Here is a 144,179-nt window from a genome sequence, read left to right on the forward strand (position 1 = left end):
TCATTAAGAATGAACATGGAGAAGAGGTAAGAAAGAATGTCAAAGTTGAGTGTAGAAGTTATGCGTAATGTACCCCCTGCCCCATCCATGGCAATACATTCACATATCATTTTTTTTTACCATGCCACAGCTACAACTTTCCAGCACCAAAACAAAAATTACAAGCGCATCAGAATCTGATGATGCCAAATTTAGAAACAAAGGTTTGAAGAATATCATTTCTTGTTGCCAATCGTGTGTGTAGGCAGTTTGAGGCAAATCTGTAAATTGCAATTCAGCTTCCTGTTTCTTAAATACATCAATTGAGAACATGCATGGTGGTGAGATGACTGTTAGTTGCAGTTGTCAAAAGCTGTCAGACTTGAACCTTTACTGATAAATAGCTCAATAGATGTGTTTCATAGTGCAGTAATGATTTAATGCTTGAATTCCAATGTGAATAATGCAGCACTCTATTAGTAACCTAACTGCTTGTTTCCAAAAGTTGAAGAAAATTACCTTTTTTTTTTGTAATTCAAGGGAAGCAGTTTCTAATTGCAACATCATTGAGACTTACTCAGATCAACTTGCAAAGCACATCAACATTGCACATTTGACATCATACCATCCCTACCCCCCCCCCCCCCCCACCACAAAAAGATAGTGGAGTTTTCAGACCAAATAGAAGGTTTCCACTGTGATGACAGAAAGCTTCCTGTCAACCAGCCAGTGTTTGCATGAAAAAAAAAATTCAAAGCCTGCATTACATGGTATTCCTCCGTCCCATCTTTTTGGCAGGTGATTCTGTCCTTCGGTGCCAACCCCGCCCTTGCCAACAAGGAGAACGACGTCCTCCCTGACTACCTCCCGGAAGAGGACAGCCCCATCAAGGACAAGGCGGTCAAGCGCATCGGTCAGCCGGACAAGAACTCCGGAGGATGGCTCAGCGCGGCTGCTTCTTTCATCTCCACAAACTTCTACTGGTGATGGGAGATGAGGATTGACCGTTCTCACCTTTTTTCTTAAGATGGACTCAGCAAAGTTATGTGTCTATGGAGACACCTACTGAAGAGCCTGATGATAGAAAGGAGGCGGGGGGGGGGGGGGGCTGGGAGGGGGGAAGCATGGGAATTGAGGGGCACTTGGTGATGGGATATTTGTATTGCATTACTATCATGTGAATTGTACTGCCAAAATCATGATGACGGGTGTGGAGAAAGCACATTTGGAGCTCGTCCAGCATTGTTTCCTTCTTTCAGGCAAAGATTTTTTTGATACCCATTTATAAGTGAGATTGAATGAAAATAGCCGCGGTTACACCAGCAAAACTTTGGAAAGGTTAACTTTGAGAACACTTCGCGAAGTTTGTTCATCCATTCACACTGACGGCCAAGATTTTCGAAGTTTCAGTTCTCAATAAGTTTTCAGAGTTTTGGTCACTGGTGCACATGTGTTATACCAAAGAAAGTGCATGCCATCTTACAGCTCTGGAGGCACAACAAACAGGTTCCGGTTGACTTGTCACGTGATGTACACTATGGTTTGCAAAGTTTAAGCTGTATGTGTTCAGACTGCACAAACTTTGTGAAGATTTTAGGGGGTTCAGGAAATATCCCTGGTTTTCACAAGAAGTTTTGAAAGAGGTTTTCAGGAAGTTGCGTTCAGACTTGCTAAACTTTTAGAACTTAAACTTGAAGAACTTGAACATACACTAAGTTCTGCCAGTGTAACCACGACTAATTTGTGGCAAGATGCTCATTTGGTAATCCCAAATTTCTATGAGGAACTTTGAAGAAAAGGATGGAGCCTGTATTCAATAGATGCTATTCAGTTTTGCTGGCTAAGCCGTCATCTTTTTTTGGCTTTTCAAAATCCGCTTCAGGAGCATTGTGTCAAACAGCAGTGGAACTCTAGTGCTAATCTTGAGTCCTTTACACTTGTGCCACGAGAAATTCATAGCAGGTTTATTCATTACCCAAACTAGATCTTGAGTCGTATTAACTAGAGATGATTCTGCAATTAATGGCAAGATTACAATAACATATTGACTGCTCAAATCACCAGGGGTGGTATTCTGAAAATCTTCCTAAGTTTCTTCCTAAGTTTCTTCCTTAGTCAGAAACTTAGGAAGTGCCTAGGAAAGACAAAATTGGTATTCTGAAATTTCTTCCTAGGCACTTCTTAATGCAAATTAGACCATCCTTATCCCCGCCCACGTCCTTTCCTAAGCCAATACAAAATGCCGTATCATAAGGGACCAACCAATGACAATCGCATATTACTATGACGTAGGGTCAAATACACGAGTGCGCGGCATGTCCCCTTTCTCACGCTCATTTCGCGCATCAAAGTACATGTGCGCGCAATGACTGACAAGCGCGCCTATCACGATGCTTGCAGTTTGCTATTCTTAACAACGTGCTTAGGACAGGGGTGGAGCTTTCCTAAATATTTTCCTAAAATTCTTTCCTAAGTGCATTCTAGAATACCAACTTCTTCCTAAGTCAGAAATTTGCATATTCCCGCCCCCTTCCTAAGTTTCTTCCTTAGTCTACTTAGGAAGAAACTTAGGAAGATTTTCAGAATACCACTTAGGAAAAAATCCTGACTTGGGAAGAAATTTCTTCCTAGGAACGATTTCAGAATACCACCCCAGAGGTCTAGTATGGTAAGCCATTTACATAAATTCATGATCTTTAATGTAGCGAAATCAATCTTCATACTGACATGCTTCAGGCTAATTACCTGGCGTTGGAGTTGATTGCAAATCACCTTTAACCCATTGAGGATGGGCTGATTTTGCTACAACAAGCATTTCCCATAGACACTTGCCTGAGTATACCCAGGACTAGTCGTCAATGGGTTAAAGACCCGAGCCTGGGGAGCAGGCCTCGAATTTCGCCAGTTTTAGGGACAGGCAATTTTTGGTTTTAGAGGCACTCTCTCTCAAAATTTTTTAAGGGCAGTGAGGAAAAGTTGCAGTAAGCATGGTAATTTTGAGAGAGGCATTGCGGCAAGTAGATAGGGCATTGCGGCAAATTGCCTTTTGCCTCCCGGTTAATTCGAGGCCTGCTGGGGAGACATGGGTGGCCCAATTGAATCGATTTTCATCCCCTGCCCACCGGGGTTCATTCAAGAATCACAGCTATAGCGCACCTCAGCGAATATGTGTGTCAAAGCATAGTATATGCTATTGGGCAACGGTCAATTCCAGTGGAGTTCCTTCGGGTATATGTGTACTTCCATAGAGATCAGTGATTTAAAGCTGCACACACATCCGAGCAAACCATCTTTCCAACTCCGGAGTGGTATTCCTACGCTGCCCAGGTCTTCACCATTACTTGTAATATACACGCTAGACTTGCCATAGTGGTCACCTGTCTTTAGCAGCCCCCTCCTAATGGTACCCTGTCCAGTGCGACCAGCAGTTCCACTTTCAATATCTCAAAAAGGGGGCACTCATTTGATCTGAAGATACAATATGTCCCCCACCCCACCAACCTTTAAAATGATATAAAAAAGAAAAAAACATTTAGTCTCTCCTGCATAGCACATGAACTCAATATATTGGAATGACTGTTATTATAATCCCATTTCCAAATTGTAGACAGATTTTTAATCTCCATCTAGAAGTCATTATTTATCCCCCCCCCCCTTGTTTTTTTTTTCACCCGAAATCATTTGACCTTCCTATGGAGTGCTACTTCTGAACAAAAACATTTAATTTATCACTTTGAGTAACTGCCTCCCTCTTCCTCAGTGGAACCTTGTTCAAATTAGGTCAAATATAGCGAGATATATGTCCCTGATTTTATGGAATAGGGCCTAATTTTGTAGGTCCCATTCCTGTTTTATCATTTTGTTGTTTTTTCAGCTCTTATATACATGTAACAAGCTACGAGCTATGAGGCCTTTCAGTGTTCCCAAGGAGCTCATTAAAATGAGGTTCACCTGTGAAAATATTGTCATGTACCTGGTATTTGGGAGGGGGGTGGGGGAGAGATTGTATACTGTATGTCCCCAAAAAATTACAACAGGACCCTCTGCAATGATAACTTTAAAAGTAGTGAATCAATCCAAATACAGTGTCAGGGTATGAAACTATAACTTATTACTCACATCTTCCAGAAAACCCCTTTCGCTTTGCTTCAGTGGTCAAAGAGAAAATGAGGATTTTTGTAGAGCATGTCAGGAATCCTTTCCCTCCAAGTTCTGTCCATTGTGTTCATTCAAGTGCTAAACGTGCACAATCAGACCCATGACATGCTTTACATTTCCCTATGACCACTTAACCAAATTGAATGGGGTTTTCTGCAAAATATAGCAAAGATGTTATATTTCAAAACCCTAAGATTGCATTCAGACAGTTCAATCATATTGGAAGTTATCAATGCAAAAGTCTGGTTGTAATTTTTTTAAGGAACATACTGTACTTTACAAATTCTTAAAAGGACAGGTTCACCTTCATATACATGTGGATTGAGTGAAGGCAACAATGTTAGTAAAACACATCAGTGAAAGTTTGGGGAAAATCCGACAATCCGTTCAAAAGTTATGAATTTTTAAAATATCTGTGCAATCACTGCTGGAGGAGAAGACTACTTCAGTGTATGATGTCACATGCGTACAACGATATAAGGAAAATAAAAAGAGAATTTCACAAAACTTGACTTTTTGAATAAAGTGCACATTTCCTCGACTTGTGATAGGGGTAATATTATTCCCCCTGACTTCTGAAAGAGAGAAGTCGAGTGTTCTTTTATTATGTGAGAAAAGTGAGAATATCTTGAATTATCTTTATACTTTCTTTATATAGTTGTACTCATATGACATCACAAGCTATAGTAGTCTTCTCATTCAGCCGTGACTGAGCAGAAACTTCAAAAATTCATAACTTTTGAACGGATTGTCAGATTTTCCTCAAACTCTCATTGATGTGTTCTACTAATATTGCTGCATTCACTCAACCCACATGTCTATGAAGGTGAACTTGTCCTTTAAAGGTATGGCCAGACAGAAAGCAATTGAAATGAGATTTAATTTGAAATAATTTAACAATAGTATTACATACATGGTCATCAGGTAGTATAGCGACCTGAAGATAGATATGTCAAAATTATGGACAAATGATAAATGATGTAATGTAAGATGGTGCTTGTGTTCATCGATGATAGTGTATATTTTGTAAATATGATGATTCCTTTTTCAATTACGTTGTAAATAAAATCCATGTAACAAAGGAGAAGAAATGTCATTCATGTTGACTTGTTCTTTGAGTTCTCTCCCATTAAAGGTATTGTTTACCATTGGGATTAGTAATTTAACCCTATTCCGACTGGGGGGGTCAAATTGACACCCCTCAACATTTCACGCCACGATTCCACAACGCGCAAAGATTTTGCCGCGTGGTTTCATTACTTTTTTTTCTTAAAGTCTCCTGCATATTTTGAGACCAAATTTGCGATGTCCGGGTACACCGTTCTGAAGTTACGTAATGTTTTGGGTATGCATGTCGACCCGAAAATGGCTCAAATTCATGATATTGTGTGCAAATCCAATGCAAATTGTTTTTGGGTTAAATTGATATAGATTTGATTATTTCAACTTTAACCCTAAAAAGACTGGGGGGGGGGCCTAAAAGGCCCCCCCCCCTCGACATTTCGCGCGATTACTCAGCAATACGCAATGCTCTCGCCGCGATGCTCTATGACTTTTTTCTTTCGAGTTTCCCGCACATTTTGACACCAAATTTGTGACGCCCGGGGGTACGATTCTGAAGTTACATAACTTTTTGTACATGCACGTGAGACCGAAAATGGCTCAAAAATGTGATTTTGTGTACAAAGTCAATACAAATTAAGTTTTATCACATGGTTCATATAAATATGCTTATTTTTACTCTCAATGGCTAAAATCAATCTGTTTTAGTAGTATTATGCTTCAAAAAGGGCCTGCCACAAATTTTGCTGAAAAAAACAACAAAAACAAAAGGTCGAAAAAACAAAGAAATACATAAGAAATTCATAAAACAATAAAATGAATAAGAAATTAATTTTGATACCAAATTTTTTTTCAAGTACATTTGCTAAGAATGCCACAAAGAATATCCAGACCAAAAATGAGCACTTTTGGAGCTTTATTTACTGATTTATATAAAAAAGGTCTGATTTCTCGCATAAATTAGCATAATTAATCAAAATAAAATAAAAGAAGACTATTTTGGAAAATTTAAATATACGATCTTGTAGATTACATCGCACACTACCATTGTGCAAATTTCCGCGGCGATCGCGCAATCCACGGCCGAGATCTTAAGGGGGGGCCCTTTAGGCCCCCCCCCCCAGTCTTTTGAGCTACCAAAATAGCCCAGTCTTTTTAGGGTTAAACAATTGAAATTAATCAGTTTTAATGTAGATAAGCTTGAAAAAGTGCTTGCAACAAATTTTGGCCAAAAACAATAGAAAACAAAAGGTAAAAAACAAGGAAATACATAAGAAATTAACAAAACAATAAGAAACAAAAGAAACTGATTTTGATTGTGCTATTTTTTTACAAGAAAATTGTTCAATGTGTCTTGAGGAACTCATACACAAAAATTTAGCAATCATTCAGTCTTTTTAATGGAGTTATAGGTGAAAATATGATTTCATGTGTAAATTTGCATAATTAATTTACTAAAAATAGAACATCAAAATTTTTCTTTTGTATGACCATGTAATCTTGTACAAATGTAGTTGACATCCGGCTCTATGTTCAGGCAAAATTTTGCGGCGATCGCGTGATCGGCGGCCGAGATCTGAAAGGGGGGGGGGTCAAATTGACACACCCCCCCCCCCCCCAGTAAAAACTTGGTCTCAAATAGCCCAGTTAGAATAGGGTATTGTTTACCATTGGGAGCAGTAATTTCAAAAATGCTTGAGTTATCACATTTCATGCATATATTATGTGTAGGTCAGTTGTATCACAAAACATCCTACCACATAAAAACTTTCCACTAATGCCACAAATATAAGGAGATATCACTAATTTTCTCAATAAACCATAATTGTAGATGGTTTAGTCTAGAAACAATTCTGTTATAACTATATTGTTCACATTTTGTACATCAACAATATTGGACTTACTATTGATTATACTGACTCACATTTTTACACTGTTTTTATTCTATACATGTACACTGTACTTGCATTTTTGAAGCACTAAAGGTAAGTTTTGTTTCATCTGCAAATGGTAAATAATGCCTTTAAGATAATTTAGGACTACAATACATGAACTCATGTTGTTGTGCATCGTGCATTGCACTTGCATAGGGAAAACCCTAATACTGTACAATTTTTTCACCATTTGATTTACAAGTATGATTCTTTCATTCTTTACAAAAATACAATGAACTGCTGTTAGCAATCATGACTTTCATTGTAAAAGCCTAAGCAAAGATCCCCGACCTATATCTTCTGCCACACAACATGGAGCATACAAACGCATATGAGCATGTGGGGGGGGGGGGGGGGAGGTCCTGATTTCTTCATGTGCAGTCGGGGACATTCAAAGAGGTTATAATATTGACCTATTCGGTTTTCAACCATTGTAAGTTATTTCGGTCATGGGGGGGGGGGGGGGCTTCCATAAGAAGACAATAAGAATCAATTATAAGGGTTATGCAATGATGTCGGGTGCATTGCTGTCTGTGTCAGTGCATAAAGCCCACAGTGGTGGCTGAAATAGAATTAAAAAATAAATAAATAAACAGCATCTATACCTACTTGCTACCTCTTTCGGCGCATGACACCCACAACCCACATGACTGCCCACAAAAGATACAGAAGAAGAAGAAGAAGAAGAAGAAGAAGAAGAAGAAGAAGAAGAAGAAGAAGAAGAAGAAGAAGAAGAAGAAGAAGAAGAAGAAGAAGATGAGAGCAAACTACAATGTATGAATAATCCATATCATGCATTTGACAATAGATGGCGCTCTCTTGTTTATGTCAGCAGTGCCGTATACGGCACTGTATGTCAGGTTTATGTATCGCTCGCTTTGTCAAGTCGTCTGCAGCAGCAGGCTGTAGGTCTCACACGGGTAAATAATTCCCCGTAGAGACGTGTGTTAAAACTCGAAATTCAAAATATTATGTAAAATAGCTGGGAGAAATGAGATATTTCTCTTCACTAACCTGGATAAATGAAATACACCCTTTCATCTATCAAATTTCCAAGGTGGGTTCTTCATGCAGCTCGAACTCTGTCCGAGGGTCCGCAAAGCCAGACTACTAGTTCTTTTCACCCAAAATATCACCTATTTTCTGTACATGCACCCATTAAAATATAGTCTCTTCAAATTCCATGAGAAAAGCTATCATCTTCCAACCAAAATACAGTTTGTAGAGGAATTCATACTCAATATCTGCAGCTATTATTTTTATTTTTTTTATTTTTTTTATTTTTGGCCAAACTGCATGTGTGTAGGCCTACACTTTCAGGTTCCTCTTCTTAGGATGCCGAGCTGAGATACATACTAGAAGTAAAATGAAACGAATGAGACTCTAAAAGTGATAAGGGTGTTCAAACAAAACTGAGAGAGGAAATGCCTGAAATAGTGATTTAATGATGCCCTTTTATCCCACTTTAATAGCGGAAGAGAAAGAAGATTGACAAATGTCATTGTTTATACGTAGAGGTGAAGAGGTTGAAGACGAAAACCATAACTTACTGGTAAGACATTAATTCTGGAATGTTGTTGCAACATTCAGGAAACGACAATGCAATTGTTCGTGTTTAAGTTATTTGTTCTATAAACATTCATTATTGGAACATGCTGCATTAACATCCTTATGATGGGCTCCCAAGAGGGATTTTTCATTTATTTATTCATTCATTTTTAAAGCAGTCATTGCCTATCAACCGGTATTGTGAGGTATCTTACATGGACGGTATATACTCAAGCGACAGTGTCGCCATTGCATTGCTTCCATTGCATAAATTTACATATATCTCTCCCGATCTCTCCCTCTCTTTCCCTTCTCTTCCTCTTACTTTGTTCTACGTAATCATATTATACATATGAATAATAAGATATATACATGATTATGTATAATGGGTCTCTCTCCCTCTCTTCTCTTCTCTCTTCTCTAGTCTCCTGTCCAATTTTAGTTGCCATGGCAGCTAGCGGCGTCTCGTTTCCATGGTTTCGATAAATTTAGAGGACAATATACTCGCTGATCACTGCGATCATTCGAAATCCCCCTGACCGTCAATACTAATTATTGGTCAACTGGTGATTTAATTTCATCGTTTCTGCGAGTGATCAATCCGAAAGACATTGTTGATTGATTGGAATGAAAATCGCGGTTTTTATAACTTGTTGATTTTCACAGAACAAGAAGGAAACCAGCAAATTAATAGATGGGAAATTTCACTATCGCTAAAGATTATCTTATCCTCGGTTGTACTCAATCTCTTTTTAAAAAAATGAATGGTTATGACAGGTGGCTAAAATGATGAGTGAAGTATTGTTCGAGCCTCATCCTTTCATATCACATTCTATTACACATTATTCAGCTGAAGTATAGCCTACTTACCCACAAATCTTCAAATATTATCATATTGAATCATAAAGAGAAGAATTAATATTTATAGCCTGATATCATTTTTTAGTAATGTTAAAATTATGATTACTGATGTGTAGTGTGTGACAGTTTGTGATAACATGTATATCTTACTGCGTTTACCATACGAATCAATGAAGGAGCTGTCAGACATAAATACCTCGGCTAATGTGTATCAATTTTTGTAATAATCTCATTCCATTTAACTATTATTGACTTTTATTTGATAGACGTTCCTTGATGTTTTAAGATAGTTGATATCAATTGAATGCAGTTTTAATCTAAGATTATCAGAAAGCAAACAATGATTAGAAAACCATGCAACTGATAAACTCCACTGGTAATTCTTGTTCTAACACACTCTCTACCGGGAAGAGCGTCCCATGCACAGCCATGACGGCTGCGGTGTCAAACGCTGAAGATGTTCAGAGAGAACTATGATCGATATATACGTGATGTGATGTGATGTGATGTGGTGTGGTGTGGTGTGGTGTGGTGTGGTGTGGTGTGGTGTGGTGTGGTGTGGTGTGGTGTGATGTGATGTGATGTGGTGTGATGTGATGTGATGTGATGTGATGTGATGTGATGTGATGTGACGTGACGTGAGGTGGTGTGGTGTGGTGTGGTGTGGTGTGGTGTGATGTGATGTGATGTGATGTGATGTGATGTGATGTGATGTGATGCGATGCGATGCGAGGTGATGTGATGTGATGTGATGTGATGTGATGTGATGTGAGGTGATGTGATGTGAGGTGATGTGAGGTGATGTGATGTGATGTGATGTGATGTGAGGTGAGGTGATGTGATGTGATGTGATGTGATGTGATGTGATGTGATGTGATGTGAGGTGATGTGACGTGACGTGAGGTGGTGTGGTGTGGTGTGGTGTGGTGTGATGTGATGTGATGTGATGTGATGTGATGTGATGTGATGTGATGTGATGCGATGCGATGCGAGGTGATGTGATGTGATGTGATGTGATGTGATGTGATGTGATGTGAGGTGAGGTGATGTGATGTGATGTGAGGCGGTGTGGTGTGGTGTGGTGTGGTGTGATGTGGTTTGGTGTGGTGTGATGTGATGTGATGTGATGTGATGTGAGGTGATGTGATGTGAGGTGATGTGATGTGATATGAGGTGATGTGATGTGATGTGATGTGATGTGATGTGAGGTGATGTGAGGTGATGTGATGTGAGGTGATGTGATGTGATGTGAGGTGATGTGATGTGATGTGATGTGATGTGATGTGATGTGAGGTGATGTGATGTGATGTGAGGTGGTGTGGTGTGGTGTGGTGTAGTGTGGTGTGGTGTGGTGTGGTGTGGTTTGGTGTGGTGTGATGTGATGTGATGTGATGTGATGTGAGGTGATGTGAGGTGATGTGATGTGATGTGATGTGATGTGATGTGAGGTGATGTGATGTGATGTGATGTGATGTGATGTGATGCGATGTGATGCGATGTGATGCGATATGTTATAATGATGATAATAATTATGATATTTTTCTCTGTTATTACATTCGGTTATATTGTAATGCGACATATTATATCATATGTTATTATTTATTATCATTAATTATCATCTATTAGGTTACATTCACTTCAACATTGGAAATTATCATGTATATACATGTATTTTATATAATATATATATATATATATATATATATATATATATATATATGAAGAGTTTGTTTGCAAAAACCGATAAGTCCATATTTGCCAAATGGAGATATTTGCGATTAAAGGTCAAGAAAAATAAAGAGAATAATAAGAAAAATTTTGCTTCTTTTGACCATAACTTCAAAAATGTACCTTTATACGTAGTGACCAATATATCATTTAAAAGGTATTATTTTGTACTTTATGACAAAGACCGTATTTCAAAATCTTGAAAAATGGACTTATCGGTTTTTGCGAACAAACTCTTCATATATATACATACATGTGTGTGTGTGTGTGTACATGCATAGATAATATTTAAGTTGTGTTGTGTTGTGTTGTGTTGTGTGTGTATGTAGAAAAAGAGCTAATTAAAAAGGAAAGTAAAGCGAAAGAAGAAAAAAGTGTATGAAGATTATCCATGATATTTTCCATTAGCCTACACTCAGTCCAGCTCAATATTTTGAATCAAAACAAAGTAGATGAAGTCTATAATAAACTAATGACCACATAACGTTTCTTTATTTACCACACAGAAGTTTAATTTCTGTACATTGCTTAATGACACAAGCTTATCATTAAGAAAGGAAATGGTACAGAAGAAATAACATTCCACTGAATCAACAGATTCCGCTGTTCATTGCATCACAGGCAAATATATTACTATGACAAATATATAAATAACCATATCTACTTTGCTTTGATTATCATTCCAATAAACACATTTATTCCGCATGCCTCATCTTCGAGTTCATTGCAGAGAATGGTAAGAACAACACCTGTTCTTCATAAAATTAAAGTGCAACATTAGATCAATAAGGTGGAGGGATTATGAAATAGTTATATGTATGACCAAAGAAAAGAAAATCCTTTTCTAACCCCATGCAGAAGCTGTCATACGGAATAATATCGTGATGTCTCCTTGTTGGTGTAGTCGGAAAGTGACACAATAGTCCAACCAACCAATTCAAAATCCTTTAACAGGTAAGAATTAAAAAAAACAACAACACAATAACAACACCGTGTCATGGTAGCATCCATTTCAAACTTAACAAAAGTGTCGAGAACACGGAAGTTACTATCTAAGACGTATGATAATCTCATAAGGTTTCATGTAATCGTGTTAAGATTAAGTGCAAAATAAACTTGCACGCAATTTTTTAAGGGGTGGTACAGTTTCGGTTGAGATGGCGCTTCAGGCTTCCAACGTTTTTTGATGATGACTTTTTTTAAAGTAATGAGAAAGCGCTTATGAAATATGAAAGAGCTGTATATAATTCTAAATATAATTCAAAGTTTATTTGATGAAAAGTGGTTTAATGATGACTGAGATATCCAAACTAAAGCCATCGTGATAAAAGATGGGACCCTTTGCACCTTTTATTAGGATTACTTTGTTTTACTTTGTTTTTTAATATCTAAGCCAGTCCAAAACAGATTTTGATCAAATAAACTTTGAATTCCTCCTAAAATTGTATGCTGTTTAACATTTTTCATAAAGTGGTTTCTATGTATATCTTGCAGAAAGTTAAAAGCTGAATCCTCACCTCAACCAATACATCCCTTTAACTAGATAGCAACAAAATATGATATGTGGCAAAACATTTAACGTTTGACCCTAAGACAGACATCGCAAAGTTATCACATTTTAGTCGACAACAATGGCAGAACGTGGCTGATGAGATATTACAAAGATGCACATTTCGTTTTAAGATTACAATCTTAAATTTGAATTCTAGCTGATTTGACCTACATTATGTATATCCAGCATGCTTTTACAGCTTCTGAAACTCTCGGAATAATAATCATTACATCATGGTGAGTGACGTCATCGTTTCCTTGACCACGCATCGCACAAAAGCGTAGTGATACAGTTGTGACGTCATGCTCTGCTCCAACCAATGCTAATGAAGAACATGACTCAAGCAACTATTCATCCAGTTCAGTTTTAAGATCGAACTTATCCCCATGCAGTATCCACAGACAAGGCGACTGACTTGTCATGAATAATTGCCAATTGTAATAATATCCTTTTATCTGGAAAATAGTCGCATACTGAACAAGTCGTAAACATGCAGATATCTGCAATGTGTTATGGCTAATTCGAATGACACGAACTGACGAAGCTCCTCGGCTCCTACGTTATAAACACGATCTAGTCCCACTGGTTAGTTCGGCTAGTTTGCAGTAGGCCTATACACGTTTACGTTTCGTAACATCATTTTCCTATCAAAAGAATTCGTTATTGCCTAGAATACACGTTGCATTCTTAGTCTGGCTGAAATCACCAGCTAAGCCAAAAATATTGATAGAGTAATATAAACAGCAACACTGAGACTACAACAATGATATCAACAATGATTCAACAACTACAAAGCTTCGGACTAAAGAAGAAACTTAAACAAAGGCGAAAGCGTTCCTGAATACACTAGCTAGCCCGGGTGAAATGTGAAAAGTAATTGTGGGTGTAACATTTTATTCCGTCTGCCTTCAAATGACAAGGTTTTTTTTAAAAAATATAATAGTCAATGATTTACGTCAAATCTTTGACACTAACTTTTTTCTATATCATGTTATCTAAAAATTGAGTGAGGACTGTAATCTGTTTTTCTTCTGTTAATATTAATTATTACTTATTAATAAGACTGTTTTGGTACTGGATTGTGGTGATACAGCAAATTCTTCAGATGCATATAATTTTTACTAAGTATAGGATGCGTTTGTGTCTTCCACTTTTTCTTTACCGCCAACAATCATGGTAAACAATTCAAAAAAGGAGGCAGTAATGGAGCCAAAATCAATACAAGAAAAACAATCAAACAAACAAATATTGTCATTGAACCGAAAATCTGAAACAAGTAATGCCAAAGCACATTTGGCATGAACTCTGGTTACACGACTTTCTTCCAATTATACATTTCAGTCGTACGCCGGAAGGAGGGGATGAGGATGGGTGGGTGGTATGTCTTCTAACCCATTATTACCTTTCTGACATTATTTGCGGCATCTTTGATTTCAAATCGAAAGATGCATTATTCTGTAATTTCATGTAACTCCTTCCAGCTATAATTACATTGTACTAACAAACCTGTTTCAATCCCTCTTGCACATCGCTTTACACTGGCAATCTTTTCTGAGTAAATTTGTTAATAACATTTCTCTTCCCAACCCCACCCCACAGCGCCATGTTTGGAAGAATTTGTGCGAATGTTTCATATAACATGGGGCGTGTGTTTTACACCTACCTCCATTTTGCAGTTGGTTTGTCTGTTTGGGAGTTCCTTCTTCCAAATGTTAATTGAGTAACAGCTCAAGATGACAGTATGCCAAATTTCCAATATACGCAAGTCATCATCATACAGTATGTCAATAATGAATCAATAATACTCTGTAACATACTCAATAAATGAAATCAAACCCACAAATGAAAATTAATCGTTCCCCATTCCTAAAAAAAAACGAGCAAGCGCATTTCAGAACAGAAAGCTGTGCAAGGCAGGGACTTATCAAGGGTCAGTTTCATAAGGTTACATTAATAAAAATAAAAGATAACGAACACAACGACAGTGATGATGAAACAATCAGAATAAACTGATGATAGCATTACCAATATTGTTATTGTTATTATTACCATTATCATAATGATCACACTTTTCTTAAACTCAACCTTAATGATAAATCAATAAAGATGATAACTAAGTTGATATTATGATAACAATGATTATGTCAAAACAAAGGGATGATATCTGTAACGCCTGAATGAAGTAGAACCAAATTCAATAAAAAACGAAAACTAAATAAACTGCTATTTCTAACGACCAAAATGAGAGCTATATAGGCATACACTTTTATCTAAAATCTAGCACGTGAAGAGGCATAGGGCCTACCGAATGCAGGAGAAAATTTTTGGGAAAAAAACCTAACAACTTGATGAGAAAGAGGATATTGGAGGGCAAGAGAGAGATTAAAAAAAACACAAGAAAGAGTAAGAAACAAAAAGATGGAAAAGGAGGGCTGCTAATTGCTGCTTTCAGATGACTTCATGAAGGACGAACAATGCGTTGATATAACACTGACGAAGTCTGTTTTTGAAATCTCAGCGACAGAAGTCCATAACAAAATTACTCAGATCAAGGGAGCTAAGGTATATAAAGTTCCATGTTAAGACCAAGCTATAGGCCTAAAGTTTACATTACAGAGCATGAATGATAAAGATAAGATAAGAATTTCATTAATTGATCAGTATCTATGTAATTGCACTCCATTCTTAAGATAAACCTATCGTTCGAAACTTAGTACTTTTTGGATTTTTTTTTTCTCTGCTCTGCTCTATTTTTTTTTTGATGTGTTATGTTGGTTTGTTTTGTTTCGTTATTAATTCTCGTGTCAATTTCTAAAGACCTCTTCATTCTGTTTCCGAACCTGCTTCAGTAATCAAATAACGGTCGCATGGAGTGAATTTTCAAAAAGCCTGCAAGGATGTGTGTGTGTGTGTGTGTGTGTGTGTGTGTGTGTTTGTCGAGTCATTTGATTTGGAAGTATTGTATACTCTGACAGAGTAACCTATCTCTATCTAAATTTAGAGGCATGAATAGGTTGAAAGATAAAATGTGTCTTTCACAATTTGTCTTACTGCCTCGATTTCCCGTCTCAAGTTAGAGTGTTAGGTTATCTGAATGGTTCGGGAACATCCAATTTTGATGAATAATACCTAATTAATTTTGAAAGCAAAGAGGCATGAATAGGTTGAAAGATAAAATGTGTCTTTTACAATTTGTCTTACTGCTTCGGTTTCCCGTCTCAAGTTAGAGTGCAAGGTTATCTGAATGGTTCGGGAACATCCAATTTTGATGAATAATACCTAATTTGAAAGCCAAGAACCCCTTCTTTCAAAAGGTAGCCTTATCTCAAAGTTCCTAACTGATGGTTGTTATGTTAATTGTGATGCAGGGTCAAAGCTGAGGGATGAGCTGCCTGCAAATGTAGTCTTAATTCAATTCGATCCATCGATAAATTCAGAGCATTTTACACATGAGCATTGTCAAAGATTTACTTAAATATCATCCGACAACGCTTTGGTCAGTCTTTGCCACTTTGTTTAGTCTCACAATATAAGAGTTAGAAATCAAGTAATGTGAAGTTTACACATAACAAATGTAGACTCATATACTATTCTTTTTTCTCAAAAGAACACATTCGACAGTTTTTTTAATGAAATTTTTGTCATTCTAGCAGACGCAATTATGAATCAAGGTATGTTTTTACGAGTGCCTCGAATGAATAAATAATTCCTATACATCCACAGCCACAGCCGGACATCATTATGACAATATCCAAAGCTTTTCTCCACCATTTTAGTTCATGCCACTTTAGCTTTAGATGGAACCAACAGGGCCAAACAAACGACAGCATCGTCCCCGTGAAACTTCCTATAAGCCCCATCAGAATGGCAAAATGCGGGATAAAAACGGCTAAGAGGAGACTAGCGCAGATGACGAGAATACGCAGAGGGATGGCCCAAATATTGAGCATTCCATCCTGCGCGTAGCAGGACGGTAAGACGGTCGCAGGACGGCCTTGGAAAAACGCCCTCTCAAGAAGTTCCACGGCTGCGAAATATGGAAGAGGGAAAGAGAGAAGGGCCTTCGCTACTAGGACGATGTTCACAACCATACGAAACGACTGGGTCGGGAGGTTATCCGTGATGACCTCCTCCGTGCTGTGTCCAAAGGTCAGGTAACACACATAGGCAAAGAAGGCCTTGAAGAAGCCAGCAAGCCCGTGAGTCCAGTACATCATGATTTTGAACCTCGAGCGATCAACCATGCTTCCCTCCAGACTGGGCAGGAAGATGTGAGACGTGTAGCTGAAGACGACGATGCCGAGAGACACGGGGAAGTAGTGGATGTGGATCCGGACGCTGGTGTCCCTCCAGTGCCAGTGCTTGACCTGGACAAAACAGAAGCCGATGATGATGACGTTGATGATGATGTGGGCGATGGTGTTGCCGAAGCTCGAGCGGGAGACGGCCTTGAGGTTGCGCAGGAAGGCGCAGGGCAGGGCGAAGAAGCACGCCATGATGGTCCAGGCGCTCTCCCGGAAGGGCGTGTGCCGGAAGGTATTGGAGAGAAGGTCACCACAGAGCACCAGGTACAGGATGCACGTCATGATGAGTTCGATGAACTGAGCCGTGTGCACGATCCTGGAGGCGAAACGTTTCCCCCACACCTCCTCCGCGATGGACACGTACGTCGCTCGCACCCGAACCTTCTCCCCAGTGATAGCGTTGGTGTCGTAGAGACACTGGACCAGGATTAAACCTGTGTAGCAGGTGATGACGGCAGTGAGGATCAGGGACAGGATACTCCAGTAACCACCGTGGAGGACTGCGTACGGTAGTGCGACGAGGAACATCCCCTGTAGGATGAAAGGAAGAAGAAAGTAATGCCCTCTAGTATTCAGACGTAATCACTGTTCATCCCTCCCCATTCAAACACGAAACGGAAGCCCCCACAAACATACATGCACCAGGCAAGGCTTAAGACAACATCGTAGGGTACACGAAACAATTAAATGAAATGGATGGTCCCCATGATCTCTGCAACTTTAAGGAAACATGAACCAACTTTTGGTTTACACCCGACGCCTCGAGCATGTAAAGTTCTACCCATCGCCCAGGTCGAAAAACCAGTAGAAACCAGCAGAAACCAGCTTACATTTTTAACTGGTCTTTAGTGGTTTTAACTGGTTTTAACTGGTTTCAACTAGTACCAGTTGAAGTTATACTGGTACCAGTTGCACAGATCGTTGTGTCAAAGCAGGGAGGTGAGAGCTCACATCCCTGGTCAAAGTTGCACGAGCACATAGGCTCACACACACACACACACACACACACACACAATTACACCTATACACTCTTCGTAGCAAAGAAACACTTACCCCTGCCAGGTCCTCCCCTCACCCCATCCCCCTTCCTACTCACACACAGACACATAGACCAAGAAATCCCACAATATTATTCCACCACTCTCGGTAACTTAAAGGAAACCAAAACCCAAAGAGAAATGTGAATTGAGTGAGAGCAGCAACATTAGAAGAACATATCAGTGAAAGTTTGAGGAAAATCGGACAATCGATGCAAAAGTTATGAATTTTTAAAGTTTTGGTGTTGGAACCGCAGGATGAGGAGACTACTAGAGGTTATGGCGTCATGTGTGGACAACTATATAAAAATATAAAAGGAATTCCACAAAAATTCACTTTTCTATCAAAATGAAAGAGCGGGTCAAGGACATTTTACTATCCCCTAGAAAACCACCCTCCGGATAACTACCACCCGGAAAATTACCCCCAGGACAATTCCCCCTTAGGGCAACTACCCCCCGGACAACTACCCTCCTATAGGGCAATTGAAGACCTGAATATAAGAACGACCCAAGTCAAATTTTTGGCCAAATTCAGTTTGACATGGGAGATTGTAGCTTATGCATGGACTCATCTTGTGTATAAATGATAAATCCTAATTACCCCCGGAAGTGCCTGAAATGAATGAGATAAATCTTATATCAATGTTAGAATGAAGGACTTGGGTCATTCTTACATTCATATTATAGCGCCCTCTCTCATCCTTCTCTCATCTCTATAGCAGAATATCATGTATATGAATCAAAGAACGACCCAAGTCCATATGAATCGAAGAACGACCCAAGTACACCACACAAAATGGCCTTTCCACAATTAATGTAAATGTTAATTGTCATGATGATATAACATATTATTATGTTCTAATTTGTATATACAATGTTGCCTTCCCATCACAGTTAAATAGAATATTATTGCACAAATAAAAAAGATATGAAGTTTTTTTTTAGTTTACTCGAAATGGTCTTCCATGGACTTGGGTCGTTCTTGTATTCAGATACTCAATTACCCTCCAGGGAAATTTGAGGGGGTTTCTCCAACCAACAGTGAGACCACCAAAGTCAATCAATGTTACGCCATTGCTCACTGTGAAAGAGACTTTACATTGGTATTAACACATCAGTGTCAGTGCACAACGCCAAGGGATTTTTGTACCAAGCGATACTCGAAGCACGCATAGAATTTAACAGTTTTTTTTCTTTTAAAAAAGGATCCCTAGAAATCACATATTTTTCCACGATCATGCTTTCGCAATAAAAAAACACAACAACTACATTTTGTGAGAGGCAAGCCTGAGCTACATTCCCAATGAGGCCATCAGCCCAGTCAAGTCATGCTCATGCTGACGGTCTCCTGCTTCCTTGTTGAATCAATAATGTATTGTTTTTGTTTTTGTTTTACATAATTATGCAACCGTTTTAATAATGCTCATGTTATAGTATAAACTGCACTTTTGGATCGCTCTTTTGTCTGTTGGTTGTGTTTTGTTTAAATATTTCACAACCATGTAATTTCATTTTGATTTGATTTAAGAAGCAGAATAAATGCGGACAAATAAACGAAATAGTGTAAGGTTTGTCTCTGGATTTGTCTGCCCATCATCCACCTGTCTCTCCCGTTTGATTGGATGTCCCTCTGCCTATTAGATGGTATCATACTCTTTCTGGTATAAGTTGTGGCTGGTTTCACCAGGTGACCTTCTTGCGGCATGGAGTTATCATCAGTATAATGTGAATGAATTAGAGTGATGATAGAATAATAATGTTCCCACATTACGGTGGATCGACGTTTTTGGAAGAGTCTTTACTTTCAGCAATTTTCAATGTTCGTCTATGATCATTAAAAAGAAAAGATACTGGCTAATATCTATAGATGTGACATACAACTTTGCCTATATATTTATATAACCATGAATATATTTATAATAATGTATAATTGTATATCTGTGGGTGTGCGTGTGGGTGTGTATGTTTGTGTTCGTGTGTGTTTGCATAGTCAGTAGAGGCAGGAACCTCTTTGAAAATAACAGTCTTTACCAGATTTACTAACGCAAAATAGGATGATTAAGGCACTGAATGTGTAAAGAGCCTGTGCCTGTCTATAACTTTTTAAGACTGGTGAACATTCGATTTTACTGTGTACAAGCAATGTTGACCGTGTCTTGCAGCACTCGAGAACTCGATACCATGTCGGTCGGTGGAAACAGGAATGTTTTTGCGTGACGTCACGCGGTCAAAGCTGAGAAAACAACAATCCACTGCGGGCAATGATTGGACCAACTCTTCGTAACCCAACTTCGACTATCAGCTTTGCTTGTTAAGGAGAATTTGACATGGTTCGAACGACAGAGCTTTGTGCGCGAGGCATATACTCCTTTTACATCCTTTCTGCAATGCCTATGAGGACAAAAACACTTTCAATTTAAACGACATTATGATGCACTGTTGCCTCCCCCCCCCCCCCCCCCAACCATCTAAAGAACATTTCGAGTTATTGATGAGTCTCGCTGCTCAGTTTGCAAACATTCTTTCAATAAGAACTACGGTGAAAACAAAAATTCCCTGAAGTCATTTTTGTGGTTTACTCCTTTAACTTCCTTGCGTTATTTCTGTGCATATCTCTGTGGAAACTAATCATTAAAAGTGCTTAGCCTTGAGTAAGGTGGATTCAAACTATAGCTGTAATTCTCACAGAGGTAGGTCTCCAATAATATTGAGTTTAAAGGTACGATGTAAAAACGTTCAAAGAACAAGATCATGGCGCAAATTTACAAGAGAAGGCACAAAATAGAGTTCATTTTGAAGCCTACGCTCTGATCATCACTAAACGGGTTATGATTACATTGTACTAGAAAGGAACATTGTACAAGTAAGGTACAATATTGTACATGCAAAACAGAATCCGCAGCCTTCTGAAGGTTCTCCCACGACAATGTGCCAAGGAACTTACAAATGCATGGATATATTGATTTCTGTTACCCTACTTGACTTTTATGTTTGCCCTCTTCTACTGTTCCTTGAAAACCGTAAATGCCACTCTGCATGTAAAGTTATTTTAAACTGCAGTTGTATCCACGCTGTTTGAATCACTATAAGTTTGTTTCATATAGCCCTTATTCAATTTCAATCTCATCTCATATTTCTCAAGAAAATGTCATTGAGAAATACAGAAATACACAATCACAGAAAGTGAGAAAATTAAATAAGAGGATGGAGGATAACAGATGGACACCATGGTTATTCCCGACAAAGAAAGTCCCGACGAGAAGATTCCCGAAAAGAAGTGCAAGCAGCTTGGCGGGAACGCGGGCAGTGGACTCACGCACTTTTTTGCTGTCTGTATGAATTGATCGATTGGCGGGAAAGGTCTGCGTAGCGTGGTGATCGAGCGACAAACAGGCAGACTAAACGACTGTGATTGGACGCCAAGGTAAGAGTAAGAGCGGCCGAAATATCGCGTTCCGTGACTCCATGACATGATAGATACGGCGCAGGTCACCCTATGCATTTCCCGGCTCAATGTTCTTTTGACAAGGGGACTCGACTTTTCATTCCAAATGCAGTCAGTATCATATTGAACTGCATTTGATATAACTAAATCCCACTGGGATGAACTGCGTGGGATTGATTTGATTGTTACGGATTGACATCGTCATCAATTAAAGAACTTCCAATTGCTATAAACCATTTAAAGATAACAGTATTTCAGTCCTTTCTTGTGTTTGTTAAACTGCTCATTTGTATTCATTGTTATCTCTTCAAACGATGTCAGTTGTATTACCTTTATACTAGCGATCTATTCATTTTTTGTTGTTATTGATGAATCTGTGATACATAATAATACAGTTTCAATGTTTGTGATATCTATTTAGTATATTCATATTGTATCTGAGTCTCCAGTTTCCATAAAGCTTATAAGCAATGTAGTACAATTTGGTCTAAAGTATACAATATATTTTGAACGTATGCTCATCTTGACACAGTGACCCCCCCCCAAAAAAAAAAAAAGAGAGAAAGAAATGAGAAGTAGAAATTAACAAAACTTCAAAAAACTGCACGCTTTTCTCTTTCTTTCTTTCTATCTTTCTTTCTTTCTTTCTTTCTTTCTTTCTTTCTTTCTTTCTTTCTTTCATTCATTCATTCATTCATTCTTTCTTTCTTTTTGGTCGTTTCGATAACCACGAGTCGTTTCCACCATTTGTTGAAAGGGTAAATTATAAGGGCAAAGAGTTATGGGTATCACTTGCGGTCTTCAAACTTCATTGTCTCAGGGAAAGTCGGTCACATTTCAACAAGTTAAGATAACTTCCATACCAAACTATATTACACCTCAAGATGATCCAGATCTGCACTACGAGGAAGGCTGATAATATAGGAAATCAGTAGATAAGGTGCGAAGCGGTATCTAAAAAAAAATCAAGCAAATTGGTTACAAAAAACTACCCATACGTCATTTTCAGGCTGAGGTGTCCATGGCGTATACAAGAAAACAACTTATTCCTTACTGACTAACGTGCATTCTGTCATTGATGCTTGCAATGATCGACTATCATTGATATCCGACAGTTCATAATGCAATAGTCTTCTTTTTCCAGGATAGCCTCGTCAGTGTTGCCACTGCTCTACCAAAGGGCCCTGTCATTATCATTACCCTAGTGTTGCCAGGTACACATATATACACTCTGGTCGAGAGGGACATTTTAGGTAAAAACATCTTGTCTAAGGACAAAAGCACTGGACGGGATTCGAACTCATGTCCTCCGATTTGAATTTGGAGATCCACTATGCCACAGTGCCCCCAAAACATAGGCACCTACTATACACAGAGGTCATGTGCTATACACGCAAAATTATTGTCATATATTTCGGTCACCATTGGTTGATTAACCTCTGTTGCTATAGGTTGCTGGGAGAATGAATTATATTATCAGGATGCATAAGTAGGCTAACATGATGGCATGAGTCAGATTCTTCGCATCCTCTGACATAATGCGTATATATATCATCGGTCTGGCTCTGCTCCAACAAACGAGCAACGCCGGCAGGGAAATTACAATACAGTGTATGACAATTTTTCAACGCTTCTAAAGTTAACGGAAACGCTTCTAAGTTAACAGCAACGCATAAATCAACTTCTTTGCATGAATTAACTCTGGATTATATGACTGGTCTGTACCCACTGATACAGCTCACCACATGAGCTCCTTCACCGTATAACCGTTACTGTAAAGTTGGGCAAGCCGGGGCGGTGGGCGTCACGGTGCAGCTGACAGAACAGGGTTTTTAGAACCGGAATTAGGTTGCGATCAGTTGGATAATCGTTCGACATACTGCCGTTATCCGACAGGCAAAGAAACAGAATTGAAAGATAAAGAACGAAACGGAGACATTGTAGATAGAATGCTGTGTCGGGCGCACACGAGAACATACAAAGGGAGAGAGAAAAGAGAAAGAGAAAAAAAGTATATATACAGGGAGGGAGAGATCGAGAGAAAGAAAAATAGAGAGATAAGGGAGAGAGAGGAGAGAGAGAGAGAGAGAGAGAGAGAGAGAGGGGGGGGGGGGGGGGGAGAGAGAGAAAGGAGTGGGAAGATAACAAGGACAAGCAAAAAAAGCCGGAAGAAATTTTGTTTCACTTACAGTGCGAGGGTAGGAGCAGGAGCTCCAGCATTCAGGAAGGGCGCGAAAATTAAGAGATCGAGACAGAAAGATAGATAAATAGATAGATAGATTGATAGATAGATAGATAGATAGATAGATAGATAGATAAATAGAAAGGGAGGGGCGGAGAAGACTAGAGAGATTACAATAAAGATAACAAAAGACCTTAAGCAGTATTATTTCGTTTATAGGCCTACATATGCGACTTTGAATGCTTTTTTTTCTCTTCATGACGATTCCAACCTTATACTCACATGTTCGGTGGGATTGATACTAAGACTTATAACCTTGGGCGATAAAGTTGCACTGAACTGCATGTGTGTGTGTGTGTGCTTGTTCATATGTAGGAAGGGGTGGCGAGGGAGAGAGAGAGAGAGAGAGGGTGTATGTGTGTGCTGTACTATTTTCATTTCATTTGTTTCAATGAAAAGTGACATGTGTGTTTCAGTTATTACGCTATTAAAGGGATGGTAAAGATTTGGTTGAGACTGGAAATCAGGTTTTACCTTTTTGTAAGAAAATTAGAAACCACCTATATGAAATATAAAAGAGCATATCATTCTAAGAGGACTAAAAGTTTATTTGATAAAAATCGGGTTTGAATTGGCTGAGATATCCGAGAAACAAAGAGATTCAAATAAAAGGTGGAACCAACCTTTTATTAGAACCACTTTGTTTTGCTTTGTTCTTGGATGTCTCAGCCATTTTAAAACCGATTTTCATCAAATAAACTTTAATTCCTCTTCGAATTGTATGCCCTTTATATTTCTTATGGTGTTTTTCATTTATCTTACAAAAAGTTAAAACCTGAATTCCCAACTCAACCAAAACTATACTATCACTTTTTATTTCCAAGTACATATAAAAGGAACTTGGTTTTGTTGCGATGTACAGTAATACCAAATTGAATGCTACTTTTATATTATTGGAATGTAATGAGTAAATAATGTTTTAAAAAAGCAAAAACATTATATTGTAATGTGCAAAGTATGGTGAAACGAAGCTCAAGCGAAAAAAGAATAAATTGATTTTTGTTGTTTTTCCTTTCAGAAAAAAAAAATCAAAACATGGAAATAAAAGTATTATGGACGTGAAAATTCTAAGATTCGAGTATTTCAACTCTTCTCACACGAACCGAGTTTGGGGGAGGGGTCGCAAGAGAGGATGAGTGGAGATAAGATTCTTCAGGGTTTCTGTAAATTTGTTACGTGTTCTGTTACTGTCGTCGTACTTACACAACCCCTGGGAAAGAAAACAAGAGAGAGAGAAAGAGAGTGAAAGAGACAATAAGAGAGGATGAGGGGGGGGGGGGTTGGAGGGAGAAAATGGGGGCTTCGAGAGGGAGAGAGGGAAGAATAAGAAGAGACAATAAAAGGGAAGAGAGAAAGATGGACAGTAGAGAGTGATCCGAGTGACTGGGGGAGAGATTTGAAACATATAAAGAAAGAGATAGGGAGAGACAGAGAGAGATGAAGAGACAAGGAAAGAGAGAGTAGGAGAGAAGGGGTGGGGGAGGGAGAGAGAAAGAAAAAAATGGAGAAAAAAAAGTAGGGGAAGAGCCAGGCAAGAAACAGATTAAGGGTAGACGCTGGCCCTTGCGATGATTTCCAGAATCTGTTGTTTTCCCTCGCTGTCGCCGTGATTACACAACTGCGCAAAGTACATAGTGCGGCTTTCATCGCTTCGCGCTCGCGCGTTTTTCCCCGCCTGACAACACCATCTATCACGACCGAGATCAGATATGGCTGCTTGGGTTGCCAGCTGCCTCGTCGGGGCTACACTAGTAACAAGCTTTGGCGTCGGATGAATCAAAGTGTGGTATGAATGAGGAAAAGTTTGTTACAAAATGTTTATGCGTTGGTATGTGTGCGTATATACACATATCAGTATTAGGGCTTCTACTGATGATTATGAATAGTGTGTAGATCTTAATCTTAACACGTGCACTAATACATAGTATGTCTTACATACACGGGTTATATCTTTGTATGCATATTGAAATATTTGTGTTTGTGCGTGTGCGAGCATGATGATACTCAATCCTATCAAGTAGGCGTCATATGCATTTTCTTTTTTAATAAGAGAACACGTCGGAACATTGCGCAAGAGAATAATTTTCAAAATTTCTAAAAACTTATTGTATGAGATTTTGATGTCGTTTTCAGGGGGGGGGGGATTTTTTGCACAAAACATAGGAATACATAGGGTGCAACCACGTTGGGGCAACCACTTTGGCCACCCCTTTTTTACCCCGGAAGTGGCATCAGAAGATGCGCTGAAGGCTTTTTTTTTTTTTCTTGTTAGCTGATGAAACCCAGAAGTGGCCTCCAGAAATATAAACTGGGCCTCCCACTTTTAAAACATGGCGCCAACCGTAGTCTTAGCTAAAGAGGGAAAGATGCAACTAATCCGGAGAAAATTTAAAAGGAAATATAATGTGGATCCCTCACGATTGCCAGGGGTAATGTACAAAGAGGAGCTTCGCAATAATGGGGCAAAGAAGTCTACGTGGGGTATGTCTTGGTAGTAGATCTTGAAAGCAGGTGGGCGTGGTGACAGGGAGCTGGAAGACAAGAAACAGGGTCTCGAAGTGGATGTAAAGATGTAGATATGGATTTAGAGATGGCTTATAGCTATAGTTGCAAGCAAAGTGCATGATTGACGGAAGATGTGTGCGGTGACCGTCACAGATCTAACGTCAGCGTTCTTGAGGCGCATAATAGTGAGCTTTAGAACTTCGACGGTAACCTACTACGCACTGTAATTTGGATAAGTGTGTGTGTGTGTGTGTGTGTGTGTGTGCTTTAACTGGACAGTGCATGTTCAACGGAAGTAGCTGATCCTCAAAGATTCACTAGTGGTTGATTACCCCTACCTAACCTCACACACACACACACACACACACACACACGGAACCCTAATCACAATCAACAATAATAACAACAACGCACAGATAAACTCGGCAAGAGGGACGATTTCTGATGTCTAAATGCACGTGCTGCACAACTGTCCAAATCCACGTCCGCTAAGTCTACAAAGCAGTTGTTCCTCATCATCATTTGCTTTCAACCAGGTTCCTGTCTTTCCATTCGATTCCGAAAATCATCTACAAGTCAGAAAATGTAAGATCGGGAGACCACCTGCCAGCCCCAACTGCAATGCTTCTTGGAAGATTACATCAGAGATCGAAAAATCAGACATTTCATGGTCCATATCAGGTGGTATCAGTGTGTAAGACCAGCTGTCCCGTGGTCTTTATTCCTCTCGCACCCCATCGATCAGTCCGTCTTGAGGTTGTGCCATCTTTACCTCGTGTATTCCAGAAATTGTGCTACTTCTTGAGCATTGCTCGCTGTTTGAGGATATGATATGAAATAATGAATAGAAGAAGATGTGATGGGTGCTTCCCAGTGTTCCATGCTTGTACTGATTTCCCTTTTCCACTCGTGTACAAAACAAAAGACAAAAATGTTGAAACAGTTACTTTTTGGGAGCATCTTCATATCTTCAGTAGATAACTGAGGAGTTTAGCATTTCGGATCATCTCCTCTGTAAAATTCTGAACATTAATAAACTTAAAATTTGGTATTCCCTTAAATCGTTTAATGAGCACATATTTCTGAATGCATGTGTATGTGCTTTTCCGTGTGTGTGTGTGTGTGTGTGTGTGTGTGTGTGTGTGTGTGTGTGTGTGTTAGTGTGTCCTCCAAAAGCAGAAAAGGAATTAAAATAAATGAGATTTGATCCAGAAAAATGCAGGTTTTCTGCGTTAGTGTAAGTAGCATGACACTCACCAACGGCAACAATATGAGTTCAACGGTAAAAATGAGAGGTTAATCATTCACGCATAGTCTTACACACACACACAAACACACACACACAAACACACACACACACACACACACATATATATATATATTTTTTTTTATATAGATGTAAATATATACATACATATAATTAATTGATATATATGTATCTATACATTTATGATTTGCTTGATTACTGTATAAGTTTGTTGCTTGTAATAAATATCATTTCATCGAGATACAATAATCTTAAACAATAGTGTATGAAAAGATATAGTACGGCTCTATGACGCAAACTCTACATAGAAAAGTTAAATGTAAACATTAATGTGTGCATATATTCTATGTACAACTTGTATGTGCGCATCACGATCCACGTATCCTGGTATTTTAGAGAAGAAAGATAATGTTTCGAGCTGAAAAGAAAGTTAGATGATATGTGAATCTTGGCGTGTAGGGCTCTCCAAATTGGGCGCAAACAACCCCTTGCACATAATTGATCACTTTCCCCCCATGATCGGATTGAGAAGACCCCTCTTGTCCTCCCTCGGAATGTCTAGGTGTATGTTCCCCCGTGCGATTTGCATATTGACATATGCTCAAGAGCTAGAAGAGGTTAACCTCACTGGTTTATGCACCTGTCGTTAATCCAATCAGGAGAGCCGAACAGCATACAGCACGACAGTAAGAGAGAGGAGAGGGGTGGGGTGGGGGATAGGCTTAAGAGAGGAGGCTGGTTGAGTGGTGTATGTGTCTGGCATGTCTTTGCGGTGCAATGGTTTTCAAGAATACCCCACTCGGAGAATGCAATTTGTAACAAACAGGCGAACCTTATAAAAGAACATTGCAGAGGTTTTCAGCACTTCCATACAAGGATGCGCGTATTGATAGGTGTGAAACCGCCATTACCACATGGTGTATTCTGGGGTGCTTAAAGAGTTAATTTTAGATTCCCTATACTGAATATTACTTGCTATTCACATCACCACAGTGATAAATAGTAACGAAATGACAGCAATCGTGTATTCAATAATTTATGCACGGTTCATTTTTTCAATCTGCCCCTTTAGATTTAGAAGTCTGGACATAATTATTGGTGTCCAATTTCTTATCTGTTTCTATTGGAATGTATTTTGTGTTTCTATTTCCAACAAGAATTGCTTTTCTTCGAGGTTACCATGGGTAAACTTTCTCACGAGATATTCCTGTACTGAATCAACGCGTGAATGGTTGCAAATTATAATTCATTGTACCCTTTTCGCGAAGAGCGTTTGGACCTACCATTTGTATCCTGGGTTGTTGTTTTTGTTTCATTTGATTTGATTTATTTCTTCAATCAATCAGATACAATTTGAATAAAATTTCAAAAGTACAAAGACAAAGGATAGCAAGTGCAGTGAGATAAATCGATAACAGTACACAAATAGATACACATAGGTGATTGCATTGAGCAGTGCACATACACAAAAACACATATAATAAAATATACAGTATTTTTCAGTAAATGACACAGATAATTGAATGCAGGAGACCACCATCGTAAGCGATTAAGCTTGAAATGGGTAGGGGCCTCATAGTTTTGCATAGATCACTTTACTGACACATTCATTTCACAGAGCAGGTTGTTTAGCAACAAATAATGCGGAAAATGAGATGCCAACTATTGTACTAGAAATAGAAGGAACAGGAATATTGAAGAGATTGTCATTTGATTTTCATGGAGGAAAAGCTAGGTATTTGAAAATATCAGTCAACCACGGCAATCAAGTTGAATATTCTGGAACTTTATCTTAGATCAGGCGAGCACGCGTTAATAAAGATAACACATCTGTGAGGACTATAATGATTGCAGTGATTTTCATATCATTAGTAGGATACCAGACAGTTTTCTTAGTCTTTCTGTTTTGTTTTGCTTTGTAGTTGTTTTTTTTTTCTAGCCAGTCTGTTATTATCTCTCAATTTGTATACCTCGCTAGCTGAAACTTATCTTACGGGATGGAAGTGTGGGGGCACGTAGAGAATGGGGTTGATCTGTTTGGGTGGATATAAGCTTCCTTTTGAGACATTGATCCCCATTTCATTTCGTTTTCAAAATTGGAGACCACAGGAAAATTGGAAGACTCCCTATTATCCGTAATGGAATCAAATATTCTCCAAACGCCTGCCATGCATCATTATGACAATAGGCGGCTTTCACTAGCCCACCTACCTGCGGCTTTAATAGTTCCAGGCAAAATTAGCTTTCAAATCGGTAGTTTTGATTGATTGACGCGTAACCCCTCTAATGGGTTCGTTGGACTGAGGTAAAACCCTCTTCCTTTCGAAATAAAACTCCCCTGATACTCTTCCTCTTATTTATATTCAGGAATAATTCTCGGGCAAAGAAGCCGTTATAGCATCGCTCTTATACATTACGTTGCTCATTTTTTTTTCACCGCTTTCGTTTATTGTTCTTGCTGACTTGTCTTTACGAAGTATGATTCATAACTTTCAATCAAAGCAGAGCGAAAACAAAGCAAAACAAAAAAGACATTTGACTTTTATGTACCCCATTTCAAAAGGATATTTTTTTAATGCTGCTTTTCTGTCATTTCCGGCGAACATGTCGAAAATTCTTGTAATTCAAATTTTGCTGCAGATCAAGTGCAGACTGATTTCAAACTTCATTCGTATGCAGCGTTGTGAAGGGTTTGCCTTATATTTGATAAGTGCTGGACACCTTAAAGCCAATCACTGGCAACTTCTTTATCTTTGGCATCCAGTGGATTCCACTTCTCGGAATTACAAAACATTTAGTCCGTCCCATTACTTTCAGTGATGAAACTTAAGTAATATTTTTAAGATACAGATCACAATTCACATGGTTTAGAACTGGGAACATTCATTTCCATTATGACTGTGTAACACACGTATGTTAGATAAGTAAATGTAAACTCAATAGCTTTCCTACAGTATGAGGGCTGATCAAAAAGGCATTACGTGTATGGGATGGGCTTGTGTACGACTTTGCTACGACTCAGTGACGGAGACTGTATATGGACATGTTTGCCAAGAGGGGAAAAACGCCCCCAAAAGATGTGTTGTTATTCGGGGTCATTTTTTGACAGATTGTAACTACGAACAGACGTTTCCAGAGACACTTTGTCTTCCAGTGCGTGTCTTAACAGGGTTACCCGTTACGACCCGGCGTGCCCGCAGGTTTCTAACAGTCGCGTCAATCGCCCGTTTTGTTTGCCCCGCACCTGTTCCGCACTACCGCGCAAACAACCTCCATCAAATGCCAACCACGTTAGTAAAGCAGAGCAGTTGAGCCTGGAGAGAATTTGAGACGTAAAAGGTGCCTAGAACGCAAATGCCTCCAGAGGACTATTGTTTCAGCTAAAACGGCGGATTAATCATGACGATTTGCGATTCACCCGACACTGTTTTTGGAAGCATACATCTGAGCGCGTGGGAGGAGGTTTAAAGAAATAAGGAATGTGAATAAAAATGGTGGTGGAGGGAGAGAGGGGCGGATGGGGGGGGGGGGGGGAGACCGGAGAACGGGTTTCGCTCTTCAGGAACTAAAAAAAAAGAACATGAGCTGGGCATTCTTCGCAAGGAAAAACAATTATGACGGACTTAATTTTTTTTTTTGCGCCATATCTCTCTAAATCAAACAGAGACAAAGGCATCAGCGTACAGCGACAAAAATTATCAATCTTCTCGAAGCTCACACCTCCACCTTCAAGGATAAAACCGTGCCACTTTGAGCTATTCGAGCTCTGTTAACAGCAAAGATCAGGAATGATTGGTTGCGGAACAAGGCCTGTTCAAGCTGATGACATTATAAGGGACACATCTAAAAAGCGCGAGACACACTCACGTGTACTTAGCCTGGTCACACATTGTCCAAAGCCTTGCCACAGAAACGGTTAGACCCTATAAGATGAAGAAGAAGCAAAGATTGACCTAGCGAATACAGTTTAACATTTTAACCCCCCCCCCCCCCCCCCCCCGCCAGCAAGTTTATGTGATAGGTACAAGGTGTTTTATAGACTAATAATATGTCACAATATCTGTATACCCAGGGGAAATTGAATAAGATATTAAATTGTTCTGATCAGCTTGTGGGAAAGAAGACACTTTTGGTTCCGGTAACCATGGTAACCAGTATCACCAGCTTTCATGCTTGAGGATGCAGTCCTTTGGGGAGCTGTCTAAATACCAAATTACCACAAAACTGTCTCGCAATTTGCCATTTCGCTGCTTTAATATAAGAACATACTTCTGGACAGTTTAAGTCTCATTTTTCATTTCATTTCGTGTTCTTTTCGAGCTGCTTTAATTCATCACATCCCAGTGGAATTTCGTTGCAGATATATGATCATTTTAGCCTCATTATATTGGTATAGCTCTGAAATTAACTGCGCATCCTGTATTGAAGAAAGATTAAATTGAACTGGTTAAAATCTAATAAATCTGTACAAAATCAGAAAAAAATGAAAGTATCATTTTGAGATGGCAAACGTGACTCTGGTCTTCTAAATCAATTTGCCGATCTCAGGATCTGTTAAAAATTCAGGGACGTGGAAGCTTTTAATAATTCTGCAACTGCAATGAATACTGGTAGATGTCCAGAATAGGGCTCAAAAGAAACACATTTCTTTTTCTTATCGTACTTAAATGAAATACTATATAGTAATGAATGAGAAAAGTTAAGTAGGGTGATCTCACCGCTGAAGTCTACCTTCTTGGGCTTGATGGTTTAACGCTATACAGCCTGATATTCGGGAAACAAGAAGGATTACAACAGCACCGGTGAGGAAAATGTAGTTGGAGAAGAAGAAGGAGCAGAAGAAGAAGATAGAGGAAGGAAGCAGAAATAGAAGAAGGACAAAGAAAAAGAGAAGAAGAGGATGAGAATGAGAAGGAAGACGAACAGAAACACATTTCTGCACATCTTGTTGTTTATCAACGGTAAAAGAAAGCAGAAATTTATGAAATGAAATGTTCGCAACCATAGCAGGGGAATAGAGCCCTGTCGTCTTGTGGTGAAATGGAGGGATCGTTTCACCAAGAGAGTTGCGTTGATTCAATCTGAGAAAAGCGATAATCACACTACAATTACATGAGTATGTTCACTAACACCAGACGGACATAAATCGTTTCCATGGTAACCGCACGGTTTTCGCCTGGACAGTAGTTTGCGCGGGCGAACTCGATTTAAACAGGACTGGAGTGGGACTGTTGTAACAGTATAACAGCTATTGTACGAGCCATTACCAGTATGTATGGATGCTTGTTACGATTTTAGCGAGAAATTCCCCCACATTTGATTAGTTCACTTCGCTTGTCAGCAAAATATCGATACATGAGCTGTGCTTTTCGAACGATTAAATCATACCATTTTAACTGCACTTTCACTGCCTGTAATATAGCATAAGAGCACACCCTTGTCTGTGGGTCACAGTGTTGATGGTAGCACACACACACACGCACATTATACAAGATACACCTACACACAAATTCACATACACACAGAGACACACTCACACATTAACACGCACAAACGCACCCAAACATATACATACGCACACGGTTACACGTGTAATTTGAATTAACTTGTATCTTAAAAGCTGTATTGATGCTCTCATGAACAGTGCTTTGTGTCAAACGTGTTTTGAATACTCTTCCGCAATCTGCATGGATTGGAATTCATAGTCTTGTCTTTGGGCTTGGTACGTACATCGACGTAACCCGTTCCATACTGAATTCTGAATCCCCCATAGGCTTAATACACAGGCCACCAGGTTCCCGTATGGAACGGGTCAATACCCTATAGATACCATTTGAATATATCAGCGAAATTAAAAGGGAGAATGGATTGCTTTTAATTGAATAAACAGAGACGCCTAACGGCGTCAATGAAATTGAATAAAATCAAACTGAAACTAAAAATGAAATTGAATAAAATCAAACTGAAACTAAAACTGAAAACTGAAACTGAAATGTGAGAAAATAATTTCCCATACCTTAAAATTTCCATTCAGCAATCCCTTGCTCTTTATATTCATGACAAAAGATCGTAATAGATCTTCGATTTCTATGCAGTAATTTCCTTTACTGATTTATAACATTGGTTAACGCAAAATGTATTTGATATTTCCTTGGGTAAGACTTATATGTTTAATAAATGATAGTAAGAAAAACCCTAAGAAAATACACAGTAGCTGAACTAAAATATATTTTTTCAAGAAAATGAACTTGTATAAAGAGGGAAATCGTCTCATCAAAGACTTAGCCACGTGATTAATTTCCTTCAGGCAACCAAACTAAGTCCCCCAAATGTGGTCAAATTCTGTGACGACAATTTCATTTCAGCGCCCCTCTTCTCATTAAGGTCGGGTCTTCCAATAGAATCCTTGCTTAGTGTAGACATTGGCACTTGATTACAAGTTGATATTTATCCGAAGGTATGAGATGCTTGGCGAGATTCGAAAAGTTGACTTCGGGAATGAAAAAAGTATTGGAAGTATTCCCCTGACCCAAAACATGTCGACTGCATGCGACTCCTGGCAGACGTTCCTTCCACTGAACCCTCCCAACCCGCCCCCACCCCCAGAGTATGTTTGTCGACAAAATTGTCCAGTAAGTAGATCGATTTCTGCTGATTCATTGATTGATCGCGATATAATCGTAATCGTCTGACATCAAACGCTTCACCGCGACCCTCCTATGTATAGTGAGCGAGAGCCAATCTGATTGGCCAGTAGGAAGTCGTCTTCTCCCATTGGTCTCTGCAGTCGATCAAGGAGTTTGCGCATACTAGTCTTAGATCAGACTAATGAAGGTTTTTTTTCTTTTTTCTGTTCTGCTTATTTCTGTATCTCATTGCATTTTTGTCTTGCGGCGGCTGCTTTCGTTCAGCTGAAGGAAAACTTTGTATTGTTGCTTGGTATTGAGAACCATTTTCTTGAGAAACAATGGTGTGAGTAGCTCGCGCTTTATTTGAGCCACGCCTACATTTGTTATCGGTTATTCGCCTTACGCTTTGTATAAACTCTTTTCCAATCAATATACAGGAGAGGCCTAGACATCTATCACAGAAAACGTTTCTGACAACCTGAAAGCTTGCCGAAGGCTTGCCCAATATAGCAACGACTAGTGCAGTATGCGTATCTTCCATTGTATTATGAACGGACAATCACTTGGTATGCTGTTGTCGGCGCTCTAGAAACCAGTTTGGAGAACCTTTGGCAAATTGAATACAAGTATCATGAACTGGAAAGCTTCAACGTACGGAACCTATCGATCAAGTTGAAAATATAGAATATGATAATCGACAAAAGTAAGATTTTTGTAACTTTAATAAAGGCGATATTTTGAAATGAAGAATTCGTTCGGTTTTCTTGAATAACCGTTCTGTCATTATCATCCCGCGGATTGTAGCGGATCCGGAACTTTGATTGGATGGGAATCGAACTTGATTACGGAGATTTTCGAAGAAGAAATAAAAAAAAGAACAATTCAGGAAGCTATATTATAAAGTTCATAATAAGAACCCTCCCCCTCTCCGCCCCCCTCCCCCCCCCCCCAAAAAAAAAGAGAAAAAAAAATCAGGGTCAGGATACGTTTATCACACAAATCCTGAAAAAAGAGATAAATGTCAGTGGTTGATTTTCTAATACTATCATAAAGATACGAAATTTGGCTTTGATTAATGGGTTCTAAAAGTAGCCTCAATAGATGAAGTCATCAATATTGAACATGCTATACGACAAATAACTACGTTGAATAACCACACAGATATTATCCATTAAATCAATTTCCTATGCTATATCAGGAGATTTAAGCAATCAGTGTTCTTTGGGGTATTTGTAAAAATAATTCATCATACTTACATCGATTTCTACTGAAACCATTTATATGGCTGATGCATTTCTGCTTCAAGTAGTAACAATGAAAAACATCAATCAAGAAACATGAATTTCTAAAGCTAAACCAACCAAACCAAACAAAACAAAACAAAACCAAATCAAACCAAGAGAAACCAAACTAAACAAAACCAAACCAAACGAAGCTAAGTCAAACCAAAACCATACAAAAAAAAAAACAGACTCGAATATACAAAATGAGGTTATACTACAAGTGTATGGTTCTATATGGCAGGGTAGCTGCTGGTTGTACTGATGATTGTTATCCTTATCATTTGTAATATTTCATCATTATGACGGGATTAAACCAGGAAATAGAGATAGAAGGAATGGCAGCATAGGAAAAGTTAGATGAGTGAGTAGTCGTGGCATTTTAGTCTTAATAGCCGCAGCAGCAGTGCTTTCAGTTATAGTTACTTTTTCGTAACTATGCTATTTTGAAAGAAAAATATTAAAGGTCCAGTTTACCTTTGGGAGCAGTGATTTTTAATGTTCAAGATATCACATTTGATGCATATGTGTAGGTCACTTGTATCACAAAACATCCTACTATAATATAATTTTCGCAATAAAGCCTAAAGTATAAGGAGATATCAGTATTTTCCACAATAAACTATAACTGTAGACGGTTTAGTCTGGAAGCATTTTTATTATAACTATTGTTCACATTTCGGATATTTAAGAATACTTAACATCGATTATACGGATTCAAATTTTTACAGTGGTTGTTTCTATCCCTAACTCACATTTTATAGAAATTTCAAAAAAACTAATGCTGGGTTTTTGTTTCATCTGCAAATGGTAAATTATGCATTTAATTATAGCTGCAGAAGCTGAAAATAAATGATTTTGTCCTGTTGCATGAACGTAGTATTAAGGTGAAATTCAATTAAAGCAAGTATTCTAAATTTCATGGCACTATAAGCGTAGGGGTGTTACTCTACTAAAGTTTTAATGTCACAGATATAATTACGCCATCTGAAAGAAAACCCCAGCAAATTATGTTAGGTTTGGTAACTATTATGATATGAGTTTACCAAACTAAAAAAAAAAATGAAAAAAAAAGGAGCATAGGGGCGCCACCAAGAGACAAAACAGATGGATGAAATACTTATAGTTAATAGAATGGAATGGAATGGAATGACATCGATAACCGCTATAGGCTTGTATCTTGGCGTCCTCAAACCAGTTGAAGATGTGAACTCACACTGAGAGCTAGCAAACAGAAAGATGGACAAACAGACTCTGTGACAACAGACAGACGAACACACCAACTGACAGAGAGCGAGCATATTATGGAGAAACGAAGACATGTGATAAGAGAAAAATGATACCCACATGATCTAAAACATCATGGGAACTGAAAGCACAATAATAACCAGATAGAGAGCGAACTACACAAGAAATGGCAACTTCTCGTTGATTATGTTAGTTTCTCCGAAACGTCCACACATGCTTACTGGATAACACATATGAATGTATTCATCATGCATTTAATAGTAGATCACAAGCGCTTTTCCGCATATCCTGTATCAAATGCCATGCAAATCACAGATCGAATACCCTATACTTCAAGCATCGTATAATATGATGATGTGTTCATTTCCGGCTATTGCGCTATGGATGGCGAGTGTTATTCTTAGCAAGCTGCGCTTCTTCGCCTCGCTACCTCCGTTCGGGGGTAATTTTATTGGCTGGCATAATAACGCCAATTCGATTAGAGGTTCCCCTGATTGCATTAAGACATATGATGAGTTGTGTATTTCATAGTCTTATCGCAAGATATCTATCTAGTTTGGGCGGCTGGGAAATATTTTGATTTGTCTAGGCCAGTTGATAAACGAAATATTCAGTGCCATTATACGATTCGCCTATCCTGCCTGTATCCAGAGTAATTTTGCTGTGTGGGGAGAGACGGCGAGAGATATTTGAGCCAGGAGGCGAAGAGAAAGGGGAACAGCTTAGGGAAATGTATTTACGTCAGGAATAAAGACAGAAGTATGATTCATAATATGGGTAATATACAACCGGAAATATAAACAATAATCTAGACACTGACCCGGTACCCGTTGAAGGACATTTTCTTGAAGTGAGACTACGTTTTATAAAAGAATGGAACTCAACCAGTAAGGTCCTAGGAGATGATTAAGACAAGAGAAAACCAAAGAAAAGAAAACAAACACGATGAAATGGGAAAACAAAGTGGTAGGAGAGATAAAAAGATAGTTAAACAAAACAGATTTAAGAAATGGAGATATTTTGAGAGGCGGAGTGAGTTAGATATGGAAGTAGATAGGGAAATAGAGAGATATATGTGTATATAACATCTCTCTCTATCTCTCTTTCTGTCATATGTATGTACATAACATTTAAGTACGTATAATATAGCAATATATAATATTATATATATGTATACATATATATATATATGTATACATATATATATATATATATATATATATATATATATATATATATATATATAGATAGATAGATATTTATAGATATATAGATAGAGAGAGAGAGAGATAGACAGAGGGAAATATGGAACGAGAGAGAATGAGGAGAGATGCTGAAGAGACAGAGAAGTAAATAGATAGAGAGAGAGAGAGAAACAGATAGATAGATAGATGGAAAAAGATGAAAACATAGGAAGAGATGGGAAGAGAGAAAGAGAGAGAGTTGGAGAGTTGGGGAGAGTGATAGCGAGATATGGAGAGAAAGAAAACTAGAGGAGAGAGATAGAAGAAATGAGGGAGAGAAAAAAATAAAAGCGATGGGTGAGTATGATACGTGGGGGTCAATGGAGGATTGATGGTCCGTATAATCTCGGCAATTCCTTGCACCTTGCATCAGAGTAAACGGGATGCCCTGGCGATCAATTCGAAAGCAAACAGGCATAAAGGTTGCTGGCAACGGGAGGGAAATCGAATCAACGTGAAGAGCTCGATGCATCATCAACATCATCATCAGCAGCATCATCATTGACTTAAAGATGCAGACTGATGGGGTGGGGGTGGAGGATTGATAGGGTGTTGTGATGAAGGAGCGAAGGGGAGGGGGTAAGCACTTTGTGGGTTTGATTTGGAGCGTGGAAAGCAACGATTTGAACCCTTTTAAATATGAAAAAAGATTGGAAAATATCACCGCCAGTTTCGCTATATTTCATACTAGTAGTGTGACTATTGAGCATTATCTCTGTCTTTTTGCTATCACTTCACAGCCCTTGGAAGTCAAAATTTTATCCCTCTCTAAGAATGACACCAAAAAAAAAAAAAAAAAAAAGACGAACAGAGATATCATGGGGTGAAAACTCAAACTTTCTCTAATGAAAACAATTTTGAAAACTAAGTATTATGAATGGGGAATATGGAAGAGGGAAAGCTGCATTTCAAACTCACCTCCAGTAGAATCCTTCCCTCACACACGAAATAACTCACACTCACACACACACGCGCGCGCGCACATACACACATTTCCATTTTAGTGCGTTCCTGCCTTTTTAGAGTAACCCACACTATCACTAAAATGTCAATGTGTATCCGAATGAATGACTGATTACGTAATTCAAGAAGGCTTGCGCATTTTCACATTTATAGGCCTAAGTTGTTTTATATAATGTGGCTAGCTTCTTGTTTTTTGTGTGTTGCTGTTGTGAAGTAGTACTGCTTACAGGGAAGCGGGAAAAGCATTTGAGGAACAATCTTGACCTAGAACTGAGACTCGTACTATTTCCATGCCAATCGCCTCTAACTTTTCAGTGGATGCTACGTGGGAGCTGTTTGCAAGAACAAGGGTAAGGTCCGGGGGCGGGGGGGGGGGGGGGGTATTAAATGAGGGATGACCCTGTAAGGTATGATGGAGTGCGCGGCAAACAGTTATAGACATCAGCACTTTCACCAACATCTGCTACTTGGCAGACGACAGATTCTAGCATTCGGCGGGAAAAACACATGACACTTTCCCCCTACGCCATCCCGTTTTTCCCACCCTGTTCAAACATCCCAAATGTCAAGGACGCCATGTTGGTTTGTTTCAGTGGTGTTTTGAGAAGGACACAATGATGTATGTATGTATGAAACTTTCAATGCATATGTATGAACGATGAACGTATGTGTCTAAATGCGCACATTGTGTGTGTGTGCGCGCGCGTGCGTGTGAGTGTGTATGAGGAGATAGGTATAGTAGTTTTCTAGGCTTATATGCATTTCTATCGGGAGATTATGGGTATTTATGTATGCATGTTTATGTATGTGTGTGTCTGAGTGACTGTTTCTTATCATGAACAAAAATTCAGAACCGTTGCTAATACTGCAAACCAAAAATTTTTGCGTGCATTTTAATTACGCGAATTTCGCGAGAGCCAAGATTCTCGAAATTAAAATGCAAGTTCTTGTCTACACTAAAATGAAGAAAGCGGCAATTCTATAAAATTTCTGGTTTTACAGTAGTCTAACAGCAAAAATCAAAAGCTATTGTTTTCATCACTTACGAAGAGGAACTGGAGAAAAAAAAATGATAATTGTTTACAGCAAATCGACAATGACATCAGCAAAAACTGGATAAAATGAAAATTGTACGTAAGTGCTGAATGGGGTGTGTTAACAAATGGTGTAAAGCTCCTAATGTGCAGAAAGTCCTTTGTGATTTCACCAGACTACAATAAAATCTGAACCCTTTTATTGCGATCTATTTTGGGACACTCCATCGAAATGCTTCCTTTATCACGTTTATAATGAAACAACGTACTGTGTTCATATCTAAACGTGTGTATTCGCATATTTTAACCATGTTAACGTTTCTTGCGCTCAGCAGAAAGATTCTGATATTTAAAGCAAAAAGGCACACGTACTATGCCCTGCTGAATTCAAATACCAGTATTTAAATACAATACGCCAAAAAGTCGATGAAAAAAATATATATAATTATAATCCATCAATACCGTCTCTTTCTACCTATAAAGCATTTACATTATCATATCAAGCTTATAATAGATGAAACTGCGAATTATCAAGGCTGACTCAAAATCACTTCAAAAGAAAAGTGTAGGAAGTACATATACAGCTATATTACATGCCTACACACACACACACACACACATACACACACACACCATGCATACACACACATAATTTATATATTTTCATATGTTGATAATTATATCTCTCTGTGTGTGTACACATGTATTTACGTGTTTATTGGCCTAAAGACGTAGTAACAAGATAATCAATGCCACTTGTATCGACTTATCATAGGAAACTGTTCCATCCGCATGTACATTCTCATCACATTTTATTACAAATCCAAGTCGAATTCTATAAAGTAGGACTAGACATACAAGACATTATAATTAATAGGCATGATCGAATTCTAGTCATCCTTTGATATTGGGGATGTGTTGTTCTGAACAGTCTCAACCTCAGTCATTATGACTTAGTAGACCTTGCTAGAAAGTCGAGTTCCTATCAATTGCAAAATATCAATTGCAACTTTTGCAATTGATAGATAAAATGCATCTTGAAATGAATCGCAAGATTTGCAATTGATAGCAAATTTCTTGCAACGCATGTTTTATATGTCTGCCACACTCCACTGCCATCGCTCACAGAAAACATCGCATCATGCACCGATTTGCATACGTGTTAAATGGTTTAGGAGGAGTTTCTTATCCAAATCAGCTCTCGCAAAGAAACCAAAAAGAGAAAGAGAAAAAAATGAAGAAAAACAGCCTGCGATGCGCGCTAAATGCTTGAAGGGGCAGAGCGGGCTGGAAAATTAGGCGCTTCTGATTCAATTTTTGGCTTCAAATGTAGCAATAACGCGCCCATCACCCGTCCGCCTTGATTCGATTATACGCCGATCGAAGACGTAAATACTGAAGGAGGCTTCGTGAAACCGCAGCATGTTTATGAGTGAGAGGGTGTTGAACATTGAATAAAGAGGAGACGTATCGTCATATTAAGACGGTGGTTAAATCTACCACCCTATATGGTATGAGGTTGAAAGAGTGTCAGTGTGTAAGGCGCCACGACTTAGGTTTACCCTTCCCCTCCCATGCCTCCCCTCTCCCCTCATGCTAACCAGTGCCAACCCATGCTGATTACATGCATACAATTAGGGGGAAAAACGATCTCTACGATGTCATATTTAGCGTAAAATAAGACATTAAGAAGCATAGCAGCAACAACAAATAACAACAACACGAAGTTGATGAAATTATTGGGTCGAGTTGTTTTTATTGTCCTTGATTGACAAATTGCCCTACATCGACGTAAATAAGCACGGATTTGATCAATGTTTTACTGGTAGCCATGATAAAAGAAATCATGGGCGTACGTACTCGAGCAGGATTCGAACCGATAACCTCCTGATCACCGGACAGGCGTCTTATTCACTAGACCACCGAGTTTCCTGATTTCTTTTGTCATGGCTACTATTAAAACACTGATCAATTCATTTCTTATTGACGTCGATGTAGGGCAGTTTGTCAATAAGCATGATAAGTTGCAATAACAACACCAAGTTTTATCTCTTTCATTTACTGAGATTGGATCATGCCCTATAACTGGAGTGGCAACGATATCAAACGTTAACAGAGAAATGCAAAATCTTAATAGGCTGACTTAGATTGATTTTCTAATCTATCCGTCTATAGGAAATTATAATGATTTTATACTGTGTATTTCTAACTTCCACATTTCAAATTCACCCTTTCTTTTCCATTTTTTTAATTTTTTTTTTCATTTCCCAGACAATCATACTAAAATGTCTCGTAAAGAGAGAGGTATGGATGAGTTGCTGTTACGAGGAACACACGCATCCATCTCTGAGGAATGTATACAAAATTTGATTTTAAACCAGTGCATTCCTCTCCAAAGGATAAACAAATGCTTTGTTAAAGGATCTATGCAATGCAAATGCGTATTGACTTGTATTGATTTACAATACCTTAATCATCATTTATGTGACCAAGGAGAATATCCGATTATTATGTGTCATACAACATTTCGACGATTTTTCTACAGATTACTTGAATACGTCAACACATAAAACCTTTAAATCCAACACTGTAAAAACATCGGTGTTAGATTTAACACCACGGGTGTTAAATCTAACACCGATCAAACTTCAATAGAGGACCACACCCACAGGTGTTAAAAATGCACTGTGATGGTGTTGAAAAGTGTTCACCTGACACTTCGTGGTGTTAATTTGACACTGTACCTGGTGTTATTTTGACACTGTACTGGTGTTAATTCAAAAATAACACCACATGGTGTTGATTTGATATTTGTTGGTGTTAATATCAATGGTTTAACACCCGTCCAGCTTCAATAAGAGACCACACCAGCTGGTGTTACTTTGGTGTAAATTTATTTTCACATTTTTTCAAAAATCTAGTATTTTAATGTAAAATTCTTGATCGTCTTGTTTAAATTAAAAATCAACAAGAAGTGCAGTTACTAAGAAACTCTTCAAAAAACAGTTTAGAATTTGGAAATGACACCCGGAGGTGTTAATTTAACACATAAACGAGCACCGAAAATTTAACACCAGCTCGGTGTTCACTATTTAACACCGGACTTTTTGCAGTGAAGATTCTGCTAGTGACATCATCTGTCAATCATTGCTATTCCAAATAATCTTATGATTAACAAAATACATTGACTTGTATATTCCATTAGACGGAGCATAATCTACATGTTTTCCTTTAGTGTGTTATGTTAATCTTATTAGTACCGTCAAAACATAGAAGTTATGCTCAGACAATATAATTTCTTTTGTTAATCATTGCATTCTTTATCAGTGATTCACGGAAAATGTCACCCACAGAATCTTGGTTTGGATATTTTTTTTTAAAATTCTTATAGGCGTATAGTAATTTGAAGACAAATTTTGCAATAGTCATGAATAGTAATAACATTATTATAACATAAATATGGTTTGTATTTAGATATTCATTAAGTAATACATAAGTAATGTGAGGGTATCATGAATCCACGCAAGTCAACATACTTTGGCATTGCATAGTTCTTTTGAAGCCAAAGAAATGGAGAAGGCGTTGTTGGGTGCGTATGACATAACAATGTTACCCTTTACCAGTAACAAGTTCGATAAAGAAGGAAAATCTTAGCGGCCTGTAACTAGCCGCCGTGCCTGAAAGATTTGGTCCTTTCACTCAGGTGGATTCCTATTGCTTGTTTATACCACAATTCACCTGCACTTGAGAGTTTTTAGTTTAAAGACAAATGTTGTTTACTTCAGGTGTATCGTAACAGCTCCGTTTGCATATACCTTACATGCAATACATTTAGACATGAATTTACAAAGAAAACAAGTCCCCCCCCCCCCCCCGTTAAGTCTAAATCCTTTTGTCGGAAAAAGGAACGTACTCTGACGGTAGCAAACCATCACATGTGACTTCAAATTTGCTCTGAAATTAGGATGTCGATGTATCTGATTTATCTAGGAGAATCTTTCTTTTTCCGTCGAATTGTGAGTAGTGCCAGATAATGTTGTTTTTTTTTTGTTATTTTTTTTTTCAGGCGAGAATTCTCATTATTATGTCCTGATATGGGGAAAAAAGGCTCTTACAATTTCCCCTTCTCTTTCACAGACAGACAGAGAGGGTGAACAGACAGCTACAAAGACAGACAGATGCACAAACATTATCATTTAACTCTGTTTCTTTTTGTTTCATATTACAATGTATATGGTAAGCACACGTAAGACTTATATCATGTAGTAAAAAAATCTATAAAAAACAAAACAAAAAAGATGAACAGCGAACTTAATTGGGATGCTGTCTTCCGCTGTCAATTATCACGTTTGCACATGCGCACTGCAATTGGAATGTATCTAAAATGGCGTCTCCCTTGTTAGCTGATGTCGTCAAACGGACTGGGTTGGAAAAAGATTTCCAAGGTTGGTGAAGACATGGTGATATAATGACGTTCTGCCTCCCCCCCCCCCCCCCCCCCCTTCCCCACAAATGACTATAGGATTTTGGTATATCTGCGTGACAGGTGGCACTAAAGTCCCTCACAAAGGATGAGCGCATCATGTCGTTGACCCTCTTTCTAAGAGAGTTTATATCTTTTTGAAGGACCTCTGCAGCATTCATTTAATAGCCCGAGGGATCCGGAGGCGTTCTGTCTCCCCCTTCCTATATATCCTTTCTTATTTGTTCATAGGATGAAGTGCACGGTAGGTATCATACACACGAAATCGAGTGTGTGCTTTTGACGACGTGAACACAAGGTTTTCAGCCTCAATTTTGCCACAGAATACTGAGGAACCCCAAATGTCAACGAACAGCTCGCATGTTCGCATATTTTCAAGAAACGATAATATTATCTACAAAGTGCTATTGAAATGATTTGAACTGATAATTTTGTTACAAGTCTCCTTTTGGATTTGAAAAAAAAACTCAAAAAAAACAAACAAACAAAAACAAAAACAAAAACACACACACAAAAACAAAACAAAAATCCGAATTCCTTATGGAAAAATGTACTCTTCTTGTCAACTTTGATCCTTTTTGTTTTGTTTTGTTCAGAACAGAAATGTAATGAAGACTTTGCCAAAAAGAAAATACAGTCTTCAATTCGAGTTATTTCCTTTCAAATCACTTGACTTCATTATCATGTCATTATTCTGGAATAGTTAGGAAAAATACATTTAATCCCCCCCCCACCCAAAAAAAAGAAAATGATAGAGAAAAACCATAGGCGATAAATCATGATCAATAAAATGGTAAAAGAGTAGATAGTACACAATCATACGAAGGAGTTGCAGACTGTTGCGAAGTGAACTATATTATATATGTGCTAGATGTTATCACTTACTTTCAAAGTTTGTACGCGTTTTTCTCACCCCCCCCCCCCTTCTTTGGCTAGAAAGACTGTGTCTCGTATAGATGACGGTACCATTTTGAGATAACGTACTGTGTTGAAGCCAGTCCGTCGTCCTTCTGAGTTTGGGTATTTACCTTGCAAGTCGGGTAAAAAACAGGCTACGAGCCCACTGACTGGAAACTAGGCTAAGATGCTCCCATCCTCCCAAATCTCCTCCCATTCTCAACAAAGATGGAGCGAATTGAAATGACAGAAACCACTTACACGCCCATCTAGGCGGTCGTCATTAACCGCCATAGCAGCCGCGGGGCGCTCTCTCTCTCCGTGGCGCGCCGTCCATATCATGCCAGCTCGCTGGCTGCTCACTGATCGTTTGTTTGGATGCGTGAGAGGAGTGGTAAAAGGCAGAACATACACTATAAGTTCTCTAGACCTCGGGTTGTGACTCTTTTATATCAATTGCATATGCTTATATATTCATATATATGAATGTATGATTATGTGCTTGGTTGTATATAGGTGTATGAATTTATAATCATAATTCTAATATATTAGATATTAGCTCAATCTCATGAACATTAAGGATGGTATTATATATATATATATATATATATATATATATATATATATATATATATATATATATATATATATATATATATATATATATATACATATATATATATATATATATATATATATATGTATACATATATATATATATATATATATATATCTATATATGGCCGTGCATCACAAAACGAACAAAAAGTCGTACCCCTTTATTTTATGTGAGGACTCAAAAAAGGTGAAATGGGTCAACTGAGTCAATCTTGAGTTTTTCATATTTTCTGAAAGAGCTATCCTTCTTCTACAGTATTCTGTAGTTTAGGATCATAACATGAATGGGAAAGTGTGTTTTCAGTAATTTTTCTACAACCCATTCTTGGGTGAGAGTAGAATGATCAGGTATGTCTCAGAGGCCCCTTTTTATTTCTTGAAATCCTTCCCACACTCTTCACTTTCAAGTCTAATAACTTTTGACAGGATAATGCTACTGCTTTGAAAGTTGATGTTAATCATGGACAGAATGTGTTAATAGAGCATGCTCAATTTCAGCTTAATCTGATAATCCTTTCATTGTTGTTGCTCCAGTGGTTTACATCCTGTGTTTTGTCCCTTTCATCACACAGCTAGCACGGCTTGGTAAAGATTTAGCGCCTGAATAGACTCTGTACTTCAGAGCCTCTCTTCTCAATTCACGCTTTTCCAGAGTGTGTGTTTTCTATCCAGTATTTCGATAGGTTAGGGGAGTCCATATGAATTCAGTTATACATCACTTTGAAGCTATACAGTCTGCTCTTTCAGAATCTGCCCTTAACTTACAATCCACGTTTGGCGACTTTTTGTTGGTTTTGTGATGCAGGATCACACATACATATAATATATATATATATATATATATATATATATATATATATATATATATATATATACATATATGAAGAGTTTGTTCGCAAAAACCGATAGTCCATATTTGCCAAATGGAGATATTTGCGATTAAAGGCCAAGAAAAATAAAGAGAATAAGAAAATGTTTGCTTCTTTTGACCATAACTTCAAAATCGTACCTTTATATGTAGTGACCAATATATCATTTAAAAGGTATTATTTTGTACTTATGACAGAGACCGTACTTCAAAATCTTAAAAAAATGGACTTGTCGGTTTTTGCGAACAAACTCTTCATATATATATATATATATATATATATATATATATACATACATACATATATATATATATATATATATATATATATATATATATATATATGCAATGTGTGTATTCATATCTTATGCTTGTATGGATGTATATGTAATATGAATGAATTTAATGCTGTGGATCATCATCATACTCATAATGGTATATGTCTCCACAGGTGATCTCATAGGAAAGAAAAATGAAAAAGAAAAGAAAAGAAACATATAGTATAATTATACAAGTCACATATCTTACAAATATATACGCATATACGCATCACGCATATACGTATATATGCGCAAATATCCTGCCATTTCTTTTTCAGAATATGAAGGGTAATAGAGCAAATTTCAATCACGGAACTCTAAGACTAGTATATCATGAATAGTCCACCGGGCCATTGCTTCTAGTACCGAGCTCATCTGGCGTACGCCGCAATATTTTATTCTATAATTACAGCCGTTTTTTGGCGTATGTTAGTATGACAAAGGTGTGGCAAATATTTCTTTTCATTATAGCGTGAGGAAATAGATATTTGGCGCCCATCCGTAAGTCCATTTTATGTTAAAAAGAAACACCAAAAAAACAAGAACGAAAAAAAAAAAAGAATACGCAGGGATGAATGGAAGCGAAGTGCAATCATCACCTTGATTTCTCCCTAAGCCTCAACCTATCCCCTCTCCCCCCCCCCCCCTCCCCACTGTTAGTTTCCACTCTCATTCGAAGGGGTTTTCCTTCCTTTCCAACCAATCAGAATGTGCTAGACAGGCAATCATATTTGGCACACACACACTGATGGCGTCCACAGCTTCGTCTTAGAAACTCTATTCGTTTTTGTTTTTGTTTTTCTTCTTCCATGTGCTATTCTTATTATCAGTGGCAGTGGCGCCATCTCTGTCAAGCACTATGTGTTACCGAGGTGACTTTGTTAATGAATATAGCAAAATTCTATTAACATTAATTTCTTGAAACATTGGAAATCCATCGAGATGTAATGGCTCTTTTAGGCTACTTACCCTAAGAAAAGGACTCGATAATTATATCATGTAATAATGTAGTTCATTACATATCGAACTTTTTTAGTTTGAAAGAGACTTTAAGCTCGTAGAGAAGTTTCAGTTATCATCACACAATATCTTAAATACTTGAACATTATCATTATTATTGTCATTAAAACATTCATCTGAAGCATACGATTTATGATAATTATTTCCACCTACGCGGTTATATGTATACGTGTATATGCTAATTGCACACATACACACACACATATATGTGTAAATATACATGTCTGATTCTATAACTGTGATGTATACATTATATAATGCAAGATAGAGCTTGCGTTCAACAGCTACGAATGTTGGGAATAAGACAGCCTTATTTTAAGATTCAGTGGAAAGCAATAGTGTTTTCGTTATCAGAAGAAGGCCTAGAGCACTTTAGAATTCAGAGTCAGTGAAATCATTCTTTATGTCACTGATCAGCTGTGTAGACCTTTATAGAATGAGATAATTTCAATTTTACTGATTTCATTTAAGTCTTCTCTGATAGCTTTCAAATTTAACTGTGGGTCAGTGCAAGTCCACCCAGATACTAAAATTTCGAGTCGCGCCATGTCCATCATGCAACAGCGGACGGAAACAAAACTAGCAGAATTGCAGCTAAAATCACTCCACGAAGATTCTCTCCGAGGCATACATTTTTCGAAGGTGAGGAAGATGTACAGTACGTTTTATGCTGATGGAAAGCTTGACTCATTTCTAAGGAGACAGTTTTTATCCCCGCACGGCTTTTAGGAAATACCAATCGCTAAACTAAAAAGCCGTCTTGTTATATGTAACATACATAAAATAACAAACTTTCATCTATGATTGAAAAGCAGCCAATTTACCGCCAGATTAATACATTTCCTGCCTTAAGACATTCGCTCTAATCATGCACTCGCCAAATTTTCTATGTTATTTTGTTTTTCGTCTTCATGCAGTCAGCTGAGGTATGACACAGCATGAGGACACATTATCTTAATAATGAATGATACAAAATTTAACACAACACCACGAACCTTTCAAATTCATGAAATTCTTCCGTCGAGATGCTTTCATTGCAACTGATTGACAACCACGAACCTTTCTTTATATACTTCAGAAAAAATACAGGAAGAATATTTTTAACGTATGTTGATAATAAGTTTACGTCTATCAAAACTTTAGGTGTCTATCTACATTAAAGAAGAAGTTTCTCATTCTCTTCTTTCCCTGTTTGTGTCCTTTATCATTTGATAGTAAATTGAATCAAGAGTCCATAAGAAATTGTAATGACGGTATTTGACTATAATGTGAGATGTACAAAGGGAAGTGACATAGTGTACAACACAGTATGTATGTGATTCTGTCTGTTTGGTATATAATATCATGTTATTGCCACTACTAAAGCTATAGAAAAAAGCGGCAAACACCAAGCAAGCTCGGTATCAAACATAAAATTAATGATATACGTAGAAAATTCTTATTCGCCCAACTTCAAGACGACATTATACTACGCATATCCTTTTGCAGGTTAGGAATGATCATAGGGAGCTGTGTGTGTGTGTGTGTGTGGGGGGGGGGGTGAGGAACTGGGTGGCTGCAGCTACCCCCTCCCCCTTCCCCTACCTCCCCCCCCCCCCCCTCCCTCCCTCCCTGTACACACTTTTGGCTAAAAGTGGCACCAGTGCTGACACAATTCGTTGTACTATCATGCTATAGATAATACATGATTCGCTTTCTGGTCAATAAGGCCCCCACCGTCGGCAGAAATCCAACCCCCTTCCTATCGGTAATCTAGATCTACTGATCTTATCGTTACCCTGGTAACCAGATCACTCTGTAGAAATCAATACCAGGTATGGCGGAAGGACAAAGGGGCTTAAAAAAAGAAGGAGATAGAAGGATATAACGATATGAAAAAGTGCAACAAAGTGAAGCATGAAGGAAAGGAAAATAAGGAAAGAGAGAAAGTGAGAAAGAAATTTAAGGGCGAGAGAGAGAGGAGTAGCGACGAGGTTTAAGAGCAATGGATAGAAACAGAAATGTAATTATTTGACTGTCATGGACTGGAGAAAGAAGAAGAAGTTGGATGCTAAAACGGAATAATCAGGTTTCGAGATCGCACAGAAGGACTTGATTGTGTGTTCGAGTGACATAATTGGTACGAAGGTTCGTCAAGATGTAATCCTGGCCAATGGAGCGGAGATTAGGTGCGAAATTTAAAAATAATTATCGTCTTCGTGGCATGAGGGAAAAAATACACAGCAACGAGCTCGTACTCCGCAATACAGAGCCCATGGTTTTCACATCGACTTGCAAAGCGCTGTGACCCCGAAGTCGTATTTCTTTTTTAAACTACAGTTTAAACTACAGGGTTTTTTTCTAGTTAAGACTTCAAGTGTTTATCTATCAATTTCACCCATCTCCATCAAGATATTAATGCATATGAAACTTATAGCACTGAGTAGTTTGCATCTTTGGACTGCAGACGAGCAGATAAATGCAAATACATGCGGTACATGTACAAGAGAAAAAAAATACATACAAACATACATAATCATACAATCTGACAAGTGCATTCGTATTTAGATGCTAACACGTATAAACACCTATACACAAAATACAATAATACAAATCTATATAAGTATTAATGCTGTTACATACGTGCACGCATCCTTAAGTTGGTAAGCTACATACATCTGATACATGCATGCCTGATATTTATCTCTGCGCAGGGATAGTCAGAAAACAAAGAAAAATCAAAATTGACTTTGATAATAACCTGAAATTAGATATAATAGAAGGGTGCAAGACTTCGTTAAAGGTAAACATAGAATGTATACATTTTTTAAAAAGAGTTGTGAAATTTTGAACCTTTTAATTGTTTCATCAAAATAATGATACCGTGTATTAGTTAAAGCGCATCGTGATGCGAAAGATATGAGGTGGCATATGGTGTCTTGAGTTTTCACAAAATCGTACAGAAATCTTTTTGTTCCCTTGTTTTTCTTCTTTATTTGAGTAATAGAATGGTCTTATCATTTCATACAAAAGATGTTTTGTTTAATGATAATGATAATGATAATTAAGAATGCTTACATAGGCATATTCCATAGCGCATATTACACTATGTCCCTATGTATTCGATTATTTCTTGTTTATTTCACGCCATTATGAAATCAGAAGCGTGTTTGGACGTCAGTTATGTTAGTAGGAAACTAGTGAAATAATGATGTTAACACCTAATCTATTGCAACGTAATGAATACCATTGATGTCACCGTGTTCGATCTGCTCTAAGAGTAACTGCAAGGTGTAAAAAAAAAAACAGTTGTACTTTAAGAACTAAAGAATACTGACAACGATGACCTTTGAATTACAGGAGAATGAAACCCAAACATATCTTTTGATTTGAGTGAATGCTGCACTTTTAGAACACATTAGTAAAATTTGAGATAGATTAAAAAATCAGTTCAAAATTTATGAATTTTAATTTCATTTATCAATTTTAAAGTTTTGATGCCGCCATGTCTGGATAAGAAGATTATAAAATAACAATTCGTGACGTCAGCGCAGGACAACCATATTAAGAAAATTTGAAAAAATTCAACTTTTTTATTAGCATGATAAAAGAGCACTTGACCTACCTCTTTCAAAAAGCTGGAGATATGATAATATCTTTAACGCAATAGTCAGCACAGGATATGTGTACTTTAATCAAAACAATGCTATTTAGTGGAATTCTTTTTCTATTTCTTTATTTTGTTGTATTTTTTTTTTCATAGTCCGATTTTCCGTAAAATTCACCGATGTGTTCTTTACTGAAATTGCTTAATGCACTCAGTCTCGTATTGGGTTTCATTCTCTTTAACTCTTTCATTACCAGTGGCAACTTGCTGTATACTGTGTCAGTAGCAATTTCATATGGTGATTGTGAAAGGGTAAAGGGGCAAAAACAGATTACACAATCGCAAAAATATTGTGGGAATTTTATTAAAAGGACATTATGATGGAAAAACAAACATGCAAAAACGTGCCTGTTTTTGACTAAATAAGATATATAATACATCTACCTTGACAATAATCTTCTTTAGATGTGGACAGCATTGAATAGAACCTTCCCATATACATGCAGGTAATATATGCCATCGCCGATAGATAGATAGACAAACAAAAGAAAGGCAAACATATTATAGGGGAGCGGAGACGGGAAAGCGAAAGATATAGATAGATAGACAGACAGACAGACAGACAGATAGATAGATAGATAGACAGACAGACAGACAGATAGATAGATAGATAGATAGATAGATACTAGATATAGAAAGATAGACAGATAGATAGATAGATAGATAGACAGATAGATAGATAGATAGATAGATAATAGATATAGATAGATAGATAGATAGAGAGATAGAGAGATAGAGAGATAGACAGATAGACAGATAGATAGATAGATAGACAGATAGATAGATAGATACTAGATATAGATAGATAGATGGAGAGATAGAGAGATAGATAGATAGATAGATAGATAGGGATAGAAAGAGGGGAGAAAAAAGAAGACGTATAGGTATTCTGGACTGCCACGTGTTCAAGCAACCGGTTATAATGGCAGTCTTTCTTTATTCTTATTATTTCTTATAATTTCTTAGTTAACTATTTGCTAATTGACAATATAATATAACTTTCTTAAGATAATCTATGAACTACTATACATTTATTCACTTTCTTCGAATCACATACACTGTGTATTGTGTATTTCTTTTATATTACTGAAAAGAATTTGGATTTATATGTGACATTATGTTGAAACAAAATTAAAGAAACAAATCAATCAAGAAAAGAAAGTGAGGGAGAGTAATAGAGGGAGAGGGATGGAAGGAAAGAAAGAGAGAGGGAAAAAGAGATGGAGAGAAAATTGTGGAGAGACAAGAAGAGGGAGGGAGAGAGAGAAACATATTCGCCTCTCTGAGTTGACACCTGTTCATAAATCCTCCTTCATCCCTCCAAAGTAAAATATCTCTATTGTGGCAGCTTATTGTCTCTAAACACTGGCGACATCCACCCCCTGGAAAGAAAAGAAAAGGGAAAAAAGAAATAAGTGTATATGCATTCAAATGTCAAAGGGGGTTCGCGTGTTTGATTACATGCAAATTGTCTGACCGCATTCCACTTATCCACCTTGTTTTCCATTCCTTCAATTGTTACAATTCAATAAATCCATTGCCGCCCGTGCAGTGTGGCTGTGCGAACGCAAAACCGGAGGCTTTAGATTATGAGCGATGGAAAAACAGAGCCAGCGAGAGGGGCAGGTCTTCGATCTGGGATGATCCAGAGGAAAAAAACATCATTTTCGGTTTGAGTCGTCATCCTTCGTCCTACGGCACGGTCGTCTGACAACATTGCGTACGACATGGAGTGTCATACTTTAGGGACGGCTGTTAAGATTTTTTCCTCTCCAAAGACTTATAGGTCTTTGAGTTCCCAACGTTTATGTTCGGCAGGTTCAAATTGAAAAGCTTATCGAGTATTTTGACATCGCATGGATTACAAAACAAGATAATAGCGTATTGCGTCCGGATTTTTGCCCCTGGTAGAAATCATTACTCTGCAGGGAGTTGGGTTGCTTCAGGGGTTGAGCTTATCCGACATTCATGTCTGAATCCGGACCCAAAATTGCAACTTACTTCCCTCTTTCATAATCGACTGGTCCACACATCATAACTATACAAATCATCCTCTCCGCAGTGCTCTTACATGCCGGATCACCCCGGGGTGATCCTGGAAGAGATCCATGTAGACGTCTTGGGCATCCTTGGGTATCCTTGGAGGTTTGTCACATCAAGGATCATCAAGGCAGCTACACGGACCTACACGGCAGCCACACGGCAACCACACGGACCATCACATTAAAACACGGTATTACGGGGATGAACACGGATCTACACGGTCCCTCAGTGACGAGGACGAGAGCAGGATTGATCAAATCAGCTCGCTTTTTATGGTAGAGTTTCGACCGCCATGTGTAGCTGTCATGTTTGTCCGTGTACTAGTATACGCCGTGCTCTTCCGGTATGGACCGTGTATAGTTGCCGGGTGGGTCTGGAATGGTCCTTGTAAGCGCCGTGTAGATGCCGTGCTATTCCGGCCTAATCCGTGTAGCTGTCGTGTTGATATCGTGTATACAGTCATCAACGCTCGTCGACGCTCCATCCAGGGCAAAACTATCCCGGAACTCCCCGGATCATCGTCGGCATGATCCGGGGATCACCGTGTAGATCCTTGAGGATCCGTGTTTATATGTGACTGGGGCTTTAATGCTTAAACAGTGCATGATCCTTGAGTGTTAGGGTCGGATTAATGCGGTTCAGGCCTCGGATCGCCGCATCCAAGTTATACCGCATCCAAATTATATTGTCAACCCAGAATGGCGCTTTAAGTATTATCGTCCAGGAAAGTTATAGAAACAAGGAAAAGGGGTCTCGGTGTCCCACCGTGAGATGGGTAGATGTTCATTAAGGATTTGTGCAAAGAAAATGCATGTTGATTTGTGCTGATTTGGAATACCCTGATCATCGCTTACGCGACGACTATACTAATATGATTAAATAACAAATCTATGGAAACATACAAGTCATGTTTATTTCAATAAAAGGTGCATTCCAATGTTGTTGTTTTTTCATTGATCAATGTCATAATAATGCACCATTGATTGGCAGATGATGTCATCCGCAGAATCTTGTATATTTGTTTGTTTGTTGTGGCATGGTGGATAAGACTCCCGACTCCCGATCGGAGGACCCGAGTTTGAATCCCGCCCAACGCTTACGTTCTTGGACAAGATGTTTTACTCACCATGTCCCTCTCGACCCAGGTATACAAATGGGTACCTGGCAACGCTAGGGTAATAATAATGGCAGGGCCCTCTGGTAGAGCAGTGCCAACACTGAAGAGGCAACCCTATCATTATTATTTTATTGCTTTGGGGGATCAAAATGACCTTAAAGATAAAAGCAGGAAAGTTGTTAACAAAATGAACTGAATATAGTAGGCTTAAATCCTATTTATATCATTCTTTCTGACATACACGTACGTGATGATCAGGATAACATATTAAACACAAGACAACATGCTTTTGCATTCCGGATGTCCTTTAGGTAAACGAAAGAATGTTTGTCCATTTGTTGCACTCAGCCTGGCATGAGATCATTCTTTCAGCATTTGGGCTTTCCGAGGGTAGTTTATCGTTATGTGAAAAGTGTTTTGTTCTCCTGAAACGCAATTATTTTGTCTGATCCCTATGGAAACCAGCTCTGCATGCTGATCAGAGTGTCCCACCCCATGAAGTGGCAATAAATTCAATTCAATTCAATCAACACTCGTTCAGACTGCTTGGATACTGGAAGTTTCGCGATGATATTTTGACGTGTCTAAGTTACCTTGTTCTTAAAAGTGTTCTGTACTTTTCTGGATAGATCTGCAATATTCAGCAAACAATGACAGATGACGTTTAGTCCTCCCACAAAACGAGATTTAATAAGCCCACTTTATCTCCGCAAATCGAGACATCATGCAGCTGGGAAGCCCCCCTCTAGGCGCGGCTTGAGCGGTTATCTGTCACCGGAGATCATTTTTGCCAGCGGAGTTTGTTAACATGCTCCCCCTCCTCTTCAGCTCTAACCAAATTGACCCAAATACACCGAAACGAGGTGCTCCTCTCGCATATTTACATGCCTTTCCTCTTCGATATGGAGTCTCCCAGATGACCTGCATTATTCTGATAGATCACCAGTCATTCTCCGACACAAGCACCAAGCCTCATCGGATGGCCGTATTCACATATGTCTCCGTTCTCATTCTTCTTCGTTTTATTTCAGTCACCTGACCTAAAGACATCTAAACCCAACCAGGTCATTTGTTACGATCATTTCCAAAACAGAACCATCAATATCATTATCACCGATATAGGGAGCACAAGTAGGTAGCGGAGATTAAGGAGGAGGAGATGAAAAACAAAAAAACCCTCAGAAAAGGCGAAATTGAAGACGATGAAGGAAGCAGAGGAGGTAAAATTGTGTTTCTGCTGAATGATGGAAATTTACGAATAATTAAACCGTCTCTGGTCTGGGCGGGGAAATATCCTGAACGGTAGCGAAAAATAAACTGTTGATTCGTTTGTCTGTCCTCGTCGGATGGATTCCCAGAGCGACTGCATTATGACGTCAGACTGGTACTACTGCTTGCATTGATGAGATGAATATTTTGTCATGCATATAATGCGTCTCTTTGGGACGCATCACTAATGTGTGTAAATATTGACTTGTAGAATATCGAGGGTTTTCATGAGCCTTGTTAAACTACTGTATAATTCCACGTTGTTATATTTATGTATGTATGTATTACGATGTATTACATATTAATACATACATGCATATATATGTATATAGTCAGTTATAGTATATATATATATATATATATATATATATATATATATATATATATATAATTTGCCTATAACAATGCATTTCCTTAAACTGTGTTTTGTTTTATTTTAAAAAAATGAGCTGCATCAATTTCGCTTGAATATACAAAAGTCACATTGTACTCTTATTTTTGTATGTGCATTTGTCATAATTATATTGTATAACTCTATACTTCTGTCGGAAATGAGATAAAATGAATAAAATGAAATATGATCTGTCTTGATATCTTTCTACGTACCAATGTATAAATGTATGACAGAATGTATGTATGTATGATAAATATATATGAATACATATGAATACATCTATCTGTCTATCTATCTATTTGTCTATCTATCTATATACCTATCTATCTATCTATATATCTATACCTATCTATCTATCTATCTATCTATCTATCTCTCTGTCTATCTATCTATAGGAAATAGATAGATATAGAAATAAACATACATATATACCAAGGGCGGATCCAGGAATTCCGTAGAGAGGGGGGGGGGGGCCTTTACAAGATTAGGGGGGGGGGGGCACACACCCCTCCCCATTTTTTCTTATTATTTCTTTAGTTTTAGCAGAAAATGGGGGGGGGGGGGGAGGTGGCGCGCGTCCGGTGCGCTCCCCCTGGATCCACCACTGCATACACACATTAATACATAAGATAATTTATTTACATTTTACAATTACAAATAATTACGATGGTTAATGATGGTGATGTTGATAATGATGACATGCAGTGTTATGATAACATTTTCATTTCAGCCACTATGATTTTAATAAAAAAAGTGCAAATTAAATTATTCATACAGACGTAGACATTTCAATACAAGGTGATGCTCCAATATCACGCTCGTTGGGAAGCGTCTAGTTCGTCAGCTCCATTGATCTATATCAAAGGTATTCTAAATGGACAATAGCTGTTCTCTACCAGGGATTTCGCGGAGTTTCGGGGTAACGGATGAAGGGCTTAATTCCCCATCCCGTTGCCATAGTGACAAGTCAAATCTTGGATACTACGGTGCGAAGGGATAACACTTATCAAAGAGCGATGGGGGGGGGGGGGTAATCCTTCTGAAGAGCACAAGGGTACGAATGGACATAGTCGGGAAAAGTCAGATCTATGGACTTGGGAAACAAAATCAAACGGAGAGACGTAGAGACTGAAGAGGACAAGACGCGAAAGGTCTGTAAGACAAACTGATCGTAAACTGATCGTATACATTATTAGATGATACCTACCAAAAACATTAGTTCGTCGAAAGACTATATGCATGAGAAATGACTCAAGGAAATGATAGTGGAAACATTCAGCTTGTTGGCAGAAATATACAAGTACATTTGGGTGCACGTCGTGAGCACGTCGTGAGTTCGACACCCACGAATCAAACATCCCACGAGTTATACAGTCCACGAGTTATACAGGCACGAGTCATGCAGCCCACGAGTCATACAGCCCATGAGTTCGACACTAAGCAAACAAGGCTCGCGAGGTCGACACACTATAAGCCCCGTGATGTAATGTCGGTCTCATGGGCCGTATTCGCCTAGTATCGTGTCGAACCCGCGGGCCTTGTTTGCCTTGTGTCGGAGTCATGGGCCTTATTTGGCTAGAGTCGAACTCATGGGCTGTACAACTCTTGGGCTGTATGACTCGTGGATGTCAGTCTCGTGGGATGACATTCACCACAAGATTGATCGTTGCTAACATACCCTATACAGATGGATTGACCCAATTATTGGTAGTTTGGATTTGAGTGGATAAAAATCTGCACTGACACACATTAGAGGATGAATACATCGACATTGCATTCGATTTGTATATTTTTACTGATATATTGAAATACAGAATGAAGAATAGTATGGAAATACTGATTGAGGAGTTGATAGATGAATTGCCGAATCGACTGTTAGAAAGCTGAATGGTTGTCTAGAAGAAGAAAAATAAAACTAAACTAAATCCTGATATATCAGGAAAAAAAAGCACATGCAGCATGTACGTCCTCGCTGTTGCGATGGAATATGTAGAAGATGAAATCATTATATTATGAAGACATTTGTCTGTTGTTGTTTTTTCCATGTTAGCCAAAATCCGCAATAAATAAAACAAACGAAAAAAAAAGACAAACAACAACCAAAAAAAAAAACAAACACCCAAAACAAAAAAGGTATTCCATTAACCCATGGTCCAACTTCTCATCATTCAATAACTCAAAAGGAAAAGCTGACAAGACATTGAGAATAGTAAGAATAGATGCATATATATAATATATATATAATATATATATATATATATATATATATATATATATATATATGTTGATAAGGTAGTCCACGTGTTGGCAAGATAAAAAGATAAGTAACAAAGCTGCAACAAAGTTCATGCTGTATTCACCAACGGTTTATATATATATATATATATATATATATATATCAAAGAATAGATTAAAAGATATAGATATCAAAAGAATAGATTAATTGATATAGATAACAAAGAATAGATTCAGTGATATACAGTTGTAGATATCAAAGAAGAGATATATATATATATATATCAAAGAAGAGATTCAAAGATATAGATATCAAAGAATAGATTAAAACATATAGATATCAAAGAATAGATCCAAAGATATAGATATAGATTTTAAAGAATAGATTCAGTGATATAGATATGAAAAAAATCGATGAAATGATATAAATATCAAAGAATAGATTCAAAGAAAAGATTCAATGATATATGTATCAAAGAATAGATTCAAAGATATAGATATCAAAGAATAGATTTAAATGATATAGATATCAAAGAATACTTTCAAGGATACAGATATGAAAGAATAGATTCAAAGAGTAGATTCACATTCGAAAAAATGGATACTTGCCCATGTGAACGAGGAGAGAGAGAAATATACCGAGAACACATGTACAATAGTGGAAGTGCGCTAAGTAGCGAAATTTACAAGGTCAAAAGAAATCAAGCTGACCTTTTGAATCACCATTTTTTTCTTTTCGTGGCGTCGCCTTGCGAACTTACAGCAGAAGAAACCAGAAAGAAAGAAAGAAAGAGGGCTGAGGGCGGGAGAGAGAGAGAGATAGAGAAGGAGGAGAGAGGAGAGAAATAGATAGAGAGAAAGAGAAATAGAGGAATAGAGAGACAGAGGCATACTGAGGGAGAGAGAGAGGGAAGAAGATGCGGAGGAGGGAGGGGGGGGGGGGCGGTTAGGAGGGATAGAATGCGCATCACCACGGGCCCCTACCCCTCCCATCCCTCTTCTACTCAGGAGCGCCGGAGAAGAAAACCGTGCTCAGCGAGCGTCATGTTCGGCAAACGAATAATGACAATCTCCGAAATGCAAAGATGCTTTTCTACCCCAATCAGCTTGGCCACAGTCTGTTCACTTACTGTTTCATTTCTAAAGAAACAAGACACAGAAGGAAAGAGGAAAAAGAAAGGGAGACTATGGGGGGGGGGGGGGAGGAAAGAGAAGGAGGGAGGGAGAGAGAGGAATGGGGGAACGGAAGATAACGAAACCACATCTTCTTCAACTAGTCCACAGAAGATGAAATTCAAACAAGTGGGAGATACGACAGAGTATCTGCTGTTGACTTGGATATTATGTGGAAATGACTCAAACAGAAAACCGAGAGGAGACTGACTGCGATCGGAAGAAAATAATGTCTCCACGTTTTGGGGGATTACTTTTTTAACTTTCTTGTCCTCACTGTCAGTCGACCGATCTCTATTTCTTATCAACTCTTCTTAAATGTGCTCAGAAATTGTCTCTGAGAGAAGTTGTGCAAATTATAGCGGATGATTTCTCTGCGGAATGTACGCATTCAAGAAAAAAAAAACAGAGAAGGAAGAAGGAGACGAATATACGAGAGCGATTCCAGTTAAGTTGTGATCAGTAAATAAATATCTGCGTTTAATTTCATTCGTGTTTAACAGTGGGGAGTAATGAAATCCGGATAGAAACATGAGCCGCTATTATTCACACGAGGAGAAACCTGAATCTTGTCTGTCATTTACACGTGGATGTATGACTCGCCGGAAAGAGAATAATCATATCTTCTTATCTTCTTTCCCCCACCCCCCTTGACAAGACTTTTTCATTTTGATGATATCCATGGCAACCAAATCAGCGATATGTATCGAAGTTTTCCTTCCTGCTTTAGCAGGTGTTTAGTGGTCCTGTGTATGGTTCAACTATTATATCATTGCCTTTTTCTCCACATGTTTGTTAAAAATGCAGATCAGCAGTTGCGATCTTACAATTTTTATTTTGTTTTTGTATAGAGGGCAGACAAATAAAGAAAACTCTGGCTATATCTTCATCCCTCTGCTTAATAACCTTTTGGAATGTGGCTGATGTTTGATGTGCCAAATCAATTTAATAACCCCCCCCCCCCCCCCCCGACAATTCCTTGGATAATTTGAAAGTTCCTCGGCGGACGTACCTATAGAGATGATATTAATCCTCTACCTCATACAAAAACAGAAACAGAAAACAAAACAGCAACAAACATTCCGACATGTTTAATATGCAATCATTTCTTGGAAAGTTTAAGAACCCCCTAACCTCATCATTACATTGATCCTTAAAACATGCAAGAAGGATTAGTTGTGATTTTTTTTATTGAATATCTCCGATTTAAAGAAGTCGTCTTTATCTTACAAATTTTATCTGTAAACTGTCTGTTTGTAAATTTGCCCTTGAATATGATAATAAATTGGAAATTTTACTCGAACTGAGCAAAATATCATGACACGATAGTATTGTTAAATTTTGCTCTCAATGAATTTTCCGAGAGGACGGAGGAGCCGTGATAGTTTCCCAAACAATATTGTTCTGGTGCAACAGTAAAACACGACGTCCTTCAAGGTTCAGGAGCACTTGTACAAATAATATCACGACACAAAATAAATTAGAAAAATGTCGAATTAGATGAAGCAGTGAGATGGGTAGGGAGATATACTGTTGTTCGTACGCGACACCTCTAAATGGCGGGCAAATTACCGCGACGCACTGCGCTGCTCATTTTCGCATAATTTGATATCGGGACAAAGGCGTCAGGTAACAAGCCCTGGATTCTAAATGCCTTTGCACCGTGCTTGTAGATGATTAAGTGATATCACGCACATTGACGGACAGAGGTATAAAGGAGAAAATGAAGAAGTTGTGGAGACAACTCTTCGAACGGAGAACCCGTCATACTACGATCCATGAAATGATTAGTAGCCAACAGACTTTTAATCGGGGTGTTTACCTTTCATGAATAATACGGAAGGACTTGTCTGTTATTCACAGCTATTGCTGTGCGAAAGATATTCCTAATAATCAATCTCGTTAAAGATATTCCTAATAATCATTCTTGTTAAAGGAAACCCAAACCCAAAGAGAAATGTGGATTGAGTGAAAGCAGCAATATTAGCATAACACGTCAGTAAAAGTTTGAGGAAAATCAGGCAATCGATGCAAAAGTTATGCATTTTTAAAGTTTTGGTGTTGGAACCGCTGGATGAGGAGATTATGGCGTCATGTGTGGATAATAATATAAAGAGAGTGTAAAAGGAATTCCACAATTTTCTTTTTAAATGAAAATTACACATTCCATCAACTTGATGTTAAGGGTAGTAATTATTCCCCCTGCTCTCTGAAAGCGGTTAGTCAAGTGCTCTTTCAGTATGCTAGAAAAGTGATTTTTTTTTTCGAGATTCTTTAAATACATGTTCTCCACACATACGTCATAACTTCTAATAGTCTTCTCATCCAGCAGTTCCGACACCCAAATTTTAAAAATTCCTAACTTTTCGATTGTCCAATTTTCCTCAAACTTTCACTGATATGTTCTACTAATGTTGCTACTCTCACTCAATCCACATTGCTCTTTGGGCTTGGGGGGTTTCCTTTAACCCTATAAAGCCCAAGCTATTTTGACCCCTTCCAGGCCCAAGGGGGAGGGGGGGGGGGGGCACATTGTGCCTGCATCATTCATTGTATCGCTGATTCTTTATGTTTTGTTGGACATTGTAAAGGCAATGAAGAAAATGTTTATGTACACATGTATGGCACCAACAATGTATAAAGACATGTGTACGCATCTGCATGGTAATGCAGGATATTATAACCAATACGACCAATACAACCAACCAATAAATCAAATCAAATCAAATCAAATCAAATCAAATTACAAATGCACTCTTTTTTTATTTTCTCGGAGGCACCAAGGGATGACGTATGAGTAAGAATGAAGAATATCCTTCTTTTGGGGTGGGGTGGGGGTTGGTTGTTAGTAGGGTGGACAGGAGACGGGTCAGGATCATTTGAAGGGGCGGATCCAGTAATTCCGTAAAGGGGAGGCGCCTTTGCACGCACCCCCCATTTTTTCTTTTTACTTCATTTGTTTTAACCAAAAATAAAGAGGGGGCGCACGCCCGGTGCGCCCCCCTCTGGATCTGCCAGCGATCTGTGTGATGCTCCATGCACGAGCCGATATTAATAGAATGATGACGGCCCCACTTCGGACCACTTGATATCCATTATCTCGCTCATCTGGTCGCGCAAGATTTGCAGAACCTCTAGCTTAAGATATGGCATACATGACAGAAAGCAAAAAACGACGTCAGCAGCAAATTGGGATGAGCAGACTCTTATTGCTATAGTTGACATCTCGTTGCAAACACATCATCATAAATTTTTCCTACTTCCATTGGAGGCGTCCATGTGACTTTTTTCCTTTGATAATATGACCGTATATTATTTCTATCTCTCTCTTTCCTTATATATATATATATATATATATATATATATATATATACATATATATATATATATATATATAAACAAAAATAAAGATATGTCTTCATCTTTATAAATAAGGTGCTGATTATACAAGTTTTAAACCAAAGCTCTATATATCAGCATGATCAACTTGTATAGAAAACGTGGTCAGAAAGGATTATGTAAGTTTCATATCTTCCTTTCTCTCTCTGCTTCTCTCTCTCTTTCTCTCTATTTATATATTTATCTATCTATATATTTATCTATCTATCTATCTATCTATCTATCTATCTATCTATCTATCTATCTATCTCTTTGACCGTGCTGTTGGTTGTATGGGGTTAGGAGGACATAATTGGGTAAAAAGAAAATCAAGCATGCTGTGAAAAAGTCAAACTTGTGTCATCAGCCGTATTTGATATCATAACTAATGTTTTGATTTCTATACATAAAATTCTACATCACCAAACAAATCGTCCTTGTCACTTTGTGTAAAACTGAGTTTAACAAGTAAGTGTGACCACGGTGACATACACATATTTGAAACGTGTCAAAAAGTGAGAAGGTAATGCCTAAAAACATAAAGAGCATGAAATAATAAGAATGGAGGACGCTGACTGGCAGCATAGCAGGTATCAGTATTGATGGTTCAGGTGTGCGCGCTTGAATGTTAGCTTTGGCGTTGTAAGGTAGAACTGGGAGAATTAGCATAAACTGCCGATAAATTATGAATCAGGAATTTCGATTTACGGTTACTGTCAGAAAAGAGTCGGATGATCTTTCCCGTATACCGTTTCTTTTGTCAATTTGTTTTCTTTTCATTCCAGTATCCCTCTCCCTCTCTTTCTCTCTCTCTCTCTTTCCATACCCCGCTCTCTCTTTTAACTCGTTTCTTCCTTCCCTCTTGATTTCTGACTTCAATTACACAATTTTCCGAAAGTGTAAATGCGCACCGTCGCTTGTGCATTGTGAATATTATGTCTGCCCGTCTAGGTTTCTACTTTTTTGCTTCACCGTGTTTGTGCAAAATGTTGTGCTTCATTTACAACATCCCTTGATAACTTAACAAAGATCAAGTGGAAAAAGAAAACCAAACAATGTAGATGAATAGAAAAATAACGATCTGAGACCCAAAAAGCAATAAAAACAATAAGCAACTCTCATTCGGGAGTAGGTGTATTTCAATTGGGTGCATGTCACGAGACCGACACCCACGAGTCATACAGCACACGAGTTATACAGCCCACGAGTCATACGGGCCAATACGGCCTATGAGTTCGACACTAAGCTAATAAAGCCCACGAGACCGACACATTAAACCCCGTGTTGTATCTGTCGAACTCGTGGGCTGTTTTTACCTAGGTAAGTGTCGAACTCATGGGTTTTATTTGCCTAGTGTCGAACTCGTGAGTTATATGACTCGTGGGCTGTATGACTCGTGGGCTCTATAACTCATGGGTGTCGGTTTCGTGGGGTGACCCCCTTCAATTGACGCTCTTGATTAGACATTTCCTTCCAGCTCTGTCTTCCATAACCTACGAGATTCCAGTAGGAGGTCGAGCAAACACAGGTGTCACAGTTGGAAGAAGGGGTGTGTACGAACACCCATGTTGGATGCGCAAGGGGGACAGTGCGATGCGTGGTGATGGAAATGGGTTCGATTACCCCTTTGGCACGGGCGCGCCGTAACGCGCGCTCGATCCCATCCGTCTTAAATCGCCGTGCCAAATGCGTGAAGTTAGTGTTTGATAGGATTTTCAATCACCAAAGGCAGGGTGTATTGTGACCTCTGATTGTATCACATAGCAAGCGGGGCGGGGCTGTACTCAACTTTGACCCCCTGATCACGTGTTCCCGATATTTTTCCAACTCAGCCATCTCTCAATTTAATGTTAAGGAAAGTAGTGGTGCGAAAATAATTCACAAAGTATAAAAAGTAAGTATGTAATTTCACTCTACCCATTCCTCCCCAAACCGAATCCCTTAGATATAATTATTTATAAATAAAAAGCCATTGAAAGATAGATAGCTATCCGCACAAAAATAAGGAAAGACTAGCTTACATTACCTCTTTTGCTTGACTACTGATGTATGGATTGAGGAAATTTGAATATATAAAAGAATGAATCGTCTGAGCGATGAATAAGCAACAACACAAATTCAAATTCATGAAATTCTTCCGTCGAGATCTTACGTCGATGTAGGGCAATTTGTCAATGAGTTGCAATAAGACAAATTACTGTTAAATTCATAACTTGAAGATGAATATGAAGCTTGGATTTGCATGTGCAAATGCAAGTTTATCAAAAAGTTTATCAGACCTTATGCCATTTTGCAGATGAGTGTGTGTGTGTGTGTGTGTGTGTGTCGGTGTGTGTGTGTGTGTGTGTGTCTGTGTGTGTGTATCTGTCTGTCTGTATGTGTAATGAGTGTGTACATGGGAGGGGAGAGCGGGTGATGTTCGTTATTCCGAAGGTTCGCTATTCCGAAGGTTCGTTATTCCGAAGGATCGTTAATCCGAAACACGCAAATTCCCTATACCTAGAGGTTCGTAAATCCGAAAATGAAAAAGGGCTCGTTAATCCGAAAATTTGTGGCGTTATTCCGAAGGTTCGTTATTCCGAAGATTGGTTAATCCGAAAATGAAATTCGGAACAATGAACCTTCGGAATAACGAATCTTAGGAATAAAGAGCCTTCGGAATAACGAACCTTCGGAATAACGAGCTGTAACCGGGGAGAGCACTGTAAGTCTGAGGACCCAATTCACCTCTTCGCCACTCTCCCCCCCCCCCCCCCCCCCCGATTTAGCTATCTTGTTAAGTTTGACACACAAGCGTTATTATACACATGCATGCACACACACGCACAAACGCACACACACGTATTATTCACCTTTGATAGAGTGAAGTAAACCAATGCAATTCAGTCATTCGACAAACTTATCACGCTGGATAGTTTCTTAATGAGACTGAAACCACGGGGAATAGTTTCAGTTGATTATGGAAACAACAATAATTAATTATTCATGTCATTGAAGGAGGTTGCATATAGGGAGTGGTTTCAAAGATAAACAAGTGATCCTTAACATTTGATCAAGTATGAGGGGAAAAAAAAAAGCAAAGTACCCCTATAACATAAGAAGCCCTGCGGGTCGTAAGTTAAAGGGCTCTTAAGATCGCCCGGGAAAGTTTGTTACTCCTCTCGAACGCTTTAGAGTGGTGTCGTCTTTCTTACCTGTATGGCGTTAGTGACATTCCATCCCGCGTCCCAAGCCGTGATCATTTTCCTGGCGATGTTCGAGTTGTCCCCTTCTGCCCCTGGCGATGTCACCAGTCCTTTTTGAGACTCGAGCACGTTTCCGTTGCCCCTCGCCCCGCGGCCAGGCCCCGGTAGCTTCCCGTTCTTCACCGGCGTTGAGTCGTCGCTGTCGCCGCTGCTGTCGGGACTCGGGACGACGGTAAGCTCGGTTGCATCTTGGCGAGCGAACGGCACGCGTTCCTCGCCCCCCGACAATCGCAACAGATCCAGCACCCGGTGAAAAAGTTGCCCTTTCAGCATGATGGCAATCGCAAAACTACCCGGGTCTGCTCCAAACCAAAAAATCACGACAATGAGCCGACGTCAATCCATATATTTTATGCCTTGGAAAGCCAAGAAATTGCCATAAATCGAGCCGTAAATATGAGATGAACCAGATGACCACTGCGAAAATGTGTCTGAAGCAGACGACGGGAAATCTTCGGACAAAAATGCGCGCGGGCAATTCTAAGTGATGGTCGTCTGCAAAAAGCGTTTTCCGTATCATGGTATTGCGCGGTGAAGAGGGGGTGAAGGCAGTGTGTGTGTGTGTGTGTGTGTGTGTGTGTGTGTGTGTGTGTGTGTGTGTGTGTGTGTGTGTGTGTGTGTGTGTGTTTGTATATACTTGTATGACGAATTGTGCAGAGTTGTGCTACAGTTTGTTTTTGTGTGAGTTATAGGCATAAGTGATTGTGTGTGTTTTTGTGTATGGATATGTGTGAAGGGAGAAATGGAATGAGAAAAGATGTGTAAATATAGGCTACATGAAGGGGGAGGGGGACAAAAAGCTTTCAATCCAGACTGCTCTCAATCTGTAAAATATTACATCACGTTGGCATAACAAATGAAAATTATATAACTCATATGAGGGAAACGATATTTTCTTAGGACATGTACACACAAGCACAGACACACACGAACACGCCATGTTATATAAAAGTCAGCCTTTACACAAAGAGAGGGATGGGGGGGATTGTTCTGATGGGCTTATATGAACATGATATACTTAACTTTGATTGTTATTTGCATTATCTTCATAATATCTATACCAATCTCATTGAAATGCAATCGTTTCTGAATATAATTCATTTTCCAATCAAACTGACGTAGCCAAGCACTTAAGTGGTTAGTTATACCTTAAACGGACAACTAAAATTGGATATGGCCGTAAGGTATACATCCAATTACATTATATCAATCCTCTGCCCTGCTTTGTTCTCATTGTTGTTCGTGAAAAAAAAACAACCCAGCCTTATGGTTTTTTTCCCTCGAGAATACCCGAAAGAAAAAGTAGGAAAATGATAAATCTGCCGACCATTATGTTGACACACTATTAACTGACGAAATGTAAAACATCAATAGAAGCTCTTTGTTAATTCATCACCATACGGGCGTATTATAAACATGGACACCTACTACACTGCTTTGAACCTTACGCTCGATATAACAGGAGAACGGCAAAAGAGCAACCAACATATCCAGGATACAATTAGTATTGAGTATAGTTTGACTAAGTTCACAGGAAAACTTGTAAGCTTAAGTAGTCCAAACAAAGAAACAAAGACAGCCAAAAAAAAAAAAAAAAAAAAAATATATATATATATATATATATATATATATATATATACAACGTTGTTATTTGACTTTAAAGTCTGCGCCATTCTCATTCTAGCGTATATTTTTGTGCACTTTCACTTAATTTCCATTTGCTGCAGCAGCTAATTTATACCTTCTTTTGCTGTACCATGTCTTGCACCGTTGTATCATTCTTGTCTCGTACTGGTTCTGAACAGAAGATATAAATGATAATTTGGTTGTCATTGCGCGTTTTGTCCCATTAAATTTGAGGCTCTCTAAGAATTGAAATAATATTGTGTCTGAACTACTAATATTACTCTGAACAATTAAATGCGGAGTGCAATTGTAGACTCGACTTTAAAGGGGCATTCCAGACGATTTTCATAATTTCACATCATGTAGAACACAAATCGACAATTCCATCTATTATAGATTTGTGAAATTTATTGTGGTCCTTGAGCAAAGAAACCAATACTCTGAAATATCTTAAACATATTACACTGAACAGTGTTGATGACATAGGAGCCTCACATAATTATTTCAGAACAAGTTCACCTGTGTATAATCTATGCATGCCTTCTTCTTTTGGTCTGCTTCCTTGAGCCCCAACTCATGCATTCTTATGGTGGGGCTGCCGTGTCATCATTCTTGTTCACTGCAATTTGTTATAAATTATGAAAACATTCTTATTCCTCATCCAAGTAGCTATAAATTCTGCTAAAAACTGCTAAAAACTAAAAACTAAAAACTAAAAGCTAAAAACTGTGTGCTCAGTATAACTATTTTATTGTTGCAACTGATTGACAAATTGCCCTACATCGACGTAAATAAGCACTGAATTGATCAGTGTTTAGTAGTAGCCATGATAAAAAATCAAGGGCGTACATACTCGAGCAGGATTCGAACCCGCGACCTCCTGATCTCCGGACAGGCGTCAACTCCACTAGACCACCGAGCTTCCGCCCGACAGCAAGTGTTGGTTCTAATCCTTATAGCATGCAGCAGGTACTGCGTAATTATTCAAATTCATGAAATTTTTCCGTCCAGATGTTTTCATTGCAACTGATCGACAATAATTGCCCTACATTGACATATATAAGCACTGAATTGATCAAGCGGAAGGTCAGTGCTTATTTACTTCGATGAAGGGCAATTTCCCAATCAGTTGCAATGCAAACATCTGGATGGAAAAATTTCATGAATTTGAATAATTATTGTTGTTCAAATGTAAAAGTTTGAAAATCATCCGGAGGTCTCCTTTAATGCTTAAAGGACAGGTTCACCTTCATAAACATAAGGATTGAGAAAATGCAGCAATATAAGTAGAACGCATCAGTGAAAGTTTGAGGAAAATTGGACAATCGATGCAAAAGTTATGAATTTTTAAAATTTTTGTGTTGGAACCGCTGGATGAGGAGACTACTGCAGCTTGTGAGTAATATGCGTACAACAGTATAAAGAAAATGTAAAGAAAATTCAACATATTTTCACTTTTTTCGCATAATAAAAGACCACTTGACTTGTCTCTTTCTAGAGGCAGGGGGAATAATATTACCCATAACATATGTCGGTAACGAGTCAAGGGAATGTGTACTTTTTTTCAAAAGATGAAATTTTGTGAAATTCTCTTTATATTTTCCTTATATTGTTGTACGCATGTGACATCTGAGTTATTCATACACTGCAGTAGTCTTCTCATCCAGCGGTTACTGCACAAAAACTTCAAAAATTCATAACTATTGAACGGATTGTCCGATTTTCCTCAAACTTTCAATGATGTGTTCTACTAATATAGTTACAATCTCTCAATCCTTATGTTTATGAAGGTGAACTTGTCCTTTAATTTAAAAAAGGGTATCAAAATGACGTTAACGAGGAACCAAAGTGCTACATTTGATAGTTTAGGATATTCAACACAAAATTATACCGTGCTCTGAGACCCTTTTAAAATTAATTACAAGTGATGAAATAATAATATTACACTGTACAGATGAGTTAACTATCAGTGTTACTTTAATCCATTAATCCCCAGAAACTACGAGGTCATCCCACAAGACCGACACCCACGAGTCATACAGCCCACGAGTTCGACAATGAAAACAGGTACTTGAGTCATACCGCCCACGAGTCATACAGCCCACGAGTTCGACATTGAAAACAGGTCCTCGAGTCATACAGCTCCAGAGTCATACAGCCCACTAGTTCGACATTGAAAACAGGTACTTAAGTCATACAGCTCATGAGTTCGACACTAGGCAAATAAAGCCCATGAGTTCGACACTAGATTGACAGCCCACGAGTTCGACAGATAAAATACGGGGTTTAATATTTCGGTCTCGTGGGCCTTCTTAGCTTAGTGTCCAACTCATGGGCTGTATCATGGCTCGTGAGCTGTATAACTCATGGGCTGTATGACTCGTGAGCTGTATGACTTGTGGGCTGTATGACTCCTGGGTGTCGATCTCATGACGTGCACCCGAAACTACAATTCGCTATATAGCTTGGTGATGAATCTTTCTTACTTTAGTTGTTACTACTTTCATTTGTTTGTTTTGTTTGTTTGTTTTCATTCTTCGTCTGCCGAGATGACTGGATAGCCCGTACATAATATTCAGCTGTCCTATAGTTGGTCTTCCCGATATTGCATTTCTTTTGGACGAACCGCTTTACTGGGTTATGCTCTTTGTGATAAATGGATAAAGCGGGATCTTTTACCTGCGTGCAAGCCAGCAACCATGGGCCACGCAGTTCGTTGTTATGATGTTATCCATTATTCACTCTAAAATCTTAAATCTTCCTTCATTTTGCCGCGAAGGTACATAATGTTGTCAATGACGACCGTTTATATAGATATGTGAATTGGGGTGTAAGCTTGAAAGATGATACTTCTTTAAAAGGACTTTAAGTATCTTAAGTAGAGGTGGTAGAAGCATAGTGTGGCCGTCCATGATAAAAACGTGCAATTCATGCATGGCACCTATTAATGACTGGAACGTCGAAACTGCAGATTGAAGTAGGCCCTACTTGCCATGCATTATAGACGTCCTTCGTTATCTTCAAATACTACCATCATAATACAGTAATGGCTGAAGACTGGCCAGAAATAATGTTACTACCTTTAAAACCAGCCATCATCCGCTTGTTAATCCCTCTTAGATTGTCGATGGCTACGCATCGGCTTGGCCCCGGCCATCGCTCGGGTTTGGCGCAGCTGTGCATGCAGACGATCGAGAGCGGAGCGCGCTGAATCGATAATATTCATTTGATTGTGACGCAAATGCGCTAAACTGCTTTCGCGCTGCGTGCGGCAATTGGCCAAGACGGATGACGAAGCGCTCAGAAGCCGATAATACGGCGTAGAGTCTTCCGATTCACCATGAATTACTGCTTGCTATATCCTTCTATTTTCTATCTTTTTCAGTCTCCTCTTATCTCATTCATATCACTTAAACATCTCATTCTGTTTGTCTCTCCCTTTCTCTCCCTAACTCTTCCCCTATTTCCCCCTTATACCTTCTCATTCGTTTTGTCAGTCAGAATAAAATTCATAGTGGTTCTAAAACTTTTACATATACATTTATATACTTATTTGACATGTTATATAAACTTTTATATACATATCTACATACGAACAAAAACATAAAAAAATACGTGCATAAAAACATACATTTACATACAAACACAAAAAGTATAAACGCATAATATAAGTGTATCAATAACATGCGTTGACATTTTTTTTTTTCTTTTCAGGGCGATATGATTATGTACATAATACATTATGATATAATGAAAAATAGAACAGACCTGAATCTCATGCTGTCAATACCAAGACTTTATTTTGGCAAACAAATTTCGGGCGACTCGCCCTTTATCAAATAACACTTGATAAATAAATTGGTGGCATTCAATTCAATTCAATTCAATTCAATTCAATTCAATAGTTTCATTGACAACATGATCTTGAGTTCTGTTCTATTTTTGATATTATTGCACCAACACGTGGGCTAGTTACTCAATATACATCAAATAGGCCTATGCCTTTGTTTTGTGTGCTTGTTTGTTTGTTTATTCATTTTCAAGATGTTGCATGTACTTGGGGCTGACCACTTTACCGGGTTGCGCACCCTGCTCTTTGCAACGAATGAATGAGCTGGAATCGATCTTTTACGTGCCAGCTTAGGGACTTTCTCGCACACGGGAGACCTTTTTCAGCCTATGTCCTGTCAGACGGACACAGTACTTTGCCACTACTGTAGAGGCTACAGCGTGATAACACACAACATTGGTCAGCAAGAATCACTGTAAGATTCGTACCCGTGCCCGAGCCTGAGCCTCTCGATTGCAGGGCAGACACGCTACCAAACGAGTCACCTCGTTGCCCTTTTCATCAACTTAAAGTAGAAGGAAGAAGGTTCGGCAGATCTTTGCAAACAGCTTGTAACCATCATTTCAGGGCTCACTGTAGGCCAGTTCATTTGTTTAAAAAAAAATTCTTACAAGAACATTCTGATATGACCAATCCAAACCTCCAAGTAGGGGAATCCTAATAAGACTTGTATACGTGGAACTAAAATGACCGTATGCGTCACTCTGTTACGTCACCCACGACATGACCATGTTGTCTGCAGAGCGCTCTTCTCTGATGACGGGTCCGTATAATGCAGAATTACCATAGGCTTAACTTTGAGAAATGACTGATTTTATTTGTTTCACTACATGCTGAAAGCCATGGAACTCATGTTCAAATGATTTAATCAAGATATAAGAGACGGACTTGAAATGGAATAGGATAATCGTGCAAGTAATTTTGCAGTTAGGAAGAAATTATGGGTATTTTCATCAAACATTACGACCAACAAGGTCATACGATGCCTTATTTTTTTCTTACTCTCCTTCTCCTACCGTTCCTCTTTCTTCTTCTTAATTTTTCTTGTTTCCCAAGAACTTTACGCGGGCTTTAAGGATACCCTTATTCACTATTTTTGACAGTATGAGAATAATAAAGGAAAAAAAAAACTTACAAAGCGTTTTGCTTCTACTCACCACAAAGTAGTGTTTACTGAAAAAGGGCGGGAAAATTGTTTTCCTGCCTTTAAAAGACAGTACCAGTCACGTCTGCTATGGGTTGTACAGTTGTAAGGGCTCTTGACGGCAGTCACGAAGCATACATTATTGCAAGTTATCGAGACAGTGTTTTGATAGTTACAGTGTATCATAACAGAGTTATACCAATACGAGGGTATACAGAAATGAACGTAATAATTGTCTTCCCTTTGAAGATACCATCTAGGGATTTAAGTACTAGCATATGATGGCAATCATTCCACTAGATCGCAGACAAATATGTGAGGCTCCTATGTCATCATTATTGTTTGGTGTAATTTGTATTAGGTGTAATTTGTATTAGGTTTTTCGGAGTATTTATTTCTCTGCTCAAACTCAAGACCACAATAAATTCCACAAATCTATACATGGAGCTGTTGATTTATGTACTAGAGGATGTGAAATTATGAATATCGTCTGGAATGTCCCTTTAATGACACTCAACTATTATAAGAAAATGTTTTACTCAAAATCGAAACTGCTATTCAAACAGTTTGGTGTTTTGAGCAAAAGTTTTCAAGAGAGCAGAATTTTGTTTTACCCCGTGTATCCTAAAGGACAAACAGTGTCACGTTTTCGTCCGATGCCAGTCTGGAATATCGACAAGGACCCCGTTTACAGTGGATGAAAAGGCCGGGCTGAGCCCGGTGTTCCTTTCACTGTAAACGCTCAAAAGACCAACTGCGGTACCAAAAACGGCCGCGCATTTGGCCAAGCTCTGGAAGTAGTTTCGGCCTGCATGGCCTTTGCTCAAAGTGGGCCAAATGCGGTACCAAATTGCGACCGCTGCGCTCCCCAATATTCGTTTGTTTACAAGCAGAGCGCCACTACGAGAAATATTGAAAGGTTTGAATTACTAGTAAAAGCCTGGGCCACGAGCCCTTCACTGTAAACGGACAGAATTGCGGGGCCCCGAGTACCGCAATCGAGGCCGTGCTCGGCATGAGCTCGGCCCCGCGGGCTTGGCCCAGCCCTGCACTGTCATTTGCATGCCACGCAGGGTGCATTTTCCCCAAAAGTTTCCTCGTTTTTCATGTTTCTGCCTCTCCTAGATCTCTCTCACTCTCTCTCTCCTTACTTTGTTTTATCTTTAGTTTTGTAACATTGATATCAACACAAACGTGGATGTATCGTCCATAGCCCTTTTCAGAAAGACAATGTTGTGCAGCGGACTCCCGTTATACTGAAGTCCTCGGGACCGGCAATTTTCTTTCGTTATGTATCGAAATTTCGTTATAACCGAACATATAAACAATACAAATACATGGAATAGATAACGTTGCGGCCTGAATTTTTACTTCGTAGTAACCGTAATTTCGTTATAACCGTGTTCGTTATAACAGGAGTGCACTGTATGTCTTATTGATGTTATTTATTTGATTGCCGATGGTTTCATACGCGTCTGAACTGGTATTAATTCAATAAGAAACGTGGGGCTTCCATCAAACATATAGGCCAGTGATACACAGGCTGTGTGGAATCGTACATAAGTAGCCTACATGTACAATGTATGTGTAAACAAAGTGTTCATAGCGTACATTTGCTGAACAGAGTGTACTGCACATCAAAGTACAGGTATTCCACAAAGAAAATCACTCACTCCTTACTTCACACAGAATGGAGACAATTTGAACAAGGTATCATATTGTTTTATAACAAAAGATATATATTGCACATACATACATTATACAATGACTGGCGATAGGGATACTGTGTATAATGTACATTATATACATCGGTTACTTTCAAGGGAAAAATCAGCTGAAATCAAAGATATGCTCATTACCACAAAGTTTTCTCTTTGAGAAAGAAGATAGTCCAGTTTACCACATTGATACCATATACACTGTAGCTCTAATAAACTATAATCTGCTTTTCTTTTCTTTTTTTTAAATGGTCAGACATTATCTACAACATAGGTCAGAATCTGCATTCATCCCCTTTCCAACATAAAAGATGTTATCATCAAGTCCCTGGAATGTTGTAAAGTCAATCTCTGCATTTGGTTCTTCAGAGAGGTGCTTTACTTTCTGTTACATGTCAATTCCATTTAAAGCAAAAAAAAAAAAAACACACCAAAAAACCAAAAAACCTACACAAGCACAAAAGCAAATTCAAACAAAAATAGAGAGAAAATTAGTAAACTTCTTCATGCACAGCATATGATGCCCAACTGCATGCATCAGGTCGAAAAAGTCCCGTCGAAGTGGAGGCAGCCCTTCCACAAGTGATTAACCTGGGGCCATATTCTGAGGGCTTAAGGTGTAATTAGCACTTAATTACCGAATTGGTATTCTGAGAGCTTCCATGACAACAAGCGTTTTGGCGGGAAAGTAGGTGAAGGGTTGTAATCAAATACCAGAGTGTGCGCACAGAGCTCTTGGGTTGTAATTACAGGGGGTGTGGAAGAGCACGCATTGAGGGCATATTTGTGCGCGTAATCATCATTTTGGCTTCTAACAACGTGTCTGATTGGATGGAATAACAATTAGATGGGAGGAACCTAAGATAATTATAGGGGACTTAATCATACCTTTTAATTACGTCCTCCGAATACCGATTGTGCCCATGATTAATTAAGGGCCTATTAACTTCTCCACTTAATTACGACCTCAGAATACCACCCCTGGATTCATAACACCATGGAATTATCGAAAATAGAAGAAAGAATCAAAATTAATTCATGCTGGGATACAGCATATCACATTTCATACGGTTACAGAAATAAATGAAATCAGATGAAAAGCACTTACTGCCACACCGGAAGATAGGCCTACATAAAGCAAAGTGTAAAGTAAAGTGTATAAAGATCAAGCTGGGGACAAACTTCATTAATAAATTCATTATAACGGCAGAAGCTGCCCCACTCCCGTACAGGAACGGAACAGACTGTTAAAAGATTACCTCTTATAATCCCTGAACTGAGAAAGAACGGGGGGGGGGGGGGGGGGGGGGGGGGGGGGGGTGGGTGGGAGGGGGAGCCACCATAGAGACACATACATAAAAGTACACATGACAAAATATAAACACACACATATATAATATGTATGTGTGTATGTACACTCCCTGTATATGTATGCACATGCTCTGTACATGCATACATTGACATAAAAGGTTCATCACTCAATTTTTGCTCTGGTGACCCTGTTATTTGGGCCACTAAAATCTTAAAGATTTGAAATTTTGGCGGCTCAAAACAAAAGAAAACAAAACAATACATTTTGAAACCTTAATTGCCAGTTAAATGAAATGAAACTTTCATAATTAAACATGCTATCAAAAGGTATCCTACTTTGAAATTTGATAAATGGATAGCTTGACAGAAGGATGTAATAATAGGACTGAGATTGGCTGGTGAATGAGATAAAGAATGAAAATAAAATAGAGCATTGGAGAGATCTAAATGTACCAGGTGTGTCATGCATGAGGACCAAATGATACAAGAATGACTCGTTTACCAAAGATTACCTACTATAACCATTGTACTAGTTTGAATACTCTCGTTAAGGTCAAAATCCTTGGTGTAAATCATAAGTGATCATAATAAACAACCAAAACAAAATAGCCTAAGTGAGAAATACTGCTAGGAGCTGAAATGTTTTTCTGCTTCTCAAGATCCTTCACATGCATCAATGTATGCGTCTTATCTAAAACTCTAGAACACTGCTTTATGCATAGCAAAATTTAAGGAAACCGTTACATATACTGACATGTGAACAGATTAGTAAAGAAGAAGATACGTATCTTCTAATGCCCACATTGGGAAACACATTTACATGCATGTAGTATAGATTTGGCGCAACTTGCTTGGTCAGTGTACAATTCCTGAGCTAGACTTGCTACAGTGAAAGGTCTATCGTTAGATACAAACTGTAGTAACCTTAAAAGGCATCAACCATGAAGGACATCTATTTGAGTCACTATAGATACAAAATTCCATCAACAGTTTTACAAACCATACAATCACTGATCAGGAATAATGTGAAATACAAATGTCCCTAAATCCAGGGATCCTTGGGGATTCCAACCTTGTTGATAGCACTGCAGCATTCTGAGGGCGAAAGATACATATTTTAAGTGGAAAAACAGTATATTTACCTTTCCTTGAATAGACATTAGAAGGAATACAATTTGGCCAAAACAGTACTTTGTCATAAGTCCTGGATTGATTTTGGCAAAAAAGGGTACAAAATACAGAAAAAAAAAGGAAAAAAAAAAAGAAGAAAAGAGTTTCAGGTGGCATCTCTGCTAAACCATACAGTAGAATTGACTAGCTTGCTAAATGTATAATTCACATTACAATATGAATCATCAATGAGTCCACGAAAGTGTTGTTCATGTCAGACATTTCAGAAAACCAGGGCAGGGAAAAGATGAGGTGTTACTGACCATATCACACAATGCCGCTTGTATTTACTACAGTTTAACAGTCTACACAAATTGAGTGGGCAAACTAATCTTGGGGTATGAAAACTGCACTGTGCCGTGAACTCTTCAACCACCATATGACTACTAGTCCTGAAAAGGTTCTCTGACATGCAAATGCATGTTGATTTGTGTTGATTTATGATACCATCAACATCACTTTTGCCTTGAGACGAATATCTAGAAACATTCCATATATTTTTAACTAATTTTCCTTCTATTTTTCTTCAGATTACTTGGATATGCAAACAAAAACACCTTCCAAATCAATATTTCTGTTGTGACCTCATCTGTCATTTATTGTTTAAGAACTAATATGATTAACAAAAGACATTGGAATGCACCCTCCCAAGACCGAGCATAACTTGCATGTTCCCTCGCCATGCCTTTTGTTAGTCACATTAATATCACAGAAACATGCAAGTTATGCTGACTCGAAGGGAAGGTGCATTCCAATGTCTTTTGTTAAACATATCTGTACTTTAGCAATGATTGACAGATGAGGTCACAACAGGAATATTGGTTTGGAAGGATTTTTGTGGGCATATCCAAGTAATCTGAAGAAAAACAGAAGAAAAATTAGTTAAAAATATATGGAATGTTTCTAGATATTCGTTCCACCGCAACAGTGATGCTGAGGGTATCATAAAGCAACACAAATCAACATGCATTTGTATGTCAGAGAACCTTTAACTCTGTTTTAAATGAGCAGTGGTAATCTTTTTTTCTTTTTTTTTCCAAGCTGTACAGTCATGGCGATAATTGAACTTACAGAGAAGCATGCAATCAACAGGATTTTATTGGTGAGACGGTGTATGTTTTGAGTTAGCTGAGAGTCAATGTAAAATATTATGCTTGTGACATCACAAGCACGTCAGTTTTCTGTAAACCTAGTACAAATCTGGGACACTAGCAAATTAATACTATCAATATGATGGCAGGACATACTTTACTCTTACTATGGTTTGCTCATTTGTTTCAAGCAAAAGAATCAGTTTCAGACTCTAATCAGGAGTATTTCACTTTCTTTCAGACTCGCCTACAATTGAAGTGAACCTCGCACAAGGGAAAATGAGAAAAGCTTGAGGAGCAAAAGTATTGCCCCATACTTAAGGATTGATAATCAAAGAAAGAAATAGGGGTCGGGGGTCGGAAAATCTCATATGTTCCATACGTCAGGACTGCTGAATGATGCGTTTGTAGTGCGGCAAGACCTCATGCTCTGGCACATGGAGCGAAAATTCCAGCGCCACCAGGATCGGGAACTCAAAGGCAATCAGTGTCTTGCGACTCTCACGGAATGTAGATTCAATTTCCTAAAGATTAACCAACAAAAAAATCAGATCAGGCAATTAAAAAAACAACAACAAATAAATGGACTTCTTTAGTGAGATGGTTAAAGGTACATAGGCTACAGTTAGGAAAATATATTGAAACCTAGACATTGACAAAGTTTTTTTGAGATGAAAAAAAAATCTACAAATGAATTTGATAAATTCTACAATGATGAGAAAGTAATATATACACGTACTTACAGTTCGTAGTGGAAATTTGTATATGGAAGATGTGCTATGTAATGCCATCATCTCATGTAAATTGCAAAATCATGTAGTTAAGTTTAGTTTCAATTCATTTCATTTTTCTCATATAATGTTACATCATGAATGATAGCAAGAATTATTGTACCTTTGAATAATAAACAACGGTGGAAATTTTTGCTGTGTTGAAATTACTGTGCATTTCGCAAAACCTGAGACTAGCACGAAAAAATGAAAGCATGCAAACATTGTTGCTTGCCATATGTTCCAGTACATGATGTCTTGATTCCACAGAATCGAAAATGAGGGGAACTCAACTTGGCAGACCGAGCGCCAAAAATTACCTGCTCAAAAATATCCACTTTTTCGGTACATACATAATATACATAGTAATTATAATGACAACTTATAATGTTAAAGGGTGTGTACATTTCTGGTTGAGGTGAGGACTTAGCTTTTAACGTTTTGCGAGATATTCAGAAACCACTCTATAAGATGTCAAAGAGCATGCAATTCTAAGGGGTATCAAAAGTTTATTTGATGAAAATCGGTTTTGAAATGGCTGAGATATCCAAAAACAAGGTGAAACAAAGAGATCCTAATAAAAGGCGTGGCCTGTCGCCTTTTATTATTATCACTTTTTGGGATATCTCAGCCATTTGAAAACCAATTCTCATCAAATAAACGTGGAATCCTTAAAATTCCATGCTCTTGCACATTTCATAAGAGGTTTCTCATTATCTCACTTAGGAATGTTCAAAACATGAATCCCCACCTCAACCAGTACTGTACAGTCCCTTTAACATTTGCTACTAATATCAGCTACTAATATCAGCATTTTGTGAAAAACTGTGACACTAACAGTTTTAAGAAGTTTCTAATTTTACGTCTAGGCTTGATGAAGCATCTTTCATTTTGTTTGTCCGACTTTCCACTAATTTTCTCTTTTTTTTTAACACCTGAACATGGTTAAGAAGCATACTGTAAGTCTGTGACTCAGCGTACGAACCTTGAACACAGTCTGTAGGTCAGTCCCCTTGACGTCGTTCAGCTTGGCAGCTAGCAGGAGACATGTTCCTGAATGAACACAAAATTAATCCGATGATATTTGGCGAGGTTGATATAATTCATCTCTACCCATGTCCATGGCTCGCCAAATTAGAGTGTGAACACATTGATATGGCATGCAACATAACACATGCATAAGGCAATGAAAAAACATAAGACTTTACTAATATCTTTATGTAGCTCAAATCGACACTTATCAAACTTCCCCATTTTCATTTGTAATTTTTTCCCCCCATCCATATTGTAAACTTCTACTTCAACCTCACGGAAAATTTGCGTTTTTATCATGACAATTACCTCCCGAGGGCAATTAAAGCCCCCCCCCCCCCCCAAGGTTTGCATAAAGATTAGGGTTAGGGTTAGGTTTAGGGTTAGAGTTAGGGTAAGGGTTAGGATTAGGTTCAGGATTAGGATTAGGGTTAGGGTAAGGGGAAGGGTCTGGGGTAATTGCCCTACACCCAAATATTTGTTATAAGCGTAAACTTCAATTGTCCAGTTTTCTTCTTCTTCTTCCTTTTTTATAACTATTTTCCTAGTGTCACAAGATAATTTCCTAGAATATGAAAGGTATCAGTCAGTCAGTGCGCTCTGTCTCACCAGCACAAGACTTCCGGTTCTCCTTGTTGATCTTCCGGTGGATGACCAGCTTCTCGTAGTAGACATAGGATGCGGCAAGGATCCAGGGGTCAAGGGAGCATACATCCAGGGCAAGTTTCCTCATCTCACGCTTGATGCTGCTCATAAGACGAATGCATGTTGGACAGCAAAATTTTGGCTTTTGGCTAATTTCACAAAATTTATTCATACATCGTCAAATATGTGATGATTGTTCTAATCACTTTTGTTCGACTACTACACTTTTGAAGATGTAATGTAAGTGTCTGGGTTTTTCTTTTTTTCAGAATTTCCTCTTTGATACCTCCAAAATTTATTTCATTGCACAAATCAAAGTCAAATACTTGATGCTGCTCAGAAAGCGAATGCACAGTGGACAGCAAAATTTTGGCTTTTGGTAATTTTGTAAGAGATATCCACGAGTCGCCAAATATGTGACAATTGTCCAAATTGTCCTGCACACCTTTTAAAATGTAATATAAGTGTCTGGGGTTTTTCTTCTTTTTTAAAAAAAATTTCCTCTTTTATACCTCCATGACTTATTTCACTGCACAAGTCAAAGTCAAATACTAGTACATGAATAAAAAGTAAATATTTGAGACAGGAAAAAGGTGGTCATTCACCTGCTCATCTGACGGACTGATTTTGCTCTATTATTCTCAGTACTTGTCCTAAGTGGGTTAAGAAACACTAATTTAACCAAACCTTTAAAAATATGTAACTTTTAAACGGTTTGACTGATTGCCCTCAAACTTCCATAATGTGTAGTACATTCATTTCTGCATTCACTGAATATACATATATTTGGGGTAAATTCAATTAAAGTTGAAGTCCACTATGCAGTGTAAGGGATCTTACTGACAGCTGAAAATGTAACCAACCAACAAACCAAACTACTGACAAACCAATACATGTAGTTAGATGCACCCCCTCCCCTCCTCCCCCCCCCCCCAAAAAAAAAAAAATAGTCCTGACTTTATCAACGACCCGAATAACGTCTGAAATAGTCATGGAATTCCTTACCTTCTGAGCTTGCTGAGTGTGAGGTCAATGTTGGGGAAGCGCTCCTTAAATTTGTTGTTCAGCTCTTTCTTCAGCTCTGACGGCTTGGTGTAGTCCACTACAGAGACCTAGCAGTGTAGTTAAATTCCAAACAGAATAGAGAATGTGCATGATGTCACAGGTAATGACTGACTTAATGCTGACTTTATAGACTTAGATGAAAGAATGGCAGTTTCCTTTCATCTTGCCTTTCTTCTCCTCTTCTCTGCTTCTTTTTCCTTCTCCTCATTCTTCTTTTCTTCAGAGCAAAAATTAGAGGGAAATCCAATTTGCCTTGTAAGTGTTGGCCAAATACTCTACTTCTGCATGGTTTGCCAACCCTCTAGTAATTTGTGTTCACAAAATCATTCATAATGCATCTCCATGTCTAAAAGTGTATATGATGCAAGATTTGTTGCTTTTACGCCATAACAATTCATGAGTATAACTTGCTATTGATATCATCTCAAATATTTTTTTTTTTTCTATGGCGTGTGAACTTCTGACTGCACCAACTTCTATTATTCTTTACATCACACTGAAGTGAGTTATACCTAAGAAGAATTCACTGTTTCTCTTCATGTGACTCACGAGATATTTGCTGTGGATTCTGCATATGTACCTGACGATTAAAACCCCTCTATCTTTACAACCACAAGAAAAAAATCTTTTTAATTCCAAATTTATGCTTGTAGACACAAAAATTAATAGCCTTTAATTGATGTTCTAGATTCCTACCATCCCCCTCCCCCTATTAACTGGTTTCAAAATCTCTCCCATTAAAGTGCTGCCACTGTCCCGAACTGTGAAGCAAACTCCCAAGAAAACTCACAATGTACGAAGAGAAAGTGAGAAGCTTGCGATGTTTGCCCAGACTCAGCTCCGGGTCATCCAGTTCGTCCGGGTCGTAGATCTTCTGACTGAGATGGTCCATAAGATGATGGTCAATTTCAGCTGGGGTCAAGAGGAAAAATCAGGATCAAATCAAATCATATCAAATTTAGAACAATTTGCTGGAACAACAACAATACAGGAAAAACATACCACAAGTTTGTAGGTAATGACTTGACATGTTCACATTCAAGTTTGGCAAAGACCTGCAGTTTGTAGATTGAATAAATCCTTTTCATTTTAGTTGCATTTCATGCTCAATTTTGAAATGCACATTTTTCTTTGCCATGCTTTTCATTCTCTTCAAAATTCTGGATCAGTTGCATGTGAACTTTTACTATAAATGGTAACAAATATTGAGGTATGTCAACAATTTTGGTCATAGTTTTGTGAATATCAACAAGTACCATCAGTTCAGTGTCACTGATAGATGTCTTGAAGTGCACAGCCACCTGTAGTTCCCACATGATAGAAATTTGATTCAGGTACCATTAGATTTCTGATCTAAGCTTTGAATATAATCGACTGAAACATTAGAATATTAAAGTTAAAACACCATTCACTCCTTTATCATTATTCACTGACAAATACATTTACATTTATTCCTTTCTTCCTTCCTTCCTTCCTTCATTTATTTATTTTTCATTCCGCTACCAATTCATTCCCTCAATTGTCTATTTATTCATTCATTAACCCAACCACTAATCAATTAACAAATTCATTCATCAATTAATTGATTCATTCATTCATACAAACAACACAATGTGATTAATGTGTGAAGTGACTTAAAAACTACAAATAAATCTAGTCCCCTGGGACTAACATCACTGGGTTGACATTTCAGAAAATAATACCCACTTTTATCCCACTGCAAAGGGGAGACATTGCTCATGGTCATTTTGCGAATGGCAGGAGAGTGCGGTGATGCGGACGATAGCTGCTCCATGTCCTGGATATGTTTGCGGTAGAGGACCAGACTCAGATCACGCGTTGGCACCAGAAAGTGACTGAAGGAGACCGTCTGAAGACAACAACAATAAAAGTCTTAAATACAAATATAAACAACTTAGTAAAAAAGAGGGCATGAATTATCACTCATAATATGTGACCCGCTACAACAAAAGGATCCAAAAGTCGGGGGAGGAAAATTTTCTGAAAATGGCATGACATAATTTCCTTACTCTTCTACTTTAATTTCATATATAACACAACTCATAAAAGTACTCGGTTGCGGAGATATCGGTGATTTTATTAGTGCATGTCAAGTGGTTGAGGAAATCAGAGTTTCGAGGAAAACGCCTTCAAAGTTTTCCTTCCGACGCTATCATGATCAAGGGGAGGCGAGACAGTTTTCACCGCTTGACAATAGAAGGTATGCTCCTAGCGACCTCCGCGATGTTCATTCAAGCTTAGCGCCAGCGATCTACACACAACCAATCAGTTATCAGGGTGCCACACACTGACCAATAAGATCACTCCCTCGTTGCTAGGGGCGGAGTCTAGCTGCGGCGCTTAATCCAAATCTTTGGACACGTTTCTGTTACGTTAAAAGTCGAAAAATCAAGGCCCAGAAAAACGCTAATTTCTTGCTTTTCCTTTGATCATTTAGCTTCGAAATTTTGGCAGATGGTAGACAAAACATTAGACGACAACATTATGCCAACAACAGAAATCAGATTGTTATGACCAATTTTGGTGATGTGACTTCAAACTCGTTTTTCTCTGCTCAGCCGGCAGCGACTTTAGGATCCTTTTGTTGTAGCGGGTCACATATCTATTAACTTTCTTTCTTTATTCCCAAGATCTATTAATGCATCCCTCTTTCCATTAGTTTCTCTCTTACTGCCTTTGCTTTCTTTACACAGCTGTCCAGTCATATAAGGCCAGTCTATTCTTAATGGCCTTTACACATGCTGCTATCAGAGCCATAATGGATTCTGAATTCTTAACACTGTACTCACCTAAATTTGTGGGAAACTGTTACCTCCATGCCCTTACTATGAATGAATTCATTGCCACATACATGTGATTATTCATGAAAAACTAGACTCCAGTGCGGTTAAAACAGCAGAAGGAACAATGGCAAAAATAACAACAGCAGACAGATAACAGAAAATGTGCAGCATCAACAGTCACAGGCATCAATTGGTGGCAAGTAATGACAGATCTACTTACCGTCCCCTCATCTCCTAACTCCACCCCATCCAGTCTGGCTAGGAAGTCATCACTCTGCACCCTCAGTGGCTTGCTACCAGACGTCCGTCTCGACCGGGCAAATGATGAAGACTCAGAATTGCGCCTAAATGAAAGACAGAAGCCACTTTATGAGCTCAAAATAGTGCCTTCCTACAAACCTACGTATTTCGAAGTGCCCATGGAGAATGAAAAATATCTTTAACCTGTGGTGCACTTCTGCCGATTTGTTACTGCATCATGAAATATGAAAATCTACTCACGATGATGACTGAATACATGTATGAGGTGGAAGAGTAATTAGTCTTTATGAATGCCAGTGCACAGTGTGCTACTAAATCATCAAAGTTGTGACATAAGTATTGAAGAGGAGAAACAAGTGATGGACCAATATCAGAGCAAAATAAATATTTTTTCTACTTTTGCAACCTCACATCTGACGTGAAAAGTTGTAGTAACCAAAGTTGTGGAATACACCCATATCTGAGAGGCATGTATTTTGCTAGTTGGTAAGAAACTTATTTAAGGTGTAGCTTTAACATCATTTTGGGCAATCTATTATGTGGAAACTGTAAAACTCTTACAACTTTCCAGACAGTTCTATATTTTGTTATGTCATATATTTTCCATATTTTCTCTGATACTCTATTCATAAAGTAATTTCTTCTTATATCAGACAGCAAGCAACAACAAGAAGACCAAAAAACATACAGAAATATTTTATTAGAAATTGAAATTCCACACTATAACCTTTGGAAATAAATCTGGTGATACAAAAATTCAACACATGTCAAAGCAGTTCTGAACTTTGTTTGTTCTTGCTTAGCAGTAGAATGATCCCCTCTTCACCTTTATCATGGTAACAATGAAACATACCTGCCATAGTGTATAGTTCATAAGATAAAAAGGTGTCCCAGTTTGGAATCCGAGTACCCTTTTAAATGTGACCATTCACTTTGAGATACAATATAAGAGATTCATCAACTTCTTAACCTTTGCTGTGCTTTGTTTACCTTCTGGCAAGCAGGATGGAGTGTTTTCATTACGAATCAGCACAAATTGGCACTAATTGCCCATGAAGAGAGATTACCCAAAAGCCCTAATCCCATTCAATCCCCATATTTTTGCGCGACTAATTTTTTGCACTTGGACAGTTAAGAAGAGTTTTGCGTGTTTTTAATTCCACGGAATGAAGACAGTAACTATTGGAGCATATGGCAAGCAATAATATTCACATGCTTTTATTTTCGCGCTTGTTTCTGGTTGCGCGAAATGCGCGAAACTTTTAACACCGCCAAAATTTCCACTTTTACAGTAAGTCAAGTTTTGATGGATTACTTTATACTGATTAAAAAAAGCTTAGCATGTTAAGCTTAGTGCCTGGGTGCATTAAGGGACAATGTTGGTAGGAGGCCAGTTTTCAAATTCACCTGTATATTCCAAGCTGGCTTCGTCTTGTGTATGGCAAGAGAGAATACATCACAAACGGAGAATGGCGAGGTGTGACGAGCAGCATCCTGGATGGGAAAGAAAGCACAAAATGTGAGAAGAAAAAAAAAGAAAAAAGGAAGCTATTCCCATTCACCTGTGTAAGACTAGTCCCAACAATACTCGGGCAGGTGTCTATGGGGAAACACGTGGTACATTTGTATGTAGTAAAATTAGTTCTTCCTCAACGGGTTAACAACTTATTTCATTCAGCTGAAAACTACTCACACATCAACACAACATGCTGTCAAGGAATGAAAAGTGTGTCCATGTAGGGCAATCTGTCAATCATTGGCAATGAAAAGTACATGTAGTCTTGGTTTTAAGCAGAGGCCCTGAACAATTTGTTTGTCTCACAAAACACAGGCACTGATGCCTAATTAGAACTAATTGGTTACAAAGTTATTGTAGTAGTGTGACAGTCAACCTTGCATACAAATGTATGCTGAATCCACTCGGACAAGAGAAAATCCTTCAACACACACAATGGAATTTAATTGCACATTGTATATTTACATTGTATCCATCTGGGTTGGGATTTTTCTCTGACTTAGCCAACTTGTTGACTTCTGTGAGGTTGACTTTAATAGACAAGGTTGATGACACTCTACATGTAACATTTGTCATTTCATGAACTTTAATTTCTCTTTCTCCTTCTTTTAGAATAAAAAACAAAACAAACAAAAAAAGATTTTTTACTTTTTTAATCTCAAATACAACATGAAGGGAAACTCTACTGTTTTTTTTAACAATATCGATGTGATTGCTAAATCTAGTCTGCATCCCTCTAGTTTCACTTTGGCTTCACAGAATCATGATACAGAAATTAAACATTTGTTGGAAAATACAAATTGAAACTTGTTGGGCAATAATTTACATACACCATACACTGTATGTGATGGGTTCTTACTGCCATAATCTACAGCTGTACTGACACAACATGCATTGTGAGAAAATGGCTACCTTTCGTTACGACACACACGCAGGCGGTAAGACCTCGCCACTGGAATCATGAAGCCCACGGGAGGCGTTCGCTCCTTTGGCGACTCTACATGACACATGGCATGCGAGGGCAGCATACAGGTTTCACTCTCCGTCACCTGGGACAGTGACCCAGAGAAATCTGCCGACTGCTGGTGGTGAAACAGGCGCCGTTTGGAGTGTTCGCTGTATGACCCCGAGAAACTCCTGTGGTTGTTTTCCATAAAAGTAAAAAAATAATGAAGGGTGTAAACTTATTACATCCGTCCCATAAAAAATGAAACAAAACATAACTCACAACAAGCATAAGTTCCACTTCACTTGTCTAAGTAATGAAGGCATTTCCATGATATCAAGTGTTTTAGTAAAAGATGGTTCTTAGCATATTGTTTCTATGTTACCATCCAATTTCTCGTAAGAGGAAAGTTTTGAAAGTTAGATCTATACACATCAGTATTATCTTGCTGTGAGTATTGTTGCAGGACAAACGACAACGTGTACTGTGGGTAACATCCAGAATAGAAAAGTTTTGGAGGGGTGGTTGTTTGAGCAGAGGTTAAAATAACAATGAAAGATTTGTGTGGTTTTTCAGAAATGAACAATATGCCATCCACAAAAATTGCCTCTTGGAACACTTTATGCATTTTTTTTTAAATGTAGTTTAGAGGTTATTCTTCTAAAAATTTACTGAAAACTATTATTGTCTCTATGCGTTAGAGGGCAGGACATGGCTAATTGCTTACAAAAAATGAAAAGGTATCAATCAATGCACATCTTTCTTATTCCATCAACAACTGATCAAGGAGGCAGATCAAGGTACCAAGGTCGCAAATCTGCTTTAGTGCCATACTGTACTCCTGTATAGCTGTACTGTAGACATTGGAGATGAGTTCTATCAGTATCATTCTATTATTCCATCAAGCAGGTTCTGGGGGCATTATAATGGCCAGGGGCTGAAGAATAACCTTTTTTTTTTTTTTTTTTTTTCATGGCATGGGTCATGGGTATTGAGATTTTCCCCCAATTGCCCCCACTTTTTTTTCAATCTTTCTTTCATTTTTGTTTTGTTTTGGAGAGCCTAAAACTAAAAGTCAAGGAACTGCAGCCTCCCCAGCTCAGCTCCCCCCCCCCCCCAATTCATTCTTTATCAATTGTCAAGAATGAAGTTAAATAATTATAAATTACTTTAGTCACACAAGAAATAAAGGACTGAAATCTAAGCAATGGCTGATTTAGCTTTTTACTTTCCAGTTAGCGATCTGCTTACCCGGAGTGGTAGAAAGGCGAGTCATATCTGTGGGACGAAACGGGTGGACTTTTCTCGCCCGAAGTTCGACGGCTTCTGGTACGGGCGACCCGCGTGCTACACTGCATGCTGCTATTGGGCGTATCAACCGTGGACCTCCCCTGACCCGTCGCCTGAACTCCTCCGATGAATGTCCCTCCTCCGTCGGTGACATCACGCTCGCTCCTGCTGTTGCGCGAAAACTCACTGCACTGGTTGTTGATATCACTGTTGTTTTCGGTTTTCGCGTTGTTAGATTCTAAACTCTGCTTCCCTTTGATTAAAGATGGTGGGGTACTGCCATCTAGAGATATGTTGGACAAGAAATTTACGGCTTCAATGCGTCTTTTTGCATGTCGCAAATGAGATTTTTTCTTCACGTTATCCGCCATGTTTTGGAAGAAAAACTTTATGGAAAGCCGACATTGTTCTAATCATTTCAATTTACTATAGCCCAGCACGTCAATAATTATTATTTTTACATCTTTTTGATTCTCGAGGCATTTGTTATCAAAAGAAATTTCCACAGTTACATTCTATAGACATTGAAAATAAGATGATAAAATATCAAACCCATCTCAAACAGTTTTTACCCATTCTGCCCTGTTTAATTTTGGCACTTCATAAGTTTATCTGCTTCTCGATCTCGACTGTAATCAGGGTCTGTCTACATTACGTGTGAAGATGCGTAGAGAACATAAATAAAACTGATCTGCATGCTGCTGGTGGCTGTGTTGATAGTGGTGGCCTGGTGGTAGCACTCCTGCCTGTTGTTTTGTAGTAGAATACAAGTGTAGTAGTAGGACTTAGCTACAGGTACTCGTTCCAAACGTGCTGGGTGCCGGAGCAAGCTTCTGCAGATATTCGCCTCAAAAATCTACAAAATGACAGATGTTCTGGGATTCGGATATGCAGCCATCGTGGCAATAGGCGGAGTAGTTGGCTACCTCAAAGCAGGTAAACTTTTATAGATCAGTAATAGTACATTAGTAGGCCTACAGAAGTTTACATCCAAAGTATGGGAAACTCTCTAGGCAGTAGGAGTAATTTTGCATTTAAAATGGCAATTTAACAAGGCAGTAGAAGCTAAGTATATTTTATGATGACAGAATGCTGAACCTATTTACAATTACTAATACTAACATACTATGAATTACAGGTTTCAAATGCCCGAACCCCCCCCCCCCCCCCCCCCCATCAAAGAATGTGTACCGGTACTTTGTAAAGTTTGTTGTCTTTTGCATGAATTCTAAAAGAGAAGTTAGAGAGAAAGAGAGAGAGAGAGACACACACACACACACACGCACACACACACACACACACACACACACACAGAAACATAATTTGATGCTTGTGATGTGAATTTTTGTAACACTGGTAGTGCAGAGTCACCCAGATTCTGTAATGCAGTGATATGACGTGATATTTAAGTTCAGTGGCTAATGTAGTGCAATGTTCATCATTACCAAAAGTCATTATTTGTGGGGTCTTTTTTCATGTAACGTTAAACCTCTGAACCACAGGTAGCACCATGTCTCTTGGGGCTGGTCTGCTGTTTGGATGTTTGGCTGGATACGGGGCTTCTTTGACTTCAAAAGATCCAATGAATGTGTACCCTATTCTCGGTAAGTACAGCTGAGAGTCCTTCTGGATTCAAGAGACTTATAATTTTCTGACACCGAAGATCTGTAGAGCTACATTTGCATTCATTTAATAAACTAAAAAGTGGAAGGGATTCTAGATGCTTTATTTTAGTTTATGGTCATAGATTACAGACAAAGGAATAAATATACTTTGAATACAGACTATTACTGAGACTCTCTGCTTGCAATTTTATTTTTATTTTTTTATTTTTTTGGTTCAATTTGGAAACAAACTTTAATTTTAGGAGAAGAAGGTAAAGAGAGAGTGATACAATGTAATGATGAAATATCAGGTATGAATCTTGCAATGAAAACTGCATTGAGCAAACTTTACCAAAAAAGGTAATTAAAAAAATAGGTGAAAAGTGAAAAATGCAGGAGATAAGTACTTTCTTGAATATATTTTCTTTTTTGTTTTTGAATCTATGCATTAAATTTTCCAATCATTGTTTCACCAAGGTGGCTTTATGCATATTTGGCATTTGGTGAGGTTTTTACATAATTACAGTAATTGCGCTTGGATGCCTTTTAAAAGGACAGTAAAAAATTGCATAATAAAACTGTATCTTAAGCATAAGCTGTCAATTTGATTTTTTCTCTGATATTTACAGGCACTGCTGCTGTGTTGTGTGGGATCATGGGTTACAGGTTCTCAAACAGTGGGAAGTTCATGCCGGCTGGTCTTGTGGCGTCCCTCAGGTGTGCTATTCCTGTTGCTATTTGACTTTGTTGTTTTTCTTTCTTATTTTTTCATTTTGAGTGAATGATTATCGTACATGTAAATGTACTCATGTACACTCAGCAAAAAAAGAAAGTAAACACTTTTTCAAGTCTTTATTTCTCATAGAATTTTTGGCTAAATGTTAATGTATCATATACCATATGAAAGATAATTCAATTGGCTATCAACTTGATAAGTCAATAAAAGAAGAAACTTAACGCATTAGTGAATATCTTTGTTTACCTATTCCAAGGCACAAAAGTAAAAATTGCGAAAATGAACAAGTTGTCATTCAGGTGTAAATGTGACTGCGCATCACAAAAGGAACAAAAAGTCGCACACACTGATTTTGTGTGAGGACTGAAAAAGGGTGAAATGGGTCAACCTAGCCAATCTTAACTATTTTCATATTTTCTGAAAGAGCAAGTCTTCTTCTACATTATGCTAAAATTTGGGATCATAAAACAAGCAGGAAAGTGTGTTATTGAGCAGTTTATTTCGAACTTTTTTTTTGGGGGGGGGTAGAATAGTGTGATTAGGTGTGTCTTTAGAGTCCCCTCTCCATATTTTAAAAACCTTGTACATTGTACACGTTCTTCACTTTCAACTCTAATAAGTTTTGAAAGGATGATGTTACTGCTCTGAAAGTTGGCATTAATTATGGACAGAATGTGTTGATAAGACATGCTCAATTTCAGTTTGATCTGATAATCCCTTCATTGTTGTTACTCCCGTGGTTTACATCCTGTTTTTTTGCCCCATTCATCACACAGCCAGCACTGATTGATAAAGATTAAGCGCTTGAATAGACACTGTACTTCAGAGCCTCTTTTCTCAGTTCACACTTTTCGTGAGTGTATGCTTTCTTTCCAGTATTTAGGTAGGTTAGGAGAGTCTATTTGATTTGAGTTATACATCATTTTAAAGCTTAAAGTCTGCTCTTTCAGAGTATGCTCTTAGCTAAAATCTCATGTCTAGCGACTTTCTGTTTGTTTTGTGATGCAGGGTCACAAATGCTCTTCCATGTAACAACAAGAACAAAAGACAAATTTAACACATTCAAAAGCATGAATTCAGTTGCAAAAATACCTATCATCTCTATAATATCTTTAAAGCCCAAAAGATAAATAAAGGCTTAAATGATGGAGGAAAATGATCTATTTTTTTTTTGGTCGAATTCAAATTCATATGAAATGAAAGAAAAAGCAATATGAACAAAAATGGTACGATTTTGAATTGATTTCTCAAATTAGGACAATTGTAAATTGTATTTGGGTCTTGAATTTGTGTCATGAATTCTGAAATGACTAAATTGAATGAATGAAATAAAGGTATTCTGTTCATTTCATCATCTTTGTGCCCTCACTCCCTATGTGATTTGAAATTGAGTTGACAGTAAATTCTTATTCCCCCCTTAAGTTTCGCACTTTGATCTTGTTTGAGGTTTTAAAGAGATAAAGAGAATGAAAAATTATTTTTGCTATTTTATTCATGTCTCTCATTGTCTTAAACTGGTCTTTTTTATCATCGTTAATGCAAACAAAGACAATATGTAATTTTTTGCAGTTTTTACTTTTGAGCCTTGGAGGACAAAAACAAACATGTTCACTCATGTGTAAATAAGCCCTTTAGTGACCTACTTGGTTGATAGCCAATTAAATTACCTTTAATATGGTATATAATACATTGATTTTCATCAAAGTCTTCTTTGAAAATCATGAAATCGAAAAAGTGTTTACTTTCTTTTATTTGCTGAGTGTATAAGGTGCACCTTTTTTGTGTGTGCTGAAAAGTATTGAAATTTGGGGGCGGGGGGTGCACTTTATACACAAATGCAAGTACACATGTCCATGTTTATTTGTCTGTTTTTCCTGCCCCATACGTCAGGGTTCACTCATACATGAGTGTTTACAGAGTGCCAAAACCATTGCAAATGATTAATTTCACAGAGCTCTATTATTTTAATGTTTGCGAAGTAAATATTTTTGTAACAATTTTGTTGTAGTTTGTGAAACACAGCTCTACACTTAATATTTTTCTCCTACAGTGTATCAAAATTTTCCCTGAATATCAGGACTACAATATACCCTGTATACTGCACTTGATTTCCATGTTTTGGAGCAGATCTAAACAATTATGAAACCAGACTTGAAAGATATGTTCTTAGAACAATTGTGAGTAGTCTCCATCTGTTGCTCTGCCTGAGCCACCATAAAACAATTCTATTGTAATTGCACAACAGCTATGTCTGAGGCCTTTGTACTTTCAAACATACAGTTCCATTGCATTTCCCCCTCTTATTAATGTTGTATAGATGGAAAATCATGCATACATCTTATCAGCAAGTATTTGTGATTTCTTTGTTTTTAAAGAAAAAAGAAAATGTGCAATGCTGTCTCTATCTACGATAAGAAACAACACAACAAAATTTAAATAACAATCTTGTTTGTGTGTATCTGTTTGTGTGTACTTTTGATCTCTAATTTCATCTACAGTCTCCTCATGATCCTCCGCTACGGTTCCAGACTGTTGAAGTAAACTGAATTCACCGACTGTCAGCGAACATCTGTATTACTACTGGAAGGTGTCTTCAAGATGTTTTTTTTACTGACTTGTAATGTACCATAATGCCCCAATTCCTGTTTGTTATGCAGCATGCCTGTGATAGCATGTGTTAGCCCAAGGCTTATAAAAAAAAAAAATAGAAGCATGAAGAGGAGAATAGAAAAGAAGAGAAAGGGGAGAGAAGGTAGGGGAAAAAAAAACACTACAAGAGAGTGAAGTATGATATGGCAAAGTGATTTCAAAACAATCTATAGTTGAATGCTTGTGCCTAAAAGAGAAAAGTATGTACTGGACTTTGTCATGCTTTTAAACTGACTGCAAGTTTGCTATTTGATATTTGGTGATGCAGTCAGTGCTTCCTAAAAAGCAGTGAATTTCTTATTTTTTTACCATACATGTAACTAATTGGAGTCAAGTGATTGGAAAGAATGCAGATTTTTTCTTTCTTTCGAGGTTAAAAAAAGGAATGCAGTTATGAAATGAGTGACCATGTAGAGTGCAATCAGGGCAGCATTTCATGAACCTCATCAGTCACTGACAACTGTTAGATACTGAAATCCTTGCATCTGTTTGGCTGAGAGCAAATTAATCAGTGAAAATCACAGACAAGACACTTGATGAAATGCCCACTCTGTTCCATCATCATTTTAGAATGGCAGAAACTTTAGTAAGTATTTAAACAAACTGTATAATTTGGGCATATCACATGACATCCCCTCAAAGTCTGTGGGAAAGGATAAACCCCCATTTTAAATGCAGTATTTTATCACTTCAGTATCTAAATCTACAGTTAGCAATGATGGGAAAGAGTTGAGAATATACATTTAATTTCTTTGCCATTTACTGTAAGAGAAAGTCAGATAAAAAAAGCATGACTTACAGTATGTATACACTTTCAAGACAGCACATATGCTGTGAACAAAGCTCTGAAATATGATGATACATCAGTTTCTATTCTCTTCACATTTAGCTGATGAAAACAGAATTTGTGTCTTTCGGTTGCAGCTGAGTGTTCCATTTTGCAATTACTTTACAAAAAAAAATAATGTCATGGGTTCCTTCTTCTTTTCTAGTAGTAAGGCCAAAGAGATGAAGCACATCGTAATTTACACCCACTGGAAGACAATTTTCATATCATGGAAATACAAGTATTTGGAAGTTGACCACACTGATCGCTTGTTTTTTAGATTTGGCAGTAGTTGGCTTAATAAAAAAGACATTACATTTCATCTCATCATGGTCCATTAAAAGAGACTGATACATGTATCAATATTTTGTGAAAGTGACAACACCATTCACCAGTACTATCATCTGATCATAATGTTTGTCTGTCTTGTGTGTTCTTACAATTTTCCATCCTTTGTCAATGCTGGAGTTACCAGCTATTTGAAAATGACACTTGCTATGCTTATAGAATGCATTTGTACTCCCGCAAGCTCTTGTTATAGGGTACCAAAGTGATGATGTCACGGTCTTTTGTTATAGCTTGGGTTGGAACCTGGTGCGCACATAAGCACTTGGGACAGGTGAGGTTTTTTAGAACCAATTTCCATGGTGATGAATGGCTTATGACATCACACTTTGGTACTCTTATAACAAGGTGATTTCTCTTGCCCCAGAGATCTAAGTTTCTTTGTATTCTATTGTTTTTCAAGCTCTTGTTTTTATATCAGAATAAAGTGATTCCATAGTTTGTTATGATAGTCGACTGTGAATCAACTACTCTTCATTGATATAATTATTGGTTCCTGTTGTCCTTTCCCAAAGTTTCATCCTCTGATGCACATTTATTAGCTCACCTGAGCCAAAGGCTCAAGTGAGCTATTGCGATCGCCCTTCGTCCGGCGTCCGTCGTGCGTCGTGCGTCGTGCGTCGTCCGTCGTCCGTCGTCCGTCGTGCGTCGTGCGTAAACTTTTTACATTTTCATCTTCTTCTTGAAAACCCCAAGACCGATTTTCATCAAACTTGGCAGGTAGCATCCCTAGGGGGTTAGGAACTCAATTTGTTAAAATGGGCACCATGCTCCACCCAGGGGGCCCCCAGGGGGGCCCAAACCCCCCAAAATTAAGGAATCTGTAAAAATCTTCTTCTCTAGAACCAGAAGTGATAGAGCTAAGTTAATACTATGAGTTAGTACATTGATGACTGTAGTTTCAAGTTTGTTCATGGCAGAATCAGGGGTGCCCCCCTTGGGACCCAGGGGAGGGGGGTGGGGAAGGGTTCTAATGGGGCCTAAATTGTACATTTTCATCTTCTTCTTGAGAACCCCATGACCCATTTTCACCAAACTTGGCAGGTAGCATCCCTAGGGGGTTAGGATCTCAATTTGTTAAAATGGGCACCATGCCCCACCTAGGGGGCCCCCAGGGGGCCCAAACCCCCCAAAATTAAGGAATCCGCAAAAATCTTCTTCTCTAGAACCAGAAGTGATAGAGCTAAGTTAATACTATGAGTTAGTACATTGATGACTGTAGTTTCAAGCTTGTTCATAGCAGAATCAGGGGTGCCCCCCTTGGGACCCAGGGGAGGGGGTGAGGAGGGGTCCTAATGGGGCCTAAATTGTACATTTTTATCTTCTTCTTGAAAACTCCATGACCCATTTTCACCAAACTTGGCAGGTAGCATCCCTAGGGGGTTAGGATCTCAATTTGTTAAAATGGGCACCATGCCCAACCCAGGGGGCCCCCAGGGGTCCCAAACCCCCCAAATGAAGGAATCTTTATAAATCTCTAGAATCAGAGGTTATAGAGCTGAGATAATATCATGAGTGAGTACATTAATGACTGTAGTTTCAAGTTTGTTCATAGGAGATCCAGGGGTGCCCCTCTTGGGTAGGGGGGGGGGGGGGGTGGTTGGAAGGGTCCAAATGGGGGCCTGAATTGTACATTTTCATCTTCTTCCTGAAAACCTCATGATGGATTTTTGTCAAACTTGGCAGGTAGCATCCCTAGGGGGTCAGGATCTCAATTTATCAAAATGGGCACCATGCCCCACCCAGAGGGCCCCAGGGGGCCCCAATCCCCCCAAATTAAGGAATCTTAAAAAAATTGGGCCCTTATTGTACATTTTCATCTTCTACTTGAGAATGCCTGGTCAAACTTTAATTTAGATTAGTGACTGCGTGAAAGGTGAACTTGCGATACTCAGGTGAGCGCTAGACCCGCGGGTCTCTTGTTTGTCTTTGTCTCAACGATTACAGTCATAGGCAAGACGTTGTCTTCAATTGAACAATCTGTAATCGTGGGTTAAGCAGAAGAAATGTGATTTTTTTTCCTGTGCAGGAGTAGGCTTATACAACGTATTTACAAATTCTTGAAGATAGCGATTTGTAATTAAGGATGATTGCAATACAGTGTATTTGTTGAATGTTAATAAATACTGCCTCAAAACATACAAGTTTTGTTTGCTGTGCTCTGTTAATATATTAAGAGATGCACATGCTTATTTTCACACTCGATTAAATCATAGTTTTTGCATGAATGTGTGGAATAGCAGCTATTCACCCCTGCATATGTTAGAAATGTAAGCAACCCGAAACAAAACAATGTTCAAACCTTCTTCTTTCGTTTGGGTCTTGACCGAAAAAAATAAAATATTTCAGCTATTGAACAGAACAATTACAATGTATGTCATAACGAGGGTTTGTTCTGTCAATTTTCATAAGGACGAGAGCCCACTGTATGTTTGAGTGCTTAGTTGAATAGATGGAGAGATAGGGGTGGATGGAGAGATAGGGAGTGGACGGAGAGATAGGGGGTGGACGGAGAGATAGGGAGTGGACGGAGAGATAGGGGGTGGACGGAGAGATAGTAGGTGGACGGAGAGATAGGGGTGGATGGAGAGATAGGGAGTGGACGGAGAGATAGGGGGTGGACGGAGAGAGAGAAAGAAAGATACTGAAAGAAGACGTGAAGACCAAAATATTTCTAATCATTCTTATTTAGATGTACGATGGAGACATTTTCAGTCTCACAAATTGTAGCAAAACTGAAAGTAAACAGATATTGTAATTTCTAATAAGGCCTATACACACACGCTCGCACCAACACACACACCACTCGATCTGTGTGCTATATTACACTTTTGTGTTCAATTTCAATCAGATGAATACATATATACATGTATACACATATATATGTTAAAAATACTAAATACAAGTTTCGTTATCTATTAAACCCTTTTTCATTTCTTATCTTTTATTTCTTCCCCCCCCCCCCCCTGAAATTATTGAATGCACATAAACGTGGGGCGGGACGTGTGTGATAAAGAGCTTGATGAGATGTGGCCTATTAAATCTTTTTCTTCAATTTCTCGGCTAAATGTGTCGAGCGAAAGTAAAAAAAAAAAAAAAAAAAAAAAAAAAAAACCATATAGAGATTTGATTATAAACAAACTGCAAAGTTTGCTATCAAAACAGAAAAATGTTAGTGATGTAGCATTGAATTGAAGAAAAAAAAAAAGAAAATTGAATTGGCTAAATGCTAAATGGATCCCGCACCTGACACTCGTGAGTGCCACACTCTCGGCCACTCGGCTAGATACTGGTAGCGCGTAACAAGTTTGTGCGCGCAGTTTGAAAATCACAGTACAGTGTACGCAAAACATCCATGGGTGTTGTTGCGCTGCTTGCGCTAAAGGCATAATGCACCACACCGCATATTAATAGCGCTAACAAGTTAGAAATTTTTGCGTCTTTGCCTTAGTCCTGGTCAAATGCATCATTTGACGGAGTTCATATCTTTTCCAACCGGCAGGGAGATGTCTATTTTCACTTCCAATCCGTTTGGATATCTTCTTAAGATGGGGGAGAGCGAGGACAGACGTAGGACCACAACACATCTTGACCAGAAAATGGAAATTGATACATTGTCAGACATTCAGGTAGGCCGTGTGGGTGTGTGAATGGTAATGGTGATGGACTTTCTATTGTGTAAAGACAGATCAAACGCAAAGATAGATGCCAACTTCTCAAGTATAGATCTAGATCTATCGTTAGACTATTATTAGAACTACTAGAATATCGTCTAAAGTAGAATCTACTAGATGTGTAGAGGACCGGGATTCAGTTTGACTGGGAATAGGACTGGATTTCTAACGTTACACCATACGTGGCGTTTATAATGGCATGGTTAGATCAGTAGATGTTGAAGCGATATTTGTTTAGAACCTGGGCTTTAGATCTATTAAACGTTATACCCTAGAACCTAACGATAATAATATTGCTGCATTCACTTGACGTTTGGGGATCATTCTCATTAAAGTCGTATTTGATACTCCGCGCCCAGAGACTACGAGTACAAAATAATCTATTAGCATAATCAGGGCTGCTGGGAGGGTTAATTTCTATCGTCTGCTTGGTCATTGTAGGTACGGATGATGATGTGGGAGCTCGAGGCCTACATGAACGGCTTACACCTGGAGAAGACACCCCGTGATCCCCGTGGAGACGGAAGCCCCGGAAGAGATTCAAGGCTGGATGGACCTCCGGTGAGTTGGAGGCCTAACGTTAAATTTATCTCTCCCCTCCCGAAAACGTCGATCTGGACAGAACGCTGCAATGTCGTCGTTTTCATAATAGCCCTTCAGTAACGACCAGCAGGACATTCTTAACTAGAGAGGGGCCGTCAAAGGCGGCAGACCCACGCCTAAGTACAAAGTCGGGGTAAACATAATGTGCATTCGGTCATCTACCAGAATTCGGCCACTTAATTGCCAGTGTGCTTTATCACCAGCCAGTGAGTTCTACCAAAGATCGTACACTGAAGTGTACGATCTTTGGTTCTACAGTCACATCACACGCAAATCACATAATTATACATACGGTATTAACACTCATTCACGTACAGGAAAGTCCTTAAGTCTCCTCCAAAAATCCATCGAAAATCCCAAATTCCACCGTCAAAAGTGCAGAATCGGAACTTTTCCAAGCGCGCGCGAATTAAGTCCAGTTTTAAGAGTATTGTCTACGCGACGGGTCGCGGAAAAAGCGCTAAAAATCGAGAAATACGCCGTTTTCTTGCGGGATATTTTGATTATAGCAAGCCGAGAGTGTGATGATATCAAAGGTCGTATGAGTGTACGATCTTTGATGGTATCCACAAAAGCAAAAAAGAAAAACAAAATTTACGTACCCCCTAGGCAATTACCCCTATGATTAGTGTCTACGGGAATTATTCAATGCAAGGGTTGAATGCAAATGTCTACTGCACCAGTATTCGGCCACCAACGAGCGCCGCAACGTCCCCGGTGCAATTTTGCACCAACAGTGTAGAGCGCGATGCATTTTCAGCGGCCTTGCACACGCATTGACATTGAGCACGCATATCGTGCAGTGTGACTGCGACCGAGCAAAATGCTCCTCCAACGAAAAAAACAATCAATGTTAATTTGAAAAATCATCAAATATCAAAGGTCGTATGAGTGTACGATCTTTGATGGTATCCACAAAAGCAAAAAAGAAAAACAAAATTTACGTACCCCCTAGGCAATTACCCCTATGATTAGTGTCTACGGGAATTATTCAATGCAAGGGTTGAATGCAAATGTCTACTGCATCAGTATTCGGCCACCAACGAGCGCCGCAACGTCCCCGGTGCAATTTTGCACCAACAGTGTAGAGCGCGATGCATTTTCAGCGGCCTTGCACACGCATTGACATTGAGCACGCATATCGTGCAGTGTGACTGCGACCGAGCAAAATGCTCCTCCAACGAAAAAAACAATCAATGTTAATTTGAAAAATCATCAAAATACGGGCCAGTTTGTGATGACGGAGAACGAACTTTCATAACTCTAGAAGGACATAGTCCCTCAAATAGGCCTAAACGTAAATTTCGGAATTCTTACGAACATTTGAGCAGCGAAGTCGGATCATTGGGGAGTTTATGTCTTCGTATGGTAGCGGAAAATCGCAAAGTGAGAAACGGGAAATTTTCGGAATGGTCACTATACCATGGGGTCAAAACTTCAAGGTCACACAGAATTTGCAAGGGTCAACCGATTATCACCAAAATCTAATCGATTCTTTCCTGTCATTATCCAAACATTCCCTGAACATTTCGTGCAAATCCGTTTACCCGTTCTCTTGTTATCTTGTACACAAACAAACAAACAAACAAACAAACAAACAAACAAACATACAAACAAACAAACAAACAAACAAACAAACAAAAAAACAAACAAACAAACAAACAAACAAACAAACAAACATACGGAACCCTTTACATAACCCCCTGCCGATTTTCATCGGCGTGGGTAATAAAATCTGACTTTCTTTGCTTTACCAAAAACTTTTTTTTTCTTTTGACCGCTAATTTTCAATAGTTATTTGAACAGTGTCAATTTATCTGTGTGACGCTAGTGACTTCGCAAATATACGAAAACATCCCATAGACCTACTTGAATAATCAGCCTAAAATATCATACAAAAAGAAGAAAATGCTGATAGTTGATACACAATGAATATGGAAAAGAGTGAGAAAGGGGAAAAATGTAACTATAATACCTTGCATTGGGTCAAAACAGGAAGACACCCTGGTCAATAAAGTCAGTATTTCCAGAATTGCAGAGAGAATTTGAATTTTCAGAGGTGAAATTGTAGGGCACCGCTCCTTAGAAGTGCACACTACAATTGTAGCATTTCTTACATGTTGATTTGATTTCATACAGTTTTAATGTTATAATTTCCTATTCGGCCATAAAATATTATTCCAAACCAAGATTCTGTTGATGACATCATCTGTCGATCATTGGTAATACTAATAAAAGTAATAATCATGATTGACAAAACACCTTATGGAAACATTCGGGGAAGGCACGTTCCATTTTGTGTGTATGTGTGTGTGTGTGTGTGTGTGTGTGTCTGAATCAAATAAATAATGTAGCAGAATCTCGGTGTGGAAGATTTTTTTTTTTCCTTGGTGGATTCAAGTAATTTCCAGATTTTTTTTTTCAAAATATAGAAAATCGTCATTTAATATCGGGAATACTGACATATTTCGCCATTCCTCCGAATAAATGAGAACGCTGCTACGTTATTTCATTTTCATCTGTCCAGGCGGCGAGGTTTGAGGCGTTCTCAACGCTGATGAGCCAGGGAAAGCCTGCCTCGTTCCTCAAGCAGCAGCCGTCGGTAGCACTCAAGCTGGAAGGCATGTGCGCCCAACTCACCCACGAGTTCTCTGTCAAGGCCATGAGTGAGCTGCGGGACTGCGTTTTGGCCGCTGACCCGCCCTTGTCGCCAGAGAAGTTGGTTGAGATCTTCCTTGCGATCCTGGCCGACACTCTCGCAAAGCAGCAAGAGGCTTTCGAGGAGTGGCGCGCCGATCCGCAGAATATGACGGCGATGGAATATGTCCGCTGTAAGCTTGGGAAGGCCGCGCGGAGCATCAATTCGTTCCTGTCAACCCACTCGGGCAAAATCATGCCCGTGGTCGACTTCCTGCTCGGTACTGATGAACCCGACGACGAACCAGCCGCCTCTCCTGCCAACCCTTCTGAGACGTCACCGTCAGCGGACGCGGTGATCAGCATCGGGGACGATCGCCTCAGGCGTGATCGTGCGATCGATCTCAACCCGAACGCAATTCCACTTGAAGATCTCAATATTAATGACGATCAGGACTTTGCGCACTGTTCCTTACAAGTTGCGAACGAGATTCGTCAGCCAGCGTTACATCGAGAGCATCCTTACCAAGTCCACGACGAAAAGAGACCTAAGTCGTTCGAGCGTGCGCTTACGTCACAAGCAGTGAAAGATGACGATGGGAACGCCAATAATTCTGCAGATACAGACGTCAAGGAAGATGAAGACGATAAAAATCCCGAGTTACCGGAGGAGTACAAGGTCAAAATAAGGGCCAAGAAAAGACGCCTTCGGGAAAAAGACGGAAAAGACGTCGTTTCAACCAACGAAGTCTTTGTTGACGTTGCACTTTAGCCGTGCATATTTTTTTCCATTTTTTTTCCCCATTTTTTTTTTGTCCTGAGGTTTCATGTTACATGGACGTTTGTAAACTGACCGTACTCACATCCATGAGATTTGTCTTGGATATTTCGTGTCTGGCTCGGTTACAGCCTTGTCTTAAAGGCATCTAGAATATGTCAGAATACTTCGTAGGCAGTTTCATCAGTTATGCGAACCACAACGAAAGAGCTCAACTTACGTCCCATTACCACGTGATTACGGTGATAGAAACCTGTTCATGCTGTTAGTTTTTAGGGAGCTGCAGGTTATTAACAAGGCCGGAATAATGTGTGTTTACGTTGTTGATACATGTATGTCATTTACAACGGAATGTGACGGACCAGTCAAGAAAGTTTCAGAAACTTCTCAAGGGAAATGTGAATCCAAGGGTACATGAACGGATATGGTCGAGAAAGACAGTGCACTGCAAGATTTGATTTCTCATTTACATGTACAATGTATTTGATTTCGTATTTTGCGTGTTTTTCTCTTTTAGTCCATAGTATTGCTGTGATTATTGACGAAACATTTCCACAATGTATACATTTTATCTGTTGTTGAGTTGGGATTTTTTTTCTCTCTTTCCTATCTGTGTAAGATACGTGAAGAATACGAAAATAAATGGTATATACTATATTAGGTCAGGATATTTTCTTTTAAGCACCATGCAAAAAAAGAAAGAAAGAAGAAAATGCATAAAAATTGTAACGGTGATATTTATTACCATAATTGAAGCAGTAGCATTATCATGACAAAACTCTTTATAATGTCATTGCTGATGGGTGTAACATCTTAACGTCTGTACAAGAAAAAAAAATTGCCCAATGAGTTGACTTCAAGACGATAATAAGAACCTTTGAATAAATCTGTGGCAAGTAACAAATCGAAAAAGTTTCAAGCATAATATTGCATAAATCAGCCGTTGCGTACACGTATTTGACAAGTGAAAAGCTATGCTCCCCGTTCGCCTCAACTTAAGTAAATAGAATGAGATGCTTTGTAATATAAACTCTCCAAAAAATAAACATTCAAGCATAGAAGTATTAGAATAAAAGAGTGATTAATTTTTAGAGTATTTGCAAGTCAGTCACAATGGATCTCAGCCCTTATATGCTAATTAGATTAAGTGATTACTCAGTATGGTATCGTTTGAGTCGCTACCATCTAACACACATTTTCATCACAGTTTTGTTTTCCTTGTTTTGCTTTGAATCTAAATAAAAGGAAATGATTACGTCGAATACATGGAAATACATTGCTTCAAAACTATTGGCGATATTGATACTTGATTTCTAGTAATAAACCAGAAGGAAAGTTATGAAGTGATAAAATCGTCACTGAAATCATTTTGCGAGTGCAACTGCAATCGATATCATTTTCAGTGAAAATATGTGAAATTATCATGTTCCATAACTGGTCTTTGTTATTTTGACGAATGACTTCGATAACAAAAAGTTCTCTCGTTCTGTGCGTTTTATGGTAATCATTCTATATCGTGTCGAAATGAATTGAACAAAGAGCAGGTTTCCGAAGTCATTATGTGTGGAGGGAAGTGTTCCTACAACGCGCGGATATGTCCTTGTGAGCAAATCGGCCCGCAAGCACTGGGTAAAGCCAGGCTGACACTTGCACGACTTTTGGCCACGATTTTGTCGTGGCAAGTCGTGACCAAAATTTTGAACAATTCAAAATTCTCGTCCGGACATGGCACGCAGGTCACGACGGGTCTACGCACAGTTCACGCCAGTTTACGACTAGTTTGCGCACTCGCACGACTCGAGTCGTGCCAATGTGTGCCACAGAATCGTGCAAGTGTCAGCCTGGCTTTAGAGCCGCTCCACATTCTATGCTTGTATTTCTTGCAAGTTGGAACATTAATCAAAGGATGGGTTCTCTATTAAACTCCTCCATAATCTGTGTGGCCAGACTTTGCATCTATACTCGTTGGATCGGCCGTTCGTGGATGGTGCGCATCAGCGTAACGGAGAAGAAGAAAAGATGAACAGGAAAGAACAAAATGTAGCAGAGGATGGTGGAGGAGGAGGAGAAGGTGATGACAGTCCATGGAGGTAGCTCTATGAACTGTAAAAAAAACTACATTTATAGTCTAGAGAAGTTAAAGGACAAGTCCACCTTCATATACATGTGGATTGAGTGAAGGCAACAATATTAGTAGAACACATCAGTGAAAGTTTGGGGAAAATCGGACTATCCATTCAGAAGTTATGAATTTTTAAAGTATTAGTGTGTGATGTCACATGCGTACAACAATATAAGGAAAATAAATAGAGAATTTCACAAAATTTTACTTTTTGAATAAAGTGCACATTTCTTTGACTTTTTACTGACATATATGTTTAGGGTATAAATATTATTCCCCCTGCCTTCTGAAAGAGAGAAGTCGAGTGTTCTTTTGTTATGCGAGAAAAATGGAAATATGTTGAATTTTCTTTATTTTTTCTTTATATCGTTGTACACATGTGACATCACGAGATATAGTAGTCTTCTCATCCAGCCGTGACTGAGCAGAAACTTCAACAATTCATAACTTTTGAACGGATTTTCCGATTTTACTCAAACTCTCACTGATGTGTTCTACTGGTATTGCCGCATTCACTCAACCCACATGTCTATAGGATGAAACTGAACTTGTCTACAGATCGCAAGATTGAGGAGGAGGAGGAGGAGGAGGAGGAGGAGGAAGAGGAGGAGGAGGAGAAGGAGGAGGAGGAGGAGGAGAAGGAGGAGGAGGAAGAGGAGAAGTTATTGATGGGGAGGATGGAAAGAAAAAGAAGGACGCGGACGAGGAGGAAGAGGAGAAGAAGAAAGAGAAGATAAGCAGTAACTTCAGGTAACTTCAAGTAAAACGCGCATAATAATCAAATCAGAAGATGAGAAACGAAAAATTAGCTCCGGAAATATTGATTTCAATGATTTTGCTCATGCACTGATGACACAGAAAGACAAAGAAGTTCTGAATTTCTTCGTCAAGTTGCGGTGAACGTTAATGTAGAAATGTAAAAAATATTAATAGTCGGTAAATCATTACGTGGTAAGTAGTGTGTGGAGTACCTATGGCAGGGTATTTGTAATGTCATGCATTTACGTCAAGGTTTGTTGTGTTGCTGAATGTTTGAAAATGCATATTCTTATCTCTTTTCCTCGGGGGTATGGAAACCGACCATTATAAAGGAAAGCTCCTCAAATTTCGTTGAAAATCAGATTTTTTTTTCTTCTTTCTTTCCAGAGAGGTGCATGAACGTTAAAGAACCTACCCTGTATACTGTATACTATAGTAGTGAAAGACATCACACTAAAAAATTATGCCAACACGAGATGTATATTATACAGACTGTACAGTAGCCGTGATGATACTGCTGAACTTCAACAAAATTGCCGTCATCTAAGGAGAATCACATTAAAACTTTTGCAAGTTTATATTTTTTTTTCTTACTTTTCATCGGTAATAATTTGTTGTAAGGTTGAATTTGATATACAGCTGTATATAGCACGAACCGTAAGAACAGACTTCAGCAGAGAGCGCGGGTCACCTGCCGCGCTGCGGCTTTCGCTTTCATAAAATTTTCTGTGGCGCCCTCTACTATCCTTTTTGGTGTGTAACCAATAGACTGTGATCTACAACCTGCAGATGTGTGCAAGTGATATTCTCGAGTTAGTAACTTTCGAAATGAAAAAAAAAAAGGAAAAAAGAAAGGAAAAAAAGAGAGCATAAAACAAAACCCAGCTATACAGTTTAAAAGCTTGTCGATGCATAATTTGGATGCAACTATTGTTTTTATATGTATTGCCATCAATATCACAAACATTTTGACTTCCCTCGTGCAATTATGACTGATTTGCATTGAAAAAAAAAACCCAAAACAAACAAACAAACTATAATGTACATGTAATCTGAACAGGTAGAATAACGCGTCTGCCGTACTGTACATGTAGCGCATTAATTGACTCTGCCACAATCATTTCATTAAAAAAAATATGTACTGCCACATGTTGCATTTCTAGGGCCTGTCTTATAAAGACTTGTGATAGAAATCAATCACAAGTTACATGTGAGCTTCAATGCAAGTTGCGATTGATTTGGGGACTTGTGATTGATTTGAGGGCTTTATAAGGCGGGGCCCTGGTGTGCTGCTTTGTTGTTGTTGTTGTTTTAGTTTGTCGAAGATTCCTGTTGACCCGACACATGTCTACAGTGAACAAGAAGCAAGATGTCGTGGTCTTAAAGTGTATCTTTGGCCAACAAAAATATATATATATTGGATATGTGAAAGAGACACATTTCAGTAATCCATTGCACCATCTTTCAGAGAAAATGGGTCATTAATTAGTGAAATAATGCATCTCAAAGTTTCCAAACACACTGTGTCTTGGAGATTCAGGAACCGCTGTGGTTCCGTAACCCACTGCAAACAATAATATAGGGTTTGCTGTATAGTCTTGCCTCCCAGACCCATTGTGTTTAGAAACTTTCAGATGCACTATTTCACAAATGACCCATTTTTTTTTTTCTGAAAGTTGGTGCAATGGACTACTGAAATGTGTCTCTTTCACATATCAAAAATATAATTTTGGCACAGATACACTTTAAACTTTTCCTTATAACATCAAAACAAATATACCCTGGACAGGGTGCTGGACATAACTTTATTTCACCACTTGCCCGGTCGGGCAAGCAGGGGTGGTATTCTGAGGTCGTAATTATGACATTATGATTAAGTCCCCTGTAATTATCTTAGGTCCCTCCCATCTAATTGTTATTCCATCCAATCAGATGCGTTGTTAGAAGCCAAAATGATGATTACACGCGCAAATATGCCCTGAATGCGCGCTCCTGCACGCCCCCTGTACTTACAACCCAAGAGCTCCGTGCGCACACTCCGGTATTTGGTTACAACCCCTCACCTATATACGCACGCGAAGATCTCAACCTCTTTGCTCACATAAAATGACAAAATTCCTCGAAGATCGGCTGTATTTCTTTTTTTCTCTGAATTCTACGGATACCATGATAACAAGATTCAACCGCTCCTCGGTTACCGAAGACGGTAAGCATTATTGTGGCAGAGAAAACACGATGTAATGCGTGATGTCGGAGTAGTTAATGTCACTCTTTGGTATCATTAAGTTTTCCATTAACTTTCATACTTAATCACACCCTCAGAATACCGATTCGTAATTAACTCTGTGATTAAGTCCTCTCAGAGGTGCACGCGCATTGATACGCGCAAACGCGTAGGTCCTTCCCGCCAAAACGCTTGTTGCTATGGTAGTTAATATACCCCCTACTTAATCATGCTCTCAGAATACCAATTCGGTAATTAAGTGCTAATCAGACACTTAATTAGCTCTCAGAATACGGCCCCATATTCAAATTTGCTATGGAACACTTGCCCGAAAAATAATTTTACTTGCCCGAAAAAAAGTTCAAAATAATCTATAAGGAAATGATATGGAAAATCATGTGTAAGTCAAGGGCTTAAAGGGACTGGGGATGAGTGTTCGGTTGTGCAAAACATGCGAAAGAGAAGGTGCTTTGGGTATAAAATGAAAGGTAGATATGTAACTTAACATGTGTGAAAATATCTTGGAAATCGGAATCTTCTCAAATGTTTTAAAAAGCGAAAAACAAAACATACTTTTCTGGAAAAAGACCCTTCGATACGATGGCGATACGTATTTGAATTGCGGAATACTGCTTGTTGACTGCGAACATCAAGCCAACTTACAGCGAAATCAAGCCAACATGCCGAGTGAGCTGCGGAACTACTAGTAGTTATACGTAGAGCAATTGTGGCTAGCTCTACGGCTGGCTGTGCTATGGGCGCGGCGAGCGCTGGCCGCACTTCACTTGCATCATCATACACAGTGTCCAGTGCTAGTGCTTCTAAGCTCGAGCTGCTGTACGATCTTGCGTGTTTTCATTTGATGAGAGCGCTAACCTAAAATCAAAGGACTCCTCCTTTTCAGATTCACATGTCCTTCTTCCAAGATATTATGAGAGCTAGTTCTATCGTCAGAAGACTCGGTAGGCTACGTATCCTAAAAGCCATCAAACTCCATTTATTACAAGATTCTTCGTTGAGAAGTACCGAAAGCGGGATAGGTGAATGCGGTAAAGTAATACGTAGCCCGACCAGACGCCGGGCGGGCTATTATGTACAGCGACTGGGCTGTGCGTGTACGTACATAGAAACTTTTCCGGGTAAGGACGGACACAGCCGGCCCAGCGCTAGGTCGGTACCATGTACGCAGTAACTGCCGTGCTTCGCACGGCGTCTGGTCGGGCTACGTAGAAAAAAAAAATCAACGAAATCTCAATTTACAATAATTTACAATTCATGTAATTATTACATGAAACACAAACGGGTTGTGTTATTACATGTACATGCAATTCAATGCAATCTTCATGGCAAACCCATTTTTTTTTTCTTCAAAGATTTGAAACACAAGTACCGAGTAGGCCAGAGAATTCGAAGTATCCGGTAAGTAGTGTAGCCCGTCTATATGTCAAAAATTCGACCTTGATTTTTCCGAGAAAATGGGAAAAAATGAGAGTAATAAATATAAAAATAGTATCGCTATGTATTTTGTTGAAAATCAGGTCACGTACTTTGGAGAGGTCAGAGAGCTTATAGTAATAATGTAGCCTTGAAAATAGGGAGGAGCGGGCAAATCAGACAGTGAGAAAAAGAAAATTATGAATGTATCGATAAATCTATAGTATTGATGCTGAGTTGATAAAAATTTGTTTTGACGGGATAAAGCCCGTAGAGCTGCTGGAGGAACGAGAGCAATGTGAGGAAGAAATGTGCGGGTACGAAGTGTACACTGATGAGCGCCGGACATATCAGACAGTGACCGGCGGTCAGAGCAGACAGTGAGTGAAACAGTATATCATGACTGGACGAAGTCTACTGTGAAATGCGAGGGTACGAAGTGTACTCTGATGACCGACGGTCAGAGCAGACAGCGAGTGAAACAGTATATCATGAATGGACGACGTCTACTGTGAAATGCGAGGGTACGAAGTGTACTCTGATGATCGATTTGCATATCAGACAGGGAGTGAAACAGAATATGACATGTAGTATGGAGGCTGTGTCGATGAACATTTGTTTTGACGGGATAAAGCCATAACTGTGAGAGGTACTAGGGTAATTAAGACATGTGAGGGTACGAAGTGTACTCTGATAAGGTCAGAAAACTTACAGTAAAAATATGACATTGAAGAGGACGTAGTTGTACAATAGGAGAGGAAGGAGATGTTTGATAGAAGAGGGATAATTATGCAAGAGTGAGCGAAAAATACTCTGATGAGGTCAGAAAACCGATAGTAAAAATATGTCCTCGAAGAGGAAGGAGTTGTCTGATAGAAGAGGGCTAATATGCAAGAGTGAGCGAAAAGTGCACTGCTGAGGTCAGAAAACTTATGGTAAAAATATAACCTTGAAGCTGTTAAAAATAGAGGAAAACAATGCAAAATAAGCCGATTGTGATGAGCTCTGATACATTTATAAAGAGTGAACATGAACAACATCGATCATTCTACAGGTAAAATCAGTATTGCGATCTTTGTCTTGAACGTGTAGCAGTTTGAGTTAACTGAGAAAATGGCCTCTTACAGTTATTCTGATGCCAGTGCCTATGTGAATGATGAGGGGGATGTTGTTGGTGTTTCCAAGGGACGAAATGAGGACGGTGACAGTTCGGCATCAATGGTGAGTACATTATCGTTTTTTCGATGGATATGTTTAACACAGATGATTTTAGAAAAGTTGATTGCCACAAAATTAAAATACAAATTAAGTATAGTTTATCACGTCTATCACTTAATTACAGTGCCGTAGGGACATACTGCATTATTATGAGTCTACGTTTCAAACGATCCTACGTTTTAGTTATTTCTATTCGTTTCATTGTTATTTTTGATTATGGTTTATTTTTTTGTAGAATTCCTCCACGAGTGGATATGCTGGAAAGTCAGTGACGTCACCATTTACTTTCGAGGAAGGAGCCATTCCGTTTCACTTGGGTTCAAAACGCTTTGTTGTAGTGAAAATTTATCAAGGCACTGTCTACGTGAACATTCGCGATTATTATCAAAATCATCTTGGCAAGATGTGCGCAGCTTTGAGGGGTATAAACCTTACTGTGGAGCAGTGGGAAAAGATGCGTGATGCGATGTTTCCAATTTCGCGTGCGATTAACCAGTTGCAAAAAGAGGCCAAAAAGCAACAACTACAACAACAGCAGAAAAGGAAGAGGGAGAACAGCAACTCCCATTCATATTCTCGCAGCACTTCTTGGCAAGGTCCCGATTATTATCATTAATGGTCTAACAGAACTCGCGCTTCTATTTTTTACCCACCCCCTATAGATGAATATCCACTATGACTACTTCTACTGCTAATAATAATAATAATAATAATAATAATTTTTTCGATAGGTCAAAGCTGAACTTACCCACCACAAGGAAATGAGAAGCATAAAACCATTGCCCGCTGCCAAACACGTGTCGGTAGATGAGATTCGGGAGATGGTGACATCGAAGAGGGCCAGTGAGACGAGCGGAAAGGACGAGAAGGAGATGGGAGCAGATCAGGACGGCGAGAAAAGGAGGGAGAGATCAAACCTGATTGATATTCCCAATGATATCCACTGCATCACCCGTACGACCTATGCCGGACCGTTCATCACAGCCACCAAAGTGATCATGAAAAAGATCAACGAACTTGTACTGGAGAAATGCTACGGTTGTCAAACGAATCATCCTAGTCAGAAACACCACGAGTGTCTGTGGTTAGACTGGGAAGCGAAGATAGACACATACATGGATTCAGCAATATCGCAACTGACGGAGTCGGAGTTCATAGAGAACTTGGACGCCGTGTACGACATGGACAATTTGTGGGAGGATGAACGTTTGATAGTCCTGTGCGAGGCTGTGGAGTTTTATCACTTTTACTTGCGTACACCAGAGGTGGTGGAAGAACTATCGCAATACATAAAGTTACACTGCTAGTCACTTTTGGCACGAGTGTATGATAATGTTACATTATCGCGATGCACTATGCATTGAATAACAACAATAATTCAATTGCCTATCTGATCTGTCAATAACGCATTAAAAATTGAAGCCGAGCAATCCAATTGGGATCGAATATGAAGAAGAACTACAGTTTCGACGTGTCATACTGTTGGTATTTTCTCGTCACATGAAAGGTTGAAAGAAAGAGAGAGAGGAGGGGAAGTAGAGAATGATATTTTGTCTTTCGTTAAAAATTGCACATATATATATATATATATATATGTATTGTTTGCCTGTACGAGTGTTCGGTGTGATACGTTCAACTAATTATCCAAACGGGATCTTGTGTGAGAACCTATTACACACACACACACACACACACACACACACACAAATAATGATTGATAGAGAGAGAGAGAGAGAGAGAGATAGGAGGGGAGGAACAGAGATGAGTTTTCGTGGTACGTTAGAAATTACACTGTATATTATATATATATATATATATATATATATATATATATATATTACTTGCATGTACGAGTGTTCAGTGTGATTTGTTTAATTAATTATCCAAAAGGGATCTTGTGGACATGCCATCCCATTACACACACACACACACACACACATACACGCAACCCTGAAAAATTATAAAGTACGATAGCCCAGGGACATCGCCCTTTGCTCCTTCGAAAATACAAAGTTCAAACGTCTCAGAGTGCACAAACAAGTTTTAAAAATAAGGGTATTACAGTAAGGTGACCGGCGGATGTCTCTTTGTCTTTCTTGAAAAACACAGCCCTAAAAAAAAAATTATAAAGTACGATAGCCCATGGACATCGTCCTTTGCTTCTTCGAAATACGAAATTCAATCGTCTCAGAGTGAACAAACAAGTTTTAAAAATAAGGGTACTACAGTAAGGTGACCGGCGGATGTCTTTATGTTTTTCTTGAAAAAAAAAAAATCTAAAGTACATTAGCCCATAGATAGCGTCCTTTGTTTCTTCGTCGAAATACAGAGTTCATACGTCTCAGATTGAACAAACAAGTTTTAAAAATAAGTGTACTATAGTAAGATGATCGGTGGACGTTCCTTTTCCTTTTTTAAAACAGTCCTTAAAAAAAAAAAAGTTTACGCAATATGATGTAAGAAGCTAGTACCATAATCACTGTACATAAAGCCCCTTGCTCTGACCAGTATAAATATAACTTGCGAGAACTGGAGTACAACCGTTCGAAAAAAAAAATGGACAGTCAAAGCAGTGACGGAGCTGTTGCTGGCTGAAGCCAGACCATATCCCCGCGGGGACTATGGCTTTTTCCTTACCCCCGGGAGTCCAAATACCAATGTTCCAAGGACTGCCCCGCAATGGGGATGGTGACATCATCATCCCCTTAGAGCTGCTAATGTCAGTTCAAACGCCAGATGAAGAAGATTACATTTGGTAACTCTTCTTCTTCATCACACACCACGTGAGTATACCCTTACCTGTGTTTTTTTTTTTCCTAGAACCGTGTACTATTTTTGTACCTTGCATGTTCACTCGAATATAAATTGACAGTCCGTGTTCTGACGTATCATCATTATCATTCTAGCAGCATGGATTCCAATACATTTAACGAGAGACTGACAATATGCAATTCGCTTGACGATTTGAATGCATTGTTAATGGAATATGAACAGTACCAGGGTAAGTGTCATACGTTCATTCATCCCTACAAGAAATGTATGGTTTCTTGCGTGTTTGTGTCTGTGTCTTTGTGTTTTGCCAGTCATTCTCTATTTTCTTTTTTATCTTTGTTTTTTCCTTCTTTTTTACCTTCACATATAGACCAACGTCTGCCACCAACACCACCACCACCATCACCATCACAACTCACATCACCCCTAGCGACCGAAGCCGGCCCCCGGACCAGCCAAACACATTTTCCACCGCTTTCCACCGAACCACCACTACCTGACATCTCTGCTGCTCCTGCCCAGCAAGGCGGCACCAACACCACCGCGGAGGAGGAGGAAAAGGAGGAGGAGGAGCAGGAGGAGCAGCAGGAGGAGAAGGAGGAGGAGGAGGAGGAAGCAGATACACCCAGCACTTCTCACGAGTCGCCATCTCCCTCATACTTTCTTCGACGAGTGAGTCAAAGAACCAATAAGAAATTTAAAGCCAATGTTGTTGATTACACCGTCTCTTTTCCTACTCATAACGAACTGACGCCACTGATAGATGCCTTGCCGCGTGCCAGTAGTTTGTTTCAACGTATAGTAGATGATATGATAAGAGATGCTCGTGATCACGACATGATTCGACTCGTTTTTAATACTCCCAAGTTAGACAAGCCCGTAAGTCTTCCTTTTGTGAGAAAAGATCAGCTAAGTCACGATGTGTTCATGCAAAAGTTAGAGGCAACCTTACAGTCCCACGAAGAAATAACCTTGGACGAAACGGTAGCTTTCAACGTGATACATATGGAAATGCCAGTAGGTGGTAAGAGGAATAGGAGAAAATGTTCGGATTACGATGAATTACTGAAAACCATGCGATGTGTGTTGCGCATTAATAATAATACTGACAATGACAGAATGTGTTGTGCAAGAGCGATCGTGACCATGATAGCCAAAATTGAAAATCACCCCCAAAAGCGATCTATTCAACTCGGTACTAGATTACAGAGACAAATGGCTAGACAGTTGCACGAAGCTGCTGGTATACCCATCGAGCAGTTGTGTGGTATTCCGGAAATTAAACGTTTCGAACAAACTCCCATGATGACCAATTACAGAGTAGTGGTTGTTTCCAGAAGAGCCTGTAACTACATCACCTATATTGGTCCCGAAGATAGAGATCATACGATTTATCTTCTGCAGACAGACGATCACTATGATTTAATCACCTCCATGAAAGCCTTTTTGAACAAAAGCTACTATTGCGAGAAGTGTATGAAAGGCTACGATCACAGGCGCGAACACTCTTGCCAACGCATTTGCAAATTGTGTTACGGTTCGACTTGTCCCGCAGTCAGCCGAGCGGACGAATATGTAGAATGTCACAAATGTCATCGTAGATTTAAGAACGCTACTTGTTTGAAAAATCATGTCCAAAATAAAGTGTGCGAGACCATGTACAGGTGCGTGACGTGTGACAGAAATGTCAGCGTGGAACTCTTAAAAAAACACAAGCGCGAGCATGACTGTAGCAAGAAATTTTGCAAACACTGTCAGGGCTTTTTTCCGTTCAATCATCAGTGTTATGTCTCACCCGAACCCCTCGAGAAAAATAAACAAAAAAGTTATATATTTTTTGATTTCGAGTGCACTCAAGAGAGTGGGATACACGTGCCCAATTACTGCGTGGCCCAAATTACCTGTTTTGAATGTCGTGACCAAGCTATCGACACTCCTTGTACGCATTGTGGAGAAAAGAGACAATTCATTTTCAAAGGACCCACGACTGGCGATGATTTTTGTAAATGGTTGATAGACGAGCATTCCAACGTCATAGCAGTGGCCCACAATATGAAAGGGTATGATGGGATGTTTGTTCTTGATTATCTCTATCGCAATTGCATCATTCCCAAGATGATTTTGAACGGTGCAAAGATCATGAGCATTGATATCTCCTTGAATGACATCAAGATCATCGACTCCCTCAATTTCTTACCAATGCCTCTGGCGAACATGCCCAAAACTTTCGGTATTGAAGAACTGCAAAAGGGATACTTTCCTCACTTTTTTAACACGACCAAAAACCAGGCGTACACGGGTCCCCTACCCGATGTCAAATATTATGGTCCCGATAGTATGTCTTGCGCCAAAAGGCAAGAATTTTTGAAATGGTACGAGAGCGAGAAATCCAAGAACAAGGAATTTATCATGGCAGAACAATTACACGCATATTGCGTCAGCGATGTCGACATCCTGCGCAAATGTTGTATGCGCTTTCAGGACCTATTTTTTCAAGCTACCAACGGCGTCATCCCCTTTGAGAAAAGCATCACCATTTCCTCGGCCTGCCACTATGTGTACAGGAGAAATTTTCTCAACGAGAATACCATTGCTGTTCTTCCCCCTAAAGGCTATAATCTCCGTTACAAGCACTCTAAAGTCTCAATAGAATGGCTAACTTACATGAGTGAGAAAGAGAATGCGTACATACGTCATGCGAGGAATGAAGGGGAGGTAACGGTGGGTAGATACAGGGTAGATGGTTTTTGCGAAAGCAACAAAACTATCTATGAATTCTACGGGTGTAAATATCATGGATGTCCCAAGTGTTACCAATTTGATACGCCTAGTCCAGATTATGAAGATAGGATTATGGGTGAATTATTTCTAGACACTCTGGCTAGAGAAGCGTACATTGTACAAATTATGAAGGAGTATCAAGTGGTCACTATGTGGGAATGCGATTGGCAGAGAATGAAAGACGAAAATCAGGTACCGCCCCACATCAAAACACTGCCCGGTATCGATGACTATGTACCACTTGACCCAAGAGAGGCTTTCACGGGAGGTAGAACCAATGCTACTTGTCTTTTGTACGATTGCAACGAACACGAAAAAATCAAGTATGTGGACTTCACCTCTCTATATCCATGGGTGAATAAGTATGGTGTATACCCCTTAGGACATCCCGAGGTAATTACGAGCAATTTCAAACCTGTTTCCAACTATTTTGGTCTTATCCGATGTAAAATACTACCTCCAACTGACCTCTTTCATCCTGTTCTACCTAGTAAGATCAATGGTAAATTAATGTTTCCATTGTGTAGAACGTGCGCTGGAGATTACAATCAGCAAACCTGCCAACATTCTGACGAAGAGAGGATGTTACACGGTACTTGGGTTTCTATCGAACTGAATGAAGCCATAAGAAAAGGTTATGAAGTTAGCTCGATCGAATCTGTCTGGCATTTCCCCCGTAGAACGCAATATCAGAAATGCGCGGAAGAGGAGGAGGAGGAGGAGGTAGAAGAAGAAAGAGAGGTCTGGGTTGGGAAGCCACGCGACGAATCAAAAACTGGTTTATTCCGGTATTACGTAGATCAATTTTTGAAAATTAAACAGGAGTCCTCGGGGTGGCCAGATTGGTGTAAGTCAGAAGCCGATCGAGATAAATATATCGCGGATTATCTTCGTCACGAAGGTATAGCGTTAGATAAAGAAAACATCAAGAGAAATGAAGGCATGCGCGCGCTGGCGAAATTACAATTATGTTCATTTTGGGGTAGGTGGGGTATGAGAAATAACTTGACCAAAATAGAGATAACTCAGGATCCTGCAGTATTATACGAGTTTCTCACAGCGGATGACAAGCAAATATTAGATTTAAACTTCGTTTCTGACGAATTGGTAGAAATAAGATGGCAAGTGGCGGAGGAATTTGAGGAACTATCTAAACAATCTAACGTGGTCATAGCTGCCTTCACTACCGCTCAGGCCAGGCTTAAGTTGTTTCATATCTTAGATCGTCTAGGAGATAGGGTGCTCTATTATGACACGGATAGCATCATTTATGTCGAAAGAGGACATATTCCCGACGAATGGTCGCCTCCCTTGGGAGATTACCTCGGTGATCTTACTGATGAATTGGATGGTCGTTATATTGTGACTTTTGTGGCAGGGGGGCCAAAATCTTACGCTTATCAATTGAACGATGGTAGTACTGTGTGCAAAATCAGAGGGATCACTCTAAATTACAAAAATTCCCAAGTCCTGAATTACAATGTCTTGAATCGCATGGTGAAAAAATTGAATACCAAAGAAACTTACAAAGTAACGGTCACCGATAATCATCACATCACGAGAGATATCAAAAGACAGCGCATTTTGTCTAAACCACTCAGCAAAGACTACCGCATTGTTTACGACAAGAGAGTCATTCAAGATAACCTGTTTACCGTGCCATACGGATGGGTTCCCCACGAATAATAATATAAATCATACCTCTTAACAACAAGAAAGGCCATTTCGGCGTATGCCTCTCAAGAATGATGAACGTGTCTGATTCTCGCGCACGGGTGAACGAGGGGGAGGAGGAGGTAATAGGGGAAGTGGAGTATCCGGTAGAACTCACGGAACGTGACATTTTGACAGTTAAGCGAAATATGCCTTGGAAATCAGTTTTTCTATCTGCTTTCCTAACCCTTCTTTTTGTAGTCACCTTTAGTTTAACTTATCATTCGGAAGAAAAAATCTTAAAACTCCTCCAAAATGGTGTAATTCCAGATACTGACCTCTTTAAGCCTTTACGTTCATTCTTTTTCAACGCATCCAACATCCTGGTTTAGCTATTAAGACGCAACACTAAATAATGTCCATCTCATCAGAGTATATAATAGACTGCGATGACACTAAACCGCGTTAGTTCAGACGCGATTTCTCGAAAGAAGAGGGGAAAAAACACTGTCATCGTCATGTCGTTAAAATTCATTCATCCATTTACCTGCATAGTGGCAGGACCCACGGGGAGTGGTAAGACAGTATTTGTCCGGAAAATTCTAAACTCTCACCGCGAGATGATCGATCCGCCTCCAGAAAAGATAATATGGTGTTACGGGGTTTATCAAAAAGCTTACGAAGAGATGATGCGAGAAATGCCTTTTGTACAGTTAATAGAAGGCATACCGGGCAATCTGGACGAGCTGATAGATCCTACATTTTGTAATCTTATTATCATAGATGATTTAATGTCGGAATGCGGTAATGACGCGCGAATCACCAATTTGTTCACTCGCGGTTCTCATCATCGCAACCTCTCCGTCATATTCATAGTACAAAATCTTTTTCACCAGGCCAAAGAACTCAGAACCATCAGTTTAAACAGTCATTATCTGATTGTGTTTAAGAACCCCAGAGATAAATTGCAAATTGCTCATCTAGGTAAACAACTATACCCGGGGCGTGGCAAATACTTGCAAGAAGCGTACCAAGATGCCACTCGTTATCCTTATGGATATTTGTTGATTGATCTAAAGCCCGAAACGCAGGAAGAGTATAGATTACGTAGTAAGATATTTCCTCCCGATTTGACCGTTGTGTACGTTTGTAAAACGTAAGATCAGAGAATTACTCTCTTTTGTGCATCACGATAATACGTGGTGGTTGATTGTGACTGGCAGGTAGCCATAAAATAGACGTTTGTAGCATTTTTGCGTCACTCTTTCAATATGTCTCGTAGATTAAAGAACCACTTGCCGGAGCTGCAAGTCTTGAATAAATGTAATTCTAAACAGAGAAAGGCTCTTTTAGAATACGCCAACAAAGATCTCATTTTATGTCTATCCGAATGTTGCGCAAACTGCTTAAAAGGTAACGTTCAATTAACTAAGAGTCAGAAGAAGGCATTATCGCGGCACAAGAAAGAGCTGCGCTTCGTAGGTAACAAACGCAATGATTATAAAGCTCGAAAATCAATGTTAGTCCAGAGAGGAGGTTTTCTCACATCTCTGCTGGGACCTATTTTGTCAATGTTATTAAAATGATGTATTTTCTAATCAAAGTGATACTAATAGATTAAGTTTAAGGTGTCGAACGAGTGTATGATTGTCAGAATCGATTCTCTTTGTTAAACTTGTTGGTACTTGTCATGGCTAATAGTAGTAGTAGTATGCAAAACACCAAGAAAATGATATTGGTGCCTCACGATTTTGCTAGTTCTTTGCAAAAAGTATCTCCACAGCGTGAAACACCTACGGGTAAAGCTCTGTCTATATTGGACGAGTCTATTCGTGATGTGCTAGAAAATCACGCCTTATCGGATAGAGAAAAATTGCAAAGATACAATGACATCTTGTATAGATACTTGCAATTGCAAAAGCAAAACAGTCGGAAGAAGCCGATCGAAGTGCTCTTAGGAGAGCGACACGCAGATACCCATGATCCGACATCTACAAAAGCACAGTCCGACGAATTGTCTGACCATCAATACGCTACCTTGAAGGAGGATGTGTTAAAGATTTTACCCCCCTCGGTAAAACATCGAGGGAGTTTGTTATTAGATCATTTACTGCAAAAGAAAGACAGCACCGACTGGCTGAATGAAAATAGAGAGTTGATCGTTGGTGATTCCATTGTACCAGGCTCAAATGTAGTAGATCTAATATACGATGTCATGAGGGTACGCAATACGCACGAACCAGCGGGTTGGAAAGAATTTCTTAAAATTCTGATCAATAGCAATACGCCCGAATCACTTATTGTCAATACGGCACGACGCAACGCAATGCAAGACATGAAAATTAAAGGGTTCATACCTACGTCTGTAGACAAGAGGGTTACTAAGAAAGGGTCTAAGAGCGCAAGCTCAATGATGATGATGACTACACGTGCAAAGAAAAAAAAGAAGAGAACTCTACCTTTCAAGTGGGAAAGTCTCTGAATTATTGTGACCTAATGCATTGAGATTTGAGAGAAATGTGTTTATGATAATGAATAGTATAGTATTTTCTTGACGATAAATGTCTAAGCTAATGTTACTGAATACGTTGATACATCAAGACAATTGTTGAATGTGTATTGTGTTATATCATTTTTATATTATCTTTCTCGTCTTAACCCTACCGCGTCTCGGTAGAATAAGAGGAAACGAATGGCCATGATAGGTCACACATATTGATACCATACATGTATCGCAACGTTTTTATGCTCCTTCGCCGTGTATTGTTTGGTGTAATGTTTTGTTATAGGATAGATTACAATTGATGCCTTACATGCATCGAAACGATTTAACGAGAGTACAACGGTACCTATTGACTTTTATGACACTTGTGTACGATCGTCAAGTTTTATGTGAAGACGACTGATTTTTTTTTTCAGCCTACCCGATGGTATTGTGAAATGACGTTGGTAATGATTATCATAATCATATCTTATGCATTCACTGAATGTTACAATACATAACGAACCTCTACGTAAGACGTGTACACGTGAATTCAAGCAAGATGAAGACAAATGAATATGAATTGTAAACGCTTTATTTATTTATTGAGACCACAATCGTGTATTATAGTCAAACATGTACAGACAATAAATCTACCATGTACAGCGTATAAAACTTTGCAACTGTATCACTCTTGTCCGAGTCTATGCTACACATTCTATAATCTTATAGACTAAGCTGCAATAATTCCCACAACCGAGGTTTTGCATGTTTGCGTGTGTGTGTGTGTGTTAGTGTGTGTTGATTAATACGGTTAGACTAATACATTATAAACGTGTAGCTTATGTGAAGTTGTGTGTGCGTGTATGTGTGTGTGTGTGTGTGTGTGTGCTGATGTGGTTAGGTTAATACATTATAGCGTACAAAAATGTACATTTACTATATATATATATATATATATATATATATCATTGTTAACATGCAACACCATAAACTCTATAAGATAAAAAATAACTATACAAATAGTCTTCAGGTTATAACATTCACGCCGTAATTCTTAATAATATCAACTATCACAGAGACAGAGCTATACATCATACATTTTGAGCATACAATATCTACGCCTGACTTTATGGCACCTATGTACATAAAAATCTTAGCAATATAATCAGAAGATACATAGCGTAATATACCTACGTGTGTGTGTGTGTGTGTGTGTGTGTGTGTGTGTATTTGAGATTTTATTTTCTTGACAAGACAGTACGATTTATATTCTACGAATATACTTCTTACTGATACCATCATATCAGACAATGACATTATTCTGCACGCGTGTGACATTGCTAACAGAATGCAAGTTACTATATCGCGGTCAGTTAAATAGGATCAAGTCACGTCACGACATAATCATTACAGTGTACAAGACGACACAGGGAGAGAGAGAGAGAGAGAGAGAGAGAGGGGGGGGGAGCTATATCTTATACGTACAAACTACGAACATATATGAACAGCTTCGCGGTACTTATGAGGGTACCAAAGACAACACGCTTCGTTAGGTTATTATGTAACAGTACAGTCAGACATCTAATTACTACGGCATGCTTTGACGTACCACGTTAGAACCAGCATATCTTTCATAGCATAGCATCTATTTCAACATCCACGACTTTGCTATTTGATTGTACAGAAAATTCGCATCTACTAGTGGTGGCGGAGAGTGTAAATAATTGTTGATGTAATGGTACACTCTCTGATCATTCTGCCCCCGTGTGCGAGAATTAAATTCAGACAAAATGCTACTCATCGAATCACCTCTGGCTCTACGTATAAGATAATAAAGACAGTACTGCCCGCACACTGTAGACCAGCTGGATTGTAGCGATTTTCTATTGTACGTCCACACATCGGCATTGGCATTCAAAAACTTGGTAAAGTAGGGCGAACATAAAGTAGGGTGTCTACCATATGAATCAAAAAATTCACCACGCCCTCTACTGTCGATGTAAATAGCAATCCAATGAGAACCTATTTCTCTGTGACCATCTACATTCGCAATCAATGACACGGTTTTTTTCTCAGTCTCTCTTCTTCTTTTTCTTCCATTCCTTCTTCTTCTCGTTGCTAAAACTGGTAATTTATCGGCGGGAAATACACCAACAAAAGTCCCGTTTAGTTTGGGTTCTTTCTGAACAACTCCCAAGAGTTCACGCGTGTTCATCTCGACAGATATCTAATTACCATAGTCGAGAGTGACATTACGATTACGATCAACTTCTAAGATAGATTCAAATTCGGAATAAACGACGACATTCACAGTTTCGGACAGGGGAGAAGCAAAAGTCAATTCCAGTCGAACTGATCCGGAAGTCTTGGGTTGAAAGTAATCGTCGGTCGACAGATCTGGGGTCAAATCAAAGGCGTAGAGGGCGTATCCCTTTCCGTAGTCGTCTCTAGTGATATGATTTCCCTTGTCGTGAAACATACTATTGGTACCAGAAAACAGAGTCTGATAGGCCAAGATGTAATTGGGGGAAGATCCAGTAAACTGAGGACGGAGCGGTTTCCACGGAACTTGTTCTGAATTAGCATACAACGCTATGTAATTCAGGTCATAATGATGAAAATTGAAGGGATTTCTGGCGTAAGATCCATTGTAAGCCGTGTTACTGACACAACCAATCACCATTCGCTTGGGAATCTGTCCTATAATCAGGCTCTCTCGGGTAAAAGACAACTGTCCTTTGGGAATTGAAAAAGAGGTTGTCACGACTCGTCTGATAGGATACTTGGCCGTTTCCGTTTCCAATGTTTTAGCGTGCAGTAGCGATGTGGTCGGGCTCAATTTCACGCGTCTCACCAAGAGACTGGCTTCGGTGATTTTGACTTTGTAGCTTGCTTCAGGGGTAGACGACATGAGACTAAATGCGTTCTTACTGCGATGAAGTTTGAATTTAATGTCCACCCCTCCCATAATCAACCGATCTTGGAACGATGCATCCACGTGTAGCCTTCCTACCATGTCTACCGTTTTAGACAATTTGGTAAACTCGTGGCGTTTATTCAGCCCTTCGTTGGTATTACTCGAGGCCAGAGGGTCATTGATTTCCATATATCCCGCCGTGTCTTTGTAAAACAAGGACGAAGTTAGCTGCGACAATTTTGCATCACGACCGTAGGTGAGAAGATTTTCGAACATAGCTCTATAAGGATAGGTGTTCGTGGAAGGGGTGATGAGTGTATCGTTGAACATCACATCTACCTCGCTGAAGAGCGAATGTAGAAAAAGATTGACTGGTGCTACAGAAGATTCATCGGTGAGGGCGGTACCATCCGCATTAACAACTTTCGCCTTGAGATGTAGCAGCGTTTGAGAAAGATCGGTATACTCTTCCGGCGAACTTTGCAGATGAAATTGTATGGGCGTGGCATCGGCTATGCTCGTCACGGGGAAGAACTCGACCCATTTTCCTTGCTCTATGGTCGTCTGAGTCGGGGGGATGCTGAACAGGTCAATTTCCGATTTAGAACAGTCGCACGATAACTTGTGTAGCTTTTCCATTATGCCCTCAACTTTAGCTTTCACTCTCTGTCTTCGGTTAAAAATAGTAATAGAGTGATCAGGACCGATCAAAAATATCGTTGCTTCTTTTCACCGGTCGAGAGCCAGTGTAAATGAATGCCTTCTTCTTACGTCTGGTCTTTTTATTCACTTTCTTGTCATTCTTCTTCTTCGTCTTTCTTTTCACAGGAGGTGCGTCCATACTCTCGACCAATCGACGTTTAATTTTTTTCGCTTGTGCGGCCGAAGCAGTTTTCAAACTTTTTCCCGCCATGACATCTTGAGCTACATTAACACCTGTTTGCAACGCTCTTTTCCCCAAGTACTTTGTACCAGCTTTCAGGAGTGGTACGGCCGATTTCCAGATACCTTTAAGCATACTTCCCAGCCCATATCCCCGTTGCACTCTCGCCCCTCGAAAATAGGGCAGAGATCCACTCCCATACTGGGGATGAGACCACACTTGTTCTCGATGGCGCGGCATTACACCGTTAATGTAGATAACGACAAGCTCTAAAATGGAGTTTAATTACCAACTTTCCGGACTGAAATGGCACTTTTTCCCCAAAGTCACTTCTTATATCAACTTGTATAGTGTCTATGTATTTTGATTTTACGGGCAGATAGTGAGGGGTTTGATAAGTAAACGTAACGATCTCACCGGCCCTTCTGTGGGGAACGGGAACAATTCTCAGGAGAGGGGCACTGATGTCACCCACGGGCTGATTGCAAATCACGTCCGTATACAGATAAAGTGTATTGATCCCTCCATTCACGTTCGGAGAAAAAGGCGCCTGTGCGTGACCGCGAATGATGCCACGGGGAAATCCCAACAGGTAACCTAATCCCTCGCTTAACTGTATGGCGCTGACTTGATCGAAATCAAAAATAACTTTGCCCGAGCTCGAATCGCGTTGTACAGTGAAGTTGTTACGAAATCGTTCAGGTAGAGCAGCTGTCAGTGCCTCGCATATACTACCTATATCTTTGTAATGTCCTTCAGGTATAACGCAATGACTGACCACCTCTTCGGACAGTAGAAATTGAAATGTGTTGTTCGTAATATTCACGTTATACCAAGAATAGGGATAAATTATTTCCACCAATGCCACCTCCCACTGCGCGTGAAATATGAGCGGCGCGGCCAATTTAGTCTTAAAACTGGTGACTGTATTATCCGGAAAATAATCGAACGAACTATTACTGGGTAGAGTCACGTAAAATTGTTCCTCGCCTTCCATACTGATTCTTTCGTCAAAATGATGCCCTCCCTCAATTGCGATAGGTTTTATCGATGTTATCTACCCAAGCATTAAACGTGTCTGGATAGCCTAGAAATTTCACGAAATATTCGGTTTTACCCCCTCGCTTTCGCCGTCTCAGTATCTTTTCCACCCTATACATGTCTGCCTTGTCCTTACGCACCCTCTGCAATTCAGGTTCGTAAAATGTACCTTTCAATTGTTCGTTATTATCATCGGTTAAATGATAGACGGGTAAATCACGATGTTTACGACCAGACACTGTGTACACTTCCTCTGTCCAGTTGGGGAGGTACCCCTTTTCAAAAGTTCGTTTCATCTTACTGATGCGTACTCTTTCACCTTTTTCGTAGCGAGGTCTGTTTTGTTTACGTAATGCCCATGATTGATCACCATACAATCGCTGCCAGATGATACCTTCATTTTTCTTGGTGACGAGCACGGGTTTTGTTTTGATCGAACGGTGCTGGGCATTATTGTAGGCTCGGAGGAGTTTCGGGAGTATGCGGGTATACTTCAACGTGTTGGAGTGAGTAAAATATTTCCACATCTTTTCTTTCAACGTTCTGTTAAAACGTTCGACGACACTAGCCTTGGTTTCGTTTTCAGTTGTAAAAAACTCAATGTCTTTCTCTTTCAAGAAGGCTTGAAATATTCTGTTGGTAAATTCAGTGCCTTTGTCCGTTTGAATCTTTAGCGGAGACCTCTGCGTTTTGAAGATAATTTTCAGAGCACTGACCAAGCTTTTGCCACGTTTGTCTTTGATGGGCACTACCCAGGCAAATTTAGACAAAATGTCTATACATGTAAGGAGATACCTATACCCCGAATTGTAACGGGAGAGCGCAGACATATCTACCAAATCCATTTGCCACTGATCATCCATACCACCAACAATGATTCTGCTTCTACTAAACCGACGTCTGGCCGGTTTGTGCAACGTGTAGGTGTCAATACCCTCTAACCATTCTCGTATTTGTTTCCTACTTAAGCGATATCGACTATCTTCTCGCACGAACTTGTACAATTTTTCTACCCCGCCAAAACTGGCTTCGTGTTCTGGATTGAAATAAATGTCATTCAGATATCGATTCATGTTCTCTCGTGTCACTCTTAACGTGTCAGTGCGAGCACGTCCACAATACCTATATACTCCCACAAAAACAAATGTTTATCAACTCTGTCTCAATACTACGTATTTATCGTGACAGTCATATTCTATATTCAGTCACTGTCTCATATGCCCGTCGGTCATCAGAGTACACCTCTTACCCTCACATTTTACAGTAGACGATACTGTTTCACTCGCTTAGACTTCGTCCAGTCATATGATATACTGTTTCACTGGCTGTCTGCTATGACCGTCGGTCACTGTCTGATATGTCCGGCGCTCATCAGTGCACACTTCGTACCCGCACATTTCTTCATCACATTGCTCTCGTTCCTCCAGCAGACGATACTGTTTCACTCGCTTAGACTTCGTCCATTCATGATATACTGTTTCACTGGCTGTCTGCTCTGACCGTCGGTCACTGTCTGATATGTCCGGCGCTCATCAGTGTACACTTCGTACCCGCACATTTCTTCCTCACATTGCTCTCGTTCCTCCAGCAGCTCTACGGGCTTTATCCCGTCAAAACAAATTTTTATCAACTCAGCATCAATACTATAGATTTATCGATACATTCATAATTTTCTTTTTCTCACTGTCTGATTTGCCCGCTCCTCCCTATTTTCAAGGCTACATTATTACTATAAGCTCTCTGACCTCTCCAAAGTACGTGACCTGATTTTTAACAAAATACATAGCGATACTATTTTTATATTTATTACTCTCATTTTTTCCCATTTTCTCGGAAAAATCAAGGTCGAATTTTTGACATATAGACGGGCTACACTACTCCGGTACAATGTTATATCTAAACTTGCATTGGAACTAACCAATAGTTCATTTTTATTACCGGTACAACTTGTCATGTATTTGTAATTTCATGTGACTTTAATAGTTGTAACATTTATTGTGGATGATTTTCTTCACAATTGACACATGCACATACTAGGTTAGAAAGTTGGTCATTGGTACCGGTATGGCTTAGGCCTTACCTATTTTCTGTATAAATAGGGTTAATTGGAATTATTTCACAGATACACACAAAAATGTTGGGAATCAGATCATTTTCAGTCTTCTAGACTGAATAATGTGACACCTGTAATAGTCTAATAACCAATCCAACAATTTCTGAGGCTATCTTATACATTTTCTTATTTATCGTATGTACAATGCAACCATGCATGATGCAATGTCTTGTTCACCTATACAAGGAGAAAATCAAGACACAAGGAATAATCTGTTCAAGTCAATTATTTCCACATAGGTCAACAACATTCACTCAGTTTTATCTAGAACCCTGATTGGGTTTTTATCATCAGAACACATTTTTTTCTCATTGGTAAATTGACGCTTAACAATTAGGCCTGTATACACAGGTAATATCTTGTTGTGATATTTCAGTGAATTTAAATCTAACACATTACTTATGTAGGGCTAGGGTTCACTTGGCTCTCTAGCACTCATCACACTAAAAGCAAACTAGGGCAGCACACATGTGTTACTTGGAAGGAGTCCCCTGGCTAACTAACTTGTAGCCAGTTTATTCTTCACATAATTTGGCATGGGTTTACATGTAAATGTGGGTTGTTACATAAATATGCATACACAAAATCAACATAACAAAACATGCAAATAAAGAAACAAAGGTTAAAACTAAATATTCATAATAATATGTAAATGATGTGCAGGCTTGGGTGATTTAGGCATGATTTCAGTATTACAGGGAACAATGGGTGAGAAGTGAAAGAGTGGAAAATGTCATGTGATATGTGGTGTGTCTGTGATACAATTGTAGGTGGGGTGTGTGGATGCATGTGGATGTGAATACCGGTACTACTGTATGTGTGGGTTGACGTATTTATGTGTAGAGGGGTGGTACCTGTAATAAAAGAAGGGGGGATACACTTATAATAAAAGGTTCAAAATAAATCCCTACACTTACGTTATACTACCATGCATAAATACAAATTTCATGTGCACATATAAATTGCATGTGTACATGGGACCTACATTAGAAGTTGTGTGTACCAGGGTACACTGACCTTACATTTTCTTTTATCTTTGCATGTATATTTGCATTTGGTGTTGCATCATGAGCACAGGTTCTAATTGCAAATGTGCTACATGTATTTAGAAACTGCTCTCACAGTAATGTGATGTGATATACAATGTAGAGATAACAAATCTGTGCTGGCTACTTGCATGTAGGCCTATAACTTTTAAATATAAAATGTCATAATAGAAATAATTGTATAGCAAAGATTGCCAATTGACACAGGTAAGGTAATCATTTGCAGAAAAAAAAAAAGAAAAAAGAAACTGCTCAGCATTCTGTCATTAGTCAATTTGGGCATCTACACATTATACTCCTATCATATTGAACAATTATGATAATAATACTACAATGTATAACATGTAAATTAAAAGAACCTTACAAATGCAACCACTTTCAAATAACTTGTACATTTGCAGGGAAAAAATATTGAAGTGAAAGTCCAAGAATCAATGTCACAGGGTTAATGACTTCAAGTACAAAGAACACTATACTATTTCAGTGTGGAGACCTTCTACATATTGCATTGTCAAAACACAATTGGTTTAGGGTTTGAGCATATACAATTATATCAGTAGAACATCATGTAGGGACCTACCAAAATGTATATTACAATGTATTTTTATATCTATGTGAATGAAAACTGAACATCTTGTTTGAAGCACTTCCAACACATTTGTTTATCAAAATTCATACTTTTTTTTTTTGGCCACAAAATATAGATGCAATGAATATTACAAGGGCACAAACTCCATTTACCACAAAAATATTGTCCTCATAATAATGTGATTTGATAGAGTTATCACAAAATTTTGTGCTGAAAAAGTGTCTTCCAAAATGCTGATGGACAATGCTACTGTGTAGGACCTGCTGTGCCACTTGAATGTAACACATGGCATGATATCAGTGATCACATAAATGATGAGGATAATAATCATTATGAAGATGATGATAGTAATAAAAAATTAGCAACAACAACAATAGTAGTAGTAGTAATAATAATAATAGTTAGAGCAATAATGAAATGTGTGAAAGGCCCTTCAGTGATGTACACTGTTGTGCATGACAGCCCTGCATAAGTTCACTTTAAAACACTGATGCAATATTTTATCGTAACGGAGTAATTGTAGTTTTTCACCTCTGAAACACCTGGGAAACACAGGGGGAAAAAAGACCAAATGAAAAACAAGAGACCCGCGGGTCACGCGCTCACCTGAGTATCGCAATTTCACCTTCCATGCATTCTTGCACACTCTTACCTGAGAACATTGGAAACTTTAGGTCTGCATATGGATCCCTCCCCCCCCCCCCTCAACTCGGGGGGGGGGGGGGGGGGGGGTAGGGGGGGGGGAGGGGGCAGGCAGTCCTGGATCTGAATCTGCAATTAACAAACTTGGAACTAAAGTCATCAATGTTCAAACTCATGGTTAACTTTGCTTTATCATTTCTGGTTCTAGAGCAGAAGATTTTAAATATTCCTCAATGTGGGGGGGGGGGGGGGGGTGGGCCCCCTAGGGGGCCCCCAAGAGGGACATGGTGCCCATTTGAAGGAATTAAGATTCTATCCCCCTAGGGATGCTACCTGCTAAGTTTGGTCGAAATTCATCTTGAGGTTTTCAAGAAGAAGATGAACATGTACAATTCAGGCTCCATTACAAGTGTTGGACTTCTCCCCAGCCCTCTCCTGGGTCCTAAGGGCGTGGGGGGGGGGGGGGGGAATGAATCCGCCAACCCCATGAAAAAAACTTGAAACTACAGTCATCAATGTACTAACTCATAGTATCATCTAAGCCCTATCATTTCTGGTTCGAGAGAAGATTTTTAAAGGTTCCTTAATTTTAGGGGGTTTGGCCCCCTAGGGACCCCCAGGTGGGCAATGGTGCCCATTTGAACAAATTGAGATCCTATCCCCCTAGGGATGCTACCTACCAAGTTTGGTGAAAATCAGACATGGCGATCTCAAAGTGAAGATGAAAATGTACAATTTAGGCCCCATTAGGACCCCTCCCCACCCCCTCACCTGGGTCCCAAGGGGGGCACCCCTGATTCCCCCATGAACAAACTTGAAACTACAGTCATCAATGTACTTACTCATAGTATCATCTAAGCCCTATCACTTCTGGTTCTAGAGAAGATTTTTAAAGGTTCCTTAATTTCAGGGGGTTTGGCCCCCTAGGGACCCCCCAGGTGGGCAATGGTGCCCATTTGAACAAATTGAGATCCTATCCCCCTAGGGATGCTACCTACCAAGTTTGGTGAAAATCAGATATGGCGATCTCAAAGTGAAGATGAAAATGTACAATTTAGGCCCCAATAGGACTCCTCCCCACCCCCCTCCCCTGGGTCCCAAGGGGGGCACCCCTGATTCCCCCATGAACAAACTTGAAACTACATTCATCAATGTACTTACTCATAGTATCAATTAAGCCCTATCACTTCTGGTTCTAGAGAAGAAGATTTTTAAAGATTCCTTAATTTTAGGGTGTTTGGGCTCCCCTGGGGCCCCCCAGGTGGGCCATGGTGCCCATTTGAACAAATTGAGATCCTATCCCCCTAGGGATGCTACCTGCCAAGTTTGGTGAAAATCGGTCATGGGGTTCTCGAGAAGAAGATGAAAATGTAAAAAGTTTACGCACGACGGACGACGGACGACGCACGACGGACGCCGGACGAAGAGCGATCGCAATAGCTCACTTGAGCCTTCGGCTCAGGTGAGCTAAAAAAGGACAAAACACTTTGTGCCTGGATATTGCAGCCCTTTCAGTTTCCAGTAACAGTTTAACGCACATGCAGTTTAGGAGTTTACAGGATTTATTTTCCCTACTTGCTACATGGGGCAAGAACAAATTTTCCAGGCAATCAATTCACTGTTTCATTCTGATTCACACATTTGAGTACTAACATGTTTGTTGTTACCTCACAGGAAAGACAGAAATAGAGAGTTCAGAGATGTAAATGTAGTGTCATATCAGTTATCACTGCCATCACATGAATGTAGTCTATGATTGGAATTGATGTTATTCATGTTCAATGTGCATTTATCAGAATCCCCAACAATCCTGGTACAAAGGTGCAGCTTTTTCATTACTAACATGTCTTTTGCTATAATACACAATGAAGGCATAAATTGACAGTAGGCCTACAGGAAGAACTGGTGTCAGAGCTATTATCATTGCCATCACTTGGATGCACTCAACATAATTATGATATTGAAGTCATCCAAGTTCAGTTTTCAAACATTTGCCAGCCACAAAGAAGAACATGAGAGGGGATGTCACTGGCTTCATGGAGCTAAGTAGTTGGGAGGGCTGGTTCTGATTGATGAGAGGGGATGTCACTGGATTCACTGAGCTTGGTGGCAGAGAGGGCTGGTTTCCACTGGCGAGATGGATGTCACAGGTCTCACCGAGCTGCGTAGCCTAGAAGAGGCAGTCTTATTTGGCGAGAGGGGGTGTCACTGGCTTCAACAACCTGGATATCTGTGATGGCACTTGGATGTGATGCTAGCTGTTCCACTGCAATAGAGGCCAACAAGCACATTCTATTGATCTCTCATCTAATGACTGAATGTTGGTAATAAAGTAACTACTACACATTTACAATGAAAAATTATTTTACTACTCATATAGACTCAATTAACTATTCAGTAATACACATAGTAAATATTCTCTTTAAAGACTATCATTCAAGCAATGACAAGTTTAGTACTGATGAAAGCAATTATGTTATATGCTGAAAGTCCAATGAAAATAGCTCATTTTATTTATGATATTTACATAAAAATTCCCTAATATGCATGCCAAAGGGACGTCTTCATCATCTACTGTAAAAGTGGAAATTTCTTGCGGTGTTGGTTGAAATTTTCACGCATTTCGCGTAAGCCGAAACTAGCGCGAAAATAAAAGCATGCGAATATTTTTGCTCGCCATTTGTTCAAGTAGTTGATGTCTTGATTCCGCGGAACTATAAACATGCGAAGCTCTTCTTACCCCGCCGACCGCAAAAAATTAGTCGCGCTAAAATATCCACTTTTACAGTAACCTGTTATCTCCTTACATCTGCCCAGGCTCTGATAAAATCAATATCTGTCAGCACTCTCACCAGGTTTTGATCCACTTCAATTTGACCCAAGTCCTTTCCTCAGAGTAGCATTTTCCTCCACAACTAATTGGAGAAGGCAACGGCATTCATGAACTTGTCCTTTTTCCATTTCACAGGGGCATCTGGACTGGAGTTCATCTGTATATCAGACACAATGAAAGGCATTAACACGGACTTACAATTAGGATAGTCCCGTTAGTTCTTCACCAATCTGTAAATTTAGTCACAGAACTTGCTATCCCATGTATTTCAGTGTAGAGTCTACCAGGTAGCTTTATCTTGTAGTGCTCACATACATGCAACAGAGAAAACTCCATGAAATATGTTAGAAATAGACTGTCTACTGTAGAACTTAAATAGCAAAAAGGAAAATAAGACCTACAGAGACCCTAGCCAAATTTTTGATGAGTTGACACTGCACATGACGTCGGGATGACCTCAGCCTCTCATTGTGCATCTGGGTAATTCTGTGAAGTTGGGGCACGAAGTGTGACATTTTAGCATAACTCAATACTAATTATGCTATACATGTATTGTTTATAGGCTTTGCAGTTGTATTGAGACCATACATTTTCCTGGAAATTTTGTGCCATTCCGACTCAATTTTGATGAAATTATTAAAACGATATGTAATGGTGTCCTGTAGCATCGTGACGTGTCCATGTAGCATCGTGATAGTAAACATTTGGTCCTAAAAGACAAATTAAGGCAATTAGCTTGACCAAAATTTGATATAATATGCATAATTACTAGATTAGTCAGATAGCTAAATATCTTAACTCTCCTTTCCACAGTTTTACACAAAAAAGGACACCGCATAGCATCGTGATACATTTTGTAATTTTCTTTTAAAATTGAAACTGTGTACAGGAAATTTGAGATATTTAGCTATCTTATTCATACCTTGTAAATATGCATATTGCATCAAATTTTGGTCAAGCTCATTGCCATAATTTGTCTCTTTGGACCAAATTTTAAAATATCACGATGCTACGTGGACACGTCACGATGCTCCAGGACACAGTGTTACATATTGTTTAATAACTTCATTAAAATTGAGTCTGAATGGCACAAAATTTCCAGGAAAATGTGTGGCCTCAATGCAAATGTAAAGCCTACAAACAATAAATGTATAGCATAATTGATATTGAGTTATGCTGACATGTATTTTGTCAATATCACGATGCTACATACATGGACACTGCCCCAACTTCATGGAATTACCCATCTACAAAGTAGGCCCTATTTATTTATATGTTGTGTATACAACCTCATATCGGGCCTATGATGTCTTTCAATCCAGCCACATGCAAGGGATTTGGGGGTCTGTATAATTCCACATACAATCATATAGTAGGCCTATATGTGGCTGCAATGTACAAACTATGTAACTTGTAACCCTAAAAGTAATGATCAAGACAACCATAATCTTATTAACCACTACCACAGCTTTGGGTTTTAAAAAAAAATGTTATAAGTTAAATTACAGCAAGAATAAGAACAGCATCGTTTGAGAACACAGAGTTATCTATTCAATTTATTGATGTTTTGTGTACTAAATATCAACATTAACTTTCATTTGCAGGTTCAAAACAGTTGTTGGATCTAGGTGTATTAAAATAGTACCAGGTAATTAAAGTTAGTTTGTACAAACCTTTTGTACCAACGGAAGGGCTGGTCTCAATGGGCAAGAGGGGATGTCACTGGCTTCATCAAGCTGGGAGGGCTGGTCTCGACTGATGAGAGGGGACATCAAGCCGGGTATAGGCTAGCTGGTCGAAACTGACGAGAGGGAATGTCACTGGCTTCATCAAGCTGGTTAGCTAGGAGGGCTGGTCTCAATTGATGAGAGGGGATGTCACTGGCTTCACCGAGCTGGGTAGCTGGTCAAAACTGACGAGAGGGAATTTCACTGGCTTCATCAAGCTGGGTAGCTGGGAGGGCTGGTCTCAACTGACCAGAGGGGCTGTCACTGGCTTCACTGAGCTGCCTAGTCAGGATGGTCCTTGAATGCGATGCTGGCTGTTGCTCTACAAAAAGATACCCACAATAATATCCGACAGACCTTTCTCAACAATTAGCACCTACTGTGCTACAAAGCATACACCATTAACCACTACACTATAGAGACTGAGTGAACTGCGCTACAATGCATATACGCCATTAGCCACTTATGTATGTACGCACAATAGATACACTTCAATCAACATTTTTGCAATGCCATGTGTACCGGAGACAATAACAAGGTACTGGTACCTTACCAAACATGTGAATTCACGTTTTTGGTCCGATCATAGCTGTGATGACAACATATACACAGTTGAGTCTCCACAAAGTATTTTGTAAAAACCGAGAGTTACCAGATTCGCTGACACTTTCATTCATTCAGTGTCGTTTCGTAAAATTGGATTTCTCGCCTATCGCCAATTTGTAACAAACGTCAGTTCTGATGAGTGTCGTAACTTTCTTATTTCGACATTTTGAGACCCATAATTTGACATGAAGGTAGAATAGGGCAACATAATCCAGAATACGGTAAAATAGGAATTCGCGTATTTACATGCAAAACACAAATAGCGTGCCATTTCTTACTGTGAACAGCGATTTATGTGTAATAGAGAAGCACATTTCAAAAAGGAGAAATGTTGAGCCAAATTTGGGATGTCATTCATACTAATCATAGGCAAAAAAATTTCCATGTTAACTTATGGTAACTATACACAGCCCAGTTGCTGTACGTAGGTACATAGCGACAGGATTCGCACAGCGTACCGTACTTACAGCGTCTACCACTCCTAGTCCGAGGCCCTTTTTCTCTGCCATTATAGCTGTAGCCCGACCACACGCTGTAAGTACACTGTGCGAATCCTGTCGCTACGTACGTACAGCGACTGGGCTGTGTATAGTTACCATAACTGGAAATTTTTTTGCCTATGAATGACATCCCAAATTTGGCTCAACATTTCTCCTTTTTGAAATGTGCTTCTCTATTAATTACACATAAATCGCTGTTCACATTAAGAAATGGCACGCTAATAAAGTGTTTTGCATGTAGATAATACGCGAATTCCTATTTTACCGTATACTGGATTATGTTGCCCTATTCTACTTTCATGTCATTAAATTATGGGTCTCAAAATACATAGGTCTAGGTCTAAGATACCTACCATACCTCAATCGCATTCTGAATACACCTTTTTGTGAATCTGCATGTAGCCTTTCTCCACATATGTGAGTATTAAAAATCTCAGGCAAACTCTGATAGGCCTACAAGTACCGGTATAGGACTATATCTTTTAGTTTAATAGAAAAATGTTAGGGTGTGGCATAGGACACCTAACAAAATTACTAATCTAGGCCTACTATCAGTATTACTAAATAGTAGGCCAATAGTGTGTGTAGATCCTCTAAGTGACATCTCTATCAATTAATGTTACACTAACAACACTAAACACTGTAACAGTTGTTATAGGTCCTACTCACACTGAACTAGTATGACTATGAGGTCTTCTGAGTTTCACAAATTTATTACCGATCCAGCCGAAGTGAAATGACATCTCTGTCGTTCAGCCCCTTATCTTCTAGTGTCTTGAGGGGAATTGGGACTCTACATTTTATTTTTCTGTCACCATCTCCATACTCTGTCACTGGTTTTCATGGTCTTCCTCTTCTTGGAGACAGATCTCTCGCTCTCCACCTGCGGCTCCATTGTTAGTGTGGATGGTATTTATACGCAGCCAGCAGATCAGAGTTCAAGCGGACCCGTGCCAGCTACAAGCTGCCGGGCGGATCCCGGGAAATGCACCGATAACGCTCGCTAGCCAGTGAACAGGCACCCGGGTTTCGCCTCGCAATAGGGGCGATATCTTGGGCTTGCTTTTCGCCGAGGAGAAGGCAATACATTAACGCTGTGCCAAAATCGGACAAAAGAGGGAGGCAAAAACAACACTTGAACGGAGAGCCTCTAAGCCGACCCCCCGTGATTTTGACAAGCGTTACATGTAACGCTCTTCAAAAAATCATAGATATCTTCATAATGCCGTATTTTTCATCGATTCTTTTTCATTGCTTAGTCCTTTCATAGACATTGGTCCTTGTTTTTGCCTGTTTCACTTCATGAAATAGCACTTTTGCATTTTGGGTTCCAACACTCATCCCCAGTCCCTTTAATAAAATACTATCACAATCCACCACAACAAACTTGGTATGATCAAGTGTTGCCGTTAAAATGCATTGGGGCTTCGTTACGTAAGTGTTGGAAGGTTGCTGAAATGATGTGTTGCATCACTAAACAGCTATTATCGTGGGGCTTCTGTATGGTTGACTTTGTGGGTTTGTTGGGGGAATAAGTGAAAAATGGTGTCTTCATAAGTTTTTTTTTGCTTGCCCAATTCGGGCAAGCATTAATTTTGTTCTCTTTGTTCAAAAACACTTGCCCAATCGGGCAAGTGCTTATGTAGCACCCTGCCTGGAGTGTCAATATATAGGTCAGGTGAGGCTGCATTTGTTGGTAATATTTGTTGGTAATATATTATATTATAATATATTATAACGGTCATTGTATTCTGTTCCTTCTATAAGTTCATGATTTAATTCATGTGTGCGTTCATCAAGTGTGCGTACTAGGCCTACTTGTATGTGCCTTCGGTAATTTTTTAGGTGATCCGAGTATCCTCTCGGATCACCTGTTTTTGTACGGATTCTTTCTTCTTATTATCATTTCTTCTCAAAAGTTGTGTAGAGGTTAGCTCAGAAAGTCCTCTGCCTATCAATTTCAAACTTAAACCATCTGTACATGTAAATGTATCATGTCCCAAAGACGACAGATCTACAACTAGTTACCTCTTGAAAATTTTTCACAATCTGGAGGTTCACACTTCACTTCCAACACAAATACGTTGCCAAAACGGATTATCTGGACTCTTTCTGGTCCTCAGTGGGATGACACATCATGATCTCTCTTTGTAAATCTCCAAATGAGGGGGTCGGTGCAATATAGTGCTAACCCACACAATAGTCATTTTGAGATAATCGCTGTTGAATGTTTGGAAAGTCCATACATTGTACATTAATAAAACATGAATGCATGCATTTTTTACCATCTTATTGGTTGAATTCAAATATGACATTTTTACTGAGGTTAGAGTAAAGAATAAATCAATGAAAATGCATGCAACTCAATCTTAACAAAAGTGTGGGTTAGCACTATATTGCACCGACCCCCTCAAATGTAAAACGAAAACCATGTGAACAAGTTGTCTGTTGTACAAAGCCTTTATTCTGGTATCATCATAAACTACACAATGTAATTATAATCAAGCTAAAAATTATACATAAACTTTATAATCTATATTGATTACACAAGGATGCAGCATAACAACCGCCTGAGTACTGTAATCACAATGGCTGAAGAACTAAAAAAAAACCCACCTAAGACACGATGACATGTATAAAAATATACAGTATACGTCACAATGAGAACTGCCAATTAAATGAACATAAATTAGAGGGAAGACGAAACCAAAAATAATAATAATCACCACCACCACCATCATCATCATAATCATAATAATAAACCATATTTGTATAGCGCTTATCACCTCAGATGTCCCTGTGATGCGCTTTGTAAATAGAAAAAGAGAAAGGGGCAAAGAAATAAACGAAGGGGATCAGGAAATAACTTGCAGATCAAGCAAATTTTGGAAAACAATAGATATTCAAATATCGACTTTATAACTTCATAAACAATGTACTACTCTGTATCACTAACGGAACAAAAAGCTGCACGTAAACATAGTACACTATACTGTACGAGCTGAAATTTTCGCGTACATATATTTTCGCGAATTGCTACTTGGAGGACATTTGCGCGTGTTGTTAATTTCGCGGTTGCGACGGTCTAACTGAACGTAACTATTTGCCCATTGTTATTTTCGCGTGGTGTTATTTTCGAGGTTCAAAGGCGATTCAAAAAATCGCAAAAATAAAACCACCGCGAAAATTTCAGCTCGTACAGTATACGACAGAGTAGTGAGAGCGAGATATGAAGAGATAGATCAAAAAAAAAATATGTTGAAGTGACAGGAGCGAGAGAAACATGATAGAATAAATCAGCAAAGATGCAACTTCATAAAATAATACTACATGCCCACATTCGCAACGAGTGAATTACTAAAAAAAAAAACAGTTTTGCTTTGTTTTGTTTTTGTCTATTTTTAGGCGACTTTATTTATTAGTGCACAATTGGTAAATGCCTCCCTATAATAACGTCAGGAAGGCTACATGACATTCCAAAGCTGGCTACATGAGAGACAAGATGCCTGCATGGGACTGGGACGCACATTTCTTGGAGGTAGTATAAATGTATACTGGTACTGTCTATTGGCTATTTGTGTACAAGGTCCTGCAGATACCACAGTGTACATAAACTTGTAAGCATTGGAAAGTCAGCAGGAGCATTGAATAAGATAAATCATAAACTTGTACATATAAATTAATGCACACTTTAAATTGTGATAGTGACATGGTAACGCTGTTGATGTTCCATACAATGAATATATCTATTTGTGACAATAAAGTTTGAGGTAATGTCATGATTGCCCCAGTTTGGCTTAGATACAAGATTCATGGGCACAATACAGTAGATGTCTCTACAACCGTCATGACTATTTTTTTTTTTTTTTTGTCAAGTATGAAGGAAGATTGCCTCTACCGTGTTTTCCAACTTGCACACTCCAAACCCAGAAACGAATACGAAACTCTTCGGGATATTCATTTACTTAATTCTCTGTTCAAGTTTACAGTAGGCCTAACTGCTAATAATTTACAATAACTGTATTTACATGTATCATAATGATGTATATATACACACATAAAACACATACAATCATGCATATAACTACGCGATACAATTTAACTTATCTTTTCGGCCACATAAGTACTTACGCAACTATCCTGCCAATACATTCATCATGCTTTGATTCTTAAACACTGTACAAACCAAAAGCAAAACAAAATCACAGAAATTCCACTTAAATCATACACTAATTGCTATTATTATAGGCATTGCATAGATTCAATTCAGCTACAAACAATAAAAGTAATGCATAAATAGTTCAGCCTTTGGCAGGGTTTGTGAGCATTGCAACGGAGAAGTATTGAATGTAAACACGGGGGACCACCTCAAACCATGACATTGCAGTAGACTCCCGTTATAACGAACTTCTCGGGATCAGCATACATACACTGTATATATTTTTTTCGTTATACGTTATCGAAACTTCGTTATAACAGAACAAATAATGAAAATATTAACAGTAGAGCGAAGAGGCCTAATGTTGCAGCTTGAATTTTTACTTCGTTGTAACCGGAATTTCCGTGTTCGTTCCAACGAGAGTACACTGTACATTATTATTATTATTTTGTTTTGTTTGTACGTGTATCAGGTTTTTTCACTATATCAAAGTACAGAAACAAAAACACACACAAAAAAAAACTAACAACACAAAGTTGAAACCTGCAATATTTATGACTTTGTATAAAAAGTTAATTATTATACATCCGACCTCCTTCAACAAGTTTCCGCTGGAGAATTTGCTATGATAGATGCCCTCCAAACACTACCAGGTATAGAACAAGGCTTGGTGGCTAGTGACGTCACTGGTGGGAAACATCATTCTCACAACAGGTCAGTAAAGACCCCACACTTCCTCTCCGTAAGAGGGCGAGTCAACCGCAGATGCCACCGACTTCACCAGCGTGGAATCCATCCAGCTTACCCGAGTCGACACACTGAAGCATCTCGGCAAATCTGTGGAATGGATGTACAAGACAAGTCATTATAGCTCCGATGGTCATTGTTTCTTATATCACAAAACATTACATCAATGGGTTTATAGCGTCTTCTTGAACATTAAGCACAGTGTAGTTATATGAATAGTGGAAACGCTGACATTACAGACTACAGTGTAGGCCTACTCGATATCACGTGGAGATACATATGTTAAAAACAAAAAACAAAAACAAAAAACCAAAAACCAAAAACCAAAAAACCAAAAAAAAAAAAACAACCCCCCCCCCCCCCCCCCAGATCGTTAACCCCATTCTAAGCAACTGTATTCTGGAATGAAATACAAAAGCGAAAAATCATCTGTGCTGAAAATATCTCATTACAATATGATCTAATATCCCTCATGTCTTTATTTTCACTTAACTGCGTGTACCATGTACAGTGTAGGCCTAATGGTAATCTTGTTCCTGTGGATTTTTTTTTTCCAAACACGTGTCAAAGGAAGAACATGTACCCGGCACATGACTTTTACTTTTACTTCCTAAACTTTATTTTTTCTTTTTCTTTAAAGGAACTAGTATATACGCAGAAACAAACAGGTAAAAAAAAGTGTATTGTTCTGTTTAACGTGACCAACAGTGATCAAACCACATACGACTATATGTGCATGACTGAAACAATACAATCGACAAATGGTAAAGGCATCAAACATTTGGGTAAGTGTGACTCAATCTAAAGGGGAAGTATCAATACCCGCGTTCACATAGGTCCCCGAGACGCGTTGACAGCCAAAAGAGATCTTATCTTTTTTACGACTGACCGTCCACACATGCGCACATTTGATGACCAAAGCTGGACGCTATCAATATTTCACTCTCCCCTCCAAATCTTGTCCCCGTTTTACCCAACTTGCTTCGAGGGGACAAGTCCCAGCGAGCGTTCACATTGTGCTTTTTTGTTGAGCCCACCGGAGGTGTGGGGAGACTAAGGGATAGCCTGCGGCGTCTGTCCGTCGTCCGTCCGTCCGTCCGTCGTCTGTCCGTAACGCTACAAAAACTTGAATAACTCTCTACTGAGGATTTCAATTTCAATCAAACTTGGAGGGAAGAGTGGTTATACAAAGTTACACATTTTACTAAACATCAAGGGCACCTCAAGGTCAAAGGTCACAGGCAGAGGTCAATGAACCTTAGGGCCCAATGTTAAGTTTTTAGGGCGTGTTTCGTTTATGGCTCGTAACTTTTGATGTATCTGTCTGTTTGTGACCAAACTTAGACGGTTAAGGCCCTTGGGAAGTTGAAGGTTACCACAACGTCAAAGGTCACAGATAGGGGTCAGCGAACTTTTATAGGGCCCAATGTAAGTTTTTAGGGCGCGTTTCGATTGTGGCTCATAACTTTTGATCCCTTGGTTCGTTTGTGACCAAACTTGGATGGTAGATGTCCCTTGGGGAGATGAAGGTCATCACAAGGTCAAAGGTCACAGAAAGGGGTCAACAAACTTTTAGGGCCCAATGTTAAGTTTTTATGGCGCGTTTCGATTGTGGCTCATAACTTTTGATCCCTAAGTCCGTTTGTGACCAAACTTGGATGGTAGATGTCCCTTGGGGAATTAAAGGTCATCACAAGGTCAAAGGTCACAGAAAGGGGTTAGCATATTATTTTCAGGGCCCATTGTTAAGTTTTTATGGCGCGTTTCGATTATGGCTCATAACTTTTGATCCCATTGTCCGTTTGTGACCAAACTTGGATGGTAAATGTCTCTTGGGGAGTTGAAGGTCACCACAAGGTTAAAGGTCATAGGCGGGTCAATGAACTTCTGGGAGTTAGAAAAATATTACTTTTTTGTACGCGAATGGGCGAGACACAATTTGGCACTTGCCTTGTTGAGGAGAAAGTCCTGCAGCGGGGACCAATGTGAACGCGGGGAATACATTGTATCAGTTCAAAAAGCGTGATGTGAAATGTGACAGGAGTCACGAGTACCGAGTCACGAGCTGCTTATCTACGAATTCAGGCGTTATGTGCATTTTCAAAAAGTTAAAGTTACATGAGAGTGAGAAGACGCCCCCTATTTAAATCTAGTGTTTGCGGTTTTTCCAACATAATCTATTGCAATCTATTAGTACCTGCTATACTATGCCATTTGTCGTTTTGCCATATTTCCTATACTCCGTGTATTTGTGAAGGTGAAATTTCGTTTTGTTAATGACTATGATTTGGGCATCGTTTTGGGCCTTAAAACAACACCAACGACAACTACAACAACAAGAAAACAAAATGTCAGAGTTGTATGAGAATTCAATATACATTTCGCGCTATACATTTGTCTTGGAAAGCAGAAGTTAATTTCTATATAGTGTTTCAATACGTGTGTATATCGGGACATCAGAATTTGGCCTTTTTTTTTTCTGGTGGCCCATTTCAATTTTAATCTGAAATTTCGGTGGCCTAAAAAAAAGAAATGTGTTGGCCCGAAATGAAAGGAAACACAGAAAGTTATTTTGAATATTCGCTACCCGATTGGGCCACCAAAAGATAGCCCTCTGGGAAATTTGGTGGCTAAACATCCATATTGGGTGGCCTCGGGCCACCGCTAACGTCCGGCCCTGTCGAATATTACGGTATCACGATTTTATTTTTTCAGTGTTTGATATCAATAGCAGTCATCACCACTCTCCCATATGTGTGCACACAAAAATATCATGCAAAAGGTATGCACAATATTAATGATTTCATATGAAAGATAATACAAGTAATTATAACTTTTTTAATGTCAAAATATCAAGACAGGAAATAACGTAGGATTTAAACGCAATGTTTTGTGAAAACACGTCAAACTATTATAATGCTTTCTAAATTACTGTGTCAAGAACATACGTTCTATAGTGTGTGCACATAATTCATATTGCTTATTCGATTAAAAGTATTTACCTTTGTTGTCTACCTGAACAGGCACTCTTTTGATAACAACTTCAACTTAACTGTAACAATGTTTTAAATTAGGCAAGAAAAGCCATACCAACGGATAAAGACCCCTTCATTATAACAATCGGACGAAAGATAAAGATAAAGATAAAGATAAAGAGAACGACTTTATGGAATTTATGAAGTTTTTTTTTTTCTTTCCTGTGTCGCTTTAAGAAAGTAACAGTCATTTTCATAAATGTCTGTTTATATCAATAAGACAAGTTTATAATGTTAACCCTCTTCCACTGGTTTTTCTAACAAAAAAAAAAGTACAATCTGCTATCAGTAATTTTGTTAGTACAAATTCTATCGCAAGGGGTTGGGGCATCTCATCAAGCGAGAAATTTTTTGACATACTGTTATAAGCTACTAAAATCCCGGCATCTGATTGGCTGAGAGCAAATTTGTCGGAATGAAATAAGTCTAAACGCTTTATGAAATTCTTCCAAGATTTTAGTTTTGTATTAAATAAAGTCATCATTTTCATTACTGAACTTCTGAACAAAAAATATTTGATGCGATGAATATTATTTCTTCCTCCCAAATCTTTGCAAAATTCGAGGAAAAGTGAAAAGTTTTAAATATCTGCATGTCAGGAAGTATAGGAGACTTGTAAACGGCCGTGATGCATCATCACATCACGTGCATACTGATATAATTGTGAATGATATCATTTTCGCGCATAATGTGGCATACAAAACCACAAACTTGGGGAAATTATTTACTGAAATGAAATATTCACTGTCTTGCTTTAGTACACTTAAAGGGAAACGCTACCTAGGCCAGTTCGGGGTTCAACCGCTCTGCGCATGAGCAGAAAAGGTCATTGTACCAACAGGGCATGTTGGCTTTTAAATTTACTGAGATAATCATAATTATTATGTGATGTACTGATTATTCAAATAATACTCATGAATGGTAGAAGAAACAAAGATTAATATTATACATTTACTGCAAAATAATGAAATTGATGCTTTCCCCAGTGTTTACTGACGGATTTCTTTGGTCATGCTGGTCACACATTGTTTCATCGGGCAAGCCCATATGCATGATGTCGCTTCGTAAACGAG

General features: G+C 38.9%; 4 protein-coding genes and 1 long non-coding RNA gene across 5 annotated transcripts in view; 2 read left to right on the plus strand and 3 right to left on the minus strand.

Moving 5' to 3' along the window:
* LOC139729409 (armadillo repeat-containing protein 1-like) overlaps positions 1-966 on the plus strand; it is a 4,053-nt gene extending 3,087 nt beyond the window's left edge. The window contains exons 4-5 of the mRNA XM_071640337.1: positions 1-26; positions 778-966. The exon at positions 1-26 is cut by the window's left edge and continues 49 nt beyond it. Of these exons, the coding sequence (XP_071496438.1) occupies positions 1-26; positions 778-966 (215 nt within the window). The remainder of the gene's footprint in view (positions 27-777) is intronic.
* A 15,515-nt stretch (positions 967-16,481) lies between these two features.
* Positions 16,482-66,750, minus strand: LOC139729411 (vesicular inhibitory amino acid transporter-like). Its single transcript, XM_071640338.1, has 2 exons — positions 66,679-66,750; positions 16,482-17,657 (listed from the first exon to the last, which is right to left on the minus strand). The coding sequence occupies exons 1-2, from the start codon at positions 66,724-66,726 to the stop codon at positions 16,482-16,484; spliced, it is 1,224 nt and encodes a 407-aa protein (XP_071496439.1). The 5' UTR covers positions 66,727-66,750.
* Positions 66,751-79,022: 12,272 nt separating this feature from the next.
* Positions 79,023-89,339, minus strand: LOC139729412 (CDK5 and ABL1 enzyme substrate 2-like). Its single transcript, XM_071640339.1, has 10 exons — positions 88,930-89,339; positions 87,645-87,869; positions 86,624-86,710; positions 85,176-85,299; positions 83,859-84,021; positions 82,942-83,063; positions 82,092-82,198; positions 81,051-81,187; positions 80,395-80,462; positions 79,023-79,163 (listed from the first exon to the last, which is right to left on the minus strand). The coding sequence occupies exons 1-10, from the start codon at positions 89,337-89,339 to the stop codon at positions 79,023-79,025; spliced, it is 1,584 nt and encodes a 527-aa protein (XP_071496440.1).
* Positions 89,340-89,703: 364 nt separating this feature from the next.
* LOC139729413 (transmembrane protein 14C-like) lies at positions 89,704-94,174 on the plus strand. Its single transcript, XM_071640340.1, has 4 exons — positions 89,704-89,904; positions 90,471-90,572; positions 91,202-91,289; positions 93,807-94,174. The coding sequence occupies exons 1-4, from the start codon at positions 89,832-89,834 to the stop codon at positions 93,847-93,849; spliced, it is 306 nt and encodes a 101-aa protein (XP_071496441.1). The 5' UTR covers positions 89,704-89,831; the 3' UTR covers positions 93,850-94,174.
* A 37,039-nt stretch (positions 94,175-131,213) lies between these two features.
* On the minus strand, positions 131,214-134,102 carry LOC139729441 (uncharacterized). Its single transcript, XR_011710866.1, has 3 exons — positions 134,006-134,102; positions 132,352-132,489; positions 131,214-131,765 (listed from the first exon to the last, which is right to left on the minus strand). It is a non-coding gene; the product is annotated as an uncharacterized lncRNA (long non-coding RNA).
* Between the last annotated feature and the right edge of the window lie 10,077 nt (positions 134,103-144,179).

The sequence above is a fragment of the Diadema antillarum genome, unplaced genomic scaffold (assembly GCF_040938485.1).
Source record: "Diadema antillarum isolate AM-2024a unplaced genomic scaffold, OU_Dant_1.0 seq00000239_RagTag, whole genome shotgun sequence".
In the NCBI taxonomy this organism is placed as follows: domain Eukaryota; kingdom Metazoa; phylum Echinodermata; class Echinoidea; order Diadematoida; family Diadematidae; genus Diadema; species Diadema antillarum.

Excerpts from the sequence above, each read along its gene's own strand:
- LOC139729413 (XM_071640340.1), top strand. The coding sequence starts at position 89,832 with ATGACAGATGTTCTGGGATTCGGATATGCAGCCATCGTGGCAATAGGC. Across the intron at positions 89,905-90,470 it reads AGTTGGCTACCTCAAAGCAG|GTAGCACCATGTCTCTTGGG; the intron begins GTAAACTTTTAT and ends TCTGAACCACAG. Across the intron at positions 90,573-91,201 it reads GAATGTGTACCCTATTCTCG|GCACTGCTGCTGTGTTGTGT; the intron begins GTAAGTACAGCT and ends TGATATTTACAG.
- LOC139729412 (XM_071640339.1), bottom strand. The coding sequence starts at position 89,339 with ATGGCGGATAACGTGAAGAAAAAATCTCATTTGCGACATGCAAAAAGA. Across the intron at positions 85,300-86,623 it reads AGCCAGCTTGGAATATACAG|GCGCAATTCTGAGTCTTCAT; the intron begins GTGAATTTGAAA and ends TCTTTCATTTAG. Across the intron at positions 80,463-81,050 it reads GAACCGGAAGTCTTGTGCTG|GAACATGTCTCCTGCTAGCT; the intron begins GTGAGACAGAGC and ends GTGTTCATTCAG.
- LOC139729411 (XM_071640338.1), bottom strand. The coding sequence starts at position 66,726 with ATGATCACGGCTTGGGACGCGGGATGGAATGTCACTAACGCCATACAG. Across the intron at positions 17,658-66,678 it reads ATGTCACTAACGCCATACAG|GGGATGTTCCTCGTCGCACT; the intron begins GTAAGAAAGACG and ends TTCATCCTACAG.